This window comes from Lynx canadensis, chromosome F1 (genome assembly GCF_007474595.2).
Source record: "Lynx canadensis isolate LIC74 chromosome F1, mLynCan4.pri.v2, whole genome shotgun sequence".
NCBI classification, from domain to species: domain Eukaryota; kingdom Metazoa; phylum Chordata; class Mammalia; order Carnivora; family Felidae; genus Lynx; species Lynx canadensis.
In genome coordinates, this window is record NC_044319.2 from 61,828,340 (window position 1) to 61,972,518 (window position 144,179).

The 144,179-nt window shown below is 43.3% G+C and overlaps 1 protein-coding gene and 1 pseudogene across 1 annotated transcript; one reads left to right on the forward strand and one right to left on the reverse strand.

The window, feature by feature from the left end:
* The first annotated feature begins 52,879 nt into the window (after window positions 1-52,879).
* RGS5 (regulator of G protein signaling 5) lies at window positions 52,880-100,826 on the forward strand. Its single transcript, XM_030303024.1, has 5 exons — window positions 52,880-53,413; window positions 80,365-80,475; window positions 87,357-87,418; window positions 97,066-97,232; window positions 99,909-100,826. The coding sequence occupies exons 1-5, from the start codon at window positions 53,370-53,372 to the stop codon at window positions 100,068-100,070; spliced, it is 546 nt and encodes a 181-aa protein (XP_030158884.1). The 5' UTR covers window positions 52,880-53,369; the 3' UTR covers window positions 100,071-100,826.
* An 18,975-nt stretch (window positions 100,827-119,801) lies between these two features.
* On the reverse strand, window positions 119,802-120,433 carry LOC115505532 (annotated as a pseudogene).
* Window positions 120,434-144,179: the final 23,746 nt, after the last annotated feature.

Below are 144,179 nucleotides of genomic sequence, written 5' to 3' on the forward strand. Positions count from 1 at the left end.
CTGCAATCCAGAGAAAGAGGTAAATCTTACATGCAGTATAGCACCCAAGATGCAGAGTATTAAGTCCAGACAAAGAAATGAGTAGTAAGAAAGAGAAAATAACTCATTGTATCAGGAAAAGCTGAGAGAGCCTGCGTGGAGGGAGTGGAGTAAGAATTCACAAAGAAAAAAGGAAGTTTTTTTATTTTTAATTTTTAATGTTTATTTATTTTTGAGAGAGAGAGAGAGAGAGAGGAGGGAGCAAAGAGAGGGGAAGGCACAAAATCCAAAGCGGGCTCTGGGCTCCGGGCTCCGGGCTCTGAGCTGTCAGCACAGAGCCTGATGAGGGGCTCCATCTCACCAACCATGAGATTGTGACCTGAGTCAAAGTCAGATGATCATGACCTAAGCCGAAGTCAGATGCTTAACTGACTGAGCCACCCCAGTGCCCCAAGAAAAAAGGAAGTTTTGAGGGGAATCTTGGAAAATGAACATTTAATAGGGGTTGTGAAGTCTAAAATAACTGTGGACCAGCCCACGTGAGGGACAGAAAAGGGAGCTGAGCGGGGATGGGTAGAAGGTTTGTCAGGTGGTGCGGTGAGTGCTTCTGAGTTGGAGTCCACCAACTCCTAGTGGCAACAGCACACACAGGTGTGTAATGTCCTGTATTGATGCTCAGAAGCCAAGGGTCTGAGTGGAGAAAGCACATGTCTGTTTGTCAATGGCTATGAGTTGACAGGGTGGATACAGAGGGGGAAGGGTCTCTGGACTTCGAAGTGCTTGCTGGTGAGAGTAATTTAAGAGATTCCCTATAGATTTAGACCGAAAAGAAGGAAAACCATCAGGAAAGTGATGAATTGAGAGAAAAGGGGGAAAAATTGAGGAACAAAGTCTCAAGGAGATTGGTGAGTAGGTCAACATAGGGGAATATAATGGCTGTAGGCTAGGAGATGCTTGTCAGATCTCTGGAATTTACCATTCCAGACGTGAGGGTAATCCAAGGTCCAGGAACAGCCATGTGATTGACTTTGGGGTCAAGCTTAAGATCAGTTTGTTGGGTGGCCATCCAAACACATGACGCAGTCATAGGTGATCTTGGCGGGAATTGGGGCAAAAATGAAGATTGTAAGTCATACCAGCGGGTTTAGTGAGAGAGGTGTAGGATGGAATATAGGGTAAATAATGAACAGATGAGCTTCTATTCAACTCAGAATTTACAAAGTGTTATTCACAGGTATCATTGTACTTCATCTTCCCAACCTATGACACAGACATGATTATTAGTCTCACTTTATAGACAAAGAAACAGAGCTTGAAGTTGGGACTTGTGAAACAAAGATCACTCAGCCGGGAGGTGACAAAGCAGGAATCCAAGCTCACATTTTCTGACTGCAGATGTTGTGTTTTTTCCAGGATAATAGGCTGAATTAGCCGAGATAAAATTTAACCCTTTAGGGCACACGTTTCACAGACATATTCTAAAGATGCAATGCCTTCATTCTAACAAAAGATGCCAAAGTATGCAATTTAAAGCCTGTTAGCTTGTAGGAGCTGGTTCTCCAGGAACTACTGGTTGGAGAGAAGAAACTGTTTCTCCCAGTTTGTGCCAAAGAAAACAAACGGCTTATGTACATGCGTCAGCCATAACCCCTCCTCAGCTGCCCCCCGGTAAAGAGTGGAAATGACCCTGTGCCACACCATACCTGCTGCTTGACTTTCAACTTAACTCAACCACACCCAGATAAAAATGCCAGCTGAAGGGGTCAGGAGCTAAGGGATGGAGAGCCTCAGGCTCCTTAAAGTATTTCTACTTAAAAACAACAACATAAAGAAATGGTCTTACTGTCCACTTCTCTCCAATGACTCCCATTTCCTCCTACGCAAAATATTTCTGAAACACCAACCTTTCTGACAGCAAGAACCACAATGCCTGCTTTTAGACAACGCTGTGATCATTTATTTCTTCTGTTTGACACAGCGTGACTAAGAAGGCAGGAAACCAAAAAAGAAAAAGAATTAATTCCTCTTTCCCACTTGCCTCTACTGTTTGCACCCAGAATTTATCCATGAAGGAATGAGGTCTTTGGAGTTACTGGGGCTCCTTCTCTACCCAACAGTAGTGCCTGGAATATGGCAGGGGCGCAAAAAATGGTAACTAAGTTACCCTTAGCTTAGTAGCTGGCTCCGGGGATACCCATCTGATGACGGGAGATACAAATACCCCAAACCATTTTTAGAGAGGTTCGACAAGGAAAAGAACGGATTTCCAGATTCTAAGGAAGCGATCTCCTTCCTCAATACAGAGAAGAGTGAACAGTTGGAGGATTCGGCAAAAAGCCCTCCTGGTAGGCAACACTTAACGAGCAGATTGCCAAGAATGTGGATGGAGTGGGTCTACAAGGGAGCAAGCCAGAAGAAAATTGGGATTAAAGACGTGGGAAGATGCAGGCATGTCAAGCAAGCTACATCCAGTCTAGGCTTCATGAAGGCGACTTGAGCTGTAAAATCCAGATAATGGACTTCCGGAAGTTCTTGAGCACATCATTGTGGGTTTGGGCAGGGGTGGGTGAGCCGACTTGAGAGGTGGCAGCAGTCAGATGCCACCCAGACCAGTCTGTGGGATTGAGTTCTCCCTGCCCAGCAGGGAATTCGCCTCTACGAAAAGAGACGCAGGGCTCTCCAGCCCAAGGAGATGTCCAGCATGAGCAAGGACTTCGACGTCAGTAGTAGTGATGAAAAAGTCTCAATTATCTGTGTGACTCAGACAGGGGCTGTGGGTACAGTGGAAGCAATCTCTGTGGTACTGAATACAGACGCAGGGGAATCTCGAAACAGTGGGGGGAACAGCGGAGGTAGTGCCCACACAGTAGATGGTGTAGAAAATGAAGGCGACAACAGCGTAGAGGTGCCGTCCGACGACCATGCTTTACCAAGCTAGTCCCATGGCGTCTGAGGCACAGAGACAACTGCCTGACAAGGAAAGAGGCCTCGAACACTGGCCCTATGCAGACACCGTCACCACTTCAACAGACACTGTCTTGGACTTTCTAACAAGGTGCCATCTAAGAGCAAGAATGGACACCGATGGGTACGCCGACCCTCAAGAACTCATGTCCTGTTACTAAAATACTGCCAAACAGCATGTGCTGAGTAAATACCTTGAGAGGAAACCCGAGTGGGCTCGAATAAAATCTAATTCACCACGGAGCGTTCAGCTCTTGGCCCAGAACACGAAGTGGCTTTTTGATTCCCGTATGCAACGCATCAGCCGCTTTGGCTGCTGACTCGTGGTCTATGGATGGTTCGCACCGTTCCACAGACCAGGTGATTTGCTTCCATGTGGATTGCTTTGACCAATGATATTATTGCCCTGGAGAGCCCAGTTTAGGGCAGGCCAGGACCTGCCATTTGGGGACAAAGTGGAGATAAAACAACTGGAAAAGAAATACCTTTTTTTCCCCCTAGAAGAAAGAAAAGATTTACTAGAAGAATATAGTAAAAAAAAAAAAAAAAATCTTGAGTATTAACTTTTTTTCCTCTGATATTTCCCCATTTTCCTCCTTTCTATGTAAGATAATCGTTATCTGTGTTCCTCATTCCAGGGAAAGGCACAAAGCTTGTGAGTCTCTTGATCCTGGTTTTGTTTCCGAAAGCCCTGAGGGAAGGAATCAGAGGGCAGCTAGAATACTTGGGTGTGTCCCTTCCCAAGCTGGAAAATACTCTTCCAGGCTTGGGAAGGGAGGGGGCGATGCAGAGGAAGGGGGTACGACGTCCGCTGTGCTCTGAAGAGCAGAGAATGGACCCCATTGTGTAGGCTGAGCCTAGGAAGGGTGACCGGACCTCAGAGGGTGTGGATGGGTAGAGTATCCAGACAGGAAGTTCCAAAGACCACCCCTAAGAGATGGTGAAAAGGAGCTTAAGAATTCCTGTGCCTTTATGTGTAAGAAAGAAGCAGCAGAGAGAGCTGCCAGTCCTGGAGGAGCCACAGAGGGAGCACCAAACCTCATCCCCGTGATGAGCGGTGGAGGCAGATGAAAAAAGAGCAGACAGCATCCCCCCCACCCCAGGCGCGTGGCCTACGTAAGCTCTCATCAAATCTTGGACATACAAAGTTTCTGCCTCCATGGCAGAAAACAGGCTTGAAACTAACTTAAGTGGACCTAGAGAAGTAACATCTCTGATACGTGAATCTGAGGCCTCCGATTTATAACAGCTAACCTGCTGTACGTGCTATTTGGCAACTTCCAGCATTTGTCTCAAGTCCCCAGCTAGACAACACACAGTGAGACCCAAAACTGTCTTATGCATCCTTATATTTCGTTCCGTATTTAATGGTCGTTCAATCATTTCACGGAAACTCGTAGAGCACGTGCCACTTCCCAGGGCTACGTAGTTCCTGAGGATATGTCTTTAAACACCACCGAGGATGTTCCGGGTATCATGGAGCAACCAGTCCAGGGCAGGAATACACGATATTCACATGAGCAAATATATGACATGCTCCGTGGTAATATCCAGTGAGAATTTGGAGTCAGGGCAAGAGGGGCCTCCAGAGCATCACTACTCTTGAATTCATGATATCCGTTCGGTGAAAATGTTGAATTGGTTGGATTTCATGCTCTCTTTGAAGCACTGACGACAATTTCGATAAGCTAAGAACATTTTCTCAAGAAAGCCAGAAGAGGCAAATGAGAGGAGCAAATATTTATACGGCATTCATAAATAAAACCAGCCACAGACCTCATTAATAGACTGTCAAGAAAGGGAGATACAAGGAAAAATCACACGAGACGAGAAAAAAAACATTTATTTTTATTAACTGAAACCCAAATATGTCTGATTCCAGAGCCTGCAGTGTGTGATGACATCATGGAAGAAAAGGTATAGGCTTTGGATCTGAATTCCTGTTTCAGAAATTTCTAGTTATGTTACCTCGGGCAAGTGACTTAACATTTTTTTTTAATCTTTTTGAGCTCCTTCTTGTGTGTAAAAGGGATTAGTACTTCCAATCTCACTGGGTTGTTGGGAAGATATATTTAATATACGACCATTTAACATATGATAATGCTATGATAAAAGTACTATAATGTGAGTATCCAATAAATGACTATTAAAACATACTAACTGTCTTCCATGTATCCCCTTACAGGTGTGCAAAGATCATGTACAAAAGTGGGGATGGAAAGGATGTATAGTGAACATATCACTGTTTTCTTTTTCTTTTTTTCTTTGTTTATTTTTAGGAGAGTCAGAGAGAGAGAGAGAGAATCCTAAGCAGGCTCCGCATTCAGCACGGAGCCCGACACAGGGCTCGACCCCACAAACTTTGAGATCACGACCAGAGCAGAAATCAAGAGGTCATCGCTTAACTGACTGAGCCACGAGGTACCCCAAATGTATCAGTGCTTTCTGAGCAGAGTGGGACCTAGGGGCATTTTGAAGCAACTAGAGGCTGCTTTCTGTGTTTTCTTCTGGAATTTGTACTTGACCTCCTTTCCCCAGCATTTATCTGGGTATCCTCCCTTTCTGGTAGAGGACAGAACTCCCTGAGCACTGGGTGTTCCTACCCCTCCCTCCTCCTCCCCATCAAGCCACTGCTCCCCCTCCTAGCCACTCTGGATTTTCTGATGCTGCGTCCTCTCCCCATTTCCAGCCCCTGGGATTTTTCTTTCCAAAACGTTCCTCTTTCAAATCACATGTTTGGCTTCTCAATAGACTCCTAGAAAATTATGTGATTTGATGAATGATAAAAAAACTTCTACAGCTCCCAGGAACCACATGACGAAAACTCCTGCTGGCTTTCAGGAGTCAGATATCACCTGCCCCTTCCCTGTCTGACTCCAACTGCGCGATGCCCTCCCAACAAACTCAGAGTTCTCTCCGTTATAATTACTTGCCATCTTGTACTGCAGTCATCTGTTTCCAGATCTCTGTCTCCTCAGGAACTGTGAGCTCTTCGAAGGCTGGAATGACCTTACTTTATCTTTTCACTACCACGCTAGATGTCAAGGGGGGGCTCGGGCATTTGATTCAGCAAATGAAGGAATAGATCATCATCATCATATAAATATACATGGAGCACGTTGGCTCTGTACCTAGCACTATGCCAGTGTTTTTACACATAGTGAGATGGGCATTTTAGTACTCTCCTTCTGAAGATAAGGCTGTGGGTTAGGGTTAAATAACTCAAGGTGCGTGCATCTAAACGAGAAACTTTTCAGGCCAAATCAGAGTGGGAGTCAACGGAGAGAAACTTTTAGGAGACGAGGGCTTTGACTTTCTCAAATCACATATACATGTAGCCACATTTTGGCTTTAGGATCCTAAATAAGTCACTGCAGAAAGACAGATACAGAGGGGAAAGGGCTTTGCCACCACTAAGCCTTCTGTTTACTCCAGATTTATATCTAGCTCATACCCACCCACAGCTAAATTCTGTAAAGGGCATTAATTTGGATTTGTTTTTGTTTGGTTGGGGTTTTTTTTTGACAGCAAGTGAAATATAATCTTCCTGAAGCTAAAAACTTCCCAGCAGGCTACCCTGAGAAACTAGTTGGGTTTCTTCTCTAATGACATTAAAAACCATCAATTAATTCTTCTCTGAACAGATTCAAACCACAAAGGTTGTAAATGGCATTGAAAGCAACCAAGCTGGCCACATGCAGAAGTATTTTCCTCCACATGGATTACAAGCCCCTTGCATCTGAGCTCAGCTGAGAGGGCCAGGCTGGTGGGAATTCAGTAACTGGGGACGAACAACACAGAGCCATGAAGCTCCCTGGGGAGGACTGTCTTTTAAGGTGCCATAGGGATCAGTTAATGAGGCCAGCCTGAGGTCCTCGGGTCATGTCTGAAAGAGGAAACAACAAAATCTTCATGGGAAAAGTATGCAAAAATGAAAATAGCCAGAATATACAAGTATTATCTAGCACCCTAGGGAGGTGTAAGTATAGCCTGAAAAAGAATAAAGGGCGGTGGGGGGTGAGGGCAGGGTGGGGACAGAGCAGTAATGGAAAGAGAACTCAATTGGAAGTATAGTCCCAACTGTATTAGAATGTTCCAGTGTATGGGTTGCTCTTTCTCTGGGCCTCAGTTTCCTCACATGAACTGTCACTTCCAGTTACCGTCAGTGAGATGCTGTCTAGAGCTGAAATTCTATGGAGCCGCTTTCAAGTTAAGTTCCCTGGCTGGAAAGCAACATAGATACAAAAGAGATCATAGGACGAGATTAATTCTGCATGTGTGGGAAGTCATAACGCTGGAACAGAAGGAGGGCAACAGAAAGGTCAGGGGGCCACTGTGCGAATGTTGTAAAGCCCTCAAGGACTTCAGTACAGGACGGCACAGAAGTCTCCTGGTTGCTTGTCTCTTGCTCTCCCCACAGGAAGAGGAAAGGCTACCTGACGACTTGGTTACTTGGTCAGGGCTCTCTGAGAAAGGCAGTTGCACATCACAAAGCCCTCAATAGCTGCATTCCCATTTCCAAAGTCAAGGATTACAAAGGAGGCTGGCAGAGGCCAGTACTGGGAGTCCTGTGACCCAGGCTGGACATCTGGCCTTGTAAGAGAGCATGGGGTTGCCTTTCTGTTGTAAAAAATGAAATACTTTCAAGTGAATTCTTTGCAAAAAGTACAAGCACAAAATCTCAAAGTTGGTAAGAGGGTATCTGGTAAAACACAACGACAACATCAACAATAACAAAAACCCTCTTCTCCAAACTTGTTTCCACCTGCCCCCCATCCCGGTTCCTAATCCTGAAGGCATCCACAGACAACCAGGCTTTTATGTGACCTTACAGAAATATTATTTGAAAAATGTGATGTGAAAACACAAAATCAAATGCATCCATGGGACAATTGTCAAGACAGGTAATCTTCCTCACTTTATAGATAGCTGGAGCTAGCTCTTTAAATTCTCTACATAGTTTAATTGGGAGGCTTAAAGGTCCAAATAATCCAGAGAAGAACTTTAGCTCTCCTTGTAGCTAGATTTCTAGATTCCAGTCTAGTGCATCAAATCCAATAATTCAGAAGTTTAACAATTGTGGCGGATTACTTTCCTTATAAAACGGTAATGTGATAAATGTCTTAGAAGACTGATATTGCAATTGCTGTCCTTTGCATCCGCCACTTAATGGAGCTGAAGAAAAGTTGTCACCTCTAACAACTCAGCTGACCAGGGGGAGGTGGGGGCGGGGGGGAAGACATCACTTAAAAAACAGGTCTGTCAATATTATTCTTGTGTTTTGCCATCTGCCTTCACTATTTGCCATTTGATGGCAATCCAGGGGTCTGAGGATCCACTAGCTTCTCCCCATACCTCAGAGAGAACAAAGATGGTGTTGTTCCAGCCCCAAGAGGAGTTCTGGATTGACATAATCCTCTGACCAAGAAGTCTTTTCCAATCTTGCCCTCTGGAACCACAAATCCCCTTCCGTTGGGTCTCCTGTCCACCTGCACAAATAGGCATGCTTCCTTTCGTTTTCAATATCTTCCAGTAGATACCTCCAAAACACACATCATGTCCATTTGTAGCTATTTCTTTGGTTGTTCAAATGAGACTAGGCTGGACTAGAATGACAGCTCCTTGGTGAAAAGGATTATGTCTTAATCCGTTGGGTGTTCTCAGGATCTATGACAGTCCTTGGCCCATGGTAAGGCCTCAAAAACACATGTGTTGCCCAAAAAACAAATAATCCGGTGAAGAAATGGGCAAAAGACATGAATAGACACTTCTCCAAAGAAGACATCCAGAAGCAAACCGACCCATGAAAAAATGCTCCACATCACTCATCATCAGGGAAATACAAATCAAAACCACAATGAGATATCACCTCACACCTGTCAGAATGGCTAACATTAACAACTCAGGCAACAACAGATGTTGGCGAGGATTCAGAGAAAGAGGATCTCTTTTGCATTGTTGGTGGGAATGCAAGCTGGTGCAGCCACTCTGGAGAACAGTATGGAGGTCCCTCAAAAAATTAAAAATAGAACCACCCTATGACCCAGCAATAACACTACTAAGTATTTATCCACGGGATACAGGTGTGCTGTTTCGAAGGGACACATGCACCCCAGTGTTTATAGCAGTGCTATCGACAATAGCCAAAGTATGGAAAAAGCCCAAATGTCCACCGATGGATGAGTGGATAAAGAAGATGTGGTATATAGATACAACGGAGGATTACTCGGCAATCAAAAAGAATGAAATCTTGCCATTTGCAACTATGTGGATGAAACTAGAGGGTATTATACTAAGTGAAATTAGTCAGTCAGAGAAAGACAAAAATCATATGACTTCACTCATATGAGGACTTTAAGACACAGAACAGATGAACACAAGGAAGGGAAGCAAAAATAATATGAAAACAGGATGGGGACAAAACATAAGAGACTCTTAAATACGGAGAACAAACAGAGGGTTACTGGAGAGTTTGTGGGAGGGGTGATGGGTTAAATGGGTAAGGGGCACTAAGGAATCTACTCCTGAAATCATTGTTGCACTATATGGTAACTAATTTTGATGTAAATTAAAAAAAATAAAATAAAGAAAAAAACCACATGTATTGTGGGCGCCTGGGTGGCTCAGTCGGTTAAGTGCCCAACTCTTGATTTTGGCTCAGATCATCGTCTCACGTTTCATGGGTTCGAGCCCTGCATCGGGCTCTATGCTGACAGTGTGGAGCCTGCTAGGGATTCTCTCTCCCTCTCTCTGCCCCCTTCCCCTCCCAAATAAATAAATAAACTTTAAAAATAGAAAAGAAAAAAACAGATGTGTTGAGTAAATGGCATAATGAATGAATGAATGAATGAATGAATGAAAATGTTGAAAAAGAAATTTGAGCACAGGAAAAGGGGAAAGGTGGCTGGCAATGGGACCTTCCAAAGCCTTTCAAACTGAGATTGTTAAAAATTTATTCATCCAATTAACCAAGTAGTTTTCTCAATATCAACGTGAGTTTGTGACAATGCTCTTCCCCATCAAGCCTCACTGTCTGTCTGCTTCCCCAGATTTCTACTTACCTGTTTCTTGCACTTACCTGTCTGTCTCTCTCTCCTCCAGCAACAGGATACCCACATTCTTGGGCTGACTATCACCTTCATCTTTCTCTTCCTTCTATATGTAAACAGTTTTCTTTGTTCCCCTGTCCTTGAACTCACCAACCATGAGATCCTGATCTATGCCAGTCAGATGCTTAACCGACTGAGCCACCCAGGCACCCAAAATCATTTTTTGAAACTAATTTCCAAATTGCTTGTATGTTGGAATGTGTGTGTGTGTGTGTGCATGCATATATCTGAAATTCCTTTTAATCAAGTCTACTGTTGCAATTAATTATAAACCAGTCTTAATGATATTCTTCTTATTGGATGGATGGATGTCTGCCCACTGGCTGATTAATCACCCCAGGTCTCTTCATCACTTTCCTCCTCCTCCTTCTCGTTCCTGCTCCTTCCCAACCCCACGCCCCATTTAACTTTAGAGAAGATGGTCTTATTCTGTCCTAATTTATTCCTGATCACTTATTTCCAATGTGGATTTAAATTAAAAAGAAAATAATGAGAGAATCGGAGTATAGATTTCAGAGTCTCCTGACACAGGAAACCCGTAGACGTGGAAGGTTTTGTCAACACTTTGATCCCAGAAGAAACACAGTGAAAACACCTTGGGTCTTATTGAGAACATGCTACAAAAGATTGGCTCACTCCAGAGGGATCTTGGGGGTCATTCAAACATAGCCAATGCTCCAAGTGTCCCTGTCTAACTTAAGTGCTTCGACTCAGAATCAAGCAACAAGTTCATCACAGATTAAGTTCGTCTTTGCAACTGGCTGATGGATTGGTGTGATTTACAATCAGAGAAAATTAAATTTGCTCCAGCCCTTTCACTGCAACACGTGAGGAAACTCAGGCTCAGAATGAAGAGTCTTCTCCAAAGTCTCACAATTAGCAGCAAACCTAAGATTAGATTCCAATACGTTACCAACATGATGTCTTTTTCTAACAGCTTCCGTGAAGACTTCAACACCCACCATTTCCATCACTTGTTACCTGCTTTCAGTTTGTGTCAAGAAAGCCCCTAACAGAATACCAGAATACAACAGGGGAGCATGGAATATTCTCACAGCACCCGTGCTGCCCATTCTGTTGTCAGACCAGCTCCTGGCCCCCCTGAGAGAATTGGGCACAGCAGACAGGCACACTTGGATGTTGGGAGGAGAGGTAGGGAAATGGCGAGAGCCGCATGTCCACGTGTGGGTTCTTCAGAACACTCATAACCTGGAAGATGTGAATTACGGGCAAAAAAGACAACATTGGTCAAGCCGAGAAACACTAGGATAAACACAGTCAAGTGGGATTTTTTTTTTTACTTTTGCTCTACACAAGACTCTGAGTGTTAGATCAATGGGATATTGCGTGATTTTTTTTTCTTTTTCATAGTTTCCTCATTGCAGTGTTAGCACTTTAAAGATGAAAAAAAAAGGTGCAAATAAAACGTATTTTTCAATACATTTGTAAGCTCCTGGAAAAGAGTCAATCTTCTATTGCTTGCTCCGGGATCATTTTATGTACTCCAACGTCACTGAGAAACCAACATCCTTCACAAAGAAAGAGCTCGTTAATTCAAGGAATACAGTAGCTGGTGTGTTTAATAGGAGAATTGAGTGACGGAGAATTGAGTTCAGAATTGAGTTCATCATGTTGTCTTACACAAATGTAAGGAGGATAAAAGAAAAAAAAATTAAATTGCATCACCAGACAAACTTTTTGGGTGAAATTTTCCGTCTTCTAGAATCTAAACTTCATGAGGTAAGAGAGAGCATCGAACTCTTTCTTTGCCTCCTGCCGTCCGCGTAGGGAACCTCCAGAGTATTTGAAACACTGTAGGTCTGTTCAAACCCAGAAACACCCCAAACCTTACATTTATGAAAAACTCCCTTGCTAATGACTAAGCCTTGGGCAGAACTTGTCTATAACTTTTATGTCCAAATTCTTCTCCCTTTTATGGAGGGAGCTTTATAGACCATAAATTCAAATGCTCAGAGAACCTTAGAAGCGATTTATTCTTAGCCTCTCTGCTGATTCCCTTTTGCTGCATTACTGACTCAACCGAGCTTGGCTGAAATTGGCACTTTTCTAACACTAATAGTATTTTCTATTTTCTCATGGCCTTCCTGCCAAGAGCACAAGTAGGGAGGTGAGCAGAAAAAGGCATTTCCTCTCTGGACACCAAATCTTAAAAGCTCACCCTTGCATTGACCACAGGAAGGCTTTCAGCAGAATCACCACAGCTGACTTAAGAAGGGCTTGAAAGCAAAGGTGTAGGGAACCTGGGTTCTCTTAGTAACCCTGCGACGAACCAGCGGTGCGACCTTGGGTGATTCACCGGATCTTGAGGCTACAATGACTCAGTTCTAAAGCTGTCTCACCACCTCACCCTCGCCACCTCTCAGGTTTGCTGTGGGAACACTGAGACAATATTCACGGTTGGTTCAAGGTCTATGGCAGAGGGCTGAAGGCTACAGACTCAGTATAGATGTTCTTCACATATTTGTCTGGCTTTCGTATTTTCTGTGCGGTCCCTTGCTACAATTTCATGGCTGCTGCGATTACCTCCCAGAGACTAAATCGGCAGCTCGTGTCTCCAGCCATGCCTTCTCTCTAGTGCATCAGGTCTAGATGACCAGCGGTTAGTTCCGAAAGCCCACAGCCTAAGTCCGGTTTGTGGAGAGACTTAGGACTCAAAAACCCAATGGTCATTTTGGTGGCTTTGTGTCCCGCGCCAGCCGAGATCTATTGGGTGGTGTTCATTTTTTTTTTTTTTTTTTAGCTTATTTATTTATTATGAGAGAGACAGAGAGAGCATGAGCGGGTCAGGGCCAGAGAGAGGGAGAATCCCGAGCAGGCTCCGTGCTCAGCGTGGAGCCCGATGCCGGGCTTGAACTCACGAAACTGTGAGACCGTGACCTGAGTCAAAATGAGAGTCAGACACGTAACCGGCTGAGCCACCCAGGCGCCCCTGCCTGGTGTGAAATTAATGAGCTAAGTACTTCCGGCCTCCAGCCCAGACTTCTCTAGGAACTGTGGCAGTATCGTACCTGGCCACGGCGATACTGTGTCCTGAGCCACGGTAGCTGGCAGAAGCAGAGCGGGATGACGATGATCAAGAAAATAGTAACACTGATTACTGGTTGCTGAGACAACCTCATTTAACCTTCACAAAAGCCTTGCGCAGCCATTGCCATCATACTCTACTGAAGAGGAAACTGAGGCACAAGAAGCCCCGATGACTTTCTTAAGGAACTACTGAAGGTTTGGTAGACAGTTGGTGGCCTGATTTCCTCTTCTGAAAGGAAGATCGTCCTTCATGTTGTGAAAACCATAAAGGAGAAGAATGATGACAGACACATGGAGAGCGGCTTGTTTCTGTAGCACACGAGAGAACTGAAGACCTTTACTGAAGGTTCTAGGAGGAGGCACTGATCTTCCTCCCTTGCATTTCCATGAAAGAGACGTTTTGCTCTACTTCCTGTAAAGTAGAGGAAACTTGGAATGGCTGCTTCCTGTCTCTTTCTGCCCCTTTTTGTTCCAGCTCGGGGGGCAGGCACGGATGCTTTGAAATTTGAGAGCCTCACGCCCTGTGTGGTAACGTCACTTGCGGTGTGTTATTTTATTTTATTATTGTTATTTTAAAGTTTATTTACTTATCTTGAGAGAGAGATGGGGGGGAGGAGGGGCAAGGAGGAAGAGGGGGAGAGAGAGAATCCCAAGCAGCCTTCATGCCGTCAGCACACAGCCCAATGTGGGGCTCAAAATCACAAACTGTGAGAACATGACCTGAGCCGAAGTCAAGAGTCGGACACTTAGCCGACTGAGCCACCCGGGCGCCCCATTTATTTTTAATGTTTATTTATGTTTGAGACAGAGAGAGAGACAGAGCGAGAGAGGGGAAGGGGCAGAGAGAGAGGGAGACACAGAATCTCAAGCAAGTTCCAGGCCCTGAGCTGTCAGCACAGAGCCCAATGCAGGGCTCGAACCCATGAAGCGAGAGATCATGACCTGAGCTGAAGTCGGACGCTCAACCCAATGAGCCACCCAGATGCCCCTGCAGTATGTTTTTTAAATTGAATGTCAATACAAACACCTTTCTCATTCTCCTTCGCTCTTGTAGTTTCTGCCCTTGTCTTATAAGGGCTTTTCTCTCTTCATCCTGCCATCATGAACCCAACAAACAGGCAGATGTTCCCATAAGTGCTGTCAGTGGACCATTTTCCAGCTCATTCCTTGCCATTCGAATGAATAAATTGGACCCTATTCTTCCCACTGATGCTAATGCCCACATTTAGGGTGGTCCCAGGTTGGCCCAAAATTTTAGCCACAATCTCAAACCCACCTTTACCAAGAAGATCTGTGTTTGTGTTTTACTGAACAGCCAACAATAAAGTTGTTGTTTTTTTTTTCTTTCTACCTTTTATCTCTCTATACCCGTTAGGATCCCAAGGGAAGGAAAGGTTATTAGCACCTAAGATTCTGGTAGGAGCACTTGTGGGGATGGAATTAAAAGATTTATGTTCACCAAACAGTGTTTTTCTGAAGAAATGTGTTTTCCTGATATTTTATGGAAACTCTGCTTCCCTGCCTGACCAGTGCCCATGACAAGGAAATCAGTTTGTCTCTCTGAGTCTTGAGTTCCTTATCTATGAAATAAGGATTAGAGGTGGCTCATTTTAAACAAAGACAATGAGATTCCTCGCCCCCTCACCCTCTTAGGTTCATACTAGGACATCATAGAGCTTGGTGAGTTTTCTATCAGCTCATGCTTTATGGCAATCAAAGCTCCATCTGGTCTCCAGGCCACCCTGATGGAGTGTCAGAAGTCATTAAAGTAAAAGAGTAAAGATAAACCACAGAAGTCTTTGATCCCTGGGTCTGGTAATCAGTCCATTAGAAAATAGAGGCTGAGGTCCAGTAACGTTCTGTAACCATATTAAAGCCACGGCAGATCTGACTGTCTGCTTGTGTCAGGGACCTGTTGGACTCACCAAGATCTAATATCGCTGTCTGTACTGGGAAAAATAATACGGGCAAGGGAAAAAGTGAGATCTGGAAAGCTGGGAACCAGGACAATCCTGCGTACGTCTCTGCGAGTGCCTAGGGTCAACTCCATTGTATCTAATGTCTCTTTTCTTTCTGCTTCTTTGTTTTTATAAAACGATAGAATTTCAGAGAAGAAACAGGACCCAGAGAGATTGATGACATGCTCAGAGCAAGTTAGGGATAGAGTAGGAACAAAATGAGAAAGTGTATTAATTGATCGAAAGAACGGACATTCATTGATCATCCACATGGGCCAGCCTTGGGTTAGATGATACGAGTGGCTTTAAAGGATGAATAAATATTAGTTGTTACCTGCCCCCCCTGAAGCAATAGGTATTGGTGGTGCTGTAAAAGAATTTTGGGGGGGGGGTTGTCTGGGTGTCAGTCGGTGAAGTGTCCGACTTCGGCTCAGGTCATGATCTCACAGTCCATGAGTTTGAGCCTTGCCTCGGGTTCTGTGTTGACAGCTCAGAGCCTGGAGCCTGCTCTAAATTCCATGTCTTCCTCTCTCTCTACCCCTCCCCTGCTCGCACTCTGTCTCTCTCTCTCTCTCTCTCTCTCTCTCTCTCTCTCTCAAAAATAATGAATAAACATTCAAAAAAAAAAAAAGAATTTTGTGTAACATACAAAGACGTCACTCAGGAAGGAAGGAGTGTCCGTTTCTTCAGAAAGGAGATATATAGAGTATATATATCCTCTTTATGCATATATAATAATCGACGTCTATCCAATCCAGTAGCAATATGCAATATAATTTCTGCAACTAAAGAGTTACATAGATTATTTCAGAATGTTTGGATAGAATTAAATGCAATGCAATTGTGTTTGCTTGGCTGATAGCCAGTCTTAATAGTTGCTGATCACATACTAAGTTGACCTGCAATCGAAGTTCACCCATGTTACAGATAATATGTTTAGGAAGACACGGCCTACGAATGACACCATATCACAGAGCTGGAAAGGGCCCTGAAGGCTCACCAAGTCACTTGACTAAAACAAAGCTCACATTTTCCCGTTTAACATGGTCTTTAAATTATCTAGATGTCTATTAAAAGCACCTTGGGAAAACTTCCCACTTTTTGGACACGTACCATTGCAGTAAACGCCAGAGGAACCAGCAGGTAGTAACACCAGAGTCATTGCACTATAAATTGCTCACAGAGACAAGTGAATTCGGGAACAATATGTTAGCTTAAGAAGGGCCGCTCTTCCTGTAGATTAGTCATTAAGGGTTTCAGTACTCTTTCTCACAAACGCCTTGCTTTTAATTGCGAGACCAAACTGAGTGCATAATCCAAATGAGTTACATCTAGAGAAGATAATTGTTGCATCTCAAGTACACAGAACACAGAAGTTATTGAAGCTACCATTCACTCAGCACACCCAGTAGGTCAAGCACCATTTTCAGTAGTCTACCTATAATGTTATTCATTCTTGCAACAACTCGTTGCAATTAACAGGCTACTCAATTTTACAGGTAAGGAATCAAATCGGAGTTTCCAAGAGGTGAAATAGCACACCTAAATTTACACAGGTAGTACGATTTCCTTTTGCGTTCCCAACAGTGATGCAAGAAACATTGCAGAAGACACGACAATATAAAAGTTCTGCTTCCCGATTTCTAAGATCTTATGGTATGCTTGGGGACTCCGATCTTTATGAAAGCAAAGTGATGTCGATGCTAACATGTCAGAAGCAGAGTCTTATAGTCGTATTGACAGAGAGCATGAGGCATTTGGGAAAGCTCCATGAAAGAGTTGGGAGTTTTGTGAAACTTTGTAAGAATTGTTCCTGTAAGTTGTCGTGAACGAAAAGAGAATCCTGGGCAAGGGTGCTTAGACATCGACAGGTCGATGGGTGAATAGAGTGCACGGTACCTGAGGGATATGGGACATGGAAAGGGGGAGACAGTTGGGAGGCAGGATGCCAGGTGTCTACCGTGGAAAAAGGCCCTTCCCAACTACAGCGGAGTCTGGGACAGTGCTTTCTTCAACATCCAGGTCATTGGACCTGTTACAGATGAGCTGCTATGACGAAAACCTTCTGATTAATTAAACCCTCTAGATGATTCTGTGCTATGCCAACCTCTATGATTCTTCGTTCTTCAGTTTTGCTCTCACAGATTCCTGTTTTCAGTGAATCGACAACCCGAGTCGAGGACAAACCACACTCCTCATCTTTCCTGTGCTCTTTAATTTGCTTTATTTTTTCATTTGTGGCAAATGTTATTGTTTCCACGGAAGTTGTACTTTAAAATTCTGTTTTAAAAAAATTCAAAAAGCGCACGTAATCTCTGCAGGTTACTTTTCCCGTGAGTCACAGACGTGGTCGGAGGCTAAACCTCGAGCAGTCAGGAACAATACGTTTGATGAACTTTGCCGTGTGAAATGCTTTGAAGACCGTTCTCGCGCGAAGGCAGCAGGATGAATTAGCAAGCGCACAGTGAGGCTGCAAGAGGGATAGAAAGTGTTTACTCACTGAGGCAGTTTCTGGGAATGAAACTTGGGAAGGACCGCAGGATTCTGTGTTCTGTGTGTGGGTCTTCTTTTGTTGAAACGGTGAAACCATCGTCACGGAGAGCACGGGCCTGACCTTCCTGACTCTGTAGACCTTGAGCTGCTCCTGATCAACGCGATTGCCAAATTCTCATTAACCCGGGGTAGTTCTCAACTTGGCAACGACAGTAAAAACGGGACAGGAGGACTGTCGGCTCCCAGCTGTTGTGTGTTTGCAAGAGGCCGGAGCCCGTGTCAAATCCTTCAAATGAGTTATTATATTCACTGCTTCGCACACTGTAAATATTTGCCTTTAACTCCATTTTATATTAGAGAGTTTAAGTATCTGAAGCGAAGTTATACAGCTCTTGAGGGAGCCAGGCTTTTGTCTGATTTAAAGGCCGTGTCCTTGAGCATGATAATATTCCCCCTCTCAGATTTGCTGATTCTCTGCCAAACCGACGCGGGGCTCGTGTGTACCTGCCTCCTCCGGTGTATAAAGACACTCGTGCAAATGTATCTGTGCCCTTTTAAGTATAGAATATTTGGGAACACACAGTAGAGCTACCACCTTTCATAGTATCTGCAGCTAGCCACGGAGGGCACCTTTTTGTCTCCTTCCCACACACCTTTACGGAGGCAACTTTTTACTGCACGGGTCTGCCCGTGTCACTATTGCCCTCGGAAAAATCTCGGGGTTCTCTATGGGAAATGTGACAGAGTCTGAACTCCTCAGCCTCCATCCACTGTCCCTCCTTTTAAGTTTCCAGCCTTACGTCTCATTACGCTTTCCCTCCAATCCTAAATTCATCCCACGGTAGGGCTACCGCTGTCCCACCAAGGTACACGCAGTTTCCTTCCCACGTGCCTTTTTTCAAGACCGTGTCCCTTCTGCCTGAAATCGCTTCATCTGGCTTAAGGCTTAAACATCTTTTAAGACTCAGATGAAGCCTTTAAGGTAGAATCTGCCTTTGCATTTTTCTGACTGTCGGCTACATGTGATGGGGGTGTGTTTCAAAGTTTGACTTCAAGTACAACAGTCATTTGCGTGCGTGTCTGTCTTATGTCACGTCTCTCTTCCACCTGTGTTCTTTTTAAGCGCGAGAACATCTGGTTCATTTTGAATCCATAACGTCTGGCCTGATGCTCAACACGTGCTCAGAAAATGTCAGTCACGTCGAAGCAAACACTCACTAATGTCATCCGTTACTGTAACTACTTCATCTGAGCAGAGCACAGAATGTACCCGTGCCATGATAGGACCAAAATGTAAACATCTTTCCGATACATTTAAACAATATGCCATGTCCGATCCATGACCCGTCTGTCTTCATAGCGCCACCACCTTAGATGTTTAGGTCAAAACTTCTCTAGAACTCACCTACAGGTGATTGTTCAAGGAGGTTCTTTCTGCGTAATGAAGAGATGCAATCGAATGTCCCACTTCCTTGATCCCAGAGCTCACTATGAAACGTAAAGGGGTTTGAGGCGCCTGGGATTAATAGGAATCTATCTAATTTCATCTTGAGTACACGATACTTGATGCAAGTACTGTGCTCATGCAGACATTCATTTTCCTAATAACGATGAATCGTATCCCTGGGTGGTCAACCAGAGTTCTCCATCAATTATAGCCACTGGCCGGTTCCCCATCTCCAGCAAAAATATCAGGTCCTTTACTATTTTAAATATTTACAACTTATTTTTATACATGAATGTCTGTGTTGGTCTTCCTTTCTTTCTTTCTTTCTTTTAACATTTATTTATTTTTGAGAGACAGAGAGAGACAGAGCAGGGGAGGGGCAGAGAGAGAGAAAGACATGGAATCCGAAACAGGCTCCAGGCTCCAATGTGGGGCTTGAACCCATGACCATGAGATCATGACCTGAGCCGAAGTCGGACGCTCAACCGACTGAGCCACCCAGGTGCCCCTCTGTGTTAGTCTTTCTATCTTAAACCGAACATGTAAGAGATGAGTGGCCATGTTAGAGCCTGGCCAGCCTAATCATTTTAGTCATTTTATTTATTTATTGTTTTAAGATTTATTTTATTCTTAGAGAGAGAGCATGCGCGCTAGGGAGAGGGGCAGAGGGAGAAAGATAATCTTTTTCTCAACGTTTATTTCAGAGAGAGAGAGACAGACAGAGCATGAGTGGGGGGAGGGGGGGAGGGGGCTGGGGAGCAGAGAGAAAGGGAGACACAGAATCCAAAGCAGACTCCAGGCTCCGAGATGTCAGCACAAAGCCCAACGCAGGGCTCGAACCCATGAACCGTGAGATCATGACCTGAACCGAAGTCGGATGCTTAACCAGCTGAGCCACCCAGACGCCCCTGGAGAAAGAGAGCCTTAAGCAGACTCCACACTCTGCACAGAGCCCACTGCAGGGCCTGATCCCATGACCCTGGGATCACGACCTGGGCCGAAATCAAGAGTCAGATGCTCAAGACACTCAGCCACCCAGGCCCCCCTGAGTCATTTTAATTTGGCAGATGAATTGGATCAGCAACTGAATGATCTGATTGAAGTTCGCCCTATCTGAATCCAGAAGAGAGAAGACATAACCCATGGTCCTGAGTTCTGTATGTGTGACCCATATGCGCCTGCCTGGAAGGCACAGTAAACCAACAGAACTATAGTCTGAAATGTGGGCTAGAGGAACAACTTTGGCACACAAAAAAATAATTTAATCCTATATGCTACAGGCGGGGACACACTTGCAGAGAGAAAAGATGTAGTCTTGCAGAAAAGGATTTTAAAGTAAGGGAAGAGAGGCTCCTCAGAGACGTTTACACCAGACGATAATATATTTCCAAATAAAACCGTGGAGGTATTCATTTATCCATTCATTCAGCAAGTATTTACTGAAAGCCTATTCTGTGCCAGACATCGTTTTAAGTACTAGGGATACAACCCCTAGCTGAGGAACAACAACAAAAGTTCTTGCCATCATTAAACTTGCATTTTAGTCTGAGAAGAAAATAAACAAGTTAGCGCACAATACAACATCTAGCATTATAGAAGAAAAGCAAAGTAAAATCATACGGTACCTGGGATAAGGGGAGGAACAGATATTTTGAAGAGAGTGGTCAGGGGTCTCTCACCTGATGACAGGTGAGCCGAAACCTATAAAAAGCAACGAAGCAAGGCCTGAAGATATTTGGGAAGACAACAGCAGGTGCAAAGAACCGGTGGGGATGTGTGGTGGGCTTGAGGAATAAGAAGAACATGGGGCCGGGGCACTGGGAGCTCAGAGCCAAGGGGTAGGATGTGAAACCAGAGAGGTGGCCAACAGAAAAATCACACTGAATCCAGGCACAGAGTCTTTTTTTACTGAGGTACAATCTATGTAGAGTGAAATGCACAGATCTTAGGTAGAGAATTAGATAAATGTTGATAAATATATTCACTCACATAACCACCATCTCAGATAGGATAGAGAATGCTTCCTTTACACCTAAAAGTTCCTTCCTACCCACCTCCAGTCAATCTCCACCCTGCCTCATGAGGCACACAGTCTAATTTTTCTGTACCATGGATTAGTTCCACCCATTCTAGAACCTCATATGAGTGGAATCATGGAGTACATCTTCTTTCAGTAAGGCTTGTTTGCTCAAAATGCGTTTGAAATTTCTCTGTTATTGCACATGTTATTCGCCTATTCTTTTTTTTTTTTTGACTTCTAACGAATTCATATTTCAACGTATGAACATAACTACAATTATTTATCTATTTTCATCGGCATTCATTTGAATTCTTTCCAGTTTCTGGTTATTATTGTGTACAAGCCATTGTGTCGACATATCTTTTCATTTCTCTCAGGTAAATTCTTAAAAAAAAATTTTTTAATGTTTATTTATTTTTGAGAGACAGAGCATGAGTGGGGGAGGGGCAGAGAGCAAGGGAGACACAGAATCCGAAGCGGGGTCCAGGCTCCCAACTGTCAGCACAGAGCCCGATGAGGGGCTCGAACCCACAGACCGTGAGATCATGACCTGAACCGAAGTCGGACGCTTAACCGGCTGAGCCACCCAGGCACCACTCTTGGGTGAATTCTTAAAAGTGGAATTGGCAGGTCATAGGGAAAGTGTATTTTTTCGTTTAAATGGAACAAAACTGCTAAAACAGTTGTCTAAAGTAGTTGTACCATTCTTCATTCACTTCACCAGCCTCTGGGGGTTCTGATTCTTCTGTGACGTCCCCCACATTTGGTGTGGTCAGTGTGTTTTCATTTTAGCCATTACAGTGGGTGCCTAGAACCATCTCATTGGGTTTCTACGTGCATTTTCCTGACATCTGAAGACACTGAATACTTTTTCAGGTACTTCTTGGCCATTGTCATATTGCTCTTTGTAGACAACCTCTCCAAGTGTTTTGCCAATTATGTTATTCGTTTGTGGGAGGGATTCCTATCTTCTGCATACAAGAAGGTAAGCACTTTTAATTTTATTTAATTTTACTGCTTTCCAGCTGTGAAGGGAAGGCATTGGAGGATCTGAGCCTGGAATACTGCAGAACCTCTTGTATCGTTATACATAACTTTTACGAGCAGCAATTCACACTTGTAGGCATTGTCGACATGTGTATTTGTTATAATTCCCCATCACATGTCAGCGTATGTTTTGAAGAAAAGATAGGTGGGTTTTTTTTTGTTTTGTTTTGTTTTGTTTTGTTTTTTAACTCACTCTTAAGAGTTTGCAGAAGACAGGGGCGCCTGGGTGGCTCAGTCGTTTAAGCGCCGACTTCGGCTCAGGTCATGATCTTACGGTCTGTAAGTTCGAGCCCCGCGTCAGACTCTGTGCTGACAGCTCAGAGTCAGGGGCCTGCTTCAGATCCTGTGTCTCCCTCCTTCTCTGACCCTCCCCCGTTCATGCTCTGTCTCAGAAATAAATAAACATTAAAGAAAAAATTAAAAAAAAAAAAGAGTTTGGAGAAGACAATACCAGAAATAGATCAGACATTGATTATTTTCCTCAGAAGGCACTGGAAGTTTCACTGAGTATAAACAGTGAATGAATGGATACCAAGGGTGTGTGTCTGCTCAGAGCAGACGGGAGACTCAGGGAACTGCTCCTACCCTACATTTTGGACAAACTGACAATCTCCAGCCCATAGGTTTTCCACAAAACAACCTATCATCGAATTACAGTGGTACATCTTAAACCAGGCAACTACTGCGTTCACTGTCGCCTCACCCCCCATTTTCCAGGAAAACGAAACCAAACAAACGGTGCCTGGGAAAGTAACTTAATGACGCAAGGATGCACAGTGAGCAGGAAGGATGCGTCCAGAATCTAGGTTCCATAACTCATTTTTTAATGTTTATTTATGTTTGAGAGGGAGAGAGCATGAGCCAGGGAGGGGCAGGGAGACGGGGACAGAGGATCCGAAGGGGGCTCCGCACTAACAGCAGAGTCCCACGAGGGGCTCAAGCTCACCAACTCTGAGATCATGACCTGAGATCGTGACCTGAGCCAAAGTCGGTCGATCAACCGACTGAGCCACCCGGGGCGCCCCTCATTTTTAAAAGTTTTCTCTGCGCTTTAACCTCTCTGATGTCACCCTGAAGTATGAAACCACACCTGGGGGGGGGGGGGCTGCAGCAACTACCGTCGTTGAGGAAGGCTTCGACTTTGGCACGGGGCCAGAGCAAGGGCAGGTGGACATCCTGTGGCCTCTCCAAGGGCTGTGAGGCACCCGTATGAACACCGAAGGGAAAAATTTCCCATTTAGCCTTTGTTTGATTTTCCCATCTGTTTCTTCCTTCCCGGTGCCCAGGACAACAGAGCCCTAATAAGCATAAACGGTCTTAGGGACTCCAGGGCGAGGGTGTGGATATAAAAGAAATCAGTACCAAATAAGTTCAGTTTATTCTTCATCATACAAAACACATTCCTTCGGACTTACTGTGGCCTTACGGCATACCACTGGACTAAAAATAGACCCAACCTTTGTCCCGGGAACATTGTTTGCTTTACTATTGTTACATTCTCCAGGCAAAGTGGTTTTTCCCAAGAGGTTACTTTGGGGGTCGCAAGCCCCGAGGTGCCCCTGGCGTTACTCCTCCAAAACATCCTTCCGTCCAACCCCCCAGGCTCTGGCTTTCCTCAGGACACAAACTTCATCAACCCAACTCTCATCCGCACACCTGTCTTCTTGTCTGTCAGTCGTTAAAAATAACGACTTTTAGCTACTGCACAGGGTTTGGAAAGGCATTTGATAGATTTTAAGACAAATGCATAGGATTATTATGGTTGTCAGGGCCCCTAAGAGGTAAATTTCTTCAGAACTACCTGTTATCATTTAATACGAGAGAGAAAGAGAGACAGATGTTGGAAACATTTCTCTAAATGATATCTTTATACTTTTTGCCTGTCTCTCTGGTGAATCGCAGCGTGGGTTCTCTCACTCTGTCCACCCTGCTGTACTGGCCAGAAAAGCTTTCCTGACCGGATCTGCCCATGGAACAAATGCCAGTAACTTGTACAAAATCCATACGAAGTGCATTTGTCATCTTATAATCAATAATAGGAAAATTATTATAAATGGGGTTGAATTCCTTGTGATACGTGAGTCCCTGTGGATTTTTCCAGAGGGCTCGTGATGGACAGATCCTGTTATGACGGTGATGTGGCCCGGAGAAACCTATCTGGAAATAATCAAATTATCAGACTCTATTCTAATGAGTGCCTGGATTTGCCCTTCTTTTTATATAATCCAACATAGCAGGAACTCCCGGAGGTCAACAATAAGGTCTTATAAATAAGTCTTTTCTCTATTATAGAGATAATTAGTGGCAAAAGTAATTTAGTGACGGTTTAGTGTCACTGATTCAATCGCCATCAGCGCCTGAACTTTGGATTACTGTTAAAGTAGTATAAGAAAGGTGGACGGACATTCATTGAGAGTCGTGTGGAGGCAGGGTGTGGGTGGAGACGAAAGTGAGTTCAGCTAATTAGTCCATGTGGAACTAACATCACCAAAATGTTGGTATTTTAAATTAAACTAACCACTCAGAGACAGTATAAGAATAGCTTCTATTAATATTATCAGCATTAACATTATAACTTTCTTTCCTGATTTTGGCCTGACTGATAGGGCCATAAAGAAAAAGGAAATTAGTGTTTATGGTGTATCTATTACGTTTCATGCTGTCCGTCAGGGTGCACAGCAATCCTATGCGGTAGAAAAGGAAGTCACGGTTAGGTTAATCCCAGGTACAAAGTGGTGGCTGAAATGACTCACCCATGCCTTAAACCCCCGTCTTCTGACCCCCAGACAAAAGCTGTTTTCAATTTTACCTCTAAAAACGAACGCCTCGGGGCGCCTGGGTGGCTCAGTCGGTTGAGCATCGGACTTCGGCTCAGGTCATGATCTCAGGGTCTGTGAGTTCAAGACAGCTCAGAGCCTGGAGTCTGTTTCGGATTCTGTGTCTCCCTCTCTCTCTGACCCTCCCCCGTTCGTGCTCTGTCTCTCTCTGTCTCAAAAAAATAAAGGTTAAAAAAATTTTTTTTTAAAAGGAAAAAAAATAAAAACGAACGTCTCATGTTTCAATGCTTTTTATTCAGACATTCAAAAGCCTTCGTAAACAGGAAAATTCCCTATCAATGGTAAAAGAACAGTGAGTTAGACAAGAATATCATGACCTTCATTTTATGGAGGAATGAGTTCAGGTACAAAGACACAAAAGACTTCCTCCTAACCAGCCGACGATTAGATGAGAAGCCCAGGTTTATCACACATCCTTCATCCATCAAACTATTAATTTGATAAATATTTGTCAATGACCTCTGAGCCCAGTATCAGGAAGAGGCTGGGGATTCAGCAGTGAACGAAGAGAGAGAAATCTCTGCCTTCATGGAGCCCAGATCTTCGTGGGAGGCATCAGATGAGAAGGCCGGTAAGGATCGGAGGTCTGTGCAGGTGTTGAATTTTAATAAGAATGTCAGAGATGTGGTGCCTCGGTGCCTCAGCTGGCTAAGCATCCGACTTCGGCTGAGGTCATGATTTTGCGGCTCCTGAGTTCGAGCCCCGCGTCAGGCTCTGTGCTGACAGCTCAGAGCCTAGAATCTGCCTTGGATTCTGTGTCTCCCTCTCTCTCTCTCTCTCTCCCCCTCCCCTGCTTGTGCTCTCTTTCTCTCTCTCTCAAAAGTAAATAAACATTTTAAAAAATTAGAAAAAAAAAGAATGGCAGAGACAGTCTCACTAAGGTAACATTTCAGTAGAAGTCTGAGGAGGTTGTGGAGGAAAGCCATGTGGATGGAAAGAACATTCCAAGACAGACAGCTGCAAGGCCAGAGGCTCGCAGGTACAAGCCTGCCTGGCTTTGCGGACAGAGGAGGTTCTGTGGCTAGGACAGAGGGAGTGAGGACAGAAGAGCTGACAACGAGGGCACAAAGGTGGGATGGCAGGAAGACGCTAAGTCTCCCCTTGGCCTGAAGGCTATGACCCCAGCATTGCCTGCCCTTCAGAGAGACGGGAAGTCAGCAGGATGTTTTGCGCAGAGAAGAAGAGACCGTACTCTGACCTAGCTTTTAACACACGATCGCTCGAGTGGCCGCGTTAACAACAGATTAAAATTCTACCCCGGAAGTGTGTGGAAATGGAGACCATTTAGCCTAAATCATCCATTCAAGCGAGACGCTGGTGGAGGCAGGGAGTGACGTATTCTGGTTATGGCTTAGGACTGTCGTGCGGGCGACCCTACCACTCACATCACTTACATATAGGCCCGGCGTTTATGATGAGGGTTTAAAAACACAAAAACAAAAGCAAAACACCTGAGTGGAGGTAGAAAGCAAAACAATGGCCTGGAAAGGCAGTTATGGGGAAGCGAGCGGTTTATTTCGTGTTCTCTCCCAGGAGCATCAAACGCGGATGACAACGATACAACCCTAATTGCTCGAAAGCCTGTCTTCAGCTGGGTGCGTCGGCAACCATCCTCAGAGGGTCACCCGAGGTGTAGGGCTCCACGCCACCTGCAATCATCTTTCTGCTGTGGATTGGAAGACGGTAATTCTGCAGTTTAGCTGTTCTCCGGACACATGATTGGTGTTTGCTTCCTGGGAAAGTCAAGTCACAGAACATTCTGTGGCTGATACACTGTGTCTGTTTAGCCGGGTGCAAGCGGGGCTCCGAAAGCAGGATGGATGCACGAGTCGAGCTTGCTCCTCAGGGGTCTCGATCGGAGCCCCAGGTGCCCCTCCCTGCAGCCCAGAGACACCAGCACCCAGGGGGCCGTGTCCCTCCTGAGGTATGGGCTGCAGCCCTTGGCACTGTTTACCCAAGCTTTTATGTTTAATCGTCCCCACCGTATTCCTTCCTTATCCCTGTCCTGGAGGAAGTAGCTGCTTCCTGCAGTTTCTACCTTGGTGGTAATTTTTTTTTTTTTTTTTTTTTTTGCCTTTAAATACGCCCAGTAAACAATTTTGATACCTAATGAATAGTTCTTCATATTATAGTCATACTTTTAAATTTTTTTATGTTTATTTTCATTTTTGAGAGAGAGAGAGAGAGAGAGTGTGTGGGGGGGAAGGGTAGAGAGAGGGGGAGACACAGGATCCAAAGCAGGCTCCAGGCTCCGAGCTGTCAGCACAGAGCCCAACGTGGGGCTCGAACTCACAAGCGGTGAGATCAGAACTGAGTCCCAGTCGGACGCTTAACTGACTGAGCCATCCAGGCACCTTACAGTCATACTTTGAAAAGGACTTGTGGGGCTCCTGGGTGGCTCAGTCGGTTAAGCGTCTGACTTCAGCTCAGGTCATGATCTCCCGGTTTGTGAGTTCAAGCCTCGAGTTCGAGCCTCGTGTCAGGCTCTATGTTGACAGCTCAGAGCCTGAAGCCGGCTTTGGATTCTGTCTCCCTTTCTCTCTGCTCCTCCACTGCTCACGCTCTGTCTCTCTCTCTCCTTCAAAGCTCAATAAACATTCAAAAAAACAATAAAAAAAATACTTGTGATTGTTTTTCCTTCCTGGACCCTGATTACATCAGAAATTGAAACGAGGACGGTCGCCGGAAATGGTCCCTCAAAGATGGAATTTTGGGACTGATTTGGTCACGTCCTTGGGGTTGAACTCAGTGCTGAGCCTCTGGCCATGGTAAATGGGATACTAGTAATTTGTGGAATGTGGTGGTATCATGCTCCCTCAAATAACCTGTGATGGATTGCACCGATGTGCCTATTGAGGTAGGTGCCTCGGGGTACCAAGTGTCTGGACCCGTCTGCACATTCCCCTGTAGAGTTCCGTGTTCCCAGGTTCTGGGGATTGGGGTAAGGACATCTTTCGGGGCACATGATTCAGGCAGCTACAAGAGCACCGCATCAACTCAGTGGGTTTTGCATAGAACTGGCCATGTAAACTATCAGCTAGACCAGGTTTGAAAGTCACCAGGTAGAATGAAAGAGCTGAACTCTTGGAAAGTGTCAAAGGTAGGAGGATGGGAATAAAGGAACTGTTGCAGACTGAAGGAGCTTGATAAGACAAGCTGACTGAATACAAGGCACACACACACGTGCAGAGCGTTCTGGAACACAGGGGATTCTGTTTGGAGAGGTAGCAAAATCTGAATGGGGTTTGTCCAGAATTGGACTATCGTGCCATATTGATATTGATGTCCTGATTGGGAAGGTGGTGTGGGGGTAAAGTGGAAAGTGTCTTACTTTGGGTGGCCTCATACTGAAGTATTTTTACTGATGGGGCGTCATTTCAGAGAAAAGTGGTGTGTAAGTATATGTGTGTGTGTAGAGGGAGAGACTGGGGGAGGACAAATGTGGACAAATAACAAGGAATCTGAGTGAAGAAGATAAGGGAATTCTTTCATTATTATTGTAACTTTTTGTAGGCTTGAAACATTTCAAACTGAAAATATATTAAGGTAAAAAAAATCCAAATTATCAGTGTGAAATTATAAATAAAAAATATAAATTACCAATAAAAAGACAATATCACTACAGATTCCATAAACATCAAAAAGATGAAAAGGAGGATATTATGAAGAATTTTATACAAATACACTTGATAATGCTGATAAAATAATTTCCTCAAAGAGACACTTTGCTAAAACAGACAGATGAAGAAATAGATTATGAGTAGCCTGATATCTACTAAAATATTGAATCTGTTATTTAAAATCTTCCCTTAAAGAAAACTACAGAATGGGGGAAAATATTTGTAGGTCAGATATCTTATAAGGGGTTCATATCCAAAATATATAAAGAACTTGTATAATTGAAGACCAAAAATCCAATTTAAATTTTTTTTTCAACGTTTATTTATTTTTGGGACAGAGAGAGACAGAGCATGAATTGGGGAGGGGCAGAGAGAGAGGGAGACACAGAATCGGAAACAGGCTCCAGGCTCTGAGCCATCAGCCCAGAGCCTGATGCGGGGCTCGAACTCAGGCACCGCGAGATCGTGACCTGGCTGAAGTCGGACGCTTAACCGACTGCGCCACCCAGGCGCCCCCCAAAAATCCAATTTAAAAAATGGGCAGAGGCTCTGAGTAGATAATTTCCCAAAGAAGACATACACATGGCCAACAGGTACGTGAGAAGGTGCTCAACGTCACTCATCAGATGGGAAATGCAAATCAAAAGCACAATGAGATGTCACCTCACACCTGTCATAATGGCTAAGATCAAAAAGACTAGCGATAACATGTGTTGGTGAGGATGTGAACAAAACGTAGGTCTTGTACACTGGGTGGGGGGGTGGGGTTAGTTATAAATTGGTGCAGCCATTATGGAAAACAGAATGGAGGTTCCTCAAAAAATTAACAAATAGTACTATAATGTGACCCAGCAATTCTATTTCTAGGTATATATCTGAAGGAAATGAAATCAATATCTTGAAGTGATATTTGCACCCCATGTTCATTGCAGCAATATTCACAACACCCAAGACATGGAAACAACCTAAGTGCCCAACAACAGATGACTGGATAAAGAAGATGTGGTACATATACACAATGGAATAGTATTCATCCATAAAAAAGGAAATTCTGCTATTTGTGACCACATGGATGGACTTGGAAGGCATTATGGTAAGTGAAATAAGTCAGGCAAAGAAAGACAAAGACTATATAATCTCACTTATATGTGGCATCTAAAAAACCAAACCCATAGGAGACAACAAATCGATGGTCGCCAGAGGTGAAAATGGGGGGTAGAGAACTGAGTGAAGGTGGTCAAAAGGTACAAACTTCCAGTTAGAAAATATATAAGTTCCAGGAATATTATGTACAACATGATAACCACAATTAACAATGTTTGCTGTGTGTTTGAAACGTGCTAAGAGAGTAGATCTTCAGTTTTCACCGTAAGATACGCGTAACTATGTGAAGTGATGGATTTTAATTAAATTTACTGTGGAAATTATTTTACAATATATGCATAGGTCCAATTATTATATTGTACTTCTTAAATAATACAATATTACATGTTGATTATATCTCCATATAACTGGGGGGGGGGAAGAAAACCCTAATTTGGATGATTTAATGAGTAAATTCTTTCTGATGCTTAAGGAAGAAATAACACCAATGTTGCACAACATTTTCTGGAGAAGAGAAAAAAGGGAACATTTTACAAGTCATTTTAAGAAGCCAGCATAACCTTGATTGCAAAGAACATTACAAAAAAAAAAAAAAAGGAAAATCTCTGTACTTTCTCTCTTCTCTCATGAACACAGATACAAAAGCCTTTTGAAGAATTAGCAAATCAAATCCAGCAATATATAAAAATGGATATATATTAGAAGCAAATAGAATAAATCCAGATTTTCAAGGGTGGTTTAATTCTTAAAAATCAATCAATGTAATGCACATTGACAAAGAGAGAGAGAGAGAGAGAGAGAGAAACATATCATTTCATTAGATTTAGAAAACAAACATTTAAAAAGGAAAAGAACACCTATACATCAATATAGGTGATAGACAACCCAGTAGAAAAATACATAAGTGAACAATTTACAAAACAGTTTTTAAATAGTTAACATACATACATAAAAGCGTTCAACTTCATCTGTCATCCAAGAAACACAAATTAAAACCTTGATATAATACAACTACATGATCTATAGAAGAGCTGAAATGATAAACAGTACCTCCTGTTGGTGAGAATGTAGACCAGCTGAAACTTAGCAATGGCTGGTGGGCTATAAATTGGTGCAGACATTCTGGAAAACTCTCTGGGGGCATCTACTAGGAACTAAACAGACACTGTGCTCCAGCAATCTCACTGCTAGGTATATATAGCCAACAGAAATGGGTCTATATGTTCGTCACAACACATGTCCATAGAGGTTCAGTATTCATAATTGCCCCCCAAACTGGAAAAGATGTAAATGCTCATCAGTGCCCCAGAAAAATAAATCACCAGATGGTTCAACAATTACGGTCATGGTTCTCAAAGCTTTTTGTTCTCAGAATCTCTTTGCTTTCAAAAATATGATTGCAGAACCCAAAGAGGTTTTTGTTTTCTGTTCTGTTTTTTAATGTTCATCCATTTTTTAAAGAGAGAGGACAGGGTAGGGAGGGGCAGAGAGAGGGGGACAGAGGATCCCAAGCTGGTTCTGTGCTGACAGTAGAGAGCCCGATGTGGGGCTCGAACTCAAAAACCGTGAGATCATGACTTGAGCCGGGGTCCAAGGTTCCAACTGACTGACCACCCAAGGAGGTTTTATGTGGGTTATATTTATTAATAGTTACCATAGTGGAAATTAAAACTGAAAAAAAATTATTTTTAAACGGGAATGCATGAATCACATCACGTACCATGTAGCTTCCGGAAAACTCCACCGTACATGCATTCGAGAATGAGAGAGAAAAGGCAGATGAAGTGCTTTAAGCCTTGTGGACATCTTGCAAAGTTCCCAGGGACCTAGGAGTCCCTAGGTCACACTCTGAGAACCTCTGCTTACACAGCAGTGGAATCCAACAAACTACAGCTTGCAAAAACATGGATTAATTTCCCAAACGTAATGAAGAAGCCTGACACCAGGGCAGATATTGTATGATCCTATTTAGACAGAAATTACCACAGGAGGCAAAACCAAGCTCCCCTATTAGAAGTCAGAATGGAGGAGCTTGACCAGAAGGGAGCCTGGGGGGGGGGGGGTTGCTTCTGGGTGCTCTTAATTCTCCATTCCTTCCTTTGGGTGCTGCTTTTAGAGGTGTGCTGGGTTTGTGGAAACTTACAGATCGGTGCCTTTGTAACACTCCTCTGTATACATAGTAAACTTCAATAACAGTAAAACAAATGAGCAAAAATGTTGTAAAACTTCTACCCCTCCTCAGCTCATGCTCTCTCTGTCTCGAAATAAATAAATAAACTTAAAAAAAAATTTTTTTTAAGCTTGACAAGCTGCTAATCTATTTACCTCCACTCCGGAGCCATAAATTCTGTCCCCGTGGAGTCTCTGAGTCTGGAATTCTAGGCCTCCAGCAACAAGCTTTTGACTTTAGCTCATCCCTCCGGCCTTCACACCAAACCATTTCAGTTTAAGAAGATTATGAACAATAGTTTGGGGCGTGGAAGCACCACCATAATCCACTTCTTGGTCCCCAGCTGTTTCCCAGTTGAACCTTCACGATAAATACCTTTGTCCCGTCAGTAGGGCAGAGAATTTAGGGAGTGGCCAGAGGCAATGTTTGCCTTTCGCTACACAATCCTGTTCCTAAAACTCCTGTCTCCTCCTCTCTTGCTAAGCTAATTTTACTGCAGGTAAATGTCCTTAACCTTCTTTATGCCACAAACCCCTTTGGAATTTTGGTGAAGTTTATAGACACAGGGCAATGTCTTTAAGTGAATAAAATAAAATGCACGGGATTACAGGAAAAATTAGATGGAAATACAGTTGTGAAAATCATTAAAGGCACATTTCTGATATTATAGTTGTTTATTAATTCTAGAAAATTAATGCTGAAGATATTAAAAATTAATTCCATATCTAGCTATGGGGTCTACTGAAATTTCAAAGTAGTTATGAATTTAAATAATATGGAGATGTTGGAGACATCTGTAATAATACAGATGTTGGAGATATCTGTAATAACTATAACATGATCTGAAAATATCTGTGTATTCTATCACTGACAAATAGACTCACAGATCCAACTACGTTGATTTGGTCTATATTTATAATTAATGGAAATGCTGAATTTCACTTAGGGGTCAGTGAAAAGAAAGGTAATTTTGTTTTCCTGTCCAAGTACACACCAATGCTCTGAATTTTATTCATAGGCCTGCAAGGTGCCCCAAATAGATGGAAACCAGATTAAGAACTCGTGCTTCAGATTCAGCTTTTCTGACCTTGCATAGCTCCAAATTATCAGACTTTTAGTCCAGAGGGTTTGCAGATTATAGCTAAACCTATTTCCCACCTCTCTTTTTAGGATGGCCACTTTTAGAGTAAGCTTGTCTCCGCCTTGTGTAAGGCCACGATGCATGGTCGACACAAACCAACATGGTAAATGGTGGGTTCCTCACTCCCCCTGTGCAACCTCCTACGTCCTACGTTGGGTTTTATTTTGCATGTTATTCATAGTAGCCTACGGGAGGGGTACCAATTTCTGTATCTGTTGGTTTGCATTACAAGTAACATAAGCCCTGATTCAAACACTTTTAAATTTTTTATTTTTTTCAACGTTTATTTATTTTTGGGACAGAGAGAGACAGAGCATGAACGGGGGAGGGGCAGAGAGAGAGGGAGACACAGAATCGGAAACAGGCTCCAGGCTCTGAGCCATCAGCCCAGAGCCTGACGCGGGGCTCGAACTCACAGACCGCGAGATCATGACCTGGCTGAAGTCGGACGCTTAACCGACTGCGCCACCCAGGCGCCCCTTCAAACACTTTTAAACACTAAGATTTAATTAATCACATATTGGGAGTCTTAATGTTAGCATTCAGGTTAAGGATTATTTCTTTTGAATTTTTAATTTGGGTACCGTTGATACACAACGTTACATTAATTTCAGGTATACAACTTAGTGATTTGACAAGTTTATACATTATGCTATGTTCATCACAAGCGTAGCCACCCTCCATCCCATTACGTCACTATTAAAATATCATTGACTATATTTCTCACGCTTTGCTTTTTATTCCTGTGACTTACTCATTCTATAAATGGAGGCCTGTATCTCCCTGTCATCCATTTTGCCCAACCCCCAGCCTCCCCTCTGGCTAACATTAGTTTGTTCTCTATTTATAGTTCTGATTCTTTTTGTTTATTTATTAATTTTTTAGACTCCACTTATGAGTGGCATCATATGGCATTTGTCTTTCTTAGTCTGACTTATTTCACTTAGCATAATACCCTCTAGGTCCATCCATGTTGTCTCAAATGGCACAATCTCAACCTTTTCTATGGCTGTGTAATATTCCACTGTGTATATATACATTTTCCTTATCCATTTGTCTATTGATGGACACTTAGGTTACTTCCATGTCTTAGCTAGTGTAAATAATGCTGCAACAGGGGTGCCTGGGTGGCCCATCTGACTTCCGCTCAGGTCATGACCTCGCAGTTCAGGTCATAATCTTGTGGTTCATGGGTTCAAGCCCCTCATCGAGCTCTATGCTGACAGTGCAGAGCCTGGAGCCTGCTTCAGATTCTCTGTCTCCCTCTCTCTCTGTCCCTCTCCCACTCACGTTCTGTCTCTCTGTCTCAAAAATAAATAAACGTTAAAAAAATTTTTGAAAAAATAATACCGCAATACACATAAGAGCATATATCTTTTGAACTCGTGTTTTTTGCTTTCTCTGGGTAAATACTCAATAATTGAATTATTGTATCATATGGTATTTTTATTTTAAAATATTTGAGGAACCTCCATACTGTTTCCACAGTGGCTTAACCAACTTCCATTCCCACCAAAAGTGCACAAGCATTCTTTTTTCTCCATGTCCTCGCCAACACTTGCCATTTCCGTGCCTTGTTGATTTTAGCTATTCTAAAAGGCATGGGGTGATATCTCATTTTGGTTTTGATTTGCATTTCCCTGATGATTAGTTATGTTGAGCATCTTTTCATGTGTCCGTTGGCCATCTGTATGTCTTCTTTGGAAAAATGTCTATTCAGGTCCTCTGCCCATTTTTTAACCAATTTTTTTTGTCTTTTTGGTGTCGAGTTGTACGAGTTTGTTATATATTTTGGATATTAACCCTTTATCCAATATATCATTTGCAAATATCTTCTCCCATTCAGTAGGTTGTCTTTTTGTTTTGTTGATGGTTTCCTTTACAGTGTAAAACCTTTTTATTTTGATTGTATGAAGTCCCAATAGTTTGTTTTTGTATTTGTTTCCCTTGCCTTAGTAGATATATCTAGAAAAATGTTGCTATGGCCAATGTCAGAGAGATTACTGCCTGTACTCTCTTCTAAGATTGTTATGGTTTCAGGTATCATGTTTAGTGATAAACTCACCGTCATTTTGAGTTTACTCTTGTGTATGGTGTTAGAAGTAATCCAGTTTAATTCCTTTATGTGTAGCTGTCCATTTTCCCAGCACCATTTATTGAAAAAACTGTTTTTTCTCCCATTGTATATTCTTGCCTCCATTGTCATAGATTTATTGTCCATATGAATGTGGATTTATTTCTGGAGTCTCTGTCCTGTTCTGTTGATCCGTGTATATCTTCGTGCCACTACCATACTGTTTTGATTACTACAGCTTTGTAGTATGTCTGAAAATATGGAATTGTGATACCTCCAACATTGGTTTTCTTTCTTAGAACTCCTTTGGCTATTGGGGGTCTGCTGTGGTTCCATACAAATTGCAGCATTATTTGTTCTAGTTTTGGGAAAAATACTGTTGGTATTTTGGTAGGGAGCGCATTGAATCTATAGACTGCTTTGGGTAATACGAACATTTTGACAATATGAATTCTTCCAATCCATGATCGTGAAATATCTTCCCACTTGTTTGTGGCATCCTCAGTTTCTTTCATCAGTGTTTTATAGTTTTTAGAGTACAGGTATTTTACCTCCTTGGTTAAGTTTATTCCTAGGTATTTTATTCTCTTTTGTGCAATCGTAAATGGTGTTGTTATTTTAATCTCTCTCTCTGTGACTTCATTGTTGTGTTTAGACATGCTACTGATTTCTGGGTATTAATTTTGTATCCTGACACTTTACTGAATTCATTTATCACTTCTTGTAAAATTTTCGTGGAATCTACAATTTTCTAAGTGTAGTGTCACGTAATCTGTGAATAGTGACAGTTTAACTTCTTTACCAATATGAATGCCAATTATTTCTTTTTCTTGTCTGATTGCTGTGGCTAGGACTTCCAGTAATATGTTGAATAAAAGTGACGGACACCTGGCTGGCTCAGTGAGTTGAACGTCTGACTCTTGGTGTCAGCTCAGGTCATGATCTCACAGTTCATGAATTCAAGCCCCGATTTGGATTCTACTGTAACAGTGCAGAGTCTGCTTGAGATTCTCTCTCTCTCCTTCTCTCTCTGCCTCTCCTCTGCTTGCCCTCTCTCTTTCAAAATAAATAAACTTAAAACAATTTTTAAATAAAAAAAAAAAGTGGCATGAGTGAATATCCTTGTCTCCTTCCTGACCTTAAAGGGAAAGCTCTCAGTTTTTCACCATTGAGGATGATGTTAGCTGTGGGTTTTTCATATATGGCTGTGATTATGTTGAGGTATGTGCCCTCTAACTGCATTTTGTTGAGAGTTTTTTTTATCATGAATAGATACTGAATCTTGTCGAATGCTTTTTCTGCTTTGATTGAGATGATCATGATTTTTACCTTTCATTTTGTAGATGTGGTGTATCAATCACATTGATTGATTTGAGAATATTGAACCATCCTTACTTCCCAGGAATAAATCCCACCTGATCATGGCGAATGATCTTTTTAGTGTATTGTTGAATACAGCTTGCTAATATCTTGTTAAGGATTTTTGCATCTATGTTCATCAGGGATATTGGCCTGTAGTTTTCTTTTTTTGTGGCGTCTTTGTCTCGTTTTGGTTTCAGGGTACTGCTGGCCTCATTGAATGAATTTGGAAGTTTTCCTTCCTCTTCTATTTTTTGGAATAGTTTGAAGAAAATAGATATTAACTCTTCTTTAAGTATCTGGTCGAAATCACTTGTGAATCCATCTGGTCTCGGACTTTTATTTTTCGGAAGTTTTTTTTTTAAATTTTTTTTTCAACATTTATTTATTTTCGGCACAGAGAGAGACAGAGCATGAACGGGGGAGGGGCAGAGAGAGAGGGAGACACAGAATCGGAAACAGGCTCCAGGCTCTGAGCCATCAGCCCAGAGCCTGACGCGGGGCTCGAACTCCTGGACCGCGAGATCGAGATCGTGACCTGGCTGAAGTCGGACGCTTAACCGACTGCGCCACCCAGGCGCCCCCGGAAGTTTTTTGATTACAATCCTTTTGGTATGTAATTGGTCTATTCAGATTTTTTCTCTCTTCCTGGTTCAGTTAAGATTGTATGTTTCTAGGAATTTATCTGTTTCTTCTGGGTTGTTCAGTTTGTTGGCATACGATTTTTCATAGTGTTGTCTTATAATCCTTCATATTGTATTTAACATGCATTATTGCCTTGAAGCCACACAAGAACCCTGTGAAGTGGAAATTATTATTATCCTAATTTTATAGTTTTGGAGATGGCGGGAGGGTCTGCACTCCTTACCCGCTGTGATATCTGGCCTCCTGTGACAAACACAGTAATTTCAGAAACTGCACTAGATCGATCCAGGCATCCTGCCTTTCTGAGAAGGAACCTTTTTTACAGCTTGAATTATCTGTCACCTGGACAGAGATCCACCTGGCACGATTTCAGGGACATCCCTGTGAGAATGCAATGTTCCCAAATGACTTAAGAGAACTAAAGCAGGTTTGGGCTTTGAAACGCTCCTATGTTACAGTAAAACTAAGTTGTTTTCTCTGAACAGTTGTATGTTCTGACCCCAGTGGACCAGGTGGGAGACAGGGGTGTTGCCGAAGAGCTACTGGTGGGATCAGGGTAAAATCCAGTGATTTTCGTTTAGAGAAATAGTTTCCCTCCTCTTTCACTCCCGGTGGCGACAGTGAAGAACTTGTCTGACATCCCATCAGTGACAAAGTGGCCCTACTCCCAGTCTTCTAAGATCTCACACTATCGTCTCCAGAAAGCACACTATCGTCTCCAGAAAGCTTCTTCCACGGTCCCTAATGCATGATTTCCTCCAGCAGGTGGGTTTAATATATAAATTTCTGAAAGAAGAAACTGGTACCGGTAGGAGGGTGTAAATGATTGGTATTTATCCATGTTGAAAATTGTGTGGGATTAAAGTGGGAATTTAGGGCTATTACGGTCAGAAGACCCAACGTTGCCTGAAAATACTCTAACACATGTTCTTATTCTGGCCAGGTTTTAAGCTTCGCTAGCAGAAAGGAAACCAAGAGTAGTTTTGTTGGTGTTGGTGCTGGTGTTGTTAACAACTTTGCAAGTGCTTGGTTCCTAAGTGAAAACTTTGTTAAGGGTCTTGTGACAAACTTTTAAAATACCGGGGTTTTACCCTTCTTTGGCCGGCCACATGGAGAAAGTAAGTTAAGAAGAAAGAATTGGGGTTTTGAAAAGTTTATCCACAGGGATATATAGCAGAGGGGGAAGCACAGAAGAAAAGCAGCCAGCAGGGGGTCCCGAGGACACCGTCTGTCATGAGGTCACATGGAGGAGGAGGGAGGAAGACGGGAGGAAGAGGGAGGAAGACGGGAGGAAGAGGGAGGACTGCAGGGGAGAAGAAAAGTTCTCTACCTTCTTGGGACCCCTGGCTGGGTCTGAAAACTTAACGGACAAAAACAGATTAACGGGAGAAAAGCATGCACATTTATTTCATGTACGTTTTCCGTGACTCAGGGGCCTTCCTAAAGGAAATGAAGACTTGAAGATTTGGGGAGGCCCGAGTATTTTGATGCTGGGTTTGCTGAAGAGTGGAAAGCCGTGGACAGATAGGATAAAACAAGGAGCAAAATGTGGCAAATGGGGGAACCTGGCAAGACCTGTTCCTTCCAACTCTTCCTGGGCACCTTCATCTCGGAGAGATGGATGGTCCCTTCCTCCGGGTTTAGGAAGGGCACGTCTCATGTGAGGGTCTTATGGCTACTTGAGGAGAACAGGCAAGGGGAAGGTCAGAGAGACTTTCCTGCCTCTGCCATTTTCTCTAATCCTTTAATTCAAGGTATTCAATATGCCTACGTGCTATATTTTGGAGTAGTGTGTCCCAAATCCCACCAGGAAGGGGGGCTAGGAGAGGGAACAAGAGGAGCACACACTAAAAGATCATGTCGTGCTTGAGTCAGCTTAGCACACGAAGGCAGGCCACACACGAAGCCCCCTGACCACGGCTACCCACACCGATCCACACCCCGGAGCCTCACCAATCGGATTAAAATCTTCTCCTCCGGTGAGAAACAAACTAAAGAAAAGAAGAGTTAAAGTTTGGGCCTAAGTATAGAGAGAAGGGCCCTGACTTTACGCCTTTTTAAAGGTTACTTACACGTCTTTTGGTCAGATGATACAAACAGTACAATCCATCAGTTGTTCCTCTTTCAAAATTTGTCTAAGAGTTTACAGGTCAAACGGACAGAGGAGGTGAGACGGCATTTTGAAGTGCGCACTTTCGAGTACAACTGACTCTTGGGCAACACACGTTTGAGCCGCACGGGTCCGCTCACATGCAGATTGTTTCCAGCCAATACGGTACAGTGCTGTGAGTGTATTTTCTCCTCCTTATGATTTTCTTCGTAACGTTTTCTTCACCCTAGGCTACTTTGTTGTGAGAATACAGTTAGTAATCCACATGACGTACCAAATATGTGTTCATCAATTCTTTATGTTATTGGCAAGGCTTCCATTCTACAGTAGGCTCTTAGGTGATGGGGGAATCAAAAGCTATACCTGAGTTTTCGACTGAGGCGCCCCAACCCCCACGTGGGCCTCGGAGTGGTAACAGCTTCCTCTATCCCCCGCTGCTACGGGTTACTGTCCTATTCCTTACGGTTTATCGAAACTCTGCCTACACTTTTGTAATTAGTCCTTTTGACAAGCAAGCCCTCTTCCAATTATCCCAATTTGAGTGTGCCATCTGCTTTCCTACTGACACACTAGTATTGCGTGCTTGATATAGGCCAGGAAGCTCCTAGGGACTTCGCATAAGTAAACTTGTGTAATCCTCATTGAATCCAAAAACTAGCTACAGTTATTTAACTCGATTTCCATAGACGAAGTAACTGACGTCAGAGAGTTTAAATAACTTGCCTAAAGTCACATCTCCAGTACATGACAGGTGCTTGGATTAAACCCAAGCAGCTCAGCTCCAGAGCCCCTGCTCTTAGTCACCATACAATACTGCCTCTCAAGTAAATGATTTTGGATCCATGTGATGGGATACAATACGGCATTTACGATGAACGACATAGACAGATGGGAATCATTATGAGAGATCTCAAAAGTCTATAGTTGAGGAAAAAAGAAAGTTTCAGAATCTTTCCTTCTTATGCGTGTTTTTAAAAAATGTACAGAACTAGATTTAGAGTGTTTACGGATATATGTGTATAGATATGCTTATATATAGTAAAGCATATGAAATAAAAATGATATATATTTATATGCAGCAAAGCATAAAAAATGATTTAGATATGGGACGCCTGGGTGGCTCAGTCGGTTAAGCGTCCGACTTCGGCTCAGGTCACGATCTCGTGGTTTGTGAGTTCGAGCCCTGCATCGAGCTCTGTGCTGACAGCTCACGGCCTGAAGCCTGCTTCAGATTCTGTGTCTCCTCCTCTCTCTGCCCCTCCCCTGCTCGTGCTCTGTCTCTGTCTCTCAGTAATAAATAAATGTTTAAAAAAATGATTTAGATACAAACTAAATGTATCATAATGATTTTCTTGGTAATGCAAGGGAATGTGTCTAAAGAAGAAAAGAAAGGGGATTTCAACTTCACCTGTGATGATTTATTTGTTTAAAAAAAAAAACAAAACATTAAAGAACCTGAAAAAATAAGGCAAAATGTTAGCAAGTTTTGATTCTAGGTCATGAGTAGATGACCCAGTAGACGAGCGTTGCTATGTTATCCATCACACTAAAACAAACCTTTATAAAAGCCCAATGTCAAAAAACAAACAGCAATATACAAATGTTGTTGTATAGATACACAAACGTGAATAGGAAATAAGAGGCGAAGGTATGGAGATTGAATGTGGAAAAAATTCTTTAAAGAGTTTTGATCACAAGGGGAGGAGAGGTAAAGGTGGTTGTGCACAGGGAGCTGAGATCAAGGGTAAGTCCTCGAAGATGAGGGACACTAGAGCAGGTTGAATGGTAATGGAGAGTGAGCCAGAGAAAGGGAAAGACAGATGATGGAGAAAACAAGAGGCGGATTATCCAAGGGAGCAGGGCCCCTGGTAGCTTCAAGGAAGGAGGTATTTGGGGACGGGAATACAAAGGAGTTCATTTTTGAAAGTTTCAACTTCTATTTTGTTCTCAAATAAAATATGATGCCGGACCTTGAGGAGAAGGGGTCAGACGGTTCTTTCAGCAAGTGGGAAAAGGAACTTACTAGAACAAGCGAGGAGACTTGCTGGGGAGAGCTGAGTACCATTGGAAGGTGTGGATCATGAAATTGACATGAAACCTGTCTCCCCATGTGAAAACCTATATAATTCGCAAGGATGTGCGATTGCTCAGTGAAATTGGACTTGGGTTTTTCCATATGAACAAACAGGAGGGAGCAGGTGTCAACAGTGCGGGCAGTGTTTGCCAAAGAGCGATCATACTTTAGTTTCCTGAGGTCTCACCTGAGAGAAGAGGGGGGCAGGCTAGTGAGGAAGTAGAGAGTCCAATAGACTGGTAATTGGATGAGGTCAAAAGATTGTTTTAATGGGGTTGCTCCAATCAAAGAGAATGAAATCTGGCCATTTGCAACAACATGGATGGAGCTAGAGTGTATCATGCAAAGCGAAATAAGTCAGTCAGAGAAAGACAAATGCCACATGATTCCACTCATACGTGGAATTAAGAAACAAACCAGATGAACATATGGGATGGGGAGGGGAAGAGAGAGGGAAACAAGCCATGAGAAACTCTTAAAGGTAGAGAACAAACTGAGGGTTGATGGAGGGAGGTGGGTGGGGGATGGGCTAGATGGGTATTGAGTATTAAAAAGGGCACTTGTCGGGATGAGCACTGGGTGTTGTACGTAAGAGACGAATCCCTGAATTCTATTCCTGAAACCAACATTGCACTATACGTTAACTAACTAGAATGTAAATAAAAGATTGGAAGCAAAAAAATAAGGGGGTTACTCTGTTAATTAATCTTGTAGAAGAAGAGATGGTGGCATGCCAGGAAATTTTCATTTCCTTTCTTTCTTTCTTTCTTTCTTTCTTTCTTTCTTTCTTTCTTTTTTTAGGGCTGGGAATACTGCTGTTCCACACGAAATCCGTTTTGTGTCCTGGAGAGACAAAGAGAATGAGTAGCGCTCAGTGTCTGCCAATCTTAGAGGATGAGTTGGTCTTGTGAGAGCAGGGAGGTCTATGAAGCCACGGTGTATAAAGTAAGGGAGAAAATGAAATTACCTCCTAATCCTGAAATCCACCGAATGTGAAGACAGACAAGACAAGACAAGACAAGACAAGACAAGAAGGAAGGGGAAGGGGAAGGGGAAGGGGAAGGGGAAGGGGAAGGGGAAGGGGAAGGGGAAAGGGAAGGGAGGGGAGGGGAGGGGAAGGGAAGGGGAGGGGAGGGGAGGGGAGGGGAGGGGAGGGGAGAGGAGAGGAGAGGAGAGGAGAGGAGAGGAGAGAAGAAAAGAAAAGAAAAGAAAAGAAAAGAAAAGAAAGAAGAAAAGAAAAGAAAATCCTCAAATTCGAGGAACAGCTCCATTTCAGTTAAGCCCAGGAAGTGGCAGGAAGGATAAGAGAGGAAGCTAAAGATAAGGGTCAGAATAGCATGAGGTTAATAGTTGACGAACAGGAAGGCTTTACTTCTGGACGTGCCTGAAGTCAAGAGGATGCGAAACATGGTGATGTTGAAGCCTGGTCGTATCTAAGAGGAGGGGGTGTGGGGTCTGTGGCTGAGTTCTGGTTGCTTAGGTTGGGTGGCATACCGGTTCCCGGGACAGGCATCCCCTCAGGTTACGTGCAGACCTTTGGGGGAGTGATGAGCACGTTGCTGTTCAGTCTTCACAGAGGGTCTGGCGATCTACGACAACAGCAGGGCCGCCTAGTACAGCTCTGGGGGTTGCCCTCTGCACAAGAGCACACGGCAAGAAAGGAGGCTGGGGATGAGACTCTGCCAGATCCCCACCGATGAAGCTGTGCAGTTAGATGTTTCTCCCCCCGCCCCCCAGGACGGCCTCTCTTTTCCAGTCCTCACGAAGGCGCTAGCCCTGGGCGATGCTATAATATTTGGAGGTATTGCCATTTATTTAATTGACTCACTTTGTATTTTCAGTCACAGATATTTACTGATACAAGTACTCCATTCTACATGCTTTGGGGGACTCGGAGACAAGACACGCTCACTATTTAGCCTCAGGGAGCTGACGTTCTGCTTCCGACCTAGGGCACAAATGGCTGTACCCTCCCAGATTCAGAAGCGCAGCATGCTAGAAACGGACGAGCACTTGGAGGCCTTCTCTCCAAATCCCTCACTCAGACGTGGGAACCCAAACAAAGCAAACAAGTAAACAAACAAAAAACCCCACAAAACCACGAAAACAAAACAAAAAAAATACTTGCCAGGAAGACGGAGGTAAAAGATTGGAAGATACACCCTTCACCCAAAAGCTCCTGTTTATTTCGTAGAAGAGGGAATTAAGTCCAGACATTTTGGCTCAGGAAGTTCAAGAAAGGCCTTGTTTTTAAAACGTCCTCCGGTGCTAATTTGGATAATATTTGTAGTGAGAACGTGGACTTACAGAACGTTCTCCCAACAGAAATGATTTGTCAGGGGAGGGTGCTGTTCTCCAGGGAAAGGACAGCCTTTTCAACAGCCACGGCTGGCCTTGAGGATAAATACTACATCAGGGTAATGATACCAGAAAAGCAGCTCTCACAGAATTATGTTGGCTGTCTGTGCCCTTTAGAGACAGAGCAAGGCTCCTCGTTTTCAGTGTCTTCTAGAAGCAAAAAAGCATGGAGTCTGGACCCAATTCCATCCTTCTTCTGATTTAATATATGTAGTGAGAGACCCCTGCAATTTCCATGGGAATTATCCTGTTCTGCCACTAAGCGCTGTTCAGATACGGTGAGGCATTCCCGTATCTGAACAGAGAGTTCTAGCCATCAAAATATTTAACAATTTAATAAAACACAAGGTTACCAGTTCCAATTCTTCCATGAACCGAGTAGAAAGAGTGAATGGGAATATTTCCAAAGCATCTGTGCTCCCACCTCCTCCTTAACTGAGAAGATTAGGGCTCCAAAGACACCTGCTCACCTTCCGTTCCCTTCATCACACATTTTCCTAGAATTCTTCTTTCATCTTCCTTCCACTCTGTCTCAGCCGGAGCTGCCTCCTTTCCCAACCTCAGCCGGCCCACCCCACTCACCCTGTAGACATACTCATACCTCATTCATCCTTTTAAAGATAATTCTTATCCTTAGTGCTGCTCAAGTTACAGACACTTCGCTCCTTCCAATCACCCCCAAACCTCTTGAAAGAATAGGCTTTACTCCTGGCTTCAACTCCCTCGACTCCCATTCGTGAGCAAATTTCTTAAAACTGGAGTTCTGCACACACAACTTCGCAGACATTGCGATCTTCAGGATCAGGCAACCAGCGGGGATAAAACGTGTGACAAAGTGCACCCCACTTCCTCCCGCTTCCTCCCAGCTCAGGCCAGGAATCCTAGTGCTCTTCCTGTAGGCCTTCCATATGCACAATCCAGATTTAAACTATTCCCCATCTCATCCACCATGTTCCATCAACACAAGACAAGATGTGGTTGAAGACTAGTGCATCTAGCATAGCCTGGCAGACAACAGAGAAACCTGTCCATCCTACGGCCTCTGAAACCCAGGACACCTGGTTAAAAATTCCCACGGGGGCACCTGGGTAGCTCAGTCGGTTAAGCATCTGACTTTAGCTCAGGTCATGATCTCACACTTCATGGGTTTGAGCCCCACGTCAGGCTCTGTGCTGACAGCTCAGAGCCTGGAGCCTGCTTCGGATTCTGTGGCTCCCCCTCCCTACCCGTTCCCCGCTCACGCTCGCTCGCTCGCTCTCTCTCAAAAATAAACATGAAAAAAATTTGTTGTAAGTTTCCACGGGAGGTTATTCTACAAAAGAACTAAATTCTATAACCAGCCCTACTTTTTTTTTTAAAGAAATATAAAAACTTGTAAAATGTACTCCCATAGATCCTTGCTGAAAAAAAACTACTAAAACAAGAAGGAAAATGAGCTGACAAAGAGTGGGAGACAAAAAGCAAATTAAGCAACAACAACAACAGAAAGTCAGTGTGACGTAAGAATGTACTGGAAGGGTAAACTTCCATTAACTTACTAATTCATGGATTTTTTTTAGTATAATTTATTGTCAAGATAGCTAACATACAGTGTATCCAGTGTGCTCTTGGCTTCGGAAGTAGATCCCATGATTCATCACTTACATACAACACCCTGTGTTCATCCCAACAAGTGCCCTCCTCAATGCCCATCACCCATTTTCCCCTCCCCCACTGCCTCCCCCTATCAACCCTCAGTTTGTTCTCTATATTTCAGAGTCTCTTATGGTTTGACTCCTTCTCAGTTTGTAACTTTTTTTTCCTTCCCTTCCCCCATAGTTTTCTGTTAAGTTTCTCAAATTCCACACATGAGTGAGAACATATGGTATCTGTCTTTCTCTGCCTGACTTATTTCACGTAGCATCACACTCTCCAGTTCCATCCACGTTGCTACAAATGGCCAGATTTCATTCTTTCTCATTGTCACATAGTACTCCATTGTGTATATAAACCACAATTTCTTTATCCATTCATCAGTCAATGGACATTTGGGCTCTTTCCACAATTTGGCTATTGTCCATAGCTCTACTATTAACATGGGGTACAAGTGCCCCTATGCATCAGCACTCCTGTATCCTTTGGATATATTCCTAGTAGTGCTATTGCTGGGTCGTAGGGTAATTCTATTTTTAATGTTCTGAGGAACCTCCACACTGTTTTCCAGAGCGGCTGCACCAGTTTGCATTCCCACCAACAGTGCAAGAGGGTTCCCATTTCTCCACATCCTCGCCAGCATCTGTTGTTGCCTGAGTTGTTAATTTTAGCCACTCTGGCTGGTGTCAGGTGGTATCTCAATGTATTTTGATTTGTATTTCCCTGATGATGAGCGATGTTGAGCATCTTTTCATGATTTTTTTTTTCCTTTAGCTGGAAAATACCAACAGGTGAGAAGGAAGAATTATACCCAAGTAAGATTTTTGTTTTATTTGGAGGGAGGATAGAGACAATGAGTAATGTTGAGACTGTTAAAATTAATTGACTGTGTATTAAAAATCTATGAGTGGCCATTAAATAATAAAATGTATAATTATCAAATGAGCAAAGCATAATAAAAGGAATAAAGAAACTCTGTCTCAAATAGAAGGTTAGAAAAAAGGAAAGTGTTAATGCAAAACAAGATTGTAAAAACACATTCAAATATATTATTGATCAAATGGAAAAAAACTATACTTACCAATTATTAAGGGACATAGTTTATCAGATTTGAAACATAAAGAGATATGCTATTTAATTTAAAATAAAGTAATAAAGACCCAGAAACGGCGAACAAAGGCAAGTAGTAACCAAAACAAAGGTGAGGTAGAAATGTTAATATCAAACAATACAGATTTTAGAGCAAAATTAATTGGGAGAGACAGTGACAGATTTATAAACAGATATTTTTTAATTAAAAGGTATAGTGCTAATGATCTGGTGGGCATTTAACAATATAGTTTCATAACATACAAAGCAAATACTATCTTAGTCACTGGAAGAAATTGAAAAATCCATGTTCAATTGGGAAATATTAAAATATCTCCATCAGGAACTGATAAAGAGACATAATGAGTAAGCATGGATAAGGTTTGAATAAAAGGGATAATTATAAGAAAGATGTGTAGAACCTTGTACACCCAATAAAAAGAGCACATATATTTTTCTAAGCGTTTGAGGAATATTTACTAAAACTTGACCTATACGCAACAGATTTTAACAGAATTAAAAATCAAAGACCATATTATCTCAACTGCCATGTCATCAAAGTCCATAATAAAAAATTTTACGTTAAAAATTGTACTTTTAGAAAGTAAAATGCAGTAGGGGGCACCTGGGTGGCTCAGTCGGTTGAGCATCTGACTCTTAATTTTGGCTCAGGCTATGATCTCACAGTCGCGAGATTGAGCCCTGTGTCAGGCTCTTTGCTGAGCAAGGAGCCTGCTTGGGATTCTCTCTCTCCCTCTCTCTGTACCCCTCCTCCAAACTCTCTCTTTCTCTCTCAAAATAAACAAATTTTTTGAAAAAAAGAAAGAAAGTAGAATACAATAACTAAGAACCCACACTTTTTTTTTTTTTAGTAATCCTGGTTAAAAGGATAGTATACTTAAAAATATAAAATACTTGAACTAAATAATATATCAACATTGCATAGTGCAACTAAAATAATATTAAAGATCAGACAATTTATGCCTTTGAGTAGAAAAAAAAAACTGAGTACAATCTAGCCAAGTGTTTAAATTATAAACTAATTTTTAAAACGTACACGATAGGGGTGCCCGGGTGGTCGGTCAAGCATCTGACTCCTGATTTCAGCTCCGGTCACGATCTTGAAGTTCATGAGTTCAAGCCCTGCGTCAGGCTCTGTGCTGACAGTGCAGAGCCTGCTTGGGATTTTCTCTCTCCCCTCTCTCTCTGCCCCTACCCCACTCGCATGCTCTCTCTCTCTCTCTCAAAATAAATAAACTTAAAAAAAATAAATAAAACATACTCAATAGAACAAACATTTAAAAAATAGAAGATAGGAAACAATAAAGATACAAACACCGAGTAATAAAATAGGAAACAAAAGACATAACAAAAAACATAACAAAAATTAGTTGCTTGAGAGGCTAACAGATAGAATAAACTTCTGGAAAGAAAGGAAGAGAGGAAAAACAAAGAAACAAAGAATACCAGTGTGGAGCGGCATAAAAACACAAAGTAGAGATTTTCTAAAAATTAAGACATGGTACAAATAAACTTGGACACCTAGATGAAATGGACAATTTTCCAGAAAAATGCCAATTGCCAAAACTGACCCTAGAAGAAATAGAAGACTAAATTAAATTTGTTGCTGTTAGTAAAACTAAAATGGCAATGTAAAATATACTCTTTCAAAAAACCTGAAGTCCAAGTAGCTCTTCAAGTTTTATTTACTACATTTTTACAGAACAGATGTGGACCTCTATCTTTGTATTTATTTTTCTCTGTCTCCTGTGCTAAGAATGGTGTATTAGTCTCTGATGATTAAGGTGTTTCTATCAAACAGAAGGGTGGTTGCTGAGTTTGTTATTTAGTATAAAAAATCTATAATTTTAGCATTTCCATCATGAATTGTGGCTGTTAAGCCTTAAAAATTATTTTTCATTGCCACGTTTGATACTTTTTGGCTTGAATTCTTTGTATTAGATCAGAATCACTTCTCCTACTTTCCTGTTTTCGTACCTCCCTTTAGGCCTTGGTCCTTCTCTTTGTTCTTAACTTTTCTCAATAACTTTGTGTGTTCCTCAACTACAGAATATAGTTGGGTTTTACTTTGTAAGTCTAATGAGAACTTTCCTTTTAATAGGAGATTGACACCCACTCACATTTACTGATACAACTTAAATTTTTGGTCTTAACTCTGTCATGATATTGTATGATGATGTGTATTTTGTAGCATGTTCTATTTTTCGTTCTCTGTGAAATGTCTATTCTCTGCTCTTTAATCTATCATCTTTCTTTTCATTTTGGTATGTAGAAGGGTTTGTGTTTTTGTCCTAATGGTTACCTTTGTATGTGTACTGTTCTTGGTGCTTTCATTCCGTTTCTTTATTTCACCTGTTCCTATCTCGCTTACCAGATTTTGTGGGGATCCTTTACCACTGACCCGTTGCCTCGCCAACAGTCAGTGACCCAATTCTACTTTTCTCTTTCGTCTCCTTTCTCCCATTTCCAGTTCCATCATTTGTATAAAGAAGTTTTGCATAGCAATATGGAAAAGCCAATCAGCGAAAGAACAGATTGTTTTAAAACCGAGAATAAACTACAGGAAGAAAACAAGTGTTGCAGCCACAAGTATGAACAGAAGCTCAAATCCACTAGGCATTAGAAAGGTACAAATTAGAATGGTACGGGGTTTTTGTTTGTTTTTTGGTTTTGCCTAGCCAAAAAAAAAGGGGGGGGCAAAAAACTAAAGCCTGGCAAATGTCGTATATTGGGGAAAGTGAGAGGAAAATGATGCTTCCGTGCATTCCCTGCTGGGGGTCCAAATTGGTCTGACCACTTTATAGTTTTGTAGTAGAACATCTACCAATTACACTTTGTAGAATACATTGTAGAGCGACTCCTCCCTCCAGGAGACGTAGTCAGGAATATTAATTGAAGTCCTTTTGCCAGAAGCAAACACTTGGAAATGACCCGAGTGCTCAATAGTAGGTCTGCAGAGAAATGCAACTACGTACGCATATAATAAATTCTCTCCAGCAATTGTAAGAGATAAACTGGAGGTAGAGCGTGAGCTCCTACTTGCTGTGTTAGTATTGATGCTTTTTAACCTTCGACAACTTCATCTTCATTTAAAAGATCAGAGTGGGGGCACCTGGGGGGCTCAGTCGGTTGAGCGTCCGACTTCATCTAGGGTCACGATCTCTCAGTTCGTGGGGTCGAGGTCCACGTCGGGCTCTGTGCTGACAGCTCGGAGGCTGGAGCCTGCTTCGGATTCTGTGTCTCCCTCTCTCTCTCTGCCCCTCCCCTGTTCACGTTCTGTCTCTCAATAATAAATAAACATTAAAAAAAAAATTAAAAAAAATAACAACCTGTTGACAGGGCATACTTCTGGGTGGCAGATTTACAAATTGAACCAGTATATCAATTAAAAAATTCGTCAGAAAGAAAGAAATCAAGCAGCTATCACGGGCGCTCTTAGCTGCCCTTAGGGCGCAACTCAGAAGCCAGAAGAGGGGGATCAGTGGGTGGATGTCTGTTCACCGTCCACAGGAGCCCAGAGGTTTCCAGATCAGAGATCCTCCCCACCAAGCGCCATCATGGGTTACAAAAGGCATCTCGGGACACATGGGTGGCCCAATCAGGGAAGCATCGGACTTCAGTTCAGGTTATGATGTCACAGTTTGTGAGTTCAAGCCCCACGTCAGGCTCTGCGTTGTAAGAACAGAGCCCGCTTCGGATCCTCTGGCTCCCTCTCTTCTCTGCCTCTCCCCTGCACACTCTCTGTCTCTCAAAAATAAATAAATGTTTTTTAAAAGTTAAAAAAAAAAAAGGCATCTCAATAAATGTGTTATCAATAATAGTTACACAGGAGCACCTGGGTGGCTCAAACCGTTGAGCGTCAGACTCTTGATTTCGGCTCAAGTCAGGATCCTGGGGTCACGGAATCCTGCCCTGAAGAGGGCTCTGTGCTGAGCGTGGAGTCTGCTTAAGATGCTCTCTCTCTCTCTCTCTCTCTCTCTTTTTCTCTCTCTCTTTTTCCCTCCACCCCTCTCCTTCATTCACCCACTCTCTTTCGAAAATAAAAAAAAGATGCACCTCTAAAAAATAATAATCATAATAGTTCAATAGCCAGATGCATGATTTAGTTAAGAAAATGAATCACGGCCGTTCTGTGGGGTGGGCGGGAAAACTTTCCATTATCCCCACTACTTCCGGTTCCGTAGCCAATTCCTCCCTCTGTAGTACCTAGCGCTTTGCGGTCTGTACCTCTGTGGCATCCTGCAAAACACACGGATACCTTTTGCAGTTGTTCTCTGAATTCTATTCCCTGCTTCTTTAGTAACCACTCCTAACCGCCCCTCTCGGCCTTTTACGAAGACATCGAAACCACTCCGAATGTGACCCCCTGTTTCCCTTTCCCTGTGGTATTATATAGCTTTATATATTTTGCATACATTTACTATCATTTTGAGGGATGTTCAGGAGGGAGAGGAGAAAAACATTGTTTTATTTGTTATACAAGGAACTCCAAACTTATTTTACATGAGTGTAATGGTTAATTTTATGTGTCAGCTTGACCTGGTCACAGGGCACCCAGATATTTGAGGAAACATGATTCCAGGTGTCTCTGCAGGGTGGTTTCGGAAGAGATTAACATCTGTTTTTTGTTTTTTTAATTTTTTTTAATCTTTATTTTTGAGAGAGAGACAGCGCGTGAGCAGGGAAGGAACAGAGAGAGGGAGACACAGCATCGGAAGCAGGCTCCAGGCTCTGAGCTGGCAGCACAGAGCCCCACACGGGGCTCGAACCCACGAGCTGTGAGATCGTGACCTGAGCCGAAGTTGGATGCTTAACCGACTGAGCCACCCAGTCGCCCCCGAAGAGATTAACATTTGAACCAGCCAACCTGTTTGGCCTCCCCAGTGTGGGTGGGTCTCATCCCTAAGGACACGAGAATTCATTCTCTCTGCCTATCTTCACTGGGCCCTGGGTCTTCTCCACGTCTTCAGATTTGGACTCAGACTGGAAGTCTACCACAGGTTCTCCTTCTCAGGCCTTTGCACTAGGACTGTATGTCACTGGGTCTCCTGGGCCTAAAGCTTGAGGAGGGCAGGTCTTGGGACGTCTCAGCCTTCGTAATCACATAAGCCAATTCCTTGCAATAACATACGTGTATATTTATATATGTGTATATATGGCCATGTTTCTCTGCAGAACCCTGACTAATACAATGAGCAGGCTCAGTTGCACGCGCTCAGGCTATGCCATCCTTACGGAGTTTTAGAAACAAAAAGGGACTGGCTTCTTATTTATTTCTATTGCGTTTTGCATCTTTTTGTGTTTTGGGTTCCGGCCCACCTTTTAGTATGACTGAGATCATTTTGATTCTTGAATAGCCCACCCGTTCGTCACATGAGTTCCGGATGGGCCAGAAACCTGCTTTGATCTTCAGCCCTGGCTAAGACATCACCCTCCATTGCTCTACATCACTTGTTTTTCGTATTATGCTCTCCTCGAGGATCCTTAAATAGCAAGCGGTAACTTAAGCTCTTGCCCCAAGGAGTCTCCTCTGCTAGTCTAGATACGCCCAACCTGAGACTCAAGGTCAACAACACTGTTCATAATCTCTACGAACACTGTGTTCCATCGCGCACATGAGTTGACCTGCAGGTGTTTGCGCAGCCAGGAAATGGCAGAATCCGGACAGTTGCATTTAGCGGAAGCAATATCTGTAAATGTCGACGTGCCTGATGTTGTGCTAAGTGCTGATGTTACAAAGGTGAAGGTGACAGGGTTCCTCGCTAATAAAATATATGGTGTAGAGCTGTGGTCCTCAAGCCTTTTTGATTACAAAGTGTAGTCAGAAACACAGCTCATCTAACGACCTTGTTCATACACCCACATTGATAATTAAAGCAAAAATTTCAGGAAACAATGTTTAAGTTTCTTCATGCAATGTACCTGCATATGGGTCTGTTATAATCTATTTATTTAATTTAGAACGTTAGATCACAATACGCTTATGTTGATTTTACAAGCCAACAACGGGCCCTGACCAACAGTGTAAAACAAATGATTTCAGACAACAGGGAACACTGTGAGAATCATCTTGAGCTCTAAATGTAGAGCTTTTCTTCCAGATGCTAATGGTGCTGTTTATTTTTAGCTTGGACGTCTGCCCACCCCTCAGGGCATTGTGTTCATTTATCAACCCCCTGGGTCCTGACAGGACGAAACACAAGTAAGGTAACTTTTGGTGGAAATAATCCTGGAGTGAAAGGAGGCAGGGAAAGGTTGAAGGGCAAGGGAAGGCAGCCGGGCTCGGGACGGGTAGTGGGGGCTGGGCCCACGGAATTACCTGAAGACGTTATCAAAGTAAAGAACAATCAGAAGACCAACTACAGAATCAGGGGGACTTGGGGGTAACACCTGGCGGATAGAACGGCGTGGGGTGTTTTATCTCTTATGTCACTAAGCTCGAGGCTCATTCCCTCCCCCACATCTTGTCTGGCCACCCTGGAGAGCTTGCACATTTTGGTCGTTCCTCCATGGCTCGCTTACGTTGCACTGATGTGACGTTTTGGGGTCTCGAGAGCAGGGGGGTGCCTTTCTTTGAACCCCTAGCATCCCGCTAAGCGCCTGGCAGCCTGGCACACGGAGATACTCAGGACGCGTCCCCTGGGCTTTTCCAAGTCTCGCCTTCTGCACCGTGACGCGGAGTCGGGCGAACTGCTCTCCAGGGCCCTTGCAGTCCGAACAGGCTATGATTTGGGCAGATCTGGGGTGGCCCCTGGCACTCTGCTCCGCGGTGGGCTCACATTCACGTGTTAAAACCTGAATGACCACTGCACAGGGGAGGCCCCTGCTGGAGCCGCCGGACGCTAATGCTGCAGAGACGGGATTCCAGCCTCCTCCTCCAACGGCTGTGCCCCAGCCAGCGATTTCCTCTGAGGTCTGGATTGGTCCAGGGAGCAGCAGAGGGCTGGCAAAGAGCCTCTATATATTCCTCGGAGGGAAAGGCAGTCCCAGACAGTTAAGGAGTTCTCAAAGACTCGCTCTGCTGTGCAGAATCTCGTGTTCAAAACAGAGACGCTGAGCCGCTTGCCACAATGTGCAAAGGACTCGCGGCTTTGCCCCATTCGTGCCTGGAAAGGTGAGAACCAAGGTATTTTGGCTTAAGAGATGGAGATACGGAGAATCTTTGCGAAGGGGTGGATATCCAGAGGCGATAGAGAGCTGTTGTTGTTTGTGCGGAAACAGGTGTGGGATTACAGATTGGGGCTCGCCTCCTCTCTGCCAACAGCACAGAGGCTTGTAAGATCTGAGCAATAGGAGACAGATAGATGCACCATGGGGTATTTCGTGCATCATTTAAGATCTCGAACTTCATTTCCTCCAAGGAGATGCCTCGTCCATAGGGTGCATGCTCAGAGTCAGAAGTGTATGGTTAAGAGCAAGAAATACAATATCGAATCGCCTGTGTTTGAATCCCGGTCCTACTGTTTTGTGGGGCCGGGCAATTTATTTACTCTCCGTATCTCAGTTTCCTTCTCTGAAACGGAGATGCCAGTAACCTACCTCGGGGGCTGCTTATGAGGATTGAATGAATTACTGTATATTAAACCCTCAGCCCACTCCCTGGCACCTAGGAGAACTGTGTGAATGTTAACCTTCATTGATTAATGTGCGTGGACAGAGAGAGAGGCAGGTTTGCCAAGAGGAAGAGGGGATTTCTCATCGTGCTGTGTATCTTGATCCCACTGGATAAAATTAGCCGGAATCCTGGCGAGAAGAAGGCGGTTGGGACACAGAGGTTATTTATTAGCTAGCCTTCCTTTTTAGATAAATGGGAAAATACCTTTGAGGTTCTCTGGTTATCCTTAAGGTAGACAATATTCTGGAGGGAACCCTAAGCATCCGGGCCAAGTAAATAGAAGAAAACAAATATCGGACTTGTTAGAAAAGTTAACCCAACAACCCTACCTGACGCACAGAAGTAGGGATGTGTATTTTCCTCTTATTTCTTAAGCATGGATTTGATCACCTTTGGTGCGAGGCTTCATTATTTAAAGGAAATAAAGTGATCTGTGTGCAACCTAACTCCATCTCTAAAGGCTCTGGCAGTGTTTGCCTAAGAAGGTTGTGTTCCATGGGCTATTTATGACTTCTCTCGTCTCTTACAAGCTCAGGTCTGACCCCTATTACTGTTTTATATCTGATTCATGATCAACCTTAATATTGAATCCCTTTTTGTATCTTTGAATGCACAGTGACATCCTATGCTCCAGGATATAACTAATGTGCACGTGGGATACTTGAGGGTGGCCAAGGAGCAAGCATGTTTTCCTGGATTGCCTGAACCTTCTCATTCACTGGCATGTGGTAGAATCTTCGAATTGTGTCCTACTCATTCTTGTTTTTTGTGGTCCATTTCCATTGCAAATAGAGTCTGATTTCCAAGGACAATGCTGAGAGGAGTTTTTAGAGGAATGGCATTGTGCAACTGTTAGCACACGTTCGTGGAAAGAGTCTGAGACTATTGGGGCTCCTGGGTGGCTCAGGCGGTTAAGCGTCCGACTTCAGCTCAGGTCATGATCTTGCGGTCCGTGGGTTCGAGCCCCGTGTCGGGCTCTGTGCTGATAGCTCAGAGCCTGGAGCCTGTTTCAGATTCTGTGTGTGTCTCTCTCTCTCTCTGACCCGCCCCAGCTCATGCTCTGTCTCTCTCTCTCTCTCTCAAAAATAAATAAATGTCAAAAAAAAAAAAAAAAAAAGAGCCTGAGACTATCTATTCTAAGGGAAGCATGTTGCTTGAATGAATGCATCCAAACCCATCATCTTTGCTCTCCTCTCTGTCTCTCACCTCCCTCTTCACCAGATGCCCACCCCCCCCCCATTTCTCTCCACATTACAAGAGGAACGTGGGTAGGTCTCAATGCGTAGATAAAGATATCTGAAGACTCATACATAAGAAATTAGGACAACCTACATGCATACAAAACTAATGTGTTTATAACGCAAAGCTCTGCTGAAGAGTGAAATTGCACCTTTCAGTTGCTTTGGAAATAAAATTCAGTTTACCAAAACCAGATTAGCGTGTTGTGATTCATTCTGGTGGAAAGAGGACCGGTGAAGGAGTTAGGAGCAGATTCAGTCTTGTCATTATCTACATTTGCACCCATGAGCAAGTTCTTTCACTGCCCCGGGATTCGATCTTCTGATTGAATCAAGGAGACTTGGATTTGCCATTCTCCAACATCCTTTTCCATTCTAACATAGTTTCAATATGTTCAAAGCACAGTTGAATTCTGTGGCTAGCAAGAGATGCAATTAAAGGGAAATTTATCAAATTGATTTCTCTCTAAACATTTGGGAGCCGAAAAGACTCAATTAATGAAAAATCATCAAGAACCGAACCCTGTGCCGAAATCATGGCTGTGGCAGAAGCCACCTGCTCATAAGAAAGCAAACTTTACTTCGTGTACCGGGAGATTTAATCCCAGAACATACTTCTTTTTTCAACGTGGAGGGAAGCATTAAACCAGAGTCAACTTTTACATAATGATAGAAGCTATTCTTTCTTTCTTTAGATCTTTAAGATCACTGCTTATTAAAACTCAAAGTTGACCTCACGTATTTTTATATATTTACCGAGACCAGTGGGGCGCCTGGGTGGCTCAGTAGGTTAAGCGTCCGACTTCGGCTCAGGTCATGATCTCACAGTTCGTGAGTTTGAGCCCCGCATCAGGCTCCATGCTGGCCATGCACACGTTGTTTCTGTCTCTCCCTCCCCGTCCCCTGCTCCCACTCTCTTTCTCTGTCAAAATAAATAAACTTAAAAAAAAATATGGCTCTTTGGAAGAAGACAAAAATATTCTAAAATGAAAGGTGTTATGATGGTTCCCAAAAAGTTGTTAGTGTAATATAAGCAGCCGGTGTGATTATTATAATTGTTCTCCCCCAGTGCTGACTAGTCCTGTCACCACGTTCACGGTTCACACCAACCCAAGAGGGGAGGAAACAAATAATGAAGACTTGGCTTCTGACAGAGAGTTTTCCCTGGGATATTAGTGAGATGTCATGAACTCCTTACCTCTGCCAGCGTCTGCTGTCGATCTGATTTCTTTTTTATTTCTTTTTTTATTTTTTTAATGTTTATATTTGAGAGAGAGACTGAGAGACTGAGTGCAAGCAGAGGAGGGGCAGAGAGAGAGAGGGAGACACAGAATCCAAAGCAGGCACTAGGCTCCGAGCCATCAGCACAGAGGCCGATGCGGGGCTCAGACTCACGAAACGGGAGATCATGACCTGAGCTGAAGTTAGACGCTTGACCAACTGAGCCACCTGGGCGCCCCTGATTTCTGTTTAAGGTGGTGAAAATATTTTCAATCCACAGTTCACAGGGAAGCTTCTGGTCATCTCCAGTTTGTGGGAATTTCAGGAGCTGTGCAGGGTTAATAACAAAGGTGATATTTTGGTACTTTTCGTTTATATTTATTTTTACTACACATTCCATTTTTTCCTCCTCTTTGATTTATATGGGTCTAGGTGTGGATAATTTAGAATAGAAAGGCATCTAATAAGCAGGGCCATTAATCAACTAATCTTTTAAGGTTGTTAAGCCACGTGGAAACACCTTGCTGAGTGGGCCAAGGCTCCCGGGTCTGCGGGATTAAGTAAACCCAGCTTTTTCAAAGGCATGAACACACCCTTGGGCCAACCGTGGAAAGAACACAGTAGCAGTGAAATTGAACAAGTCATAGAACCAGTAAGAGATCACCAAAGAAGCCTACAGAGATAGGGGTGGAGCCTCCAGTTGACGTTAGGATCATGCTTTCTGCAAATAAGTATGAATTTGAACCCTGTTGTAGCTCATCGTCTTGTGATATAATCGCCAATATCAGTCTCCAATTGAAACACTATAATGTTAAGGAAGTAAATGAACTAAATTGTTCATAAATTTCAATAAACTAAATAGTTCAATAAAGTTGAGGGGTGGGGAATCACTAAGAATAACTTTGTTTTGATTCTTATTGATGCCACAGTATTGATCAGTTCTCTGGATTGCCTTTCAAACCTCCATACTTGCCTTAGGCATAAGGACAGAGGACCCAGACCCTGCTGTCAAGGAAACTGCAGCCCAGTTAGGGAAAGAAACAAGAAAGCATATGGAAATTAGCTGAGATCCACTATGAAGGAGTAACTGCACGGAGTTTCCCTGACCACCAAAAGCTCTCTGAGCCCTCCCCTCCCCCTTCCCCCCCAACCCCACAACAGCTTTCGGTGGTCAGGGAAAATTTGCAGGAAGTTGCCAGAAACGATACTTAGGCCAGGCTCATGAACTGAGTCTCAGGAAGGAGTTAGCCAGGCCTATATGGGAAGAGCCCAGAGGAAGAAGGTGTTCCAAGGCCATCTGCGGAACCTACCTGGGCAAAGTCAAGGAGGGGAGAGGGCCCAGGGAGCGTGACTGCTGTTCGGACTCCTTTGTACTCTTGGTGTTATCCTCCCGAGACAAGCACAGAGGGAACTTTGAATTTCTAATCAGTTACCCTCCTGTGCAGCATGTCCTTTTTTACTGTCTCCTGGGGACCTGTCAATTTCCCATCCCCTCCTGTCTGTGAAGATTGAAGAGATCTGCTCAGGAGGAAAGATATCCCCACCCCTTTGCCTAAAGAGTTTATTTACTAAAAAAGACAATCTGCCCTTGGCATATAGTAGGTACTTAATAAATATTTTTGTCTAGAGAACGCATGAATAAATTTCCAAGTGGAGACAGACTTGCTCCCAGGGTGGCCTGGTGCTTCCTCTGCTTCCAAAGGGATCGGGAAGAACAACAGTGATATTCAGGGGCTTCCAGGGGACAGAGTGTGCATGTTCCAAAACAAAGAGGGATTTCCGGGGTGGCGGGGATGGTGGGGAGCGGGAGGGGAGGAGTAGGAGAGGGAGGAGGGTGGGGAGGAGACTCCCTCCAGCATTTCTGCAACTTCCATAGGAAAACTGTGTTAAAGAGGTGAGTGTTCTTGTTTCTAGTGAGGGTAGATGCAGCTGTTGGTGAAGCTTCTAACACCCTATGACTTCAGCTCTTTCTCGAGCAGTTACTACACCAGCTTTTCTGATGAAAATCTTCCTTCCCTAAAGGAGGCACCTCTTCCTCGTCTTTCGGTCAGCCTGGTCTATGTTGAAACACCAGATATCAACTCAAAACACGCTTGGATCCCGGAACCTTCAGTGTGGAAGGATCCTTGAAAGGTCATCTAATTTTTCCGGGGCACCTGGGTGGCTCAGCTGGTTAAGCATCCAACATCAGCTCAGGTCATGATCTCACAGTTTGTGGGTTCGAGCCCCGTATTGGGGTCTCTGCTGACAGCTCAGAGCCTGGAGCCTGCTTCGGATTCTGTGTCTCCCTGTCTCTCTGCCCCTCTCCTGCTCGTGCTCTGTCTCTCTTTCTTAAAAGTAAACAGACATTAAAAAATTTCTAAAAATTATCTAATTTTTCCTTCTTTCGCAAACACCACCCACTGTTATGGGATAGCTGATATCTAGGGATGGGGTTAATGTTTCTCCAGCTCTCTGTTCATGGCTTTTGTCTGTCCTGCTGGCCAGAAAGCAAAGGAACTAAACTTTAATTAGTTCCGTCAGAATCAATCCTTAGTAACAGGAACCAGACTCTGGCTGGAGGCCAGAAGATAGCAGGTTCCTATCTCTTTCTTTAAAGTTCCAATCAGTTCTCAGATAACATTGAGCCTGCACTGTATTTTAAAGGCTGAGTCACCCAGAGGATAAAGACAGCGAAAGCCTGTTTTTGACTGCCTGAGATTACACATTTTAGGAATGCTGAAAAAAACCCAGAGTCAAGTAAACCCAGAGAAGGACACAAGCTCACAGTCTGTTCCCTGCCTCTACATTAGTGGTGAGGTGGAGTAAAAAGAACACCGCGCTCGCAACTCTACCTCTGTTATTTCCTAGCTGTGTGAACTCGAGAAAGTCGCTAAACCTCTCCGAGCTTCATTTCCTCATCTGTAAATGAGGATACTTTTCTTGTTGGGGAGAGATGCTATAACCCCTATGAAAGACTTCATTGCCTTCCATCCTTCTTCCCCTCTTCGTGGGTGATCGGGAGTTAAGTCTCAATTATGGGCCAAGGCCTTTGACAAAACTTATTGACTTTCATCCTTCCTCATCGTAATCTCATCTCTTTTTTGTCTTAATAGTAAAGACGAATTTGTCAGTACGGTATTTTTACCATTTCATCTACAATTCCTTCAGCAGGTGTCTCCTTTAAGAACAGACCGGCTCTCCACAGAACATTAAAAGACATTAAAAACCAGGACCATACTTAAACATGAACAACTCTTGAATATTTGTAAATATCCAGTAAGCATCCAAATATCCTCAACGGTCTTTTTGCAGTTGGGTTGTGTGAATCGGGATCAAACAAAGATCATACTTTTGTATCGCAATTACTGAATTATATTATTAGGTGGATAAGCACTAGCCATGGATCTAGTGTTCTTTCTACAATTAACCAGGCTCAGTTATGTAAAAGCACTTCTCACAGAAGCACCTAGAGACTGAGAGGCCAGCGCTTTTATCTGGTGGAGAGACATTAGCAATTGTTGGGGGGGCTGGTGGGGATTAATGTTTTATTTTTGAGAGAGAGAGAGAGCATGAGCATGAGCAGGGGAGGGGCAGAGAGAGGGGAGGGACAGAGGATCCAAAATGGGATCCGCGCTAAAGGCAGTGAGCCCGATGTGGGGCTCGAACTCACAAACCATGAGATCGTGTCCTGAGCTGAAGTCCGACGTCATCCGACTGAGCCACCGAGGCGCCCCAGAAATCCTATTTTGAAGCGATCTGACAGAGCAGGTGTGGCGAGGTGGGGTGCACCGTTCACAAACAACGTTGACGTGACGGGTTTGTGTCCGGCGCCCTTTCGCCCACCCTTCCTGTCCCTTCACGGACTGCAGAAACCTTGTCACAGAGCCTGCCGGGCTCAGATCACGTTAACTAAGCGCCTACTGCGCGCAGCACACCATGCCAAGACCTGGAAGCTAGATCTTTTTTCTACTCTTTTACTTGTCAGTTACGGGGGGTGGGGGCGGGGTGAGGAGCCCTGTCCCCCATGGGCTGCTCCAGTAGCTCACGTGCAGTTGCCCCAAGACGGAACAGATACCCCTAAATCTCCCCCCAGGCACGGATGACACATAAACCCCAGGCCCACACGCTGGGATGGATTGAGAGACCCTTACCTCACTCCTTAGTCATAGGAGTCATAGGAATAGGCTTCCTGTCTTTTACTTCTCCTTTTCTTGCAATTATTTGTGGAACACAAGAATTTTTAGATGCACGTGCAAAAGGCTCTACACCTCCCGGAGAGGGTACCGGGTGGGGAATACAGGGGTCCTGAGCTGTAACCTTCACTTCTAATAAGTAGCAGAGGGTGAGTTGTGAGTCAGGTGCCTCTTGGAATGGTGATGAGGCAATTAACATGACCCTCTTCCTTTCTTCCAACTTTATCACTTTGTTGTGCTTAATTTGGACACCCTGGTATTTTGAGGAAAGAGTGTACTTTTATTCTAATTTTGCATCTCCTCCCAAGTCCCGCAGGAAGGCCAGGGAAGTAACTTCGGGATGTAGCTTGAAAGCAGCAATCAATTAAAATGTGCAGTTTTCTTCCACCCACTTTGGATCTCAATGGACTAAATTAAGAACCCCATATTTCTTAAAAATACTCGTGACACATCCAGAATAAACTTTCGGTTTGTGAGAAATCTGTATTTATGTGCAGTGGAATGTGATTCTTTTATTTTGGTGAATTCCATGAAAGGAAAAGATGGTTTCAGTCTCTTGTCAGATCCAGGGGTAATGTAGGTTCAAAGGTCATGGATTCTAACAGTCTGTGATTTCGGTACTTTGTTTACAGCTAACCTAAGGAGTGTAAGCTCCCGGAGGTCAGGGAGGGGAATGTGATATGAAGTCACAGACCCACCTGGCCTTGGGGGTGTGGTTCCGTCGATTGCTTTCACACAGTGTCATGTTTTTCTCCAGTCAGTGGAAAGAGTGGCCCTACCCATGCCCTTCCAAATGCCGCCCAGAGCAAGACTCATCCTTTGCCTTAACAGTGAAATAGTTTCCATCCTTGAGGCTAGAACGAGAAGGGTTGAATCAGGATTTCTAGGCCTTTGTATCTGTAACCAGTTCTCATCTACCAGCCAAGTAGATCCTGGAGTCCTCACAGTTCTTGGGGACTGCTTTGGACCCCAAGAATCCATGCCAGGCATACAGTGCACGATGGCTGCAATTTCTGCCTCCATGAGGACATATAGCTTGCCTCTACCCCAGGCATTAGAAATTGGGTCTTTCCTGGAAAATCTGAAGGTGCAGTCAACCTAATCATAGGATGCCTGCGTCATCAGCACAGCTGATGCACATGGGACTGGGTTTATTGGCTCTGACCAGAGGGCTCCTGGAAAGCTCAGACAGGCTGTTTCTTTGCAAAGCATTCTATCCAGTTCCCAGGTCAGGATAAAAGAACTTGGCCTGACATTCTTTTTTTTCTCCTTCAACAAGGAAATAGTGCAGGGTTGAAAGGATTCAGCCAAGCAGTCTCTAAATGCTTTGGGCAGTCAACATCTGACCATCCCAATGGTTCCCTGAATAGTAAAAGAGGCCAAGGCCATCGGTCTATATTCTACCCGTTCTTCTCTCTCCTATTGGACTGCTTCCTGGGACACTTCTCAAACGACACCTAGCCCGTCTGGACAGAATCTCACTCAGATCCTCAAACTCTGCCTTCCAGAACGATGTTGGAACCACCACACTCAAGTCAGATGAGGAGACGCAGCATGAAGTAAAATACTTGAAAAATGTAAAGTGCTCTCTCCTCTGTAAGTGCTTATTATTGGTAGCAAAGTGGAGCTGTTTTGGTCAAGCTGCTACTTTTTGACATCTTCTTGTGCAGAACATCTGTTTCGGGAGGAGGCCCTTGTCTGTGGGGATTCGGGAAGGTTGGAAAGGATCAAGATGTTCCACTAACAAAGTCATTTGTTGTGTTTGGCAACGTATTTGAAGTGACAGTTAACAAGAGATACCTGAGTCAAGACCGTGGGACCGAATGACCTATGCACTTTGGGACAAGGTCAACAGTGCAGGTCACACTGAAGACTTTGTCCAAAGAGCCCACCGTCTAAGATCTGGTGCTGGTGCTTTCGGAATGACAAGCTTCCAGAAGCTTAGACTTCGTTTCCCAATCCCCCTAATCTAAAAATACGTATGTCAACTTGAACATGCACATTTATACATGTGCACCTGTGCGTGCACACACACACACACACACACACACCTCTGATATTTTCTACAACTTGGCAAAGAGACGGATTGTTTGTTCAAATCAGAGATCCACACAGACAAATCGAAAGCAAAGCTGTTCGCCGAGATGGGTGTAGATTGATGGGGATTTTTTCCTTTTCCAGCAAACATGTCTCCTACCTTCATAGTTAGCGTTTACACTTCCTCCTTTAGCTGGCAGTATTGAAGGGAAAACCTCTGTAAGTTGGGATTTTCTCCAAATTCTCAACCGAGGGTTCGAAAGCCTTTAGATTTTTTTTTTTAATTGCCCCCTAACTTTTATTTTCCAGATTCACTGAGAATAGCTTAACCTTTGTCTCTCTTCCTGAGCCACACAGGGCCCTTCGTAATTAAGCCAGAATGAGTACCAAAGGCTGGAAGGGTAGGGAGGGAAGGAATACGTGACTTTCGTCGGCCACTCATAGAACACGTTTTATTAAATGCATACTGGCTTAAGAGCAGGAAAAAGGCAAGAATAGCAGAGACAACAGATGGTTATGACCGTCTAGAAATGAGTGCCTTGTACAATCTTCATTGCTCAGATGCACGCAGTAAAGCCAAGTGCCCAGAATTGATGGATTCTGCTCCTTGAGGGGAGTGTGGTATGTTTTTCTCTCTCCTCTATTACCACCAACTCAGAATCAGAGGCTGAGAATAGGAGCAGAGTCACAGACAAACCCCTTCTTTTATAGATGAGAAGACAGGTCCAGACCTTGTGACGACTTGTCCAAGATCACAGAGCTGGTTGGAGCTGGAGCTAATTCAAGGTCTGCAGCTTGACTTTTCACCTTTGTTTTATCTGATGGACTTTAATTTATGAGTTTTGTACGCCTCCACTTTTAAAATACTTCTTCTTCCCTAGACACCATCCTTCAAAAGATTTTGGCTACCAGATAAACTGTCGTCTTTAAGAAAAAAAAAATGTGTCTCTCCATTTCAACTTGCCAGATGCATATAGCTGCCAGCGAGAATAACCGAACAGGACAAGTCAGGCTTATCGCATAGTGATCAAGGGCCCAGGGGCTGTAAGGAGATTGAGTTTGACTCCTACCATTGTCATTGATCGGGTGATTTTGGACAAGCTTCTCTGTAACTCAGTTTTCTCATCTGTAAGGTGGCGATAATATCGATACTTCCTTCACGGGGTTGTCATAAGCGCTAGGCAAGGTTATGCATTAGATGCGTTGAGTCAAACCATTTAATTAGTGGACATGCATGTGCTTTGTCTTAGTGCGCGATTTTTCTCAGTCACCTTCACGTTGGGAAAGCTTTGCCGCCAAGTATCAGGATGGGGCTACAACAGGGAACCGCGAAGCATCCAAAGTTAAACGAGACAACTCCCCGTGCCAGTTCCCCTTCTCCGTCTGTGCCTCTTTCGTTGCATTGCAGAATGTTCTGCCATCTTCAGTGAACATTTCTCAGGCCATATCTCAAGGGTTTAAGTAGATACTCGACCATTTAGAAGACACTGTCCTTCCCATCTACTTTCTGTGGCATGGCCCTAGCCCCTCTCTGGTCCCGCTTCCTCGGGTCTTTTGTCCCTTGTTGTGTTTTATATCCGACGGTCTCCTATCAGCCGTGACTTGCATTTGCGATACATGAAATGACAGTTGCATTTGTCTAAGATCCCTTTGCCTTCTGTCTAGAGGAGGGTGCTCAGCCCAGGGGCACCCGCTTTGCCTCTTGCTGGTGACCATCTGCTCGGTTCCTGGACCTTGTGTCTATCCTGAGCCCAGATCTCCAACTTAGTCACTCCCATCCAGTCCCAGCAACCACACAATGTGGGGCATCCCATTCTTTGGTTCCGGTGTGTGGGCACCACAAGGCAGACTGCGTGGCTCCCTGAAGGAAAATGAAGGAGTGCCCTAAGCACGCTGGAGAGAAGTTTCCAGGATCGCGACCCCACAACACACCCTATACGCTTCGAAAGCTTCTTTGGAATTTTTGGAAAACGTCTTAGGAAGACGAGGACGTCTGTAGTAAACTTGGGGAAGGATCCCTGGGGAGCTGGAGGAAGCATAGAAAGTGAGTATCTGTTTGGGAACGCAAAGCAATACTGTCACAGGGTCTATCACAGACCCCCTGTCACAGACCCCCTATCACACAGGGTCACAGCCAAATCATCCACCCCACCCCCCAACCAACCATCAACCCCCTGGGGAGACTTCCTCTGTTTCTCCCTCAGGGGGAAGGTGGCCCTCCAGCCTCTGAGCTCTCACGGAACTTTCGCATCTTCCTTGTGGCTCATGCCACTTTTTCCCCCACTTTTGGGTATTTAACAGCACCTACTTTAATTCTTATCCCAACCCTGGAAGGGAGGTGTTATCAACATCACAAGAGGCATGGTAATTTAGGTGTTGGGCCCAAAGGTAGACAATACACTCTGCATACGTGAGTCCCAACGTGCTAATTTCACATCTAGAGCTTATCCCAGCTTATCACAGCCGCATCCTATAGACACATCTGCTCCATCAGATGAAAGGTGAGGAACAATCTCTTAGCAATTGCGTGGAACATTCCCCTGTGCTCTAGTACAGTGCCCGACAGACTGGGGTTAACTCCATTAGAGTCTGAGAAGTGAATGAATATAGAAACGAATGTGGGAATCCATGAGCAGACCGTTCCTGAAAACAGAAATCTTGAGAAGATTAAGGGGCTGTTAGCAGGATGTTGGCGGCAGGAGAGAAGAAATGGCGTGAAATCAAATTCCGGGCCTCAGACAAAGAAATAGTCCTGTTCCTCACAGTTATGTTATTATTTTGCTCAACGAACCCTCCTAATAATTCGCCAAAGATAAATGTTAACCAACTGGTTTTGATTATTTGAGGTAATGCATTTGGATCCAATACATAAATTCACGGGGAGAAGACACGTTACATTGTGGGAACCATAATTTTATTAAGTGATGTGACACATGTGACTGTTGAGTAAGGTCTCAAGAAATAGAATTTCACTCTGTTTCCTTTCTTCCTTCTTCAATATTCTTTATGACTCATCTTATGTCCTTCTTTTGTAATATATAAAACAAGTTAAATAAGGCAGGGGCCATGTGCAACTAGAAACGTTCAGTCTGTAAAGTCCCTTAAATTATAAAAGTTTAAAGCAGAATGGCACAGAGATGTTCGAAGGCTACGGCTCACACTAGTGTTCAGAGAAGCTCTCGTGGGAAGGTCACCGGCCTCTCTACTTGGGGAATTAAAATAAACCATAAATTTCTGTCGTCCTCAACTTGAAGACAATGTTCCCACTACTTATTATCTGGCTTCCCAACTGAATTACCAAAAGTCCAGAAATCCTGCCAACAATATTTCGAATAAGACAGGGAATTGAAGGTCAAAGGGAAATAATCTGCTTCTATCTTGTCTGTCTCGTCCCCCCACGGCCTCTTTCATCACCCCCAATAACCTGCTCTGCATGATGGATGTGTCAGGCACAGGCCATGAAAGCATGGGAAATGTCTCAATTTCCACGGGAACCCTTGGTACGGAATAGCCAGTGCTTGGGAAAAACAATATATATATTTTTTTGATGCTTATTTATTTTTGAGAGACAGAGACACAGACTGCGAGCAGGGGAGGGGCAGAGAGACAGAGAGGGAGACACAGAATCCAAAGCAGGCTCCGGGCTCTGAGCTATCAGCACAGAGCCCGGTGCAGGGCTCGAACCCACGAACCGTGAGATCAGGACCTGAGCTGAAGTCGGACGCTTAACCGACTGAGCCACCCAGGTGCCCCTCTTCCATTTTTAAACAGCACAAGGGAGGTGATATTGCCACGTAGCTCTGAGCCTCACCAGGCAGCAACAGACGTCTCTGGATTGTCTTTCCTTGTTTCCCCATAGAAGTGTCCTCCAGCCGTGTGCCTTTGCTGTACCCTCAGAATTAGCTGCACTATTCCAAGGTAGACGCCTTCTGAAAGGGGCTCATCTGGCATGTTAGTCACCCAGATCTTTGTTGAACATATTTTATTCTGTTCCATTCCATTCCATTCATCCATTCAATAAACATTTAGTAACATGTGCAAGATGCTGTGATAGAGATAGGAGGGCAAATATAATTAGGCAGCAATAAGAATAGGTAACACTTATAGAATATTTGCTATGCTCCAAGTGCTATTCTAAACATTTCAATGCATTAACTTATTTAGCTTCGTATCATAGATATGAGATTGAGTGAGATATATTATCACCATTTTACATAGAAAAATGGAGGCTCAGAAATTAAGCAACGTGCCCAAAGTCACCCAGCTGGTGAGAAAGAGTTGGAACATAAACCCAAGCAACGTGGGCTTGTGCGCTTAGGAGGTAAAGCAACTTTAAAGTACTTAGTTAATTTCAAGGTGCTCTGGGAGACCAAGGACGCAAGATTCGGTACTCACCCGCAAGAAACCGGCTATCTCGCCGGAAGTACATACATATGGAGCTGAGACGTACATTCGTGAGGGACTAGAGTGAGTGAAAATGGGCCGCCTGCAACTTTGCAGAAAACAATGTGTTCTGGGGTGCCTGGGTGGCTCAGGTCATGATCTCACGGCTCCTGAGTTCGAGCCCCGCCATCGGGCTCTGTGCTGACAGCTCGGAGCCTGGAGCTTGCTTCAGATTCTGTGTCTCCCTCTCTCTCTGCCCCTTCCCCACTCTCTCTCTCTCAAAAATAAATAAAACATTTAAAAAATTTAAAAAACAAAACAAAACTACAATGTGTTTTACACTTGCTCCAGAACTTCTTAGAGATCTTGGGATAAGTTCTCGTGAGATCTCATAAAAAACCTTTTAATTTCCATAAGCCTTGGTGTTTTGTGTTTTCTTTTAAAATAAGAGGAGGGGCGCCTGGGTGGCTCAGTCGGTTGAGCGTCCGACTTCGGCTCAGGTCATGATCTCATACTCCGTGAGTTCGAGCCCCGCGTCGGGCTCTGTGCTGACAGCTCAGAGCCTGGAGCCTGTTTCAGATTCTGTGTCTCCCTCTTTCTCTGACCCTCCCTGTTCATGCTCTCTCTCTGTCTCAAAAATAAATAAATGTTAAAAAAATAAATAAAATAAAATAAAATAAGAGGAGGGTGGGGTGCCTGGGTGGCTTAGTCAGTTAAGCAACCAACTCTTGATTTCGACTCGGGTCACGATCTCCTGGTTCGTGAAGTTGAGCCCCACATCGAACTCTGCACTGACCGCTCAGAGCCTGCTCTGCTCTCTCTCTCTGTGTCTCTCTCTGCCCCTCCCACCCTCTCTTAAAATAAATAAACAAGGGGCGCCTGGGTGGCACAGTCGGTTAAGCGTCCGACTTCAGCCAGGTAACGATCTCGCGGTCCGTGAGTTCGAGCCCCGCGTCAGGCTCTGGGCTGATGGCTCAGAGCCTGGAGCCTGTTTCCGATTCTGTGTCTCCCTCTCTCTCTGCCCCTCCCCCATTCATGCTCTGTCTCTCTCTGTCCCAAAAATAAATAAACGTTGAAAAAAAAATTAAAAATAAATAAATAAATAAATAAATAAACAAAAAAGTAAGGGGGGGGTAAATTAAAAGGCCTCTAAGGCCCCTTAACTATGCCTTAATTTTGTGACTTGTTACCAGAGAAGGCAGAAAGCAGTATAGGCTGGGGTAGTTACACACTTTTCAGGAAAGAGTGAGATTCGTTTGGCTCTTCAAGTATTAGAACAGCTGTAAATTGCCATTTCGACAGTGGGAGAGCAAGACCATGTGCGTGGGAGATAATGGGGAGACCAGCAGGAATAAGATAGACATTTTCCGTCACTGGCATAGGAGTGTTAGCAAATCATCATCATGGTCACTGTCCTCATCCCTGCCGTGTGCAGAGTGCGTGGTAAATATTTCAGGCATTAATCCAAGTGCTTCATATGGAGTAACTCAGCTTATCAGCATAAGAACCTTTTGAGGTAGGTGCCATTATTGTCTCCATTTTCCATCTTACAAATGAGAAAACAGAGGAGAAGTAAGGCTTAAAAGCTTGCCAAAAGTCACAGAGGTAGTTGGGTAAATCTGGATGGCTTGGCTCCAACATCCATGCCCCTAACCACCATGCTATTCTGTCTCCTGCCTTTTAGCTCTGGTATTAATTTGATTCTATGGGTAAGGGCTCAACGTTCCGCTTTGCTCTGCAAACTCTTGGCAGTTATATAACCTGAGACGGGCTTTTACCACAGTTGGGAGGCGGACATTTTCTTTGCCAAGGGCAGAGAAGAGATTTAACACAATTCAACATGCTATTTGTCACTGTAATCATGGAACTGAGATCTGGAAATTGTCTTCTGAGATCTTCTGGACAGACCCAGGTGGTTATATATGACTTATGTTATCCAAAACAACTGGTTGCTTTTCTTTTCTTGATGATTCTTTTTTTTTTTTTTTTTTCAGCAATGGAAACTTTGCCACATATAGTTCACTTTTCCCATGGTTTCATCACCATATGGTTACTGAGTTCTCCCAAACATTTACTGTTTTAATTTAAGCAATCCTGTGTTTGTGTGGGGGGTACTTTTTCACACTTACAGGTGACTGGTTTTGAACAATTTTAAAATGGATACATCATTATTTATATTTCTTATTTGAAGCTTCATAATGCTTTGGGGCCCTTGCTTGGGTCTGGATACCATTTTGGATAAGCTAGGAGCTCTGGTGCTAAGGGCAAGTCTCACGGGCACCTTATTTCTTTGCCCTTCTATGGTCCTACCAACCCCCCTGGAGTCCTGCGGTGTGGGCTGGACAAGGGTGGTGGTTTGATGAGTTGGAGAACACTGGACAACCGTCCTCTGACTTGCTTCAGGAATGCCCTCTTGTCCCTCTGTTTCTCGGTCTCTTCCTTTACCATTCATTAAAAGCAATTCTCTTCTCTGAGAAGATGCCACCCTATTTCCCTGGTGAGTTTAGGGTCTTGGAAAACAAAGGCCAGAAATGGAGTACTGCCTTCAATTAATATCTGCTTTTGGCCTTACAGCACAGCTTTGTCAGAGGTAAGAATGCACAAATGCCTGAGTACCTCAAGCATTGTCTCAGAACTATGATTGAGGGAATACAGATTCTTAAAAGTAAGAGGAAAAACTCTATGGAGAGGAAAACATGAACTAACACCTCGGTAAATTAATATTTTGTGTAAATCACTGTTATTATCTTTAAGAGTTGCTACAGATCACTTGCTTTCTGCCCGTTTGCTGTGGGGAGGAGTGAGCTCTCGGCCAGGTAGAGCGCTTACACCTAGATTGTGTGATTGTAAGGAAAGTCCGGTGCCCTCACTTGGTCTTCCACACTCATATGTATCAGGGATCTGGGGGGACAGAGTGTCTCTCCCCCATGTGACTGAGGAAGAAGATGCATCACCAGATAGGGCCAGACTCTATCAACCTGCCCACGTCCAGTCTGCTTTTGATCAGTAGGAAGCAAACAAGGGTGCCACAAAGATAGAGCTTTCCACACCACCTGTAGGTGAGTCAGGCCCTCCCTTCTGTTTTTGGTCACTGCTAAGACCCTCCTGTCTTCCCCAGAGTAGGGCCACCAGAAATTGCTTCTGACTTTTCCTAATTCTCTCAGTTCGGTGTCTTTGTCATCTCGCCAAGAAAGTCATGTTGAAGGTACCAAGAAAAGAGGCAGAGCTAAAATAAAACGAAAGCATTTATCTGGGGTCTCAGAATTGCAACTCAGAAGGTAAAGATTCGGGTAGCAACTCAGACTGTCATTTCCTCCTCCCCCCCCCCCCTTCTGCCAGGGAACAAAAGTCAGGGGTTTTTAAAGACAAAAGGGAAGGCAATGCTTGTATATGTTGTTTACAAAGAATTTCGATTGGTGTTGGTGGCAGCAAACAAATCTTGGCCAAATATAATTGGTTGCTAAGGCAATCACTAAGCAAAACCTCTTACTATAGCAAGTAGCAGGTGTTCAGGCTGAGTCCTTGGAATATTTGCAGCTAGTTCAAGGTTTATGATTTCATCCTGTGTGAACGTGCACAAGGCCCAATACTTTAATGGCGTCCACCGCTCCATTTTAAAAGCCCTGGACAGAAGTAACTCCTTTCCATTTCACCTTTCACGGCATGAGTTCATTCGTCCAACCAAGAGAAAATGAGCTTAATGTGATCAAATACTAATATCCCCAAAGTTAAAGGAAACTGCTACAAACCATAATCCTAGGTGGTATAAGGTGAAGTTTCCTAAGCAGAGGTAATGAAGGCCGTGGTGATGATGGTGGTGACAATGATGGTAATGATCGTTACAGGAGGGTGGGAGAGACACTGGTCCTTGTCTCACGGAGTCCAAGAAGGAAGCTCGTGGACAACAGAGGGTGAGCCAAGCGAGAGAGTTTGTCGAGGGCAAGTACAAAGCTCTCAAGCACGAGAGGGATCCCGACTGGGTTGCCGCCGAAGATTTTTGTCTCTGACTTTTTATCCGGACCTTACCAGAAGGCCTGTGAGACTCCACTCACAGCGCTTAGCCCAGGCAGGTCTGGGATGTAGCTCTCCTTTTTTTCTCCCCAAACCCCTGCCAGCAGCTTCAGCCTCCTACTTGCAGCTGCAGCCTGCCTCCCCGAGGTCCCTCATCTATCCCTGCCTAATGTTAACCCTTTCCCTACTCAGGATGGTGGTGATGATGGTGATGATGATGGTGATGGTGATGGTGGTGATGATGGTGGTGGCGGTGATGAGGAGAAGGACGACCACCACCACCATGTATTGGATGACATTTACGTTCCAGGCACTATGCTAACTTTCACATACATTATCTCATGCACTCTTCGCAGAAGGCTTTGCACGGGCAGCACTAATGTTGTCCTTTTTTAACAGACGATGGAACCGAGGCCAGGAGATGTTACGGAACTTGTATAAGGTCACACAGAGAGTAAGTGACTGTTGAAAACTAGCCTAAATCAATTTATTCATATCCAATCTCAGGTTCGTTTTGGTAGTAAACATAGCCATTAATGGTGAGCCATGGGTGACCGCCACCTGCTTCCCTACGACTTTGCTACCAGCTTATGAAATCAAGACCACCATACGTAACGTGAAACCCAAACGGGCCATACTTATTTGCGCGAATAAATAGTAACGAGCTGGTGCGAAAAGGTTTCTATAACTTGTTCTCCAGTCTCAGTAAAGTCCTCATTCTTTGTGCTCTGACCACAACTGGCGGGAAAGATTCAGCCAGACAATATCCTGAGGCCCTTGTGGGTGATAGCAGGCAACAAGAAATCTCCAAAGCAAGGCTTGAACGCAAGACTATTTTAGGGATCAAGCTACGGGTGCCGTCTCTAAGGGTGAAGAGATCATTACATTTGTATAACCTTTCTATGAAATGGGTGCGGGTTCCCACAATAAGTCACCTGTCCAAATGACTTGAACGCCATTAGTGTGCCCGGGAGAGCCAATTATCTACTGAACGAACCTGCATGTAAAAACGCATTGCTAACATATTCTGCTAACTGGCAAAGCAGCTGATGTTGATCTCAGGAAGGACAGCTGAAACACTTACAGAGGTCACTTCTGCAGCACGGTCTTGGTAGACAGCTTGCTGACCGCCAGCATAATGTGAGTTCCTTACTGGGGCATGTAGCTGAGGCGAAAGCCTGCACACACAATGTCACATCGTAGCAATTACAACCGGTTGGGATTTTTAATTTCATTGTTTTGATTCCTTGTTTTGTGTTTGTCCTATTCAACTAAAATACAGACTCCATGAGAGGACCTTGTCTTTTTGTTTCACTGGGGATTTCAAAACCGGTAATAGCGTATGGCATAGGACAAGCATTTAATAATCTGTTGAATAAATAAGTGAGCAAAAGGCGAATTCTACGGAGGCCTGTCTTTTCTATCTCAACTATGATCCTCGGAAATAAGGTCAGCTTATTTGATATAAGCACCCACGTCGACTCCCTAGCCTTTACTGTGCGTTGCCTGTGCGGGACCCGAAAGTGACAAGTCAGTCCGGGGTAGTTGAGGTAGGAGCTTGAACACAAGCAAGGCATGAACTGTCTGTAGTTCATATCGAAGTAGGTTAATTCAGGAGAATGGTAGATTCCAAACTGATACATTTTCTCTCTACTGGCATGACCCGGCACCGTGGATCTTGATTTTAAGAGGCCATGTTCCGATCATCCTGGGGAGTTCAGAATTTTAGTTCCTGCACTGGCCTGATCGTCCACTGTATTTCTTTCTATTCCGCTAAGGGTTTTCAAGGTCGTTTACTAACCCCTGCCTCTCATGAGCCATCGATGAGTAACAAACTCCATTCATCTCAAGCTCTATAAGAGCCGCCAACAGGAAGGCTCTTCCAGCCAGATGAGGCTTTCCGGATGGGTCTTGCCTCGTGAACACACACCCTCCGGGCTCCCTTTTCTCTGTCAGCCTCGGCTTGGGTTCTGTCTGTGTGATTCCCACCTTGACCACAGGAGCTCAGAGGACCCCACTTCTTCCCCTGCATCTCAGATTAGCTGATGGCTCTGGAGGCAGTACTCTCAGGCTGTGGAGACTGGCTGCGAACAAGTGTTTTCGAAACTGTTGTTTATCTTTTCTGGGTATTTATGACACTTTCAGGAGCCAAGAAAACGCATGTCCTTTTTACTTCTGTGCCACCAAGCTCTGTGGTGTTTCTTCAGCAAGCAGCAGCCTGGAACACCGCCTTCTGACCTTCCGATCATCTACAGGTCTGCTCTCTAGAGGATTCTCCACTGATGCGCACACCTTCCCACAGCCAGCAGGGGGCATCTACGACACAGATTTAAACTGAATTGACTTTACATTGGATTGTCCCCGAGAGGGGACGGTTTGGGGACACCTCTTTGGGAAATGTAAAATCCCTGTTCTATGCTTCCCCATCTTGGCTTTCCTCTTGACCGTTCCCAACATACGTCTGGAGTCTGGAACGAAAGCTGTGGTTACCACATGTCTTCCAACTGCAAGACTGGTCTTTGCCTCCGGGCTACTTCTGTTTTTAAGTCCTGATAAATGACGGCCTCACAATAGATTCTGATCAGACCCTTAGGGGTTGTGATTGACTCCCCCACCTCTTCTCCCAGGAGTAGGCCCTACCTGGCTTAAGGACTGACTGAGCATGCTTAGTTTGAGCCTTACTTGCCTTTCATCCTCTTTAACAGCTAGAAACGGAATTTCGTTCCTTTAGAGTCCTTGTAGTAGTCATTCAGTGGCTTTTCACCTCTCCCCGTTAACCAAATTAAAAAACACCCGAGTCTTGGGCACCTGAGGTGGTTTAGTCGGTTAAGCGACCACCCCTGGATTTTGGCTCAGGTCATGATCTCACGGTTTTGTGGGCTCGAGCCCCAGGTCAGGCTCTGTGTGCTGACCACATGGAGCCCGCTTAGGATTCTCCCTGTCTCTCTGCCCCGCCCCCGCTCATAGTCTCTCTTTCTCAAAATAAATAAATAAGCAAATTAAAAGAAATTCTAGTTTCAGGGATATATTCTACGCCACACCCCGGTATTTCACTCGCCCCACCCCAAAATGCAGTTTTACTCTAAGTGAGCAATTCATGAATTCATTTACTGGGTCTTCAATTTACATAGCAGATTTTTTTTTTTTTTGAGCACCTATTTTTTTTAATTTTATTTTTAATTTTACTTTAATTTAATTTGTTTGAATTTTGTTTACTTTTGAGAGAGAGAGAGACAGAGAGAGAGGGAGAGAGAGAGGGAGACCTGGAATCTGAAGCAGGCTCCAGGCTCTGAGCCGTCAGCACAGAGCCCAGAGTGCGGGCTTGAACTTGGGAACCACGAGGTCGTGGCCAGAGCCAGAGTCTGACGCTTAACTGTCTGAGCCACCGAGGCACGTCTTTTTTGAGCACCTATTAAGTGCCAGGCCCTGAGCAATGACGTGCTGACATTGGAATCGTGAACAAAACAGATATTGACCCTGCTCTTGGAGACCTGTCACTCCAGGGGGAGACGGAGACAAGACCCAAATAAACATACAGAGATGTATGTGCAAATTGATAAGGGCCGAGAAGGAAAAATACAGAAGGCTCTACAAATACAATAGGGCAGCTGTTAGAGTTTCGTCTCCCTTTGCACTGTCTTCATGTTGTCACATGAGTACCCATTTGAGCTCCTTGAAGTTAGGGCCTGTGTCCATTAATTGATATATCCCAGGCACTGTGGTCAGTGACTAGAAAATTATCGACCATATAATTTACACGTATGTGCCCTACATTCACCTATTCCAAGTGTCTCCAAAGCAAAGAACCATCTCTGTAACCCTTGAAACACCTCGCACAGGACTTTATATATAGTTGGCTATTCTATATCCTATATTCTACTTGAATATAATTGCATTTTTATTTCATTTTATTATTTTTGATTAAAAAGATTTTTTAATGTTTATTTTTGAGAGAGAAAGAGAGAGAGTGTGAGCGAGTAGGGGAGGGGCAGAGAGAGAGAGAGACAGAATCCGAAGCGGGCTCCAGGCTCCGAGCTGTCAGCACGGAGCCCGACGTGGGGCTCGAACCCACAAACTGCGAGATCATGGCCTGAGTCAAAGTTGGACACTTAACCGACTAAACCACCCTGGCACCCCTATAATTGTATTTTTAAAAATCCAGCTATAGTTCTGTTTTGATTGATTGCTTCAACTGTTTTTCATACGTGTGCACCTTAAGGTAGTATCTCTGACTCAATTCACGCATAAGAAGGAAGGACCTAGGTGGCCCAGGGCCTTTGGAAATTTGATTTCCTGGCCAGTATACCCACAGAAGGCACAGATTTAAAACCACAAACCCTACAACTATTCCAACCCTTTTCAGTTTGAAATCGCTAACATGAGTCATCTACAAAAAGAATTATCTCCCTCTGAGCCTTTAATTAAAATCTCACCCAGGCATTTCCAATTGATTTTATTTCAAAACAAGGTTTTCTTTGTAAAACAAAAGCGTACCAAGACGGGGGTGAGATGGGAGGAGATAAAAACTGCTTCCTGTTCACCAGCATTAATGTAATGTAGCCAGGGCGGTCAAACAGAGCGGAGAATGAGTAGAAATCATAAATGTGTTAGAATGTCTTCTTCTCTAGATGGAGTTGTTTTTGACATTGAGTTAATGTCAGATACATTCAAGTTGATTTTTAAGAGAGGGAGTAAAATGATAGGGTTGAGCTTTTGTTTTGTTTGATTTTCCACTTGGTTTATGTTGATCACAGACGTGTGTGCAGCTATGGTGGGGAGGAAGAGGCAAGGGGGAATGTGTTCGGTCTGTTCCAGGAACTCCTGGGGAGAAAAACAAATGTAGTAACATTGTTTATCCTTGCAAAAAAACATAGAAGGTTTCAACTAGCTTTGACTGCAGCATCTGCCAACGGCTTCATCCTTAAACTCTTAGTGTTTTGTAAGAGATGCAATCGTATTATTCATTCTCCATATTCCTGCAAACTCCTAATTAAACCAAATGGACTTCCTGACTTAAGGACTCTCTTTAACGTCTGATATTTGAACACACATTACGCCAAGAGTTGAAGCTATGGGAAGAAGTATTTCCCAAAGCCCTGCATTTCCTTTCTCCTTTACATCCCCAGGGCAAATAGGAAACGAGTAACCTGACGTTCTGGTATATGTTTATCAACTCTGAGGAAATGGAATATAATTTTCTATAGGCAATGTTATAAATGGCATTGATTTCTAGAACATCCGGTGAAAAGCTTATTTAAGCAGTGATGCAGATGAAATTGTACTAGGGTTCTGATTGATTCTGGTTTTCAAATTTATTTTTTATTTTATTTCATCTTTACATTTGTTTATTTTTGAGAGAGAGAGAGAGAGAAACAGAGTGCAAGCGGGGGAAGGACAGAGAGAGAGGGAGACACAGAATTCAAAGCAGGCTCCAGGCTCTGAGCTGTCAGCACAGAGCCTGACTTGTGCTCGAACCCACGGACCGTGAGATCATGACGTGGGCCGAAGTCGGATGCTCAACTGACTGAGCCACCCAGCACCCCCCCCCACCCCCGCCGATTGATTCTGGTTTTAAAAGGCTTTTGTGGGACATCTTAAAAATTTGACCACCTTTATAAAAAACCATGTATTTTTATGGGAAAGTACATCCTGAAAGAGTTAACAAAAGAAAAACCCAAGACAGATTGAGTTTGTAAGATGGGATGCCACCTGTCTACACCCAGTCTTTGAAGGCACCTTTCAATCACATCACCTCTTTTTGTTTTCCTACCCAAACTGCGGCAGGCTGAGCACCGACCAGAGGCTCCTCTGCTATCCCTGTCTTCATCAGGAAGGGGAGGCAGAGCGAGCCGGCTTCGTCTAACCCACCTGTCTGCTCTCCCTACTCACCTTTGACACTCAGCAGCACAGACCCACTTGGGCCTCCCTCCGAAGGACGGGCACACCCCCCTCGTTTTGCCTAGAAGGGCCCATCTTTGCTGCTCCGCTTTGCCTCCTCGGAGAAGCCCCTCCTCACCCCGACTTGCCCTTGTGGGCCAGAGATCTGCTGCCCTCTGGAGCCTCTCCTTGAAAAGCTGCTTGTGATCGCTTACAAGTTTGGGGCTTCAGTGGGCTAGAAGCACCTTGAAGGCAAGGACCAAACTCTGTATGTGTGCGGCGAGCTGCTGACACAGTCAACATGACCAAGGAGGAAATTAACGGGGTGCCGGTGGCTCAGTCGGTTAAGCGTCCGGCTCTTGACTTCGGCTCAGGTCATGATCTCCCAGTTCGTGGGCTCGAGCCCCGCGTCGGGCTCTGTGCTGACAGCCCAGAGCATGGAGCCTGCTTCAGATTCTGTGTCTCCCCCTCTGTCTACCCCTCCCCAACTCATGCTCTGTCTCTGTCTCTCTCAAAAATAAATACACGTTAATTGTTTTTTTAAAGGAGGAAATTAAAAAATGAAATTTAACAGAACTGCACTCCTTGTAACTTACCCCTTCGTGTCCAACCTGCTCTTTGGCCAGCAATCACATACAAATATCTCTCTTCCTTTTACAAAAAGCAATGGCTCAAATGGAGCAAAAGACACAGGGAGAAAAAAAAGAAACAGAAACTGAAAGGGAAAAAAAAAAAAAAAACAACCCCCAAACTTCAAGAACCTTCCAAACAAAAAAACCAAGCATATGAGAAACGTTCTAAATGTTGGTGGGTGAACTACTGAGTCAAGGTTGAGACTGAAAACAGCTGCTTCATGCACCAGTTTACTTAAGGGTGGGGAGTCAGGGGATATGGGGCCAGAAGGAGAGCATATTATGGGTGAAGTTCTTCAAGAACTGGGTGGGATATTATGACCTGACCCCAAAAATGGACCTGGTGTTTCTGGCACACCAGCCAGCAGAGAGAGGGTAGCCACAAATACAGCGTGCATCGCCCCTGCCCCTGCCTTCATAATATTTTCTTTCTTTTCCAGATAAATATTAAATTGGTGACTCTTGTCTCCAGAGCTAGAATATGGCAGGTGGTGGGTGTAGTAATTCTTAGTAACGGGTGGGAATCTTTTTGGATGTTTTAATTTGGTACTTGAAGCTAGGGAACATGGATGAGCTTAGTTGGAAAAATGATTATGCAGTTAGAACTAACTTTGAAGAAACGGTATTACATGCCAAACACTGTGCTAAGTGATTCACATGCATTAGCATATTTAATCATCACGAAAAAGAGGATGTACTATTTTATCGGTCCCATTTTCTGGGCAAAAAATCCAAAACATTGGTTAATTTAAGCAACGTGAAGAGCTTGGAATCGAAATGACACTTATTCTCATGGTTTATATAAGCTCCCCCCGTGGAACTTTCCGGTTTCAACCAAAGTGCTGTTCTGGGTGCTGGGCTGTGGGATCTGAGCTGGCTTCAGCCAGAGGAAGGGTCCTAGGGAAAGAATGGAAGCAGAAAGAAATGAAAAGGAAAGGACATTGAAGTGACTAAATCTAAATCACAGTTTCAAAATTGTATTTATGATACTAAAGGAAACTATGATATGATTCAATATTTATAGGTTTTTTTGGTAATGGTTACAGATTTCCTTAATTTTTTCTATCTAATATCCGTGATTGTTAATCTCACACATTTTCTTTTTTTTTTTCCAAAACAAATTTAAGTTTATTTATTTTGAGAGGAAGGAAGCACACACACCAGCATGAGCAGCAGAGAGAGAGGGAAAGATAGAATCCCAAGCAGGCTCTGTACCATCAGCACAGAGCCAGATGCAGGGCTCAAACTCACGAACCCCAAGATCATGACCTGACCCGAAATCAAGAGTCGGTTGCTTAATCAACTGAGCCACCCAGGTGGCTCACACGTTTTCTTTACTTAAATTGTCTCATCACTGTCTCCACATGAATGGATGAGGAAAGTTTATTTAGAGCAGCCAAAGCCCATCTGGCCACAAGATGAATCCCATCATAGCTCTTGAAGACTTAGGTTAGGACCAGCATTGACGGGGAGAGAAATGTTAGCAGATTTGTCAGGAACAAAGTCAAGATCTCTTCAGTTCACTCTGGGTAATGTTTTTGAGTGTTGACTGGGTGGCCGGGCAATAAGCTCCCACAGGACTGACAGGTATTCAGGACTCAGAGCTTACCTTCACCTTCCAGCTGGGAAAACAGACACATGAATCAATAACCATAATGCAATGTGATCAATCCTACCTTCAGAGCCTGTGCAAAGCACCAAGACAGCAGTGAAAGAACAGTTTTTTGGGTCTATCAATATACAACAGCTTGCCTTACGGATTAATGCTTACAGTTTGCTGGTGCTCTTGGAGTTCACACTTGCCATGATAATCGATAACTTAGAAGGTTAGTTTTGAAACTCGGCATGAAAACAGTTGCATCCTATGGTCGTGGAATGCCCAGAATTCTGACTTCATCGACTCACTGAAATGTTGAGGATAGAAAGCAATGGTATGATGCTGCTATGGTTGGCCGATTGGCAATTAATAGTCATCTACTGAAGGCTTACTGCATGTAAGATACTCCAGTAGCCATTATAGAACAATGGGCAAGTGGCTGGGGAAAAACCAAATCCATCTAAATAAAGAACACTTTATAGAGAATACATCTTCAGGCAGAATCATTTAATTATATAGCTCAAGATAGCTGAAGAAAACATCTAGGTTAACTCTGTCATTTTACAGATGAGGGAACTGAGGCCTGGTGGTAAAAAATGATAAGTTTTTCAAATATTCTACATCTAATTAATGACGGATCTGGGACCAGGGTCCTCAGAGAACAGATAGGCAATGCAGTGAGTAGCTCACCTGTGAACTCTAGAGCTAGACCGTGTGGGCTCCTGTCCCATCTCCAGACTGGCTGGGTTATCTTAAGTTTTTAAACACTCTGACTTTCAGTGTCTTCATCTGTAAAAAGGAGTAATACCATAGTATCTGTCTTATATGAAAATGAAAGGATACATATAAACCAGTAATTAAGAATAAAATGAGGGGGTGCCTGGGTGGTTCAGTTGGTTGAGTGTCAGGTGTTGATTTCGGCTCGGGTCATGATCTCACTGTCACTTGGAGCCCCATGTCAAGCTCCACGTTAGGCATGGAGCTGCTTGAGATTCCCTCTCTCCCTCTTCCTCTGTCCCTCCCCTGCTTAAGCTCTCTCTCTCTCTCTCTCTCTCTCTCTCTCAAAATTAGGTTATGCGTATTAACCAGGAACATAATAAGAGCTTGATAAATGTTAATTATTAGAACTCACGTGTCCCGGTTTCTTCACCAGTATTCTTTCTGCCACAACAGTACAATGGGCTTTCGTTCATTTTTGTTTCTCTGACACAGAAAGAAATCTATGTGCCCGATCTGTGTGCTCATATGGTGTTTCCATTGCCCCTTATATCTTTTCTAGGGCCAAGGAGATTAAGACCAAGTTGGGAATTCTCCTCCAGAAGCCAGACTCAGCGGTTGACCTTGTCATCCCATACAATGAGAAGCCGGAGAAACCAGCCAAGACCCAGAAGTGAGTCACAAACATGGGTTCCGCTCCTTTTCCTCCAGAGGATGGCTATTTCTCAGGTGTCCAGGACCAGCCCTCCCGTGTACAGCTCCCCACCTTCAATCACTCACCGAAGGTCATAAGATCCCTCAGAGAAGAGGTGGTTTATAAATAAGCATATTTTTACCCTTCCATGTCTGGAGCATCATATTGGGTATTGGCAGGTGACTTAAAAAAATAAAGACAAGGCCCTGCCTTGGGACCCTGTTGGAGAGGCGGACAATACCAAGGCAGCCAATTTAAGCCAACTAGCTCCTTCTCTAAAATACTATTCCTTCAGGGTCCAACAGAGGAACAGAAGACTCTGTTCCTTGCCAGAGGAAGGAAGGAACACTCGACCAGCCGACTCTAATGTACATTAAGAGTTTTTAACCCCGATCCGTAAATTAATATTCTTGACTGGGCTTCTCTCTCCTTTTCCCCCCACCTCCCCACTTCCACCGATTCAGGCATGGAGAGAAACTAGAATTCTAAAGATTCAAGCTGTCATGGCAGAGTCCAACTGACCACTGGAGGAACTGTCCTCACAGCACATACATCGTTTTCATCTCCATCCACCCCCTCGAACATTTTCACGGGCATGAAAATCAAGAAGGGCAAGTGGGTAGGAGAGAAAACAGATGCAATCGAATTCCTTCACTCTGCCATCTAAAAGCTTTGAGGAGATCGCAGAAGCGTGGTAGAAACACAGGCACCCCTTTATACCTGAATTTCTTCTTAAACGTAACATACATATAAATTGGCCAATCATTTCTTTGTCCAAATGCCCTTCAAGCTAAGATAGCCGGATGAGTTGGGAGAGGAAGAGATGGGTTATTCCTCTTAAATCTTTTTCCTTCAACCTAAGTGGATATTTCCATTCTCCTCTTATTACTTCAAAGTGATTCCACACCGGAAGTGAGGCGTAATTGGGTTTTCTACATTTAGAAAGGGGAAGCTAATTCAGGGTGGAGTGGCTCGCACCAGGCACTGGCAGGGAATGAGAAACACATTTCATAGCAGCGACAGATCAAAAAAGCCATCTATTTTGAAGAAAACAATGTAGTGGTTATGGATCTGTAGGAATTCACTTTCGGAAATAAATATAGTACTACATTTCCTGCTTTGATTCTCTGTTTTAATCTTGCACACAGCCACTCGAGCTATTTGGCTTAACAGGGATTCAGAGAGAAGCAGTTTTGGAAGAAAACCTGGGGTCGATATTTATTGGATGATTTTCCTCTCTTCTGTCGCCTTTCTTCTTCCAGGAGTTTAAATTGTTTTTTTTGGGGGGGAGGGGGGGAATCCTTCATATCCCTAGAGACTATTGTGTGCCTCTCTTGCATTTTTCACGGTGACCATTGCAAGGCTTTCTCACTCTCTGTCAAACCCCTCAACGCCTTCCACCTCTTCATGTTTGGCCAATTTCCTTGCCTTTTAATTATCATGAAAAGACTGTGTTCTGCATGAGCTCGATCGATCTCTATTCTCGCCACTTGAAATTTCTCTGCCTTTTTGTACCCATGTTCCTCTCTCAGAGAAGAAAATAAACCTTCTCCAGACTGTAGATATTTTTAACCCCCTCATCTTTAAAAAAAAGAAATCCCTTTTTAAAAAAGCATTTCTACTTTTCCAGTGTTTTTCCTTTTCTTTTTTTTCTTTTTCAATTTTTTTTTTTAACATTTATTCATTTTTGAGAGAGAGAGACAGAGCACGAGGGGAGGCGGGGCAGAGAGAGAGGGAGACACAGAATCTGAAGCAGGCTCCAGGCTCTGAGCTGTCAGCACAGAGCCTGACTCGGGGCTCAAACTCAAGAGCTGTGAGATGATGACCTGAGCCTAAGCCAGACACTTAACCGACTGAGCCACCCAGGTGCCCCACAAGGTTTTTATTTTTCTCATTAAGAAAACAGAAATCGAAAAAAATAGAAATGAAAAAGAAAAATAGACAAGAGCTGCCCACATCCCTACCACCCATAGCTGGCATCTGTGACCATTTTCGTGTTCTTAATTGCTCTTTTCCTTCTGGGGCCGTGTTCCACTCTGAAAAAACTCTCTCAGTCCCCCACTCCCACTCCTATCCCTTTCAATGCTTTCATGGGGGTAATTCTAGAAACAGAAAGGGTTGATCATGAAGCCCGTAAAACAATCAAAGCATTTATTTGGGGTCTTAGGGATGGCAATCTAGGAGATACAGAGCCTACCCAAATTGAAAATGTGCTCCCGATCGCCAGCATGAAGTGCAAGCTTATGAAGTCAAAAACCACAAGGTTACGTAATTTGTTTTGAAAGAATTGTGATTGGTGCTGGCACAGTTTTAACTAATACGCAAGTGGCTGGTCAGCTAACAGGTGTTACCTTAGCTCTATTTCGGTCCAAAGTAGAAGGATGTGTCCTGGGAGGTGGTCCAGGTGCGCTGACCAAAGTCACGCATTTATGTTGTCAGGAGATGTACCTGCTTCCTCAATGTCTTCTCGACTCCATTCCGGGTCACTCCTTACAATGCTTACTTGGTTTTGAATCTTCTTTCGCAAAAGTCGCTGCTTCCAGGATCTTCTCTTCACTCTTTCTGGTCAGGTTGAAACCTTACTACCCACAGGAACCCTCTCGAAGGCCTCGCCTTTGACTCATCACCAGGGGTTGACTCTGCTCAACGGTCTTCTCTCTGAGGACTCCCACTTTTGTTCATCCTGTCCATACGCAAGCATTTCCCCAGGCTGTGCCGTAGGTCCTCATAATGAATAGTAAACAAATTAGCACAACACATAAATTTAGTTTGCAATAACTGTTATCATGGCTTATCATATAATCAATTGTAAAATGCTTAGCAACTGATACAGATAATCTTCTTTTTAAATTTAATTTAAATCCAAGTTAGTTAACATGTAGTGTAATAATGATTTCAGAAATAGAATTTAGTGATTCATCACTGACATACGACATCCAGTGCTCATCCCAACAAATGCCCTCCTTAACGTCCACCGCCCATTTAGCCCATCCCCCCATCCAACACCCCGCAAAGCAACCTTCAGTTTGTTCTCTGTATTTAAGGGTCTCTTAGGGTTTGCCTCCCTCTCTGTTCTTATCTTATTTTTGCTTCCCTTCCCTTATGTGATACAGACATTCTTATAGTTCATTTTATACTCTAGATGTTCCTTTTCTCCTTCCCTCTGCCACTAATTTTAAACTACACTTTGCTGTTGTTGTTTGACCACTTTATAACTCTAGAATGACCACACAGAAGCAGGCTCTAGCTGTGAACAGTTACCAAGTGTTCCCATATGCAGACTCTGACCTGGTGAGCTGCTGAGTGAACATCATGGCCAGGATTATGGCTGTATGTACGATGTTTGGGCCAAAGCTAGACAACGAAAGAGCATGAGCAGGGGAGGGGCAGAGAGAGAGAGAGGGAGACACAGAATCCGAAGCAGGCTCCAGGCTCCGAGCTGTCAGCAGAGCCTGACGTGGAGCTGGAACTCGTGAACCGTGAGATCATGACCTGAGCCGAAGTCGGAGGCTCAACCGACTGAGCCACCCAGACGCCCCCAGATGTTTTCATCTACATCCCCATCATAGGCGCCCAGGTCACTGTTGGCCATGGGGTAAGGGCTCAACAAATGTCCATGAAAGGACCTGAGCTGAGTCGTGAGCACAATGCCCTGCGGGGAAGGAAGGGGGAACAGAGCAGGCACATCAGGGCCGATAAATAACTGGGATTTCATGTCCCTTGTCAAGAAGAAGAGGATGTGAGAACATTGCCAGAAGTGTTCCAATACGGGCCAGGAACCGTGTGGATTAAAAAACGAGGAAAGAGGAACCCACAGTGTTTAGAGAGGTCAAAATACTTTCCCATGGTTACGGCTAGGACGTGTCAGAGTTGCCAACACTCGTAGCAATGGTTCACGGGGCTAACATTTTTGAAATCGAAGGTTCAGTGTTATTTACGGCTTTCATCAACCAGACTGATTATGGGCATGCTGAATCATTGCTAATGTTTGCATTCATTTGGTGCACACTTATTGCAGGGTAGATTAATGCTGTAGGGGATGCACCATCAGACAGGTGGAATGGGAAAAGTTCTCCATGACTCACCGACTCTACGTTTAGGCAGTGAGTTGCCATATAAGCGACTCAACGAGTAAGTGGCTAAGAGGACAGTAAAAGAGAGAGAACACTTCCGGTCGAGATGGTCACTTCCTGGACCAGGTGGCATTTACACTGGGCGTTAGAAAACACACAGTTCATCATCTCTGTAAATGTTTGTTTTGCCTTTCATGTGAACTGGCTCCCTCCCTTTCCCCCACACCCACACTCTGAGACCATGCCCACTCTCTGTGGTCAGCTATGACCTTGCAAACCGGGGCACTTATTGGCCATTTAGATCTGCATCTATCTTGTTTCCGAAGAAGTCAGACTTAATGAGGGCTGGCAAATTCTGAGAATCGGGACAGGATGAACCTCCGTTACCTCCTAGGCTGGTAATCAGAACACTGGGCTGTATGCTATGGGGTATGTGTCCTGCTCAACTGTGTCCTTGAATCAATTTGGACTAATTTAACCCCCAGGCGGACTCTGCACATGTCCTTTTCAGGAATTTAATCTTGGCTGTGATGTACCGCTCATATTGGTCATTAGTCTGGTTCTAACAAGACCATTTGGGACAAATTGGATCGGGTAGCACGCTTAAGTCAGGTGCACCGCTTATGTGATTTCTTCTGCCTGTGTTCCTCTATGCTAACTAGAGGAAAAGCGGGGTGAGGAAGGTGATTTCATTTTAGGAGAATATGAAATGAGAAAGAGGTTCAGTGAGGGAACCAGGCCTTTCCTTTGCTCTCTTTCTTTTGTCCAATTATTTAATGTCCTGCTCTTTCTGTCAACAATCAGTAGAGACTTGAAGGGGAGTCTTTTATTTTCAGAACATCACACCCACTGTAGTGAATTAAGATGCAGAAAGCCTTATGGTAAAAATGTAGGTATGAAATAACATATACATAGGAAAAGTTCTCAGTAGGGGGTAATAGAGAAGAGCCAAAAGGAGTTACGACCTCTAGAAAGCAGGTCCTTTTCTGGTTAGAAATAAAACAAGGCAGCGAAACATAGGGACATACTTGCAATCCCTTTTTCATGATTTCTCTTTCCTGAGCTCCTTTACACTAACCAGAAGAAAATGGGAGGAAGGAAGGCTGTTCACATCTTAAAAATAAATTTCTGAGGGATTAGTGTGGTGTTCTTGATCTGTGACACCTGTGTTCTTAGCCAGGAAAAAAAGAAACCACCTAAGATCATTTCACCAGGTTTGTTATTCTTATTTTTGGCATGTTTAATCTTCAAATAGTAAAAACAGAAAACATTATGGAGAATTGAATAATTAAGACCCCAAATCTGCCCACATTCCATGATGAAAAGTAAAGAAGTGAAGGAGGGGTACCTGTGGGGCTCCGTCGGTTAAGCATCTGACTCTTGGTTTCGACTTAGGGCGTAGTCTTGCGGTTCGTGAGTTCAAGCCCCACGTCAGGCTCTGTGCTGACAGTGCAGAGCCTGCTTGGGATTCTCTCCCTCTCCCTCTCTCTCTCTGCCCTTCCCCCATTCGCTCTCTATGTCTCTCTCCAAATGAATAAATAAACTTAAAAAAAAAATGAAGTGAAGGAAATACAGCACGTTAGCCAAAAAAATCTACTGCCATATTGGACTCCCTACGTAAATAAAGTGTATCTATATAGCAAAGCCTGGGCAGCAAAATGAAGAGTGTAATTAGCAAGTGTCTTATCAAGCTCAGCTGCTAATCTTAATACTTGAAACCCCAAGATAATATTAAAAAAAAAAAAAAACAGAAGCAGGAACAGTCCTGGACTGTCTGAACAGTAGATAAAAATAGTGAAGAGCTAAGGAAGTTCCAATTTAGGAAAAATACCTTCACTGGCCTTGCTATTCTAAAAAATGCCTTGTTACTTTCTTTTGATTTGACGGGGAAGGACTCCCATCACAGTGCAGGAGCGAGAGCAGGGGAGCCCCAGGGAGAGCACAGTCAGCCATATTTCCCAGACTGCACCAGCCGGACTTGACACAATCCTGCGGGGAGAGGGGAATTAGTGGTTATAATGAAATAGCTGCAGGGTTGGCTGCATATATAAATGTTAAAATAAAAACAGCCCGAGGGGAAATTATATGTTAGCTATCACCTTCTCCTTTTGAGTCAGCATCTGGAGCGTTTATGGACAACATTCCTAGTCACGATGTAGACCACTTTTCTTCTCAGGAGGAAATCTTGCAAAAATCACTATCTGTCCTAACAGGGCAGGAAAAATGCACCCAGGTTTTTAAAAACGTAGACATACTCTGATCCCATTTCCCATGTGAGGCAGCATTACACCTTTCATCTTCCAGCCTTAATGATGGCAATGGGATGTGGATGTGGAATCAAATGGCCTTTGCTGATTAAATTATGTGGTTAAAGTGAAACATGGGGGAGGCAGAGAAGATGAGTTCAATCCCTATAACGGGGCCACTGGATTTCGTTCTGTTGCATTTGGGCCACAAAGGGCACAATTGGAGGTACTGTCATCGGATATACGAGAATATCAAGACACAGCTTCATGATGAATGGACTTTACTTCCAAAAAGAGACAGACCTAAACAAATTGCTCAAAAAGAGATGAAAATACACGATACAGATGAGGGACAGCAAACCCAGCCCACCAAACCCAATTGCTAGAAAGAAAATAACTCACACTCCCTTGTCCTGAGGATGGGTCACTGGTTGTAGCTTTTCTGCGAAAAGCAGATCCAGGACATGGTCAGTGGATGTGGTTAGTACCCTTCTCATGGCGGTCACCTTTTTTTTTTTCTCCCCCTTAATTCTTGATGAAGACCCCTGCTGGATGAGGCTCTGCAATGGCGTGACTCCCTGGACAAGATCCTGCAGAACAACTGTAAGTTGGAATCGTCTTTTATCAAAGGTCAGGGGAGGGAACAGAGGCAAAAATCGCCTTTGTGTTGCCGGTGTCCTTCTCTAATTTTTCGTTTTTTCTTTTATTTATTTATTTTGTTTATTCTTGAGAGAGAGAGAGAGAGAGAGAGCACAAGCTGGGGAGGGGCAGAGACAGAGGGAGAGAAAGAATCCGAAGCAGGCTCCGAGCTCTGAGCTGTCAGCACGGAGCCCGATGTGGGGCTCGAACCCACGTACTGAGAGATCATGACCTGAGCCAATGTCAGATGCCTAACCAACAGAGCCACCCAGGTGCCCGCTTCAATTTTTCCGTGTGGACTCAACAAGGGAAGGATGCCCAGGGAGTGTGGTTACCCAGATCACAAGAAGACAAAGTTCTACTGTACTGTGAGAGAATGTGAAAAGAAAGTGGCTTGAGGACTCATGATCGCAGATTATTTTCCCATCTATCCTACTTATTCTTATGAGCCAGAGCAAGTGGCTTGACCTGTGTGTTTCTCAATATTTTTTTAAAGTTTTTTAAACGTTTATTTATTTTTGAGAGACACAGACAGAGCACAAGTGGGGGGAGGGGCAGAGAGAGAGGGAGACACAGAATCGGAAGCAGGCATCAGGCTCTGAGCTGTCAGCACAGCCCGACGCGGGGCTCGAACCCACGAACCATGAGATCATGACCTGAGCCAAAGTTGGACCCTTAACCGACGGAGCCGCCCAGGTGCCCCTCAATATTTTTATCAGTAAAAGAGAGACACTGCCCTTTCCAGCTTAGCCTCATCATGGCTTGGTAAGGACTGGTTACAACAGCATGAAGAACAGTGGATTAGGAACCAAGATCGGGTAGGTACGTCCTAGTCCAAGCTGCTATTGACGGCTCTGGTGGCCTGACATGCGTTGTTATCTCCCCCAGCCTTGGTTTCCTCTTCTGGTGCTTGCCTTCCTTCAAGACACGACAGAAGTGCCAGCAAGAACCCGTTCCCACGCTAATACCAACAGAGCACTGCTTGCCTCTCCCCTAATCCAAATCCTTACTGATCCTCAAGGCCTGCGGTATCGAGGTTAAGGTTCCCCATGATAACAAGATGGCTGGTCTGCAGTCAAACTGAGGTCTTCTTCCCCCCCTTATGGGATTTCCACATGTAATCCCTGTGGCCGGAATACTTTGTATTCCCATCTCTGTCTGTTGAAATACTTCCTCTGCTATGAAAGCAGATCTGAATGCTGACTGCCTAGTCTTCCTTGGCCATCCAGAATGATTTATCCTCCCTCTGAGCTTCCAGAGAACCTGTCTGCACATCTTTTCTGCTGCTTGATACTAGCTACCGAGTACTTCACCGCTGTCTCCCTCCGATGACAGATTATAAACTCAGGGACAGCCAAGGCTTAGCCTTTTGATCTGAACAACTTCCCAATACGAAGTGCACGATATGGGGAGAATAAGTATTTGTGGAATAGTTCATTTTGAGAATATGATTCAATTTAACGTATCCAACCTGTATTTCTTCATCTTTGCCCCAAGAATGGCATATGAAACTGTTGGATGCTTTGCAAAAATAAGGATTTAAAAAATGCTTCTTGCAGGTGCATCATTATTAATAAGCACAGCATAGATAACAAAGAACATATGTTGAATCGTATATGAAAAATTTTTTATGGCTCAGTTGGCTAAGCTTCTGACTCTTCGTTTTGGCGCAGGTCACACTCTCACGTTTCATGGATTTGAGCCCCGCGTGGGGCTCTGCACTGACAGTGGGGCCCTGCTGGGGATTCTCTCTCTCCTTCTCCCTCTGCCCCTTCCTCACTCGCACATGCGCACGCTCTCTCTCTCTCAAAGTAAATAAATAAACCTAAAAAAAATTATGTCTTGTTTTGAGTAGGGCAAGCTTCTGCTTACCTGATGCAGAATCATTACCTCTTTGTAACTTTCTTAATCTTATCCACTTTGATTCTCTTTTTACCTCTTCGGCTAAACAGAATACCATGCCCTGACACATATAAAGTGTTCAGTAAATGTTTGTTAACCTAACGGGTGAATGAATTCATTCATTTTGCTTCTTGGATCCAGAAATTCCACGAGGTTGATTAAGAGAAAAATATTTATGTTCATCAATTGACTTATTTATTGTCTTATACAATGGTTTTGGGGCCAATTGCAACCAGACAGATGATATATTGCTGCATTAAGAATACTAAGTACCCTGGGTCCAGGTATTTATTGCTAGGGTCAAGAAACCTGAGAATTAGCAGACCTATTTTCATGTTTACAAAACCATGAAGGAGAAGGATATATATTTGTGTGCCCATATCCAATCCTTTTCAGTCCCACTAATCCTTAGGGGCACGTGTTCATATATTTCAGGCTTTTAGGGACGGGGAGCTATTTGGTATAAGAAAGATAGGGAAGATAGGGGCAGAAGTTAAATCAGAGGCAATTAGTGTTAACACCTTAGCATTTGTTGAGGGTCTGAAGCCTTTCAGCTTGAGGCCTGAGACTCACACAGTAATATTTGCTACTTCTCAGTGGAGAAAATATACATTCACGTCAGTGTTGTGTAAATATGTATATATAATATTCACATTTCATTTAATTATATACGTTTCAAAATTACATATGCATATAGATGTGTTACACAGTATGTATCTGTGTATACGTGTGGGTATGTATAATCTTAAGTTCTACGTAATTATCCTCCTAAGTAATTAACGTTTTTCTTTAAATGTGTTTTGTCACTTCTGTTTTTTCGTTTTTTTAATGTGTGTGTGTGTGTGAGAGAGAGAGAGAGGGAGAGAGCAGGGGAGGGGGGCAGAGGGAGAGAGAGAAAGAATCTTGAGCAGCCTCCATGCCTAGTGCAGAGCCCATCTCGGGGCTCGATCCCACAACCCTGAGATCATGACCAGAGCCGAAACCAAGAGTCGGAGGCTCAACCAACTGAGCCACCCGGGTGCCCCAGGAATTAACATTTGAAGACTGGGGAAATTAATTTCCCCTAGTGATAAATGGAAAAGCACTTGATAACCATTCAGGTCAAAATTCTTCCTTTGAAAGGGTCTTTCCTTATATTCAAAGAAGCTCAGGTGAAAAGAGAGGTTCTGGTATGAATATAGAGATCTCGCAGAAAGAGTGGAGACCCATGCCCTAAAAGGGGGGGGGGTGCCATTAGTAAATAAGACTGCCTCTCTCTCGAAGTTTATTCCTCTGCCCTTACTCTCTGTGTCTCTCTCCTCCTCTTTATTTTTCCATTCCACCCTCTCCCCCGGCTTCTCTCTATGGCTCCCCTTTTTGCTCTGTGTGTCCCTCTTGCCATGTTGTCTCTGCTCTCCACTTCTCGCTATCTCGTTCTCCCCAGAGAAGGACTAACAGAACACCAGGCACCAGAAACCTGAAGAGACATTTGACCTATTCTCCCGAACACCCGCTATTGTGCCTCGTGAATAACTTTAAGCCAAACTTTAGCAACTCAGCTCTCAGGACATGTTATTTGAATCTGCTAAAACTCATGGTCTGGGATCAGAAATAGCTAACATTAGCTGTGAATGATGCAAAATAGGTAACCAAGAAAGATACATTTGAGAAATCTATGCGTTTGAAACGCCACAATCTCTGCTTGGATGTTTGATTGGATAAACTAAACCATTTCACCTCAAGGAGTGGCATCTTCGTTGATTTACAAAGAACATTTGGCATTCTGTTCTGCTCATGCAGGAGGTTGCCTCACAATTGATATAGTTCCCCAGTATTCCTTAAATCCACATTTTTCTTGAGCGGAAATGAAGTCAATTGGTACCTAACCTCTTAAAAATTAGACAATTAAGGTGCTATTCAATCTTTCCCAACTAACAAGCTTTCTCTTGCTTTTCCTCATTTAAGAAATCATTTTTAAGCCTCCAGTGTATTTAACTCTGTTTTGACAGTACGTCAATTTCTTACCTGTTTTGTGTTCAATTCTGCAGGTGATGACACCTGTATTCATTAGGTCTATGGGACAAATGACCAGTGTGCTGCTCATTAAACACAAACACGGATTGCACGTGGAAGTCTAAATAAAACAGTGACATTAGGTGCGCCTGGGTGGCTCAGTCCGTTAAGCGTCTGATTCTTGGTTTCGGCTCAGGTCGTGACCTTACGGTTCATGCGTTCGAGCTCTGCATCGGGCTCCATGCTGACAGTGCAGAGCCTGCTTGGGATTCTCTCTCTCTCTCTCTCTCTCTCTCTCTCTGTCCCTCCTCTGCTCACTCTTTTATCTCTCGCTCTCTCTCTGAAAATAAATAAACTTAAAATGAAATAAAAAAAAAAAGACCGTGACATTAAATTCCTCTACCTGACTGTCTTTAAGAGCCAAGGAAGGGGCCGCCTGGGTGGCTCAGATGGTTAAGCCTTGACTTCGGCTCAGGTCATGATCTCGCGGCTCGTGAGTTCGAGCCCTGTGTTCTGTGCTGACAACTCAGAGCCTGGACCCTGCTTTGGATTCTGCGTCTCCCTCTCTCTCTCTGCCCCTCTCATACTCTGTCTCTCTCTCTCTCAAAAATAAAAAACACACATTAAAAAAATTCTTTTAAAAAAGAGCCAAGGAAGAATGAAACACAATCCAGTAGCAGCGGAAAGTTTATATGCGAATTCTTTTTTTCCCAGGAGCTCCAAAAGGTCAGAGCATTTCCTGAGACACCCTTGAGATTTGGACTCGTCCGTGGGGAACGGAACAGCCCAGATCTAGCCTTCTCTCTCTCTGTGTGTCTCTTTTCCTTATCTTTGCCTTCTCCTCCTGCTTCTCTCTCTTTGGTTTCCAATATTCTCCTTCCTTTTTTGTCTGGCTCATCTATGCCCTCCTCTGACTCACTGGCAGCCACAAATTCCTTCAAAGCAATAATAATAATAGTATCAGGGGCGCCTGGGTGGCGCAGTCGGTTGAGCGTCCGACTTCAGCCAGGTCACGATCTCGCGGTCCGCGAGTTCGAGCCCCGCGTCAGCCTCTGGGCTGATGGCTCGGAGCCTGGAGCCTGTTTCCGATTCTGTGTCTCCCTCTCTCTCTGCCCCTCCCCCGTTCATGCTCTGTCTCTCTCTGTCCCAAAAATAAATAAAAAAACGTTGAAAAAAAATTAAAAAAAAAATAATAGTATCAGCGATAGGTTACTTGTACTGTTTGTTCACGTGTCGGGCGTTGCCCAACGCGCTTTGCATGTAGTGCTTTATTTAAGGAGCTTAATAATTTTAGGGCTTCGATACGATAACAATCTCTACTTTTCAGAAAAGGAAAGTGAGGTTAGGTAATGTGCTCATGAAATAAAACACTAGCGTGGTAGATTTATTTTTCTTTTAGCTCTCCGTCCTTCGGCTCTGCAATGTGGGAAGAAAGGCGTCCCTTAGTGGGTCTTATTTGGCTCAGCGTCTGTCTATTCGATGTGAGGCACAGATGTGAGGTGGGTGGGAAGGAGAGGCGAAGGTACGTGAAACTCAGACCTTGAACGCGAAGCCTGAACGGCCTCCTGGAGAAGACAGGCATGTCAGGGAACAGCAGCAACAAAAGGATAAAGAAAGCTCTTCTCCCATCACCATCCAAAAATCTTCAAGAGCAAGGAGAAGGCAGTGTACCTCCCGTCTGAGGCAACCTGGGAGCTGGCTTTTGAATGATGGCAAACACTGATTTTAAATTAGGCATGAATAAAAATGAGGAAAGACAGTACTTCCTGAGCTCTCATTGTGTTCGACACCAGGTAAGAGCTTGACGTGAATTGCTGAGTCCTTACAACAACCTTATCACGTGGGTTCACGTGGGTTCCATGATTATATCCGTGTAACAGAGGAGGCAGTTGAGGCTCAGAGAGGGTGGGTCACTTTCCCCAGTTACCGAATAGTGACATTTCTGAGTGGTGATGTGGTGAAACAGGACCCACCCGAGGGTACCTTGACTCCAGAGCCCGTGCTCGGAACGGGCAAGCTATGTAATGATACCTGTCACCTATCCACTCATGACATTCCACCATTTTTCCTCTAGGAGGGGAGATTTATTCTAATCTCCCCCCTTTAATATTTTTTTAATGTTTATTTATTTTTGAGAGACAGAGAGACAGAGCCTGAGTGGGGGAAGGGCAGAGAGAGAGGGAGCCACAGAATCCGAAGCAGGCTCCAGGCTCTGAGCTGTCAGCACAGAGCCCAACATGGGGCTCAAACCCCTAAACCGTAAGACCCTGACCTGAGCTGAAGTCGGACGCTTCACCGACTGAGCCACCCAGGCGCCCCTCGCCCTTAATAGTTTTCCTTTATATACCCAACTGACTTGGATTTGTCTCCCACTCCTTTTATTTTCCAAGTGGTTTTAGAGCTGGCTTCATTTCGTCCTTTGGTAGGGCTGCTACGTTCTTTTGCTTAGATGTCAAAAGTGACACCATTCCTTAGGGCCAGCTCTGGGGCCGTAATGTGGGTCAAAACCCAGACTGTTCCCACAAGACCGGCGATCAGGTTTCATCTGCTTCCTAGTAGGGGATGCCCGAAGAGGTGTGTTGAGAAGTATCCTGGGGTTCTGTGCAGGCTCAGCAGGGGAGGACGCAGGGATTTCTCAGGGATGTGTGCCGAGGGCCCCGTGCGGTGGGTGTGGAGTGCGAGGGCAGTGGTGTGGGCCAGAGATGATGTGTGCGTTACTTGAAGACTAGACACGTTTCTCCTGGAGTCTCTTTGGCTCTGACCCAAGAGGACTTCCTCAGGGCTGATGGGAATTGAACAGAGAGTCAAGGAATGGCCCACTGGAAAACCAGAGGCGAAGGAGGAGAAGGTATCTGGGGAGTGATTTGAGGGTCCTACTAAGGGGCCATCCAGAGAATTCTCAAAAGCCAGGTGAGAGAAAGAATAGCTTTAAGCATCTCCCAGGACAATGGAGTGAGTTTAAAGCCGGTTATGAGTCTCTGATCAAAGTGTGTGCATTGATAAAAAGCCCTGAAATAGTGTTGTAGAATTCAGTGAGAGTGATAAAACCAGTGCCCAGGAAATGGACTGACTTCACTGGAAAGTTATTTTCCGAGCTCAGCCCCCGGATGCCTGGTAAATGTTAATATTGTTCTGGAGTCCTGGCGTGCGTCCTCAGGTCATAAATACCAATGCTTGGGAGGACTGGGATTTTATCTGTATCTTTTATAAAGACTTGGAATGGGTGATTCAGAGAGACAGGTTGTGGGGACAGGGGCCTGATGAGAATACAATGGCCACAGACTTAATTCTGTGAAGTTATAGTTTCCTCCAAAGTCTTGCATGGGTGTTCATAAGACTTCACTCCTGCTATCATTTCCCGGCCCCTAGAAAGTCCTGGGCGTTTTTCCATTTCAACAGAGGCTACCTGACACATTCTGTTTAAGAAACTGTGAAAACTTTAACTATGACAGAGAGAGAGATCTAGGCTTTATTTCTTCTTTCAGCATATATGTTGACTAATGTGTCACTAAATTAATAACAAATGGTGCTAGAAATAGAGTGCAAAATATGGAAAGGGAGGGAAGGAAAACACACCCGATTTTATCTAGATATGTGTTACCAAATGGTTTTACAGTAACTCTCCTAGCGAGGTTTCCAGAGCAAATTGTTCATCATGCCTACCGTTGCTCCCAGCTTATTTTTAGATGTCGATCAATAAAAAAGGAAAAAGTCTGGGGCACCTAGGTGGCTCAGTCGCTTAAGTATCCAACTCTTGGTTTTGGCTCATGTCATGATCTCCCGGTTCGGGAGTTCGAGCCTCGTGTCGGGCTCTGCGCTGACAGTGTGGAGCCTGCTTGGGATTCTCTTTCCCCCTCTCTCTTTTCCCCTCCCCTGCTCATGTTCTCTCTTTCTCTCTCTGTGTCTCAGAATAAGTAAGTAAATTACAAAAAAAAAATCTTAGGTGAAGTATAAAAAGAGGGGACTAAAATGCAAAGTGTTTTTGTTTGCATCCAGAAATTGCTGAGGACTCTAATCCAAGTTACTTATCACCTAACCATTCTGTTTCTTTAGAATTGAATGTGGCTGCAGGGGATGGTAAGGGGTGTGCAGACAATAAAAATGTATTGAAGGTAAATTGAAAAAAAAAAAAAAGACAACTATGTATCCTGGTTTAATCAGCACCCGTGCTGGGTGCGTGTTCTATGAAATCAGTGAATTCCCACATATCACCCCCTATGGAGGGTAGGGAGGAAAAAGAAACACAGCATCAGGCCTAAGAGCTTCTCATATACACATTTGTAACAGACGAATGTATGCATATATATTACATGGATGGATACCTATTTTGAAACAAGCTGGAGTCCACATGAGCAACAGCACACCGAAAACACAGTAGTTGTAATTATATTAAAGCTAACGTGTTTTAAAAAACTGACATATTGGGGCACCTCGGTGGCTCAGGAGGTTGAGCGTTGACTCTTGATTTCAGCTCAGGTCACAATCCTCAGGGTCATGGGATCGAGCCCTGCATCGGGCTCTGCACTGAGTGTGGAATCTGCTTAGGATTCTCTCTCTCTCCTTCCCTCTGCCCCCACCCCCCTCAAAAATAAATACAATGAAAAAAAAAAAAACCACTGACGTATGATTGACAGGCATAGTAACTCCTCGGCGGGTGGTAACTTCATTCAGTCCCTTCCTGCCTGTCTTCAGGTCTCAAACAGAACATCCCTTTCTCATGGGGCTTTCCGCCAACTTAAAATAAAGTTAAGTCCCTCCTGTTACTCCGTTACTATCTTTCATATGGTTTTTCCTTTTTTGTGTGTCAATGTTTCTTGCGTTTCTTCACTTTCTTCCTACTTCCCCCAGAATCTGGAAGCTCCATTAGGGCAGGAACCTTGACAGCTTTACTTACCGTTGTGACTTATCGTACTGCCTGGAGTCTAATAACGGCCCAAAAATCATCGATAGAAAAAAAAAAAAGAATTGTCATGCGCACGATAATCAATGTCAGTATTACAGTGCCAAATCAGGTTCCAAATGTATCTTTTTCCTTTTGGTGATTGAAGATTATCCAGAGTGGCGTTAGTGTTCTTAATATTCCTAGTTGGTCTTACAGGTAAACCTTTGTCACCAAATGCAGGTTCCTGGATTTGAATCCTGCCTCTGCCACCTACCAGCTGGTTACCTAAGAGCAAGTTACTTGATCTCTCTCTTATTTTTTTTCATTTTTTAAATGTTTATTTATTCTTGTGTGGGTGGGTGGGAGACGGGCAGAGAGAGAGGCAGACACAGACTCCGAAGCAGGCTCCAGGCTCTGAGCCGTCAGCACGGAGCCCGACCAGGGGCTCGAACTCACGAGCGTGAGACCACGACCCGAGCCGAAGTCGGACGCTCAACCGACTGAGCCACCCAGGCGCCCCTTGATCTCTCTCATGTCATTTTGTAAACATAGGACACGAATAGCACCTGCCTCATGGTTCATAAGGGGAGTAAATGAGAGTTAATACGTGTAAGGTTCTCACATGAGTGACAGAAATATGTAGTAAATAAATCCAGGCGATACAGCAGGATACAGTGTTGGTAAGCAAGCGGGCAGATTTATAATTTATAGTTTACAATTTTATAGTTTACAAATTTATAATTTACAATCTATTTTGGATAAACTTCTAAAAAATGTATGGATAATATGAAGGACGCATGTATTTATCCATCCAACCAAACTTTCCCCTCGCTAGATGGGCTTGCCAGCTTCAAAAGTTTCCTGAAGTCCGAATTCAGCGAGGAAAACCTCGAGTTCTGGCTGGCCTGTGAGAACTACAAGAAGATCAAGTCCCCTGCCAAGATGGCCGAGAAGGCGAAGAAAATTTATGAAGAATTCATCCAAACGGAGGCTCCTAAAGAGGTAGGTCTTGATGGGTGAGTGAGGGTGGTCACCGTGGGCTGAGCTGCACGTCAGGGAGGATGGGAACCCTGCCCCGGGCTCATCGGCGGTGGTCAGCAAACATTTGTGAGGCGAATGGATGCGGACATTCCAATCCCAGGCTTTCCTCCACGTGTGACTTCGGACGGGTTCTCCTATCCTCGGTGCCCTTCGCTGTAAACATCTCACGTACGTGTATGTGTGTGTGTACCTAGAGCATGCTTCAATGTTTATTTATTTGGCGGGGGGGTGGGGGGGGAGGGGCAGAGAGAAAGGGAGAGAGAGAATCCCAAGCAGGCTCCGTGCTGTCAGCGCAGAGCCCGACTCGGGGCTCCATCCCACGAACTGTGAGATCAGGACGTGAGCCAAAACCAAGAGTCGGACGCTTAGCCGACTGAGCCACCCAGGCGCCCCTGGCCCTAAGATTTCAAAAAGAGAAATGGCCACGCATAGTTGAATGCATGGATGATGTGGACATTGCCAATCGTCAGGCAATCATACCTGGTTACCGTAATCGTATTTTCCTGGCTCAGCAAACATGTGAATCTGTATCAGAACGATTCATTAGAGGGGGCCTGCGCACATAAAAGTAATAAAACCAGTAGAGGCCGCACGTCGCTGGATACAATGTGTTAGAGAGAAGTAAAGGCATCCCTTCTTTTAAACATTAAGACTAGGAGAGCGTTTTATACTTTTTTGAAATTCAACCATTCTGTGTAGGGTTGCCTACCTAGCTCAGTATATATTCACGGTGAGAGAGGAAGAAGCATTGCTTTAGTGTGGCAAGAGGAATAAAAGGAGGGGCACCTGGGTGTCCCAGTCAGTTAAGCCTCTGACTTCGGCTCAGGTCATGATCTCGCAGTTTGGGAGTTCGAGCCCTGGTGTTAGGCTCTGTGCTGACAGCTCAGAGCCTGGAGCCTGCTGCGGGTTCTGTGTCTCCCTCTCTCTTTGCCACTCCCCTGCTCATTCTCTCTTTCTCTGAATACAAATAAACACTAAAAAAAAAAAAAACAACATCGGACTCTCAATTTTGACTCCGGTCATGATCTCACAGTTTGTGGGTTCGAGCTCCGCATCGGGCTCCGTGCTCACAGTGTAGAGCCTGCTTGGGATTCTCTCTCTCTCTCTCTCTCTCTCTGCCCCTCTCCTGATCACACTCCCTTTCTCAAAATAAGTAAACATTTTTTTAATTAAAAAAAAGAAGAAGAAAAGAGTGGGTACAGAGAGGTATACGTTACAGCGTCGCCTCTACCCTGTCCCTCCTGAGCGTTAGCGGGCATGTAACTTGACCTCACCGGGCTGGCGTCCCCACATGCAGAGTCAGGCCCTGGACCTCAGCTCTGAGGCTGTGCTGCATCGTTTCCTCCTGCAGAAAGCACTCCGGCCCCTCTCACCATGGAAAATCTTACCACAGTCTCAACTTTTATCTTGGAGCTTGGAGCCCAGCTCACGCCCGCTGTCCGGCCCATCCTGGCCTGGCACTCTCCGCCAGGCCTTTGTCCCTGACTCTGCCTGCAGCCCCACCCACATCCTCTGAGCGCAGAGAGCTTTTCCAGTGTCGAGGACCTCTAGCAGCCCAGGAGCGATCTAGGACGTTTTGCGACGTTCCAATTCAGAACCACTGGCCAATTTGGATTCTGTTTCTTTCTCTTTTACAGCCAGATGGCTTAAGGGTCCTTAAAGCCCACGAGACGATGAGCAGCGAATCCTCCCAAGTCACACTCAGGCAGGCCCGTGCAGGGCTGTGCCCTGCACAATCCGGGGGACCATCCACCTGGCCCCTATTACGAACGGTGTCCCCCCAGGGACTTGGGCGATGTGTCACTAACTGCACGCAGGACATCAAGCCGCGACGCCTTCCAAGGCTGCAGTCTACTAGTGAAGGGCGACACTGCCTGGCTTTTTAATCTTCTCTCTCCCACTCGCGACCTGGAGCGAATCCCTCGCATTCTGCCCCTCGGTCGTAAGATGGACATGTGGGCGTCCCGCTCAGAGCGGCGAGGTTCCATGGGAGCCTCGACCCAGAGCCCGTAAGACTAACGTTCCCGGCAAAGAGCCTGTGTAGACGAAGCGCCCGATGAACACTAGCCGCTATTCTTATCATTTGTCTGTCAAAAACACTGTTGCCTGGTTTGTTCCAGGAAAGACCCCATTTCCTCGCTCTTCCAGATCCGTGAAAAAAGCTTCTAGATCCCGGTCAGAATTCCCTTCTCCTCTTCCCTGTCTCCATCAGGCGTGAAAGCACACGCGGCCGAAGGAAGGTTGAGGGATGAGGTGTCAGGACACGCGGATTCAAACTCTGAGTCTCTGACTCATATGCACGCCTTAGCTCGGTGCCCTGGAGAAAGCCACTTAAGCTTTGCCTATACATGTTCTTGGGGTTCTTGTGAGGATTAAAAGCCGGAAGCACGGTAGCTGCCGGTGGAATTCCAACACGTGCGTTATTTGAATCTTAATCCGACTCGTGCATTTTTTAGAGTATCTCTTGCTTCACCCCACTGCCTGTAAAACAGAAATGACATTTCTTCTCACTTCTTAGGAGCCTCTTCCCCTCATGAGTTTATTGGTGACCAATTCCTGTCCCTCCCCCCCCCCCCCCAACCCCCCATCAAATCCTGCCACCTGGGCTGACTCGTGACCCTGTTTCCCGGCCCGCAGGTGAATATCGATCACTTCACAAAGGACATCACAACGAAGAACCTGGTGGAACCGTCCCCGAGCAGCTTCGACGTGGCCCAGAAAAGAATCTATGCCCTGATGGAAAAGGATTCACTGCCTCGCTTTGTGCGCTCGGAGTTTTATCAGGAATTAATCAAGTAGTAATTTAGTCGGGCTGTGTGGTCATCCAGTGAGTTATTTCCTCTGTAATAACCCTGCATTCTCCAGCAATCTAATCTACATTAGCTTCCCATAGCTGCTTCGTTCGAAGATACCCAAACAGGGGAAAATCCCGGGTGGTGTTGTTGACTCTTTTTGTGCACATTATTTTGGATGTTTATCTAGTGTCTGAATGCCTTCCTCTCCCATTTTCTTCTTCCTGCCCCATTCTTAAGGATGTTGTTGTCAATGCTAATCACAGTCACAGCAAAATTCTTATGGCAAGGAAACATAAGAAAAGAATATGATACCGTAGAATGTGGGTCCATTTGGTTTAGGTAATGGATCTCTATCCACCCAGATTGGTATGAAAAAGAATGTGGATGTGGAAAGACGATTTCAAATGAGATCCATTGATCTCATTTGTTGTTTTCATTCTGACCCAGGGGGAATTATCCCTCCATTTCTGACCTTGGTTACTAAAAGGTGGTAAGAATTTTATGAGGCAGCCATTATTTGATTTCTAAGCAAATTCATTATTTAAAATATCAATCTTCCCTTTAGAGCCTCTTTGCATTGGCTGGAGATCACTAGCCAGAGATATAACCATAAATATGTTATGTTTATACAAAGTCAAGCTGAACACAATCCATATTGGTTCTTTCCTTGTACCTCTCTCATACCCCCCACCAAGTTACCAAATCTTGTATTAAATCAACAACCTGACAATGGAGTATTTAATAAGTGTATATATATATATATATATATATATATATGCATCGAAGTACGTAGGCCCAAAGTTTCCATTTTCAAATTATTTCAAGTCCCTGTGAGTATAAAATTCCAAACTTTGCAACTCCACTCACGTAAAATACAACAGATGCCGTCCAGCGCGATTTCTCTTACCGCCACATCAGGAGAGCTATCCACTAAAATGGGAAAACTTTGTCAGGCCTACAAATGGCTAATTACCCTATGATGCCATCTGTTTATTTAGGGAATGGCGATTATCTTCAAAAGAACAAATTATCTTTAGAAAAATTAATTCAACTGCGGAGGCTTCCTGAGATAGCATTCCGAAGGACCCCACATTTTGCGAAATAATGTGATTTTTTACCAACTCCATCTCTCCCTGCCCTGTTTTGCTGCCCATGTTAGTGGGTTGTACTCGTCTTCAAAGTGCACATTTATATCCTAACGTGACTTGCACACAGCTGATCGATAGGCCGTGGTATTTTTTAGTGGTTTTAAACTTTTAATTCCGTCTTTCGTTATTATAAGTCTCACTAGATTTTTTTCTTATCTCTAGTAGATTTAAGTAATGATTTACATAATTTAGTAATAAGGAGAATCAAGCTAAACTATATTTGAAGCTAACCAGGAAGAGGATATTGAGTTAATTTGCAAAGAACTTGTTAAGGATTAATAAAATTCTGAAGTGTTTAAGGAGAAGATTACATTTAGTCTTGTATTTACTCCTTTTATTTCCCTTTCTCTTCCACACACTCCTAGTTTTCCATGTTTGTAGCCTGTTTATTCAATTACTTCCTGAGAATATCGTTACCATATCCTTCAGGCAAACACTGGCTGTTTTTGTTGGCTTTTCTCTAATTTTGCTATTTCAAAGGATACCATGCACTTCTGAATACTTGCTATGTATCTCACATTCTGAAAGTGGGCTGGACTAAGTGGGTCCACTGTCAACAGTTGCCAGTGTGGTAAGAGTCCACTCATAGGTGTAGACATTGCTCACTGCAGAGACGCTTGTCATAAGCAGTCGACAGCTCTCACCGTGAGCATGGAGACATCCTCGCCGTGTGCGTTTGTGTCGAAGTGACAGGCGACTCAGATCAAAAATTCCTGGTACTGCCTTCCTCAGCATCCGTCTACACTGTCCAGATTAGCATAAAATCTCCAGCCCTTGAGTTTCTCATGCAGCTAGAAATGGTAAGAACGCAAGGATCTAGGGGAGTTACTGTCCTTGAATGCCAAAACATTTTTCAGAAAAATGTTCGTTGAATTAAAAATTCAAAATTTTTGATTCGCATTATTTGAAAGAGCCAAATGGTTGCAAACGCTCAGAGAATCTACTAGATGTTACAGAACTCACCCAGATGGTTGATGTTGCACAGACCCAGATCAACTGGATTCACAAACTGCACGCCCTCTGGAGGTGGGGAGGACTTGTCTGTGGACGGTAAAAGGGAGGCCTTCACCTTTCCATAGGCTGAACTCAGGAGGCAGAGGGCAGGAAAAGCACCATGAGGGCAGGGCTGTGAAGGAAAATAAAAATGAATGCTTCCCAGCCAAACAATGACCTGTAATAGAGACATCTGTATATACTATTTTAAATTTAAAGTAGTATACACACACAATAGAAGCTATTCTAACATATGAAATGAAAAAATTGAAAGGAAAGCAAGTATCACAGCCCCAAATGAGAAAAGCAAACATATCAAAATTGCCCTAAAAAAGTTCTTTGAAATCTTTGAAAAGGGTTTTTAAACTTAGACAAAAGAAAATTTAAAAAAAACCCACAGTGTTACTGGAAGTTTCCATGGTAACACAAAGAAAATAACATTCGTTTAATTCTGGGAACTTGGAAAAACTGGGATGATCCTTCCAGGAAAATAAAAACCTGTGTAATGTCTGTGTCTCACTGCCTCCCCCTCTTCCCCCCTCCTCCCCACTTTTTCTTGAGTAAATTGCTGGGAAAGCGTGAAACTTAATGCAGGAGTCCTGTGGTGCTTCGGTTCTCCCTCCCTTGTGAAAATGTAGCTACAGTTGTAAGTGATCTGGGATGTACAGAGGTAGCGGAACCAAATTGTGGTCAATGCGAAGAGGCAGCTATGCCTCTCCTTCTTGAAGGAAACCTAAGATGAGGCCAGGGAATAGCCCGCAACCTAACTTTCTCTGCCTGGGTTTGATACAGTTTGGGCTTGGTGTCAGATTACGGTCCCAAGTGGACCAGAATAAAGACATAGACTGTTGATTCTAGAGGAAATTAGGAGGCTGTGTTTATCTACCAAAGCAGTACTTGTTCACGAAAGCGACCCCCTACACACACACACACACACACACACACACCCTTTCCTTCTCCTGGCTAGACCTTCTGAAATGCAGAACTGAGACATTTCAATCACTGTGCTTTCACATCAATAGCATCAATTGTATGGAAATGTTCTGTGCCTCACCCCCCACACCCAGGGAGGGTGGGGGAGGGAGGGACTCCAGTTCTCTAGCGAATGAGCTCTCTGCTCTCCTCTCCGTAGATTTCAGTTTTTCGTGCCTAATGAGAAAAAATTGGTGAAAGGAACTGTTTTTATTTTTATCCTCTACAAATATGTAGCTTTGCTTGGTTGCTGTGTGCTCTCTCTCTACTCCCTTTGGGTAGGATGGCGTTACCAACTGCCTCCCAAAGAATAACAAGTGTTTGGAATGTTTGGAAGTTTCCATAAAACCTTAAGCATCAGCAGATCAACCGATCCACCAACAATAATTCTCTGCCAGGGCTTTGTCATCTGTCCCATCACAGATTAGATAATAAAAAGTGTTTAAAGGGAAATTCTCTATTTCAGGGAAAAGGTTTTTTTTATCCCTGAAATCATTCCCTCCAGCAATCCAAACATTTCCTGTTTCCTGGGAATTTAGCAAGTCTGGGAGATAAAGGCCCAGGAGAAGAAAAGGGAGAGAGGACAGAGGGCCGCAGTGAAGCGATAAGTGCCCAGGCCTATAAAGTTAATCCATTTCCTAGGAAACATTTAAGAATAGCTCCTCTTGACCAAAACCAAACCATTTCTTTCTGTCACCAACACGATTTGCGGAAAGGCATTTCTTGACTCACAGTGCAGCTCAATGAGAAACTTCCTCTTAAAATCCTAGGGAGTCTCACGGAGCGCCTGGGTGGCTCAGTCGGTTGAGTTTCCGACTCGGACTCAGGTCATGATCTCATGGTTTGTGGGTTTGAGCCCCGCATCGGATTCTGCGTCTCCCTCTCTCTCTCTCTCTCTGCCCCTCCCCCGCTCATACTCGCGTGCTCTCTCTCTCTTTCTCAAAAATAAATAAATATTAAAAGAAATTTTAAAACAATCAAATCAAATCCGAGGCCGTCTTGATTAGAGGGAAGAATCAATATGGTGGATCTGCTGTCCCCACTTGGTTCACCCGCGCCAGGGAGCAGAGAGTGGAGAACTGGGTTTCTAACATCCAAACGTCTAAACCCGAGAGCCAGGCAACTCTATGTAGGTTCCAGACGTGAGGTCTTCACTACAGCCCGACTGGATCGTCATTACACTTCTCTGGTTGTCTGGTCTCCTCATTCTATGAGACAAGTATGTACCTAACGGTTTTCTTGGAGGAGGCCGAACTGCTGCTTGTGTCAAACATACTTTCATGCAAATGGGGCATCTGGTAGACCAGAGTAATCGATACCCAAAGAAAGGCTTTCCCCAGCCTCAATGAGCCATCCTGGAACTGAAAAGATTCTTCCAACTGAGGGGACATTTGCAGCTTTGAATGGAGACTCAGAGCAGAGAGTGAAGGGGGGAAAAAAATCTTTGGAATATTATCCTCACCTCACAGCTTATTAACAATAATAATCTTCTTATCTGATTTTTCTAGTAGAGAAGATACGCATCAAACTTTTTCATATCCGGTTTAAGAAGTCTCTTGCAAGGTACTAGTTGTCTCCTGAGGTATTTCCCTCCCCACCTCACACCTATACCTTCCCTTCTTCTCTTCCCTCCCCCCCCACCGTAAGAGGAAACATTTAAAATAGGTGAGTGTAACCACAATCTTGTAATAACCTATATGTTAAAAGCATTTAATTTCTTGTCTAAGGAAATGTGTGAGCAAAGGGATATGCTCAGAAATTTTCCAATGGAGGGAAATTATCTGGATCATTTTTTGCCAAAAGTTTTATATATATATATATATATATATATATATATATATATATATAATATAGTATCAGGGCATGGGAGAACTGAATTTTTAAAAATTGCTGGAGCTTACAACTCATCTCCAGGAGAGACAGAGAGGAGGAGAAATGAAAGGCTGGAAATGCATCTGTCAGCATTTATCCCATAGGTTTTTCATGCAGAAACGGTTGTGTTTATCTTCTGATTTTGTATGCAATATGTTGTGTACTATGCGACTCACACTTCTTGATAAATAAAGCACCCAATATGTGTCTGTAACCATGATCACATACATTTTATTAAACATATATCTGTATCGCAATCTCCTGTGAGTCCTTCTTGACTCCTGCGTACGTTTGCTGTGAACCTGCCCCTTAAGATAGGCTTCTTTGTTCACTATCCTCCTGACACCAGGTGAGTACTCCTTCCGTTGGGATGATCCTTATCCTAACAAGCATCGATTCTAATATAGCCTGCCAGCAAAACTCAGAAAGGGAGATACAAAGTGACCCAGCCTCATGCACTCCGTTGACCACTTTCCCCTGCATTCGAATGACAACTTCTTGACCTTGCTGTTCACTGTTAGAACAAAGCCCATGATACCGTTTGGATCCTGCAGTTTGGGGTGAGTATCATCATTCCTTTCTCCCCTTGCACTCGTGAAAGAGCTGAGATCCCGGTGCCTTTGCAAGCAGCTCAATTCTATGACCTTAGACTTGGTGTTCGGATGGTGTAGGTAATGGGCTGAAATTAATCAACTAGAGGGATGGGGACTGGGGAATGGGGAAAGTTTGCGTACACAAAGAAGCATAAACGGGAGAAGATTTGCAGGGAGAGACAATGATGAGAATCCGTGTGTGTGGGAATGAGAGGGATTGGGAGAGAAACTGAAGAGAATGTCTGTCCTGGTCTCTGACAGTTTCCTCGGTCTCCTTCCAAGTCCCCACGAAGCCTAACTCCATTTACTGTAGATGCAATGGCCCTGAGTCATTTCATTACCACCTAATCTCCTCTTTAATTATCTGGGATGCGTTTCTTGGAGTTTCCATCAAGAAGTATTACTAGAGGAAAGACCGCTGATACGTTTTTTCCCCCGTGGAGAAGCAGTGATGTTCTCAAGATCACTATGAATTAGTGGCAGAACAGACTTAGAGGTCAGAGTGACTGCCTCTCAGGCTCCTGTTTGTTCTACTAGACCAAAGGAACCACGTGCGATCCCTCACAGCGTTAGGTTACTAGTTCTTACTTGAGTAGAGCAGACTATACCAATACTGCCCAAGTGCGAGTCCATGCTCTTATCTGTCAGTGAGATAAGCCAAGTTCTCCAAGCTATATGAGCTCTCAAGCAAGCACATTTTGCTGCTTTTGCATTTTTAAATCAGTAGTATCTTGAAAACCATTTTGCTCATAAACCACTTTCCAAATCTTACCTTACACCTTCTCAGATAGCTTCCCAATGCCTCTGTGCACTTTTCATTTGAATGAGTCTCATTGGGTGAATTCCTGGTCCAATTTCCAGGCTTTTCCATTTTGTGGTCAAGTCCCACCCTCTCAATGTTATAACTTGTTAAAAACTGTGGATGAAAATGTTATTAGAAAGCAAAGCTTATGAGGAGGCCGCCATTGCTTAATCTTTGGTAGCCAGGGCCCATTGATGTTCCCTTATTTCTTATAAGTGAATATTTATTTTGACCACTTTTCATTTAGCAGCTAAAGCCATCACTTTTATATCTACTTGCGTTTCTCCAACAATTCTGCTGAGAATGAGCAGAGAGTGATGAAGGAAGAATCCAGATTCAGGAAATGTCATCCTTGGAATAGACATTACAAATGTCGTCTTATGTTCAGGATGAGAGCGTAGTCTTCCCCACTCTGCAAAGTTCTTCTTCAGCTAAGATGCCAGCAGCTGGGAGACAACCCTTGAGAGCAAAGGGGGCGTCCACTTGCCTAAGGAAGCCGGATTGCCCTGGGTGATCAGTCCAGTCCAGCTGTCACACACGAAAAACTGCCCTGCCATCCTAAGAAATTGTGCTTCCCAGTCTTCATTTTAAAGATGAGGAAATTGAGGCCCATGGAGGTGAAATGATTTGCTCGAAGTTACACATCTGGATAAATAGCATGCATCTTACAGATGCGCTGATTCCCAGTCTGGGGTATTTTTCCTATGGAGTGAAATTCATGGTATGCCTCCTTCACGTATCTATAAGAGTGAGTGTTCTTAAAGCTGAAATCAAAGAACTGTAAGACACTACAGAAATGAGAAGGTAGGGCTGGCCCCGAAAAGCTGTGCTTTTCAAAAATATCCACCTTTCCTCTATCTCTATAATTTTCTCAATCAAATGTCCTTTTGGGTTAACAAAGTGCTCATCAAAAGGCAAAATGCCCTCTTGGAAAGTTACCAGCTATTCAATGCTAATGTGAATGAATCCAATGGGGTGAGACACATCACTAATTTCTCAAAACCTTCCTGAACACAGCCAGAGGGAAAGAGTGTTTTGATTGAGGGAGGAGATCTATCTTTTATAATCTTATTTTTTGAAATCTGCCCAACCCTCCATGTTCTACATGGCCCCATTCCCTGACAGTTCAAGGTAATAAGCCAAGATTTATGAACGCAAAACAGTCTTTTATCCAAATATTCTAGCAGCTATTATGTATTGTTTTACTCTTTACCTGGATTTGAAGAACTGGCAAGGTCATCATGCTATAGATCTCAACTACCATTTAGCGTTTATTCCATTTTGTTGAGCTTTGTCCATCCTTTGAGTGATCTCCCTTAAATGCGAATTCTCCTATGAGGAATAACACACCAAATCTTTAACAGCTTTAACGGCAAGGGAGAACACAGCTTATCTGATCACGTCACTCCTCTTAGGATTTATCTGGTCGTGTTATTTCTCTGTTTAAGACCTTTCAATGGCCTTTCATGCTCTTCGGCCTCCCAGAACGCCTGGCCCAAGAGTAGAGCTTGTAAAGACTTATGTGCACCCTTCACCATCCATTGATTTACATCTCATATTTCTATGTATTATTTCAATACTCAAGTCTTGAAAAGCAAAGTACAAATTTCACTTAAAGCATCCCTCGATGTCTATCAGCTTGTCATTTCCAATATTCAACATTAACAAATTTAAGTCAGTTAAGCGTCCGACTCTTGATTTCAGCTCAGGTCCTAATCTCACGGTTTTGGTGGAATTGAGCCCCGCGTTGGGTTCCGCGCTGACAACGTAGAGCCAGCTTGGGATTCTCTCTCTCCCTCTCTTTCTGCCCCTCCCCAGCTCATGCGTGCTCCCCACCCCTCTCAAAATAAATAAATACACTTTAAAAAAATAACTAATTAATTAAATGACAGATAATAACGTAACCACTACTCTTATATGGGATGCCCTCAAAAATTACTCTTAATCTTAGAAGTTTGTTTGAACGCTAAGATTTTGACTGCCGCTGCCCTAGAGGCTGGCATCCTAGATCCTCAGCCTAATACATAAAGGTGTCTGAACCAGCCTTTCACACCATCTTGCAGAACTCCAAGAGCACCGTGCCGTCTCATGCTCTAGACCCCGGCGAGGCAATCCCTTTTACAATACCCGCTCTATCTCACCTAGCTAACACCTACGCATTTAAGAATTAGAGCACAGACATCATCTTCCCCAGGGAGGCTTTCTTCATACCCATCAGATCCCACTTAACTAAAGGGGGTGACATTCCTCTGATCTGGCATGCTTCCACTAAAGACGCGTCCCTACCAATTGGATAAGATGATTGTGTGGAAGACTTAGGGACTTCTCTTCTTTGAAGAGTGTTGCAAAAGCAAAAAGTTCTGTTACTGTAACTTCTGAAAAAGTCTGGACGTGAAAACTTCCAGACACCCCTCTTCTCCCAAGTTCCTAGGGTAGGCCCAGGGTTAGGGTGAGTTAACTGGAGATTTAAATTCTTGTGGCAAGAAACAATCTCCCTCCCACATCCCAAAGCTTTTGCTGTCCAATGTGATAAATGCCAAGTCGGAAAGGGGGGCAGACTGGCACCACGGCAGACAGGAGGCTGGTGGGACCTCACCTACCTCAGACCCCCCCCCAGGCAGGTGGCCACCTACCCTACCTTCGTCAAGGTAGCCATCCACTGAACTTCTTTGCTCTGTGGCTTTCTTCCTTTTCTGTACAAGGAGGTCACACACCTCTCATGTTCTTTATCCCTGCACATCCCCATCTTGCTAACCATTAAAAAAATGGTGAAAAAAAAGAGTTATTCTTGATTATTTTATGGCAGATAGCTCTTGTGACTTTCCATCCTAATACCATTTACTATAATTTCTGCCTCACCTTCAGAGATAGGAAGGTACTGGGGTCTAATCTTACCCCTTTGAAACTGCACTTTATTCCTGTAAAAAGGTTTAATGGCATTTGGGGATTGTATGTCTCTTATCTGGACAAATCTTCCCAGCTCTGTCCTCCTAGAATTACTAAGAATAGATAAAAGAAGAAAAGAGGATATATTTTTAGCTTGTGTGAGGGGCCTTCTATTTTATTTATCAGCCATCTATAAAGTGTCTGCATCATGACGATAAAGGCATTTGAAATCCAAATGAAAGCATTTATTCAGATCTTAGCTCCTCAACAGGAAACAGGGTTATAAGAGATTCCAAAGATACAGATGGCATATTTTGGTAAAAACTAAATCAATGTCCTTTTGAACTGTAAGTGCAGACTTCAGAAAATCATGTGTAGATAATATTAGGCTTTAGAGCTGGGGGAAAAAAATGGCTTTTCTAGTTACAATCATCATTTCTCTCCAGTTGGTTCAGTACGTGTGGCTTAGAGTCACAAAATTTGAGCTGTAGGCTTTTGGTTCTTCCTCTAGTCCATCTTGAGCAGCGTGAATAATTCCCGGAGCCTCTGTGCGCTCACCTACAAAAATGGGGCTACCTAGATTTTCCAACAGAGACTCAATGAGGAGTAAATGAAATCATATGTATGAAATGACTTTGTAACCTGTAAAATAAAATCTCAGATCCTCATTCAGGTCAATTTGTTTCCCGTTATATCTTGCTGATGTGAATCATCAGGAGCAGATCAGAGAAAGTAGGCATTTCCTTCCGTATCACCAAGAGAGACAGCGAGATGACAGTATGTCCTCATTTCTACCCCTTGCCCTTTCCCCAGCCAGTTTCGAAGTGTGATACGGAGAAAGGCTTGGGCCCCTTCTCATTCCTTGGTGTCCTTATGTCCTGAGAGTCTAGACTATAATTTAGCCAAGTGACACAGAATCAGGTTCAGTTAACTGGTCTACCAAATATCTACTTGAGCTATTCTGGTTTCTTTAGTACCACAGCCTTCTCGATGACCTAATACTAACTCATGTTTATATAGCTTTTTCTTACCTTATTTCACCTGATTGTTCTCATAACTCCATGAGGTGGTCCAAGTAGGTAGGATTAAAACATTCACTTCACATATGATAAGTCTGAGCCTCATGAGATATAAAGGACATGTCAAGGTCACACAGTTAACATCAGCAGAGCTGAGCCTAGGGTATGGGTCTTCTGGCTTTGGTCCCTGGAGGTCCTTTTTTAATTCCAGACTGCAGTATGCTGTTAACAAACTTGGCACTGAAGCATCTTGTCAGGCTTGGTCAAAGAGCAAATGACCTCGAATAATGCCTGTGGGCTCTTTATTGAAGATTCATGGAGGAATGTGTATCTATGTGCAGGGAAATGTGATCTTTCTTTTAAAATTCGTTTCTTCATTAACACTAATAAAGTCACAGCTTATCTGAGAAGATGAGAAGGATGCAGGGTTTTCCTTCAGTCTGTGGTCTGGCCTATTTACAAAGCCTCTGCCTGGTTTCTTTGTTGAAAAAGGTGTTTGACCACGGCCAGCTGGGTCCTCTGTGGCCTTTCCCCCAACCTGGGATTCTTGACTGGTATCTGAGGTTGTATACTTTCGTGTCCACAGGGAAAGCCTGATACTGGCTCGTCCTGCGTGTGGTTCGATTGCTTTGGTGACTTCTCCCATCTGTAAGTTTCCTTTAAACTTTCGATTCGTTTCCACGTGTGTGATTACATTAGCTTCTCACTTCTGATCTCTTTCCCCTCAGAATCTTTGTACCTATTCTGTCTCTGGTATCTCATTATCCTATTTTGGGATTAAATTATACCATTTATGCCTGGATTTATTCCTTAAATATATTTTTTTTAATTCTTCTTTGCTATCTTGTAACTCTTCTGCTACTTCTTTCTAATTTTTATAATATAGCTTCCTTCTTACTCCAAATATAATTTGTTTCTATTTTTGGCAGATACACACGTAATTTTCGTAATTTTATGATGCAAGAATTTCTTCCCCATTGGTTCTTCTTTTTAACGTTTATTTATTTTGAGAGAAAGAGAGAGTGTATGAGTGAATGGGAGGGGCAGAGAGAGAGAGAGAGGGAGAGAGAGAGAGAGAGAGAGGGAGAGAGAGAGAATCCCAAGCGGACTCTGCACGGAGCCTGATGCAGGACTCGAACCCACGAAACTGCGAGATCATGACCTGAGCAGAAATCGGGAATCGGAGGCTTAACCGACTGAGCCAGGAGGTGCCCTGCTCCATTTGGTCTTATGAGGAACTAACACTCAGAGACATTCAGCGATGAGCTCAAGGCCACGCAGCCAGAAAGGGGCCAAGAGAGGATGCAAGGTGGCTACGGATTTGTGTCTTCCTTTCCTTCCCTCCCTTGATTTTCTTTCTTCTCCCTTTAACTTCAGTCCAGGTCGTCTTACCCCAAAGGAGGCCCGGATTTTCTCCTTCACGTCTTCAGAGGCATGGGACGCCACACGCAGGGCACAGCCTCTGTGTCCCTTCCCCCGGCACATCTGGTTTGTGCTGTTAAGCCACACCGCTGTGGAATCCCAGCGAACCCTGCCCGCCCCCAGTCCTCTCTTATCAACCACAGACCATCACCCCTGGGGCCCTGAAGAATTCATATATATATATATATATATATATATATATATATATTTACATTTATTTATTTTTGAGACAGAGAGAGACAGAGCACACATGGGGGAGGGTCAGAGAGAGAGGGAGACACAGAATCTGAAAGAGGCTCCAGGCTCTGAGCTGTCAGCACAGAGCCTGATGCGGGGCTTGAAATCATAGACCGCGAGATAATGACCTGGGCTGAAGTCGGCCGCTTAACCGACTGAGCCACCCAGGTGCCCCAAGAATTCATATTTTTTTTAAGCACAAGGAAGGAAGAATCTAGCAACCCGAGGTCACAGAGATCTTCTAAGACAGCTGCTATTCAAAATACCCTACTTGGTCTTTCCCCAAAGGTATACTCGTCAGACCACGTGTTCCGGTTTGGGGCTCAGAAAATAGATGTACTCCAACTAAGCTGTAATTCAGCCGACAGACCAGGTTTGTATAACCCTAGTAATGCGACAGCTGCTGTAGCAACATTGATTCCTAAGCATCAAAGTCCAAACAGCTGAATTTTCTAGATCCTGAAGGATCACCCGAACAAGTCACATAGTGTCTAAGAAATTTTCTCTTAGTAAGTGATGGTCTCGGGGCACCTGGGTAGCTCAGGCGGTTAAGTGTCCGACTTAGGCTCAGGTCACGATCCTACGGTTTGTGAGTTTGAGCCCGGCATTGGGCTCACTGCTATCAGGGCAGAGCCTGCTTCAGACCCCCTGTCCCTCCCACCCCCCCGCCCTTCCCCCATTCACGCTCTCTCTCAAAAATAACTAAAACATTTAAGAATAAAAGAACATGATAGCCTAATAGGATAAATACAAAGATCCCGACCTGATCCTTCCGAACATCATTGCTTATGAAGCCTTCGGTTGCACTTCAGGCAAAGTCAGGGGCTTCCTGGTTCTCTGCACGTTAACACTTTGTTCTGAACTTGATTGCAGCAGTCATGACAGCTGTTCAAGATACATGTATTTACTGAGTCCTATGTGCCAGTCCTCTGCTGTTAGGAATATAAACCTGAATTAAACCTAGTCCCTGGTCCCCAAAGGGTTTGGGATCTAGTTGGGGGATGCACTGCATAAACAGAATTCCAAAAGAAGGTGATGAGTGGCATGCTAGGCATCACAAATGTGGGCTCTAGAAGGAACCCGAGGGGCGCCTGGGTGGCTCAGTCGGTTGAGCGTCCGACTTCGGCTCAGGTCACCATCTGGCGGTTGACGAGTGCGAGCCCCGCATCCGGCTCTGTGCTGACATCTCCGAGGCTGGAGCCTGTTTCAGATTCTGTGTCTCCCTCTCTCTCTGCACCTTCCCCGCTCATGCTCTGTCTCCCTCTCTCTCTCTCTTAAAAATAAATGTAAACAAACATTAAAAAAAATTAACAGAAGGAATCCCAGCTCTGTGTGGTACAGCACAGTGGGAGAGAGTGATCGTGTTCTGCTACCACACTACCCTTTCATCTTCTCCCTGAAGGAGTTCATCGACCACGTGCCGCACTGTAGACAACCACACCAGTCCTCCTCACTACCAAGCGCCACCCCTCCTCCGTGCCTGCAGAACCTTGCCTCATTCTGACCCGCGTGAGCCTTCGAGACTTAGCTGGAGGGTCATTCACGAATGGAGACGTTCTGACCACACTCCCTCCAAAATAAGATGCATTTCTTTTACTTAGTCCTTTCTTCCTAAAATAATAATAACATAATAATAAACATAAGTAATAACGTGAAAATAATAATTCTTTGTACCAAAAGATACACGTTTTGGCACATACTCTCTGTCCATTACCACAATAACCCCAAGAAATAAACACGAGGTACTTGTTGAGAAAAGAGGGAGTTAGTGACTTGCCCAAGGTGGCGGTGTTTCTTGTGTCCATCTAGACTATGAACTCGTGTCTTGTTCAATTACGTAACCCAAGGGTGTAGGGCAGGACAGTGCTGCTGCTAAATTGTATTCTCGAAAGATATTTGTGGAACGAATGAATGAATGAATGAATGACAAAAGTGAAGTCCACTTGATCTCCACCGCAACTCAGTGAGGCAGGAAAAGCAGTCACAATTATCCCCATTTTACAGTTGAGGAAGCAGCCCAGGGACATTAAGTGATCTGCCCAGGTCCTACCAGCGGAAAGGAAGAGACACATACATGTCACGATTCCAGGTCCAAGATGCATACACTTCCACGCCCCCTGCTCAAAGCGGCACCTCCTGGGATGCCCTTTCCCGAGCCTCCCACACGTCCAGTGCAGAGTGGAGTTCTGCTGAGTCATGTCAACGCTAAAAACCAAGCTGAGTTCTAGGACTTCGTGATTTGTGACCTCCTGCCCCCTAGAACACGGAGTTTTATGTTCATTAATCACAAACCTTCAGCAGTCACACACTGCTCGCAATTCTGGGTCTTCAGGAAACAGTCCTGGCTGAGAAGGATTCCCTTGGTACAGAGTAAATGGCATCAGATCAAAACACTTTTGCCCCACACCACCCCTCACCCCGTTCTGGCCACGAAGTCACAACTAAAGGAAGGTTTAGAAACTCTTGTACTACTTTCTGTGGGCTTTGAGAAGGTGATAATTGGCAACCCGCTCCTCCCAGACAACTGGCTCATGGATTTGTATCATTGTCTACCAATTTTATGGCAAAATTTTCCCCAAGTTGCACTAGAAGTTCAAAGCCATGTCATTGGATAAGGCGAATCCTGTTATACAAAAACTCCTACAGAGAATTAAAATGTTCCTGTAATTCAGGAATAAGGTTACATCAGTCATTCCCGGAAATTGGCACCTCAGAAGGCAGATTGTGTTAGTTTTTTTGTTTTTCACTATAATGAGATAAGATATATGGCACAGAACAGAGTTGGGGATTTTGTTGTTGTTGTATTAGGGATTAGACATGGACGTAAAATGGAGGAGAACGAAATCAAGCTGATCCCACACACTTAAGCAGAAGTCCACAGGGAAAGACGGGAACCTGTGCCTCTGGTCCAGGTGGTGAGGGTGTCCCGTGGGAGCCAGGCCCTTTCGTCACAGGGTAAATACCAGCACCCGACTCAGCAAGTGGAGCGAGGCAGAGGGAGGATCCGGGGAGAAAACCGGGAAGACTGAAATAAAACAAAAGCATTTACAGTAAAACCTTGGCATGAATGTATAATTCATTCCAGAAACATGCTCATAATCTAAAGCACTTGTGCATCAAAGCGAATTTCCCCATAAGAAATAATGGAAACTCAGAGGATTTGTTCCACGACCCAAAAATAGTCACAAAAATGATTATAATACTGTAATATAATACAAAATAATAACAAAAATACAAAATATAAAGAAAAACAAACTAGTAAACCTGCACTTACCTTTGAAAATCTTCATGGCTGGTGTGAGGGAGACGAGAGAGGAGGATTATTGTGTAGGACGACTTTCACTACCGCTAATGGAGTCACTGCTATCTATTGGCTCAGCGGAATCCTTTTCTGGGTGGGGCCATTGTATACGCTCCCACGGGTGTTGACTACAGCACAGTATTAATAAGCTCTTGTCATATTCTCTATTTAATGTAACTGGCAATAGGGCAGCAAAGGAAAGGGTCTATATCTGCAGGCAACCCGACCTAGCAGGAAGCAAAGCATTCCTAAGCTTACTCTTGGATGGAAAAGCAAAGAACTGTCCATAGGTGCTCTGAAGTGACAAAAAATACACAAGTGCCAGTTGTGGGCACCTTCCAACGTTCTGAAAAGTCACTGATTTCTGCCAAACATCGCAGCCTGAGACGGAGCATCTGAGCATGGAGACGATCACCCACAACCCTGCAGCGAGAGAGAGAGAGAGAGAGAGAGAGAGAGAGACCCATTGGCTCAGTTGTGATCATGTCACGTTCGGCATCATGTACTACTTGCATTGCAAGACATCGTTCGTTTATCAAGTTATAATGTATCAGAAATGTTTGCTCCTCTTGTGGAACACTAGCAGAACAAGTTACTCGCAAGCCAAGGTTTTACTGTATTTGGGATCTCAGAATTTGGGGAGCACAGATTTGGGGAGCAACCCAAATTGTGTCCTCCTCGGGAGCAAAAGCCGGGGGTTCTTAAAGACAAAGGGGGAACGCTTGCATATCTTTGTTTGCAAAGAGTTTTGATTGGTGTTGGTGGCAGAAAACCAATCTTGGCTAAACGTAATTGATCCCCAGGGCTCGCACTAAGCAAAAGTCTGCCAGTCTAGCGAGTTGCAGATGTCCGTGTAGAGTCCTTGCAATATTTGCCATTTGACACAGTTCAAAAGTTCACGGTTCCATCAGGTGAGGACATGTACCTCCTTAACGGCCTCTCGGCTCCGTTTTAATACCCCTTGACATAAGAGACTCCATTTTATTTCACCTGTTACAGGGGCTGGCATAGCAATTTCAGGCCCACCTGCTGCCTCAGCCAAAGAGGGCGGCCGGCAGATAAGCGTCCGTGTGTGAGCCACTGTGGCTGCTTCCCTGATTCCATCCTTCCACACAGGATCTCTCTCGGAGCCCCCTCTACCCAGAAACACACAGGGAAGGGAGTCCTGAGAAACGTAGCTCACCCTGACCAAGGTGAGACATGGCAAAACCACCAGATTTCACCCCTGGTCAGGTTGGCTCCCATGCACATCTCCTTGAGTCATATTTATTCTCCAGCGCCCGTGCTCATGTTGGGGTGGGGGGGGGTTACTTTTACATTATGCAGAACCATCTGTAAGTCAGGCTCAAGTTTTTTCTTCCTTCGTCAACTGTCATTGGTAGAGCTCCAAGAGAAAAGCGATGTGGGCCAAGAGGGCGAGAAGATAATGCATTAGGAGAAGGGCCTTGAGCATTTGGGCTACTTCCTCATGTTCCTTTTTTGTGCCTTCAGGGTCTGCTTGAGCGCTAGCTCATGTACCACTTCCATTTGGCGATGAAGTGCTGCTATCCACATCTAACTTTATGGGTTGGGGGGGTCAGATAATTCCCAAGTCATGACGGGAAGCTTAGTTCACATGGTAATGTTGTGGCCAGGGCCACGCATTCATTGTCTACTAAGGCTTTGCAGCAAACTAAAATGTTATGGGCAGATGATGGCATGACTGCATCCAAACCCAGACATCTTCTCTGCCATTCACTCATAAGGGCCTGACAAATGCTCCAAATGGCATCTCTATCTACCGCTGACATTTCAAGTACCATCAAAGCTGCTGGGTCATATGGCCCAAGAGGAACCCAAGATAGCTAAGATAGTCACATGGTTGTAGTTGGCCTTTGTAACTACATTCTTCCACTCTCCGCTCCACATTTCCGTTGCCCTCAACAAGCACTCCAGTTGGTTATGGGTCTCAGCCAGATGGGATGACTCTGAACCTTCATTCCCGGAATTCATAGCAACCTAGACTTATTACAGAACTGCCTTTTATTTTAGGCCCCATTCAAAACTGGTAGGTTTGGGGGTTACTCAGTGAAAAGATTTATGTAACATGCCCAAATAAAGTATACGTGGCCTCAAAAATCCAAAGAATCTCACTAGCGAAACACTTTTTTCATAATAGCAGAAATGTTATAATTCTAGATTAGAATTAATCTAATTCAGGTGTGGTTTGAGTGGTGTGATTAATTAATTCTAATTAATCTAATTCAGGTGTGGTTTGAGGTAGGGAGTCAGGTTCATTATTTTCCCCATGAGAACTTCCAATCTTTCAAGCAACACTTGTTGAAAATTCTTTCCTTTTCCCACTGAATTCCTTTGATGACTTAGTAAAAAATCATTAACCACAGGACCATGCATTTATTTCTGGATTCTAATTTGATCAATTTGCATATGTCACTAGGCTAATAATCCATTCTACTTTGATTAATGTAGTTTAAGAATAACTCCTGAAAGGGGGTACCTGGGTCGCTCAGTCAGTTAAGCGCCCGACTTCAGCTCAGGTCATGATCTCACAGTTTGTGAGTTCGAGCCCGTATCGGGCTCTGTGCTGACAGTTCAGAGCCTGGAGCCTGCTTCGGATTCTGTGGCTCCCTCTCTCTCTGCCCCTCCCAGGCTCATGCTCTGTCTCTCTCTGTCTCAAAAATAAATAAACATTAAAAAAATAATAATTTCTGAAAGCAGATAAAATAAGTCCTCTTACTTGTACTTATTGTTTGAATTTTGTTTGGTTACTCTAGGGTTTTTGAATATCCATATAAATTTTAGGAAAAATATGTAAATTTATATTTTATAAAAACTGTTGAGAATTTAATTGAGATTGTTTTGGATCCATAGATCCAACTGGAGAAAAATGACATCTTAAGAATAGTGATGCTTCCAATTGGTGAAAAAGGTACATTTCACTGATATTGATTTGCTTTACTTTTTCTCAGAAATATTTTGTAATTTTTAGTGTCAAGAATTAGTAGGCTTTTAGTTAAGTTTATTCCTTATATTTTTTATAATTTTAATTTCTGTAGTTTGATTTCTAGTACTTAGAAAGACAATTTTTATATTCATCTTGTATCCTGTGACTTTGCATAGTTTTGTTTTTTTTTAATAGACTCCTTCTGTGCACACAATGACATTGTCACAAATAAAGATAGTTTACCTTTTTCCTTTTTGAGGCTTACAAATTTCTTCTCTTTCCTTGATTTATTCCGCTGGGTAGAACCCACAGAAAAGTCTTGAATAGAAATAGAAAGACCAGTCTTCCTTTCCTTGTTCTCACTTTTTTTTTTTTAATGTTTATTTATTTTTGAGAGAGAGATAGAGCACGAACAGGGGAAGGTTAGAGTGAGATGGAGACAGAATCCGAAGCAGGGTTCATGCTCTGAGCCATTAGCACAGAGCCCAATGCGGGGCTTGAACTCCCAGACCCTGAGATCATGACCTGAGCCAAAGTCGGAGACTTAACTGAGCCATCCAAGTGCCCCACCCCGCCTTGTTCCCACTCTTAATGTGGATATTAACTGTAGGATTTTCAAAGATGCACTTTACCAGATGAATAATTTCCCTTCTATTCCTCATTTATAGTTTTTGCTATGAAGTTTTTCCCTTCTGTCAATTTTTTTTTTATATTAATTGTGATGGTCAGGTTTTTTTTTTGTTTTTTTGTTTTTTTGCTTTATTCTGTTAACATGAATTACATTAAGTCAGACATCCTCAACCAATCTTGTATTTCTGGTAAAAGTTCACCTAGTTCAGATGTATTATCTATTTAATATATTACTATTTTTGAATTGCTAATACTTTAAGGATTTTGTAGCTATTTTCATCCGCATGTTCTGTAATTTTCTTTCTTCACAATACTCTTGTCTGGTTTTGGTATTAGGGTTATTTTAGTCTCATAAATAAGTTGGAAGGTTTATTGTCCTCTATTTTCTAAAAAAAAAAAAATTGTGAGATTAGTGTTATTCTTTCCCCAAATGATTGATAGAACTCAATAGTGAACCCATCTGTGGCTGAAGTCTTTTTTGACAGATATAAGGTTATTTTTTCTTCCTTTTGCCTTTCCTTTTTTTTTTCTTTCCTTCCTTGTTTATTTTTACTGTTGTTGTTGTCTTGTTGTTTTGATGGCTGATCTCCTTTTTTACTCTTAGAACGTATACTTTTTTTTTAAGTTTATTTATTTCTTTTGAGGGGGGACAGGGACAGAGAGAGAGAGACAGAGAGAGGAGCCCAAGCAGTCTCCATGCTGTCAGCATAGAGCCCGACGTGGAGCTCGATCTCACCACCTGTGAGATCATGACCTGAGCTGAAACCAAGAGTGAGGCCCTTAATTGACTGAGCCACCCAGGTGCCCCAAGAACATCTCCCTTTGGGCTGGACTCAGACTCAGAGGACAGCCTCCGCCTCTTGGCAATCTGTTCCTAGCAGGGCTAGGCAGGGCCCCTTCATTCTCTTGGTCAAAGTTAAGCATATTCTGCAGCCTCTTCCTGATTTTTCTTAGCACTCTCTTTCTTCAGAGCAATACACCCACGTTTGTGTTGCAGGGCACGGGGAGTAGTAAGACACTGAATCCAGGACGCTTCAGCCCTAGATTTCTTACCCTCCTTGTTAAGGGGCTGTCTCACAACATACTGGTGGCAGCATCTTCTTTAGAGAGACTGAAAGGTTTGTGGATTCCGCCAGCTCCTTAGGGTCCCAGATGATGAGATAAGTAATACCATTGACTCCAGGAATATCCTTCCCCTGCTTTTTTCACAATGACCAAGTTGAGAACCCTCAGATTGGCATCCACCGTGCCACTTGACCCAGATGTGTGTTTCCTTTCTCTGGTCCTCCTTGCCCGGGAACAGGAAGGCCCCTTACTCAGTAGCGGGTGGACACGGCCATGGGTGGAGACACCCTGCTTCGTGGGGAAAGCTTGCTTGTCATTCCCGCCAGTAATTCGGACCACGGAACCCTTCCATTCTTCGCCCAGAGCATTAGCAGCAACTTCTGTGGCCACACGCTTCTCAGAAAAGGTAAGGAGTTTGCAAACATCATCCACATCAATGAGTTTCTGGCAGCCAGTGGCTGGGAAACAGAGGTTCAGTTTCATCCCAAAGAGCCCACCGCCTTCGAGGACCTGCAAAAACGAGCGCTTTTTACCTTTGCTATTTTTTTCTTCGATCAGTTTTATTGAGGTTTGATGTCAAAGGACTTTGCCCACCTCATCGCAACTCTTGATTTTATTGACATAAAGTTATTTTCCGTATCTATTTGGTGTTATGGATATATCATGTTTTCTCTTTCGTTTCCGATATTGATCGTGTGTGTGTTTCCCTCCTCTTCTTCTCGATTTGCAGAGTGAGATGTGTATCATCTTTAAAAAATCTTTCCAAAGACCTAGCTTTGGGTTTACTTGATTTTCTCTAGCGTTAGTCTGTTTTCTATTCACTGCTTTACTGACATCAAACTTTTATATGTTTAAAGCAAGTATTTTTTAATTCCCCCTACGTCTTCTTCTTTGATCCAAGTCTCCTTTGGAGGTTTATTGATTAATGTCCAAAAGTTTAGAGATTTCCTAAATATCTTTTTTGTTCCTGATTTCTGAATTAATTCCTTTGTGGTTAGAGAACACACCTTATGCTTATCAATTATTTGAAATTCAATAAAAATTTTGTTCTAGCCCAGCAGATGACCTATCTAGTGAACATCCTCTGTGCACTCGAAAAGAACGGCTTTAGGGTTCTCTGTCCCACCGGTGTTAAGTAGGTTCGTTCGGTCGCTTGATAATGTTGTTCATGCTTTCTATAATTTTACAGATTTGTCTACTTATTCTAATTACGGAGTGATAAATGGTAAAACCTCAAACGATATTTGTCTACTTTTTGTTCTGTTATCTTTTGTTTCGTATATTTTAACCTTCGTTAGTAGGTGTCCATACGTTTAGGATTGTTACGTCTTCTAGAAAAGCTGATGAAATGCCCCTCTTGATTTCCATAGTAAAACTTTTTGTCTTGAAATATACTTTATATCATATCTACTCCAGCTTCCTTGTAATTAGGGTGGATATTTCTTTTTTTTTTTTAACGTTTATTTATTTTTGAGACAGAGAGAGACAGAGCATGAATGGGGGAGGGGCAGAGAGAGAGGGAGACACAAAATCGGAAGCAGGCTCCAGGCTCTGAGCCATCAGCCCAGAGCCCGACGCGGAGCTTGAACTCGCAGACCACGAGATCGTGACCTGAGCTGAAGTCGGATGCTTAACCGACTGAGCCACCCAGGCGCCCCGAGGGTGGATATTTCTTTTCCCTCTTTTCACTGCCCTCACATTCATCACGTCTGGTGCTCTCCATTCCTCGATTTAGATGAGTTGTCTGAAGAATTTAGGTCTGCATTTCTCTTAGTGGATATTTGCTAGTAATAAGTCTGTCAGCTCCTGTTTCAAAATGCCTTTATTTTGCCTTTACTTTTGATGGATATTTTCTCTGGAAAAAGTACGTGAAATTGAAATGTTTTATGCCTTGTCTTTTGGTTTGAATTACCTCTTATAAGATGCCAGTAGTCAATCTTATCTTTGTTCTGCTGTATATAAACTGCCTGTTTTTTCTTTAGATCATTAATATATAGCTATTTTCCCATGTTGTTTACTTATCATTGTGAATGCTACATTTTTGGCAGTCTGAATTATGCTGTCTTCTTTTTAAGCGTGTTGAGATTTTACTGGCAGGCAGCTAATTTGCTGGCAGATTTTCTTTTGCTGAGGCTTGTTTATTTATTTATTTTTGTTAAATGTTTGTTTTTGAGAAAGAGGGACAGAGGCAGAGAGAGAGGGAGACACAGGATCTGAAGCAGGCTCTGCGCTGACAGCAGAGAGCCCTTGTGGGGCTCAAACTCACGAACCGTGAGATCATGACCTGAGCCGAAGTTGGGTGCTTAACATTCCTAAGTCATGGCCCTTCTGGGGTCTCAGCTGTATATGTCACCTGTTCTGCTAGGAGTTTTTAGGTGTTCAGAACTCCGGTAAGCCTAGCACTGTGTGAGCTTTACAATAACTGTACAGATCACAGCTCCCCGCTCGCTCTTCTCGGTCAGTCCTATGCAGTGTCTTCTTGGATTCGCTCAACCGCAAGTCTGATGAGCCATCTAGACTCCTTTGCAGATTCCTGGAGCTCCTTCTTTGTACAAGTACCTCTCGAGTCCCTGACCTGCAAACTCCAGCCTCTGTAGACAGCTGAAACTCTATTTTCTCTCTCTCCCACCTAGCAAAATCACGATTCTGTTTTGATTCTGTTTTTCTCAACTGCCGTTCAGAAAATGCCCTGAAGCAGAAAGCTAGGGTAAATGTGGAGCTCGGTTTGTGTATTTCCGTTCTCTCCAGGATCACAGAGTCACTGTCTGTATCCAGTGTCTGAAAATAGTTGCTTCCTACATTCTGTCCGGTTTTATATTTGCTTATGACAGAAAAGTAGGTCTGACACCTGCCATTCCAGAATAGTGTAAACGAGAAGGCCCCTGTTGTGTTTTGTTTTTATTTTCAAATCCTGGTTGATTTTTTTCTTTTTTCTTTTTCTTTTTTTTTTTTAATTTTTTTTTTAACATTTATTTATTTTTGAGACAGAGAGAGACAGAGCATGAACAGGGGAGGGGCAGAGAGAGAGGGAGACACAGAATCTGAAACAGGCTCCAGGCTCTGAGCTGTCAGCACAGAGCCCAACGCGGGGCACGAACTCATGGACTGTGAGATCATGACCTGAGCCGAAGTCGGACCCTTAACCGACCGAGCCACCCAGGCGCTCCCTGGTTGATTTTTTTCTTAAGTGTGCATATAATAAAGCTCAAGCTGTGTCGTATTATCTTGTGGGCTTTGGCAAAGGTCCCCCACCATACAGAGCAGTTGCACTACCCAGAAAATTCTCTGACGAAGGCCCTTCGTCGTCAGATCTTTCCCCTTCCCCCAGACCATGGCAACCACTGGTCTGTTTTCCAATGCTATCATTTTTTCTTTTCCTGAACATCAAATTCATGAAATCATCAAAACGGTAGCCTTTTGGATCTTGCTTCTTTCACTTGGCAAAATGAGTTGAAGATTTATTTATGTTGTTGCATGAATCAATAGTTTATTCCTTTTTACTACTGAGTCCTATTTCACGGCATGGATGTGCCACAGTTGATTTATCTTTTCACCGTTTAAAAGTCATCTTGGTTGTTTCCAACTTTTGGCGACTATGAATAAAACTGCTATACACATTCATGTACAGGTTTTTGTGTGGCTATGAGTTTTCGATTCATTTTTTTAATACCCAGTAATGGAATTGTGGGGTCATATATAAGTGTCTATTTAACTTTGTACAAAACAGTTTCCCAGAATGGCTGTTCCACTTTGCAATAAATATGAGTTCCTGTTCCCCGCATCGTTACCAGAATTTGGTATTTCTGGTATTTGTTTGTTTTCAATTTAAGCCATCCTAACAGGTATATAGTGGTAATTCGATGTTTTAATTTGCAGTTTCTGTGTCTTTTCATATGCTTATCTCTCCTGAAGACAACATTAAAGTTCTTCTGAGTGTTGCTTTTCTTAATTTTGCCTGATGTGTTTTATGAAAAATATAAGATGAAGGGACAGTCAAAATGAAACCCTTTTTTCAAAACAAAACCACCAAAACTTAAAACAACTATCTTCCTTTGACCTACATCCTCCTCGGGATAAGTTTCTGTTCTCCACACACTCATTTCCATCCTCCCTCAAACCTGCTCCCATCCGGCTTTCACCCCAGCGGCTCCACTGAAATCATTCTTGTCAGTATCACCCCTTAACTCCCGTGTCGCACACCTAGTGGTAAATTCTTGGATATTGTCATCTTCAAAGTCAACAGCATTTGACACCGTTGGCCACTCTGCTGACTCGGCTTTAAGTTCACATTACTTTCTTTGTTTCCAACTGTCTTCTCCTTGATCCGTCTGACTTTCCAGTTACGGAGTGGCCTAGGGCTCAGTTCTTGGATTCTTTCTGTTACCTCTGGGATTGAATCTATCCATGCGGCTTTAAATACTATCCAGATAGGGACAGCTCCCCCCAGTTTTATCTCCAACCTTGAACTCCTCAGGACACATCCATCCGAGTTCTAGTTATCTCCACTTAGGTAATGTAATAAGTCCTGAAACTTTAAAATACTTTTAAATTTTAGTTATCTACAGACATAACCATTTTATTTTGTTAACCATGAACCTATCAAGCTAGATTTATATGGCTCCAAAGTGAAAAAATTTTCTCCCCCTTCTACCCTTCAACACCTCAGTCCCCCTCTCTTGGGGGATTTGTAAGAAACAGTCATTTTTATTTATTTATTTTTTTTTTTAAATGTTGGTTTCTTTTTTTTTTTTTTAATTTTTTTTTTCAACGTTTATTTATTTTTGGGACAGAGACAGAGCATGAACGGGGGAGGGGCAGAGAGAGTGGGAGACACAGAATCGGAAACAGTCTCCAGGCTCTGAGCCATTAGCCCAGAGCCTGATGCAGGGCTCGAACTCACGGACCGCGAGATCGTGACCTGGCTGAAGTCGGACGCTTAACCGACTGCGCCACCCAGGCGCCCCTGTTGGTTTCTTTTTGAGAGAGAGAGATAGAGAGACAGAACATGAGCAGGGGAGGGGCAGAGAGAGAGCGAGAGAGCAGAAACCGAAGCAGGCTCCAGGTTCTGAGCTGTCAGCACAGAGCCAGACATGGGGCTCAAACCTACAAACTGTGAGATCGTGACCTGAGCTGAAGTCAGACGCCCAACTGTCGGAGCCATCCAGGTGCCCCTGGTGCTGTTGTTTTTAAAATATATTCCCAGGAGCACCTGGGTGACTCAGTCAGTTAAGCATTGGACTTCAGCTCAGGTCATCGTCTCCAGGTTCGTGAGTTCCAGCACAGAGTCTGCTTGGGATCCTCTCTCTCCATCCCTCTCCCCACCAGCAAAATAAATAAATAACTTTAAACTTCCAGAGCGAGATTATACATCTAAAAGCAAATACATACATTTCCCCTTCCCATTTACATAAATGTTACCTTGCTATTTTGCACACTTTTTTTGTACTTACCTGTATATCATCTTGAACAGTACATTATGTTAACATAGATCTGTATCTCTCTCTTGCTTTCTTAATTACCAAAACTTTACACTATATTTAAGGAATTCTAAGATGCATATTTATCTACTTTAATTTATGTGATGATGGACCATGACGTATAATCACTGTTGGCCAAGTGGCAGTCATGATGTAATTTTCTTTTTCTGCGCAAATATAAATCTGATCATAGCTATTTCTAGTGTAGTCACTTACACTGTTATGAGCATTATTATTAATACATGTTTACGGTTGCCACTGAAATGTTTTTTTAATATACACTATTCGTCATTGAAAGGAAAATTCATTGTGTATCCATAACATCCCGAAAACAGAGCAGTTGGGCATAAAGTTGGTATTGATGAAGAAGTATCCTTTATTGGAGGAATGGCAATAATTTCATATTTTTTAAAAAACAACACCAAATGCTTAATAGGACCTAATAAATTAAGATAGCCACTAGTATATGATGCTATTTTTCATCTATTTATTGAGATGCATGCAAAAATTTTCTTATTACCAACAAAGTAATTTACCTGATGGGAGGAGAAAAGGGTCTAATTTCAGAATAGATGAAAGAAATGTAAAAGTAATGTGTGACTGGTCTGACTAATTAATGTATTATGTAGATGCTCATTCGGATATTGTCTCATAGCTTAGAGTTTTTGTGTCTTTTCTTCTCAATGACACATAAATGATGGTGCACCTTCCAACTTGGTCACCTTAGATCTGATGAAATAAGGTAACGAGTACTATTGCCTGGGAGAGCAGGTTCCCATTCTTTGTTGTTTCCTTAGGACTGTATTGACTATTGTTGGATTTTAATTCTTTCCCACACATCTTGGATATAGTCTATCAAGTTTCCCTAAACAAAAACCAAAAATAAAACAAAATCATTGCTTGATTGGAATTTCATTGAACCAATTACTTCACTGAGATCACATTGTACCACTTTAATATTGTAGTTTCTTGCCCCTTCTTTGCTTTGAAGATCTTTCTTAATGCATTTCAACAGACTGTTGTAATTTTCTACATAAAGTCCATGCATGTCTGGATTATGGATTGAATTGCACACCCCAATACCTGTGAGTATAACCTTATTGGTAACAGAAGCTCTGCAGATAAAATTAAGATACGTAAAACTCAATTTAGGTAAGCTCTAATCCAATACAGCTAGTGTCCTTACAAGAAGGAGGAGGGGGAGGGGGAGGAGACAGCCCTGTAAAGCTGCAGAGATGAGAGTTAAGTGGTAACCAAACCAGGAACGACTACAGCCACCAGAAGATTGGAAGGGTACACAACACGGCATTGTGAAGCGTATGCGCTCTGCTATACTGTAGACCTCTTGGCTGCATTTATCTTTTATAACTGAAACTTGGGACCCTTTGACTAATACTCGCCATTTCCTCCTCTCTCCAGCCCACGGCAGCCACATTCTACTGCCTGATTCTATTAGTTTGTCTGTTTTAGATCCCTCAAGCAAGTAGCGTCATGTGGTGTTTGTGTTTCGATGTCTGGTTTGTTTCACTTAGCACAATGCCCTGAAGATCCATCCATGTTGTTGCTAATGGCAGGATGTCCTTCTTTCTAAAGACCAAATATTCCATTGTATGTATATAGCACATCTTCTTTGTCCATGTATCTGCCAGTGGACATTTAGGTTGCTTCGATGTGTTGGCTATTATGGATAATGTTTCAATGAACTTGAGAGTGAAGATACTCTTTTCTGAGATACTGATTTCACTTCCTTCAGATAGAGACCTGTTAACTATATCTTATATGTAGTCCTCGTAAAAATAATGTATGGCAATTTGTTGGGATTCACTTTGTATCCTAGCACATAGTAAATTTTTGCAGATTTTCCAAGATGGCTTAAAAAGATGTATATTCCTCCACTTTTGGCTTTAGTGTTCTAAGCTTATAAGAGTCACAAGTTCATCTCATGCTTTTTAAATCACCAAATCTTTACTTGTTATTTGTATGACCAATTAACTACTTGTAGAAGGGGCATTTATTTATTTTTTTAAAATTTGTTAATGTTATTTTTGGGAGCAAGAGAGAGACAGACAGACAGACTGCAAGTGGGGGGAGGGGCAGACAAAGAAGGAGACACAGAATCTGAAACAGGCTCCAGGCCCCAAGCTGTCAGCACAGAGCCCAACGCAGGGCTCGAACCTACGAACTGTGAGCTCATGACCTGAACCAGAGTCGGATGCTTAACTGACTGAGCCACCCAGGTGCCCTGGAGAAGGGCCATTTGTATGTGACAGAGTAACTTATACCATATTAACCCTTCTTTCCAAAACAACTATGAAACACGGGAGAAATATATACGAAATCATCACAGAGCACCCAGAAACAGAAACGGAAAGACAAAATTCTAGAGTGAGGGACAATGTATTGAGGTGGGGCCCACCTTCATGCATTGCTTCCTACCTCCTCCCCCTGAGAAGCTGCTGGTTCCGAACATGGCACATAAGTTGTTAGAAGACAGTGGTCGCCTAGCGCTTTCAACAGTGTCACTGGGCTGAGGGGTAAAAATTAGAGGCAGTCAGGACATGAAGGGACAAAAAAAACTTCAGAAAGATGAGCCTAAAATTCAGAATGCCATGTCTGCTTTGTCAGTGGTGGATTCCTGCACTACATGTGCATGAAATGGAGCCCAAGAAGCCAAGCTCCATGTATCTGCCAACGCCATGATTGTGGCGGCGTTGAGAATTTAAAATACAGTGTGTCACATTTTAGAAAGGCTCTCTCACCTAAAATAATGGTCCGGTGATTTCTTCTTCTACCTTTGCAGTTTCATTCTTTACCATTAATACTCTGATTCATTTGGATTTTACCCTGGCATAAGGTTCAAGATAGACTTTACTTTTTGCCGTATGGTTTTCCATTTGTTCCCAAACCAATGATTTAAGAATCGGCTTTCTTCTACTGATTGGAGATGCTGCTTTTCCATAGACGAAACTGATGCTTTAAAATAAATAAAACCAAAACCGGAGTCCGACATATTTTCTCAAACTCACCTCCCCTCGCATGTTCCCATTTTAGTGAATGTCATTACTTACTCATTGGCTGACACCAAAACCCCTGACTCACCTTTTGTCCTTGTTTGTCTACATCTTGTATTCATTTCTTCTACAATCCCACTGGGTCACCTACAAAAATACAGTAAAACCTTGGTTTACACACATAATGCGTGCCAGAAACGTGCTTCCAATCTAAAGCACTTGTATATCAAAGTGAATTTCTCCATAATAATGGAAACTCAGATGATTCGTTCCACAACCAAACAATATTCACATAAAACTATTACAATACTGTAATGTAATACAAAATAATAAAGAAAATACAAAATATAAAGAAAAATAAACAAATTAACCTGCAGTTACCTTTGAAAACCTTCATGGCTGGTGGGAGGGAGACAAGAGAGAGGAGGGTTACTGTGCAGGATGACTTTCACCATCACTAACGGATGTTGACTACACTACAGTATTAATAAACTCTTGTCATAGACTGTATTGAATGTAATTGGCAATAAGGCAGCAGAGGAAAGGGTCTATATCTACAGGCTGACCTGGAATGAAGCAAAGCATTCTTAAGCTTACTCTTGGATGGAAAAGCAAAGGACTGTCCATAGGTGCTTTGAAGTGTCAAAAATTACATTAGTGCCAGTTGGCACCTTCCAACGTTCTGAAAAATCACTGATTTCTGCCAAACACCACAGCCTGAGACAAAGCATCTGAGCATGGGAGGTGATCACCCACAATCCCACAGTGAGAGAGAAAGAGAGAGAGAGAGAGAAGAACCATTGGCTCGGTTGTGATCGTGTGATGTTCATCTTCAGGCACTATGTGTATTGCAAGACATTGCTCGTTTATCAAGTTAAAATTTATGAGAAATGTTTGCTTCTCTCGTGGAACACTCGCAGAACAAGGTTTCACTGTATACACGGAATCTGGCCACCTTTCTGACCATCACCTCTATCACTACCCCATTGAGTCCAGGCCATCGCAGGCCATCTTCCTTCACTATTATAGGAAATTATGTTACCAGTCAAGATATTTCGTCTTTCTGAGCCTCGGTTTCAGCTTCTGAAAAGTGTAGAAAATACTAGTAGCCTCATTAACACTGCAGTAATTAAACAATATCATTTTTGCCAGAGCACTTAGCACTTCTGTAGGAACCTAGTAAATGCTTCAAATCATTCCAGCTTATCTTATGATTCAAGAATTTTGATGAACTTAATCACCAGCCAGTTCTTTCTTTCTCAGGGTAGCAGTTTCCTCTGAAGCGGGATCGTTTTCAAGGCAACGTGAGAAATGGCGAACCCCATGGCTTCTCACCGAGTGATGCTTCTCTGCCAAGTTCTCCTCTGTCTTTCTGACCCCTGGCTCAAATCACGGGTCAGTTCTCCATGAAAATCTCATAATTTATTAATTACTTTAGTGGGAATAATAAGTATTCTGAAGGGAAAAATTTTATCCTCTCCCTTTAACGACCTGTAGAGGATGAGGCTATGGAAAATGGTCGGCCGACATTCATACGAGGCAGTAAGTGGAAACAAGCCAGAAGGGCGACCGCAAATTGGACCGTTAGTTTTGTAGAAGCACCTTGTTGATTTCTTTAAGCTGGGTAATTATGCTGGATTGGCATTATAAATGCCATTACATGCAATATTTTAATATTTAGTCATTCTTTCCTAAAAAAAAACTATCATCCGCCATATTATGAAACCTCCACATTGTTGGCTTTCTTTCTTTTTTTTTTTGAGAACTCCCCTCCTCTTTTGAGTCATTTCCATTTTCAAAAATGTGAGCCCTTTGGCCATGCCTACCTTTTCCTTCCTTCTTATACAGTCTATTGTCTTTAAATACAGCTATGAGCAGAGCTCCCCTCTTGCCATATCACACCCTGTGTAGTATTTAGGAATAAATAAAATGTGTTGCTAAAAATAATATAGGTGTGGATATAAAGGCTGTATTATTACAAAATTAGCACATAAAATCAGGGGAAAATTTAAATTCAAAGCAACACTCCACAAACCCCTAAGTTCACAGTCCTCGAATAGAACTATACTGTATGTTAGGCAAATAAAGTAACCTCTCTGAGCCTGTTTCCTTAAAAATAAAAAGGTATAATAATTCCTACCTGATCTACTAACCTTCTGCGAAGAAGCCTATATAAATGTGAGCTAGATTTTATGAGCAATGTTCTGGCTCTCTTCGGACTCTTGGTTCGGCTTAGTCAGAGTAAAGAGCAGAGCAGACAAACACAACAAAACTTGGAAAAAAGAAGTCACACTTCAGTGGAAATTGTTTCCATTACATTTGCCGGAATATCAAATGATGAGATAAACCAGGCCTCAATTTCTCAATAGGCAAATCAGTTCCCTCAAATCAATGTTTTATTTGAATAAGGATAAGTAAAAAAAAAAAAACAAAAAAAAAACTCCTCTTATCATTAAGAAAACACGCAGATGTGCTGTTCATTTCCATTGTAGGGAATTTAGCCGAAGGTCGGCCAGAGTGAATTAAGAATGTTAATATTTTCCAAAGCAAATACTCCCCCCCCCTTTTTTTTAGAGAGAGAGAGAGAGCACAAGGGAAGAAGAGGGGCAGAAGGAGAGATAGAGAATCCTAAGCAGACTCTATGCTAAGCAGGGAGTCCAATGCCAAGTTCTATCCCACCATCCTGGGATCATGACCTGAGCAGAAATCAAGAGTTGGACACTCAACCACCCAGGCACCCCACTTCTCTTCAAAAATGTTGATTCCTACTGGGAATTTTCTAAGTCTCCAGTGAGAATCCTTGCTTCTTATCATCACCAAAAAGCCCACTTGTGTTTAGGGTTTTCTAGGGAATTCATGTTTTTTTTAAAGGTTTCATATATTCTGCCTCTTTCAAAAAAGGCATGCAACCAAGGATGTAAATAACTTCCCCTCCCTGTCTCCCTTCCTTCCTTCCTCCCTCCCTTCCTTTGTTCCTTCCTTCCTTCCCTTCTTCCTTCCTCCCTTCCATCCTACCTCCCTTCTTTCCTTCCTTCCTTGCTCCCTTCCTTCCCTTCTTCCTTCCTCCCTCCTTCCTTCCCTTCTTCCTTCCTTCTTCCTTCCTTCCCTTCTTCCTTCCTTCTTCCTTCCTTCCCTTCTTCCTTTCTCCCTTCCTCCCTTCCTCCCTTCCTTCTATCAACAAACATTTGTGCCAAGCGCTGGACTAAACAGTGAGGAAGTACACAAGAATGAGATGTGAACGTGTCACGAGGGGCTCACAGCCTAGGGCGAGAGACAAGAGAAACCATTAAGGATTTCAATAAGGCACGAAGGAAATGCTATTAGACCAGAAAGAAAAATGAACCAGCTCCTCCCTGGGGAATCCAAAAGAGGCTTCTCCGAGAAGGTGGCACTGAAGCTAGACCTTAATTATTTAAAAAATAAAATAAGATACACTTTGCTAGGTGAAAAGGGGGATGGCCGACCCAGACAGAAGGAGGAGCAGGGGCAAAGAACGGCTTCACAGGGAGGTCCGACAGGAGAGGGAACACAAGGGGACAACCGGGTCTGCTCTCATTCCGAGCCGCAGTGCAGACAAGTCTGCTGACTTTAAAGAGAAGGCGGATAAGCCACTTTTCTCCCATGCTGCAAACACTTGTCAAAGCTGTTCTCTTGTGAAGTGTCGGCCCACTTGCTGTGAGGCTAGAGGGGACATTAACTTCTTCTTTTAGTTTTCCGCCAGGTTATTTCTTCTACTTTTATTTCTCTTGATGTGACTTCTTATGCACTGAGAAGATTGGTCCGTTCTAAAGACAATGCACTGGGGGCACCTGGGTGGCTAGGTCGGTTAAGCGTCCGACTCTTGGTTTCAGCTCAGGTCATGATCTCACGGTTCGTGGGTTCGAGCCCCGCACCCGGCTCTGTGCTGACAGCTCAGAGCCTGGAGCCTGCTTCGGATTCTGTGTCTCCCTCCCTCTCTACCCCTCCCCTGCTCGTGCCCTGTCTCTCTCAGTCTCTCAAAAATAAATAAATGTCACAAAATTTTTAATAAAAAAATAAATAAAGACAATGGATTGAGAGTCTGTGCAGATGAGTACCTTTTGTGTGTGTGTGTGTGTGTGTAGTTTTCTGGAGTGGAGAAAAATACAAATGAAAGAGAAAAAGGAAACCCACAACCCGTCAGCATACCTTGAAGCCTTGTGAGTTTGGAGGTATGTCATAGGGATGAAACTAACTTTGTGGAAGGAGCAAAAGGGGACTCATGTGCTTGGCTAGGGGGTGTACGTATTACATCTGATTTTCAATCCTAGTGAAATACGAAGGCTTCTCAGTGGGCTGGGAAACACAATTTGGTTGCCCACCACCACCCATCCCCTCCTGCTTTGCCCTCCTGACACCCCAGATTTCTGGCTGGTCTTTAAATGCACAAAGGCCACTTTTCCTCTGCCCAGAACGCTCTCACTCCAGGGAGTCATGTGTCTCTCTCCCTCACGCACTTCAGGGCTCAGCACAAAGGAGCTTTCTGCAATCACACTACGTAAAACAAGACCGCCCGCGCCTCCCCAATCATATTCTAACCCTTTCCCTGATGTGTTTTTCTTCTCTAAGTGCTTACTCCCACTTGTCATATCACCTATGTTTATTCGCTAGAATTTTTTATTGTCTGTCTCCTCTCACTGGAGTTGAATGAAGCATCTTGAGAGCAGGCACGAGTCTATTTTGTGTCTGGAAATAAAGTGCCTAGAAGATTGACATTCAGTAAATGGTCAACAAATATATCTTAAATACACAAAAAATCGTTTATACTAGCATTATCAGCAACATTTTACAGATGAGTAAATTGGCTTTCAGACAGGTGAAATCGTTTGTCTGCTGTTCCATGACTCACAGGGCATCTGTATTTCAATGCACAATGTCTCCCAGAGTTGTGATCTTTCCATTATGCCAAACTTTATTCCCTAAAGGAATGCTTTCCATGAGACATATCTTCAGGTGTAACTAACATATTAATGTGCCCTCTATTCACCAGCGTTCTGAACTGTAGAGACCAAATCCACTCTAGCCGGTTTAAGCAAAAATGGATTTATTAATGGTTACCAAGAGTGCACAGTGCACAGACTCATTGGCAGAGCTGAAGAAACAGACTTGAACTGAGCTTCCGGAAATGACTACCAACACCGGACCAAAGAACCGGCCTGCCAAGGAGGTCCTCTTACCTCTCCTACTCTAGAGGAACTGTAGAATCAGGGAATTCGTTGTCATGCCTTCTGGCTTCAGGGCAAGACCACCTCTGCCATAAACAGGAAGACGCTGACTCAGGAAAGTCACCGCTAAGTTCTAGATCCAGAACCACCATTGGCCACCATTATGCCAGCAGAATGACCACCCTCTATCCTGGTTCTCTCTCTGTGTAACTCCACTCTGTACCAAGACTCCTACAAGGCCATCTGATTAGTGGAGCTCGAGTCACATTCAGAAATTTTGCTGCAAAGGGAACTGAGAAGTGTAATTCTTTAGCTTTTCAAACTAGAAGGACTAGAAGGTAGGTTGCTAGGGGATCAGAACTGTTGTTGACAGAGCTAATCTACTTTCCTGTGCTGGACACTTGTTTTTGTTTTTGTTTTTTAACATTTACTTATTATTGAGAGACAGAGAGACACAGAGCATGAGAAGGGGAGGGGTCGAGAGAGGGGGAGACACAGAATCTGAAGCAGGCTCCAGGCTCTGAGCTGTCAGCACAGAGCCCGACGCGGGGCTTGAACTCACAATCTGTGAGATCATGACCTGAGCTGAAGTCAGTCGCCCAACCAACTGAGCCACCCGGGTGCCCCCCTGTGCTGGACACTTGTTAGATCATGGTCTTGTTCAGTCTGCACAGCAACTCCATAACACGGGTACCATCACACCCGCCAAATTCATGAGGACATGAAGGCTCAGAAAAGGTCACTAGTCACTAATGAGTCACCTAGAGTCACCAAAGAGGCCATCTAATGAGAGGCTCTTGCACCTTTACCAGAGTCCCCTTCTCAGTTGTCCAAAGCAGCACCCGTTGTTCTGCTCAGGGCTGAACATGTTAGGTTTAAGTAGAGTTCCACGATGCCTTTCTCCAAATGTAAAACCAGAGAAGGTACAAAAATGCAAATCTATGAAAACTACCCCATAAATGTCTTGCTGGCTTCTAATAGTGTTTTAAAGGATGGGAGATGTAGCTTGGGGCTTTCCCCATGAAAACACAGCACCTTGGTGCCCTTCCAAGGTGGTGATCGATTTCTCAACTCCGCAGATACCAAATTTTGATTTTTATAAATTTCTCTTGAGGTGACTAGTCTCTAATTAATATTTTACTTGGGACATGTCTGTTAACCTTGGACCAAACTAATAAGAGAGGGGCTTAAAAGCAGATGAAAAAGGAATGGAGTGTTCTACAATATTTATGAAGCATCCCTGTGTGGCATGCACTGGTAGATATTTACTTATGAATTTGTATCACTCCCCTTAAAAGTCTGGCAAAACATCATTGAAAAAATGGGGGTGCTAGAAAGCTTAACAACATGGTGCCACCTCAGTTTGATGTGCCTACAATATCATTAATTAAGCCTAGAAAAGGCCACATCTAAAAAGAAGTCTTGGCAGCATGGAGTTGACTGGAGCCAAGTACATAGAAAACCCATAAAGTTTCAAGAGTTGTGTTGACAAGAGTGCTCTCCCCGCGGACTAAAAAGTGGTTCATAGCGTTTAATACCTAAAACATTCTCCATGTTCCCAACTATCTACAGGCAGAAGGCAGGCAGAGAAAGCGGCTCAGGACAGGAGGGCAGGTTCACTGATGCCTTCTGCAGAAACAGCCAAAGAATGGAATAGGAAAGGAGAACTTCCCAGAGCTTGGACTCAGGAACTACAGAAAACAGGGAACTAGCATCTAATAAAGGGACTTTTCTGCCCTCAGCAAGAGAAACTTGGCAACATTTGCTCTGCATATTTTCATAGTTTCTCCAGGACCACCAGTGACTATTAAGGGTGTCTCATTGCTTCTTTTTCCAAATAGGAGTATTCATTGCAATTGTTATGTCCGTATCCTATTGCATATTGAGTGGGGGGGGGGGGAGGGAGATAAATCGTCTTGTAAATTTTGGACATATGAAAGAAGATAAACTTCATCTGAACATGAAGTACATCAAGGGATTCAGAACTTTGAGCTTGAGGCGGGGATTGAATAAGATTTTTGAGGGTCTTTGAATGCAGTGAGCATATTTTGTGTGGAAGGGGTATTAAAATGTGGATGCAAGGTGGACTGTAATAATTTAGATTACTTTACAGCAAATATTCAGTCCTTCTTCCCTTCTGCCACAGGCAAAGTATACTTCCCAGAATGGCTTTGGCTCTGTGACTTTTTAGCCGAGGTGATGTTAGTGGATGAGACATTAGGAAAGACATGAAATATGTTTGCACAATCGGTCTTGCCACCTTGTACTTCTGCCATCCCCATGAGAAGAACAAGATGTGGATTGCCTATTGTTCAAGAAAGATAGGAGGTAGGTGTGTGGAAAAGACCTAAACACAAGCCTAACTGTGCACGGTTTAGGTCAGAGGGCCCTCAGTCATTCCACAAGTATCCAGAAAAGAAAAAGTAATTCTTGTCTTAAGTAATTCAGTTTCGAGTTTTGGAGTGGTTTGTTATGCAGCAAAAGCTAACTGATACAGAAATACATGGAAACTTTTAATGCGCTAGGGAGCTATGTCCATGGGTCGAGAAACAAAAATGAGTAATCAGTAAGGTTGCTTGAAGTACATATATGAAATCTAAATAGAGTTTGGGAAGTTAATATATTTCACCCGCCAAAACACATTTCTGCCAGTGACAGTGTTATCAACAGTCTTTAAACAATGGAAATCAACTTTGGCAACTTAAGAAGACTCAAAGAGAATGTATCAAAAGTACTACACGGTTGACAAAATTGACAGAAGAGCTGAATAATCAAGCTTTGAGAAGTTCAGGACCAGGAAAGATCTCAGCAGCAGAAACTCATGGACATTTTTATTCAAATGACCAGAGTCTAATTAGTCTTGATTTTTCCACATGTCCGGTTGCATGGAGGGAAGGAGGGCCATGCTATGGTAACTAGTGGTCCCACCAGGAACACACAGAATGGGGGAAGGACAATTGATCTTTAATAGTTCTCTCATACCCAAATGGCCTAGATAAATTCTTATTCTCTTATTCTCAGTACTTTCCATCAGCCACTTACCCAAGAATCTCAATATTAAAACATTACATCATGTTCCAACCTGCATCAAAGCTGCATCCAATCGGGAGATGTCTGATCTTCTTTTAGAAACTATTTCTTAATCATAGTGAAAGATGACCTATGACTACATAAAGTCATTGTGCACTGAATATTGTTAGTGTCTACTCCAGAAATAACACTCTGAGCTTTGTACTTAGACTTCAAAGTGTTTTCAATTGAGGTCACCCAGCACGGTATCCATTTTTTATAGGTCTATCAATAGCACCTTACCCAAGTAGATCACCCGGTGCTTTTCACGGGCTTCACAGCCAATAAATACTTTTTCAGGGCACCCCATGAAGTTCCAGCTCACCTTCTTTGATTCCAGGGTAGATGGCTATTTTTGAAAAATTCCTTAAAACGCAGTCAAGGGGTTCTTCACATTTGGTGGAGGAGGGGGTGAAGAATATACTTATCCACCTTGGGCCTCTATAGCATTGTTTTCACTTTAATTATTATTTTGTGGATATGAACTTCGAGAACTCTCTGTTCCTATTTAAAGAACTGAAGGTGAAATCGGGAAATGTCGCTAACAAGAAAGGATGATAATTTGCTCATGGCTAAATGACCCGGGTAGCGGCCATTTTTCATAAGAATGACTCATTGGAGATTAAACAAGTTCTGCTTATCTTCATTCCATCGCTGGCCCCATCCCATTCCAAATTAAAACTGATGAACTGTAAGCCATAAAAGGGATTTATTAGAGCATAGTTCCAATTTTAGCTTGTAAAGGTAATAAACTCCGTTTCCCTCCTCACTCTGTTTCTCTGGCTCTCATTTCCTCTTGAATGCTGATGGATGGAAAGGAAAGCTTTGTTTTAATGCCTCAAGGTCTTAAAGAGAACAGTCTTGGATGATGGATACACCTACGTCTTTGTGGTAACAATATTGGCTACATCATTGTCATACGCTGTTGGGAGGAGGAAAACCCATGAGAATGAATTCAGCAGGGTTTTTTTTTTTTTTTTTTTTTTTTTTTTTGGCAATAAAGACAATGTTCCTGAGTGGGTTTCTCCCCACCTTAGACTCAGCAGATCTCGCTCAGAAAAATAACAACCTGTCACCTGAAAGAATCGGTGTAACTACCCAATGTTGCCTAAAAAATTATCTGGAACAGTCCAGTTCCTGGCAGAAGCTAATCCAAGTGAAGAATGGCTAAAGGCAAGAGAGACCAAGGCACATTTGCTTTATTGGAACCACTGGAACAGCTTTTCTCCCAGTGATCTGTGAAAGAGAAATTCAGCTGACCGATTCACCTTTTCCAGTAAAGCTGGCTCTCGGACAACATCTCTTACTTGAACTGTGTCTAATGTTTATTTAACTGACTGGGCAATCAGTGTGTTCATTTGAGCACCAAAGTGTTGCCAAGCACATTATGTTTCTGACTTAAATATACCCCCCTCATGTAGTCTTATTTTCTTATATTGGTTTCCTTATTCCCTAATATGCCAGTCCTTTCTCTGAAATTTTATTTTCACAAGTGTATAAGGAATTATACACTTCCTTCCCTCCCTCTTTCCTTCCTTCCTTCCTTTCTTTCCTTCCTTTCTTCTCCCTTTCTTTCCTTCCTTCCTTCCTTCCTCCTTTCCTTCCTTCTTTTTCTCCTCTATTTTTTTCCTTTCTCTCTCATTCTCTTTTGCTATTTCTTTTCTTTTCTTCTTCTTCTTTTTTTTGCATTCAATTCCCTTTATTCAGCAAGCAAATATTATTGAACATTTACTCTGATCCTGTGTTAGCTTTTCCAGAAAACAATATGGCAGAGCTGCAAGGTTTAAAGAGTCCTGTAGTGAGGGGCACCTGGGTGGCTCAGTCAGTTGAGTGTCTGACTTCAGCTCAGGACATGATCTCACAGCTCGTGAGTCCGAGCCCCGCGTCGGGCTCTGTGCTGATAGCTCAGAGCCTGGAGCCTGCTTCTGCTTCTGTGTCTCCCTCTCTGCCCCTAACCCACTCGCATTCTGTCTCTGTCTCTCTCAAAAATAAATAAACATTAAAAAATAAGATTAAATTAAAAAATAAAGAGTTCTGTAGTGAAACAGATATGTCCCAGATGAGTTCTGGTATTTGCATGAGAAACACCTTAATTAACACTACATTTTCAAGTTATCTATTTGTGAATATGTGACATATATAAAATATTTGCTCACCACTAGTCTCTATGCCTACCACTCTTCTAGGGTTATGGGATACATACAGGAAATCTTCCATGTGAGATCTGCCTTCAAAAGCCTTACTCTTTTTTTTAGAGGAACAAAAAAAACCCCAAGAATTTAGGAGAATGTCGAAGAATAACATAAGGCAGCATAGCACTGACTTTTATCAAAGTTGTATACATTGGGGATAAAGAAGGGAATCACTGAGAACAGTAAGGATCATTCACATTTTTCTAGAAAGACAAGACTTCACTTGGACTAGAAAATACAGATAGGAATTTGAAAAAGGAAGGTGACAGAAGGTGTAACCAGGTTGAGAAGAGGGAACAGAATATCGAAGATAACAAGAAGAGAATGAGTTTACTTCCAGTTACCATCTCTTCCTACCTCTGGGTCTTTCTGGATGTAAAATTTTAGAGTAGGTTTCCAAACTTTTACTATAGCAAGTAGCATTCACTCATCTTTATTCGGACCAGAGACTCCTTTATCTATTCCTGAAATATGCATATTCACCGCTGTCCTCATTGACATGTGGAGCACATTCAGCTTGTGTTAACCTGCTCACAGGCCACAGCCATCTTTAGCTTACTTTTTGTCCTAATAGATCAATTACATAAACTTATAATCAAGAAAAACCTCAACCCAACTTTCCCCACCGCACTAATGCTCCTGGCTGTAAACGCACCGTTTGCTTTAGGTCAGTGCCTTCGACTGTTTTGCCTCACACTCTCTTAAGCCCACAGGCTCCCGTAAAAGGCTGTATGTGTATTCTCCAATGGTGGACCAGATATCCCGAACAAATCTGCCACGGGAACCGTGCCAAGTGCCGAACGACATATGAAATAAGCTTTACAAAATACGTCACTGAGTTGTGAAAATAAGGAATTTTCAAAAGCTAAGAAACAAAGTAAAAGTGTTAATCCAGAGAAACATCAGCAAGTATTGAAACTGACTTTCTTTTTGAGAACATTTCTAAACCCTGGAGACCTTGAGTTTCCCTTTTGACTATAAGATGGATGGCAGAATGAGTAGCCTGCTGTAGCTTCACCATTTATTGAAATAATTCATCTTTTTCCTATTGAAATGAGATATAAGAACTATGTTTTTTTATGTAAATGAACTATACGTTGGGGCATAATTCAGTAGTTTGTGTTCTTTTGCTCTTTCTCATCATTCTTAAAGTTAGATTAATTTTTAATGATATGAGTACAGTCACATCATATCTTCTATTTGGTAGGACAAGTCAGTCCTCACTGTTCTTGTTTTTCATACTTTTTTTGCTCCACTTTCTTGACATTACTCCTTCCATATGACAGTCGGGAACATTTGATGCAATTCCAGAAACATCTCATTGGGATTACATTACATGTATAGGTGAATATAGGGAAAATTTACTGTCAAAATGGTATTAAGTTCTTGGCTTCTTGATTAACACACTTATTAAAATGTTTATGGTTTTATTAATATATGTGTATTTTATTGTTAAATGTATTGTTAAATATAATAAGTGGGATATTTTTTATTTCCATCTTTAAGAACTCATTGGTAGAAGGAAGAAAAGGTTATCAATATTTGAAATACAGAGCAAGTTACTTGACCAAATTTTATTAATTTTAATAACTTGTTATTGCATCTTTGGTATTCTGGGTATTCAGTTTTATCATAGATAAAAGATTATTTTACATCTTTTTCTTATTTTTCTCTCAATACACTATATACAAAAATAAAATTTGTATGTCACATGTAAATGCAAATATGTTAAAATAATAAAATTTTCAAGGCAAAATGAACAAATTGGCTTCAACAAATCATTGAACAATTCTGGGAAGAGAAATAATTAGTAAACTGGAAGACAGTTCTGAAGAAATTATTCAAAATGCCACAGGGAGAGTTGAGGCACAGAATATAAGATATAAAGATCAACATGTCTGAGGAGTTCCTGAAGAATATGAGAGGGATAATGGGGAAATCATCAATAGTCAAATACATTGCGATTGAGCATTTCCCAAAATTAATTAAAGATTTTATCTGTAGGTGAGCATGTCTTATATTATTTCTCATGGAATGTATTTTTATGGAGTAATTTCTTATGGAATGAATAAATCTACAACGAGGAAAAAATCGAAGACGAAGGGAAATCTAAAGGCAGATAGAAAAAAAAGAAAAAGCAGATTATCCACAAAGGAAAAAGTTCTTACACTTATAGCTGACTTTCCAACCACAGCAATGGACTCAAAGTTCATGGAGTATTACCTTTCATCAGTTAAGGAGAAATAAACATCCAATTAAAATTATGTTCCCAATGAGATTTTCTTGGAAGAATGAGAGTAAGATAAGCACAATTTTAGGCCAAAAAACTTCTTTTTGTTAGAGTATGACTTTCACAGATCTTCCCTAAAGGAAATCTGAGGGCTTTATACTAAGCAGAAGGAAAATAATCCTCCCCCTGCAAAAGGCATGATGAATAAAAATCCTGGCATGCAATAAATATTGGTTGTTCAGGAAAACTAATATTAAATTTTAGGTATTTAAAAAATAAAATTAAAGTAATGGACAGCAATGTCATATAAATTGAGACAGACCTCATCAAAGTCAAAATAATCTAAGGTTTTTGTAATATCCAGTTAAGGGGTAAACTATTAATTAATGTTTGGCTTAGTTATGTTGCATGTTAAAGTATACAGAGTAACCTCTAAAATAATTAAGCAGAAAATTTAACTTATAAAATAATAAATGGGAAAATAATTAAAATGAGAAAAAGTAAGCAGGGAGAAAATAGTGAGACAGAAAACTCCCAAAAAGTGGTAAAAATGAATCCAAACATATCAGCAAAAGAATCTATGCATATTCTACTAAAATAGTTAAAAGAAAATTATCAACTAGATATAAAAATTCTATTTAAATTATATTTTAAAACAAATCTATAGTATATGGATAAGAAAAAGGTAAACTAGGAGGGCATAAATAAATATTATTTTAATATTTTAATACTTTTGCATTACATTTAACATACAAAAGTTATTTTTGTATATAGTGTGAGAAAAAAATCAAAAACTTTTTTTTAATTTTAATTTTTATCATGATATATAGTTCGCAGGTAGGTATGAATGTTAAATGAGCCAGCATGGCCTATGTTTAATATCTTATGTTTGATTGTCATTATCAAGGTAAGTTACTGAGTAGAAGGCCCTTTGCTTTCATCTCGGGGGCTCCACACAGGCTGCTCTGTCTGCATAGCTTCTGTGTCCAGGTCATATGGGGGGGAGGGGTGTTATTTAGTTCATTTTGCCAATGGGGAAACTAAGATACAGAGAGTCGTAGGAGCTGACTTCTCCGATACACAACCTCAGATCCCTGGTTCTGGGCTGGGTCCCCTAGGTCAGTGATTTCCAAACTGATTATCGGAGTGTTAAATGTAGATTTTTGTAAGGTACCCATCCCCCAAACACCAAATCATTGGAGTTGGAGCCTGGAATCTGTCATTAATATTAAGCTTCCCCAGTGTCTGCTTCAGACAAGAGTTTTCTTTGGCCCCAGATCAGTTATCTATAGCTGGGTAAAATTTCACATAAAATCACCCTCAACTGCTGGAATCCCTTTATGAGAGAGCCACTCTGAGGTGGTTATTGAAAATAGTACAATTTGGGGGAAGAGTCTTTTTGAATCATTAAGACCCAAAGAGCTCTGGATTCAAACTGACCTTATCTTACCCGAGTTTGTTGCTTATTGGCGGTGAGATTGTGGATGAATGCGTCAAGCGCACTCAACTCTGAATAGCTTTATTAATCTGCAAAGTGGAAATACGGGAAGAGTTGAGTGGGGTAACACATGTAAAGCACAAATCCCAGTGCTAAGTTAAATGTCAACGCTTGTTAAGTCAAAGCTGTTACTATTACTTCAAAATATGTGGGTGCCCGTGTGGCTCAGTCGGTTAACTGACCTCGGCTCAGGTCATGATCTCATGATTTATAAGTTCAACATATAAATGATCTCATGTTTATAAGCCCACATCGGGCTTGCGGCTGTCAGCATGGAGCCTGCTTCGAATCAGATCCTCAGTCTCCCTCTCTCTCTACCCCTCCCTCACACTCTAGCTCTCTCTCTCAAAAATAAAAAAAAATTAAAAAATATATATATATGACCTTACACACTTACCTTTACTTTTTCTTCCGTTTGCTTTTATTTTTCCCTGTGCTTTGTATGGGTTTTCCTATTTCTACTTAAGGTTATTCACTGGACTCAAATTTCCTGTAGTATCTCATCCTGAAAAAGAAATAGTGCCAGGGGCCTATTTTCAGTGCTTATGTTTAGTGCTGAAGTCATACAGTTCCCAACTTTTCAACTCTCAGTGTGCTGAATGAGCCATACATCAGGGAACGGCACTCCCTGATCAGTGCGGACCCCACTCCACCTGCCATCTACAATTCTTCCGTGGACTGAGTCCAGACATCAATGGGGATGTAGAAATGAAGGGGGCAGCTGAGCTAGCTAACTATGCAGGGACGTATACAGCGCTGGTCTAGATTTAGTTTGGTCGGAGGAGTCCTGACTCTCCATCGACAAGAGAATCTTGTCTGGTCAGGGGAGAAGGGTCTGAAGGAAACACGGAATGCGATGTTAGTTGGAAGCGAGCCATTCAAATTTTATAAGTAATAGAAGAGACAAGCAGAAATAGGAACCTACCACGAAATAAGTGAGATTAGAAGAAGAAGCTTTCGGAGAAACATTTTTCTGAGGGAAGAGTGGTCTACGGATCCGCTTTTTCTGTGTGATCACCAAGTAGACAGAGTTCCGGGCTGGTGTGAGAGACGTAGCAAAGAGCATGGGATCTGGGGCCACATTGTTCTGGGACCAACTCCTCGCTCCTCGGCTTATGAGCCATGTGATCTGAGGCAAGATGCTTGCCTTTCTGTGCCTCAGTTTATCATCTAGAAAAGGAGAGTGATAAACTTCAGTGCCTCTTCACCATGGGGTTGTCACATACAATAAATAAGTTGATACACATAGAGAGTTATATTAGCAGACAGTAAAGAATAAATGTTCGCCATTTTCTGCTGTGGATATAAATGAGAAGGTTGGGGGCACTTAGGTGGCTCAGTCGGTTGAGTGTCTGATTTCAGCTCAGGTCGTGATCTCAGGGTTGGTGAGTTCGAGTCCCGCATCGGGCTGGCTGCTGTCAGCACAGAGCCCGCTTCAGGTCCTCCCCCGCTCTCTCTGCCCCTCCCATACTCATGCTTTCTCTTTCAAAAATGAATAAATACACAAAAAAATAAATGAGAAGATTGTATGCGTAAAGAAGCATACTAATTTCAATTGCATGTAAAATC

Excerpts from the sequence above, each read along its gene's own strand:
- RGS5 (XM_030303024.1), top strand. The coding sequence starts at position 53,370 with ATGTGCAAAGGACTCGCGGCTTTGCCCCATTCGTGCCTGGAAAG. Across the intron at positions 53,414-80,364 it reads CCCCATTCGTGCCTGGAAAG|GGCCAAGGAGATTAAGACCA; the intron begins GTGAGAACCAAG and ends TATCTTTTCTAG. Across the intron at positions 87,419-97,065 it reads CAAGATCCTGCAGAACAACT|ATGGGCTTGCCAGCTTCAAA; the intron begins GTAAGTTGGAAT and ends TCCCCTCGCTAG.